At 37.3% G+C, this 144,179-nt stretch overlaps 1 long non-coding RNA gene across 1 annotated transcript; it reads left to right on the top strand.

The window, feature by feature from the left end:
- The first annotated feature begins 66,351 nt into the window (after window positions 1-66,351).
- Window positions 66,352-139,116, top strand: LOC311095428. The gene is made up of 3 exons (XR_014608834.1): window positions 66,352-66,401; window positions 138,224-138,276; window positions 139,032-139,116. It is a non-coding gene; the product is annotated as an uncharacterized lncRNA (long non-coding RNA).
- Window positions 139,117-144,179: the final 5,063 nt, after the last annotated feature.

The raw sequence follows: 144,179 nt of genomic DNA, 5'->3' as shown, positions 1-144,179 counted from the left end.
GTTTTTGCTACCCCAAATCAGGAAAATAAATTGCATTTCATTTTGAGAATTTGATTTATTATTTTAGTGTCTGAGCATTTTATTGATCATTTTAGCATCCGTTTTAAGAATTTGCTTTATCATTTTATCATTTTAACATTGTTTTAGAAAAATAAAACTTTCATCGATACCAGTTAAGCTACAAGAATGAACTTTAGAAAAAAGCTTTGCCTACACTGTATTGAATGCTGTATTGACCCAACAGCAAATGGAATTACCAGTTTTATGATTTTATTGCAGCGTTCGAAGAGAACAAGGTAAGTCTGATCATGTTACTGCGTTTTAACATGTTTCATACTTTACATGTTTTGGTTATGCACTGAATGTAGCTCTTCATTAGTATGGCACAGGGTCCTGTCATCAGACTGCATGTGTACTAGCTCAAATGAATTGCATAGCAAAGCTTGATTGCCTAATTTGAGACCGTAATAGCCTTGAGATACCCCTCACCTGATCCTCTACCAGATAATCGGTGCTTCAGCGATAACACACACACGCACAGGCTCTGCTTGAATGGACGAACACTCCCTATCCCCGCAGGGACAGGTAAATCAACCTCAAAGCCGAGATATGAGAAGCCTTGGATATTTGAACCAGCAAATGTAAATGACAGCTATTTTTAGACTCCAAGTCCTCACACAAAGTAATTCAGGCCCAGCATGTGTATGTGTGTGTGTGTGAGAGAGAGAGAGAGAGAGAGAGAGAGAGAGAGAGAGAGAGAGAGAGAGAGAGAGAGAGAGAGAGAGAGAGAGAGAGAGAGAGAGAGAGAGAGAGAGAGAGAGAGAGAAAGAGAGAGAGAGAGAGAGAGAGAGAGAGAGAGACACAGTGTTGAGTGCCAGTTTGGCTATCAGTGATGTGCAACCCTTTTAAAAACTACTGAAGTAAAACACTTCAGCAATTGCTTGCTATTCGCTGCCTTTTTTCCCCACTGAGCTCTCGATGTCTGACAACTCTTTACTCGTTCACCGCACATGAGTGCTAGTTCCTTTTCTCCCTCCCCTGTTTGTCTTTTCTTATTTCTATGAAGTATGTTTGTATCACACTCAATGCACCTGCATAACATTGATCCCGAATGTGAAGATGGATGGCTACAATGAAGTTAACCATCTATGGTATTGATGCCGGTGCAGGGGCTGAAACTGTGGTGACTTTCCGAGGCTGTTCACAATCTCCACAACACAACCCAACAGGGAAATTCCACCATTTTCTTTTTAATCAGGGTGATTTTATTTGCTTCGACTTCTGGTGACAAACTCTGTTGTTGGAGGGTTGTTGTTTTAGGACAGGGATTTTTCATACTGGCATCATGAGAAGCTTGCTTAAACTGTTTTGAAATCATCTAACCTTTTATTGTTCCTTCATTCTGAGAACATGTCCCACAACTTGGGGGTTGGGGGTTGGGGGGCAGTGAACGCTTTAAATAGCACTTTGTTTGGATGTTTACTGCACAGTGGTGCCTAGAGGACAAAAGTTATTGCTCTTACATTTTATTGCTCTTTCATCTCCCCATTTTGAGTTATATTGTTCGAAATTTGTGGTTTCTCTGCTTCTGTGCCAGATAGGCACCCTGGGACTCCACAAACAGTTCCAGCAGGGTCAAGGTTCATTTGTTGGTCTATCCAAGATCAGTCATCTTCTTTGGCTAAGGAGACATAATTAAGTTCTTACAGACAAAAATGCACTGGTCATTTCATGCACTGGTTATCTTGACATTTTGGGCTATCATAATGTGCCGTTTCAGATCAATGGAAAGAAAACATCCATAATACACTTTCAAGTGTGTAATTATTGCATACCGCCTCAGGTTACGACTGTAACCATAGTTCCCTGAGAAGGGAACGAAACGCAGCATCAGTGATGCTTTGGGAATGCCCCCACGTGATTGTGCTTTAAGCACGTGTCAGCTAGTCCAATGGTGAGAGTAAATGTCACGGGCAGGTGACGTCACGACCAGGAAAGCATAAAAGCACATCTGGAATGACCAGTGTTAGCTTCAATTAGCCAAAGCAAGTCGATCACAAGGATGAAGGAAGTATGGCAAGGTGACGCAGCATCTCGTTCCCTTCTCGTTACAGTCATAACATGAGACGTTCCCTTTCGAGGGAAATCACACCCAGAGATATAGACGCTTTGGGAACATTAATGTCCAAGCGCCATACTTATAAGTGCCTGCCTTGTGAATACTGAGAGCACACTTATGACATAAGCACCTGTGAGCCTGAAGCACCCAGGTTCAAGTCAGAAAACCTTATGAAAGTGAGTGGAGAGGACCAACCCGCCGCATCACAAATGTCTTGAAGCGAGACCCCCGAAATTGAGGCCTTGGAGGCCGCCATACTCCTAGTAGAATGAGCTCTGACGGCCAAAGGTGATGGCTGGCTAGAAGCTTCATAAGCAAGAGAGATAGCCTCAACTATCCACTTGCTGATAGTCTGTTTAGATGCAGGGAGCCCTTTCTCAGGTGATCCAAAACAGACAAACAGCTGATCAGATTTCCTCCACAGGGCAGCTCTGTGGACATAAATATCCAGCGCCCTAACTGGACAAACAAGGTTCAGTTTTTCCTGGTCCTGATTTCTGAAAGGAGGAGGACAGAATGCCTGCAGAACGATAGGCTTTGGTACATTGGTTGGAACTTTTGGAACGTAGCCCGGCTTAGGGTAAAGGAAAGACTTGACCATCCCTGTTGTGAATTCAAAGCACGAGGGGGATACCGACAGAGCCTGAAGATCTCCAACTCTCTTAAGTGAAGATATGGCTAGAAGAAACACAGTTTTTAAGGTCAGGAACTTTTTCTGGAACAGTGTCAAGAGGCTCGATGGGAGCCGCAGATAAACCTTCTAAGACCAAAGTCAGGTCCCAAGTTGGAACTCTGGTACGGACTGCAGGCCTCAGCCTCAAAGTACCAATAAGGAAACATGTTATCAGAGAGTTTCTCCCCACAGATAATCCACCCAAAGGGACGTGGTAGGCCGCTATGGCCTCTACCACAAACTCTAGAATTAAACCAACTGGGCAGTCGACTGGATCCCAATGTCACATTCTACACCAAGAAGAACTCTCCACTTCAGGGCATAAAGTTTCCTTGTGGACGGAGCTCTGGAGTGGAGTATAGTCTCCACAACCTCGGTTGAGAGACCAGAGTCGATGAGTGGGACCCCCACAGGATCACTCCTCCCGCCTGAGACAGAAGGTCCCTCCTGACCGCAATCTCCAAGGGAGAGCCATCGAGGAGGGAGACTAGGTCCAAGAACAATATTCGGCTCGGCCAGTACGTCGCTACTAGCAGTAGACTTATTCCGTCCCTGTGGACCTTCTCCAGAACTCCTGGGAGCAGAGCAATCGGGGGAAGTGATTTGAAGAAAGAGTGACAGGCGACAGGTGAGAGCAGAGCTAGCGAAGCAGGACCCTTTCACAATGCTCACAGTTAGCCCCCTCGAAGGCTGACAGAGAATGCTCCACTCCCAAACACATAACACACAGCCTGTGTGTATCCCCATCCGTAATGAAATGAGGGCAGGGAGAAGCACAAAATGTGAATGTTTGTTTATTCACCATTCTTTTTATATATATTGAGCTGTACTATATCGGGACAGACAATAATAAATAAGACAGACAGTATGAACACAGAGCGCTTGCTGAGGCACAGAAACTAATGCTGGTCATTCCGGATGTGCTTTTATACTTTCCTGGTTGTAATGTTCACTCTCGCCAGTGGACTAGTTGACAAATGTGCTTCAGACACAATCATGTGGGGGCATTCTCAAACCGTCATTGACGCAGCGTGAGTTCCCTTGAAAGGGAACTAACATTTATTTTTCTGGCAGGAATAACACTTATATGCTTATGAATATTAAGTCCCCAACACCTGGTCCAAAGTTGGTGTGTCTAGCTGTCTAGTTTTGTTTATATATATATATATATATATATATATATATATATATATATATATATATATATATATATAACCTCATGACCCAAACAACAGGCTCAAATTTGCTTTTACCTAGTAACACAGAATTATACATGTGAAGAACCAATCTAATTGTTGAAAAATTATTTAATAAATCATGTCAACTGTTCCATGCTCCTATTAAAAACTGTTGTACTCTTTATGTCGGGTATTCTGTCTGAAATTGGTCTGAGATCCTGCCGGCCGTGATTAAAGCATATCCAGAGGCATTGTCTGGAGTCTGTCTGGTTACTGCTGAGCAGCAGGTTAGTGGAACTCTAGAGACCTTATTCCCAAGTGACAGTGTTCATAAGGGGCGAGATGTCATCCGACTCAACAAGACATCGATTAGGAGACGCGGGCAAATTTATAAGCTGTGCTTGGTTGACGATTAGGAGACACCTGAGACAATTGAAGTCAGGGGAATTGCTACCTCACCTCACATGCATAATACAGCGTTTTTAGTTGTTTTTGTGGATTCGTTTGAGCGGGAATCGTTTTGACTACGCTGAACACGAAATAGAGCAAAGGAAATATTTTTAGTACATCGTTGTTGTGTAAACAAAGCCTAAATCCTGACAACCACATAACATATAGTTGTAATGTTTTGAGTTTGTTTTTGTCATGTTTATTATTTGTATTACTGTTTGATGTCAGTATGTTCGTGGTTGTGTTTCCTCCGTGTTATTCTCCGGTTTAATGTTTAGATTCTTGGATTAAAGACCTATTTCAGTATCTTTGTCGTTGTGCACTTTCATTATAGCCACCAACCGTGATAATAGTACATTTGCCCCCGGTTTGACAGACAAGGCTTAAACCTAGTCCCAGACTAAAATGCATTATTAAGCTGTTTTAACTGAAAGCAACTTGCACTGACATATCTTAAAATATGTCATTGCCATTGTTTTGTCTCAAGATGCACACCATTAATGTTTTTTTCTTTTTTTTTTCTTTTCTTAGGCACGTTTATAAAAGTTACTTAAATGCCCTTATTGAACTAAGGTCTAATCATGGCTTAATCTAAGCCCTGTCTGTGAAACCAGGCCTTTGTTAATTAATTTTATTTAGAATTTATTTGTGTAATTACACTGTAACAACATCACCTTAAATTGAAGTGTAACCCAAGTGATTGTGGAAGGCATAGCTCAGATCATTTGGTCTCAGATGCATTGGATGAGTTCATGAAATCACTGACATATGCTGAAAATCTGCAATCACTAGTTTTGACACTCTTGTGATATGTTTATAAAACTGTAGAGGAGAAACAAGTCAGATAGTGTTTTTTTTTTACTCAAGAAAAAAAAAAAAAAATCTGAGAAGCAGGAAACTTCCAGTCTTGGAATGAACAGAAGAATGTCAGGTCCAAAAAGGTGTCATTGCTTCATCCACAACTTTATTTCATAGTCGTGGAGTCGTCATAGTTGATGCTAATGTGGGATGTCCCTCTAACCTTGGCACTTTTCAAGCACAGACACAAACAGCTCATTTCTAGAACAGTATATTCCATGAAGGTGTATTTTTATAAGCTTCTTTATTACCGTATTGCAAGTCCTATTTTGAAACTGCAGAGTAATGTAGCCCCAGTCACATAACATATTTCCCAAGGCTCAGACGTGTTTTGAAAACCAGAAACCTCACAGTCTGTCTCCGTCTTTTCTTTCTGTCAGTCTGAGCTGACTCTCATTTACTTTGGTCAGAGTCACAGCATTAGCACATCCCTTTGTCATGTCATTTTCCTTCAGAGAGCAGGAAGTGAGAGATGCTATAGCTTGAAAATTCAGAGGTCAGATTTGGTTCACAGTCAGTGAATTTTGATTTTATCAGAGATTTATCAGAGATTTGATTTTATTTGATTTGATGATCAATTATAAAAAAAGTAGCAATATATATATATATTTTTTTTTTTTCACATAATTTCCTTTCACTCCTTTTCATTGTCGCACTGATGTATGATTAATGCAGCTGTTCCTACTTTGTCAAGCAACTTTTTATAAAAATTTGCTGGAATAATGGATCTGTAATTAAGTGGTAAAATGACCCTTTGTGAAGGCAGAGCATTATGATTACATGTCAGAGGAGGTCCATTGTTACCCAGACAAATTAGAAGTTCTGATTAGCACTCAGTGAACAGCCTTTCTTTCTTTCTTTCTTTCTTTCTTTCTTTCTTTCTTTCTTTCTTTCTTTCTTTCTTTCTTTCTTTCTCACATGGTAGTTTGAACACACAATTTTGGAGACGTTTTATCCCTGTATTTTAGAATAACTTGCAAAATTTTATCTTCAGTTTAATATAGATTTATTTTACCAGTCTGGCCATTACAGTGATTTTAGACTCATTACCTGTATCAATTAAAGCTATAACATAATTGAGGCAGATACAATTAAATGAACCGTTCACATTAATACACATCTGTATAATTACAATAGAGGTATGTGATAATTACAGTAAATTAACTCTATAATATATATGCAAATTAGAAATGGCTCAACCTGGCTTTGTGGTTGATGTTTTAGGCAAAATCCATAAAAGGAGGTATACGTATATAGCTGAAGTAATACAGTATGTTTATTTGTTTTTCATATAAACAGAAAATTCATCCTCAGAATACATGTAAACACACATCAACAATAAATAAAGATGATGTGGAAAGCACATAATTTAAATGCGCAGTGACATCAGCGAAATACAGCAGATTGTCATTGGATTGGCATTCTTCACCAGCCAGTTCCAGCAGAATATGCACAAAACCGTGTTTCTGCTGACCTACAGGAAGCAATATTGTTTGTGGAGAGTGGAGATATTGCATATTTTTCATGAAATTGCAAAAAAAAAAAAAAAAAAAAAAAAAAGATTAAGGACAGATAATTGTTTCAATCAATCAATCAATCAATCAATCAATCAATCAATCAATCAATCAATCAATCAATAAATAAATAAATAAATAAATAAATAAATACCTTTGTAAGATCTGTGTTAGATCAGAAACTTTCTGATATTTTAAAGGTTTAGGACTGCATTATTATGTCGGGTCTGATATAGCTATGGTGCATTATGCATTATTTTACTGATGTTATATTTAATGTATAATTTGTTACAAAAGAAAATACAGGAACTAAACTGACTTCCCGACTACACCCAATACCTACATCATCCGTGGTGAAAATGATGTGATGTTACATTTTGTACACTATGAACAAAAAACAACAAACAAGCAAACAAACAACAAAATAAGCAGAATATTGTTTTCACTTTTTTAATGAGCAGAACTGATATTTATCTGTTGGAGATGTTCATGGAGGAACAGCTGTTTTATATTAGATTGTAGACCCACATCTGTTGACTGAATTTGATTCACATATATTTAATATTGTTTTAATTACACTGTCTGGACATGAACCACATGTTTTCAGATTGACAGGAAATTACCCATCTCTGAAAAACCACAGGTATTCCTTTAAGTAGCATTCGCAATTAGCTAACTTACAGTAATTTGCTTAATTGAGGTCCTCAGTAATGAGATAATAGAGAAATACAAAAGAGAGGTCTCTAAACACTGCCGACCTGAAGAGAGCTGCTAATAAAGTGTACAGTTTATAAATCAAGACTTGCAAATGGATAGCAAAACAAAGTGTAAACATTAAGTCAGTTTCACAACAAAACTATTGTGTTAGTTCATCAACATAATCCCTATTGCAAAAGTATATTTGTCTACATGTCTTTTGACTTTCTATAGATAACGTTATTGAAAAAATTGCATCCCTTATCATATTCATGTACAGCTCCTAAATGGATTAATGCAGCGAGAACAGCTTTCCTGATACACATTGAAACTGCTGCCATGTGAAAAACAGAAAATAATGGATTTTACAACATACACTGTATTGTAATTTCAATGAGATGCTAATATGACTATTCCTGATTTGAGTAAATATTAGGTATTAGAAGCTTTTAGGTTTTATTGAATTTCTATTTTAATACCTACAATGCTAACTTTCCTCTCACATATGTCTGCCGGTGTCTTCACTTTTGCAGAGATGTTTCACCTGCCCCCTCTTGCACAATAATGTGTGACCTTTTACAAGTTCCAGCAGATTTTTACACAGTGTCTCCTACATGTTGTGCATACTCTTTCCCTGGTGGAAACAGAAGCACTCCAGGCCAAGTCTGTAGGTGTAACTAAAGGCGTATTTTTTTTTTTTTTTTTTTGAGTTAATTACCCTCATTTTATTCCCAACCAATTATTTTCAATATAATGAAAGTGAGGACTAGGCCCGTCAAGCTTCAAAATTGCAAAAGCACTGTAAAAGTATTATAAATGTAGTCCATATGATTTGTGTGCTATGTAAGGTTACCTTTACACAACAATGATGTACAATGATGTAGTTTTTCCTTTGCGTTTATTCACGTAAAGATGACAATGTTGTGAAATCGATCCCTGTTCACATAGATCCTCAAAAGCAATTGATAATGCTGTGGTAACACTTTATAATAACGTTCAGTTGTAAGTAATTTATAAGTGGTTAGTTAATGATGAACTAATACATTAATTATTATTATTATTATTATTTATTTTATTTTATGTTTTGCTCACATCAGGTGCATAGTCGTTAAAGACTCCATGTGTTTCAGAGAAGACAGCTGTCTATACCCTCACCAGTCAGCACTTACACTGCAGTACACACTACAGTGTTGCAACAAACTGAATTATGAATCCAGGACTGAATGTAGGCTAATTGTTAAATAACAATTTAACAGTGATAATAATGTAGCTATCATTAGCCTAAAGTTTAGCTAAAACTTCAGCCGGTAGGGTTGGGAAATAGCCAATTGCCAAATAAATCTGAATTTTTGGGCTAAATGGCGATGTATGGTATAATCTGAGTATTTAATTATTATTTTTCTATTTAAAAAAACAAAAAAAAAACAAAAAAAACAAAACTGTAATATCCTGATCAATATTGTCCTACAAACAATGTTCATATTGAAGGTTATAAAAACAAACATAGACCTTGCTGTCTATCTGCAGTCTATCCAAAAAAGGGGTCAAATCACATTACATTCTAACATTGCAACATTACAATCTAAAAACAAAATAATGTTTTTTTAAAGAAGTAGTTAAATTTACTAAACTTAAAATAAAAAAAATAAAAACAAATCTAATATCATAAAAATACACATGTAGGTTTGAAATTCTCTAGCACATTTATGTTCACCAACAACAACAAATATTCAACAACAAATATTTTGGCTAAATATATTTATAATTTAGTGTTAATGTATATTTTAGTCAGAATAATTGCGCTCCATCTGTTCAGCGCGCATGCACGCGGCGGCGCTCGTTCGCGGAAGTTTAGCTTGCAGAAAGCTCGCCCACTCATGACAGCAAACTGAAAATATTGACTTTCTAACATTTACAGATGGAGAATATGTCCGTGAAAAGTTATGCACTGAGGAAATTATTGGATGTCACTTCAGCTTATGGCTAAATATTATTAGAGGTATATTTGTTTCCACCAATCGCTGCACAAGTGAAGTTTACGTATGATGACGAAAGCGCATTAGTATGAGCCCTCCCGGAACCCATAGAGAATGCACTCAAAAAAACAAACAAACACATAATTTATTAAACATATGAACCGCATATTCATGTTTTGTAAATGATTAGTTAATCATTAACTAATCAATTGTAAATGACTTACAACTGAATACACAAAACATACATACAATAATGAACATATCACTTATTAATAATTTATGAATGCATAGTCATGTTTCGTAAATAATTAGTTAATCATGTACTAATCACTTGTAAATGACTTGTAACAGAATTTACAAAACATACATAAAATGTTAGTATATCACTTGCTAATCATTTATCAATGTTTTGTAAATGATTAGTTCATCATTAACTAACCACTTACAACTGAACGTTATTATAAAGTGTTACCGACCATCCTGACCAGAATGAAAAAAACAACACTTATCCAACCAATGCCGTGCTTTTCTGAGTGCTGGAATACAATTCAAATGTATTGTTATTTTTTTGCAAAAAAAAGTGGCACAGAAACGACACACTTCACCTTTTGTTTAGACAACTTATAGGACCCTATTTTAACGATCTGAAATGCAAGTATCAAATGCGAAACGCAAGTAACTTTGTGGGCGGATCTCGGGCGCTGTTGCTATTATACCGACGGGATAAATTACTCTTGCGCCCGATGCAAATCTAAATGGGTTGGTCTGAAGTAGCTACATTACTCAAAGGTGTGGTTTGGGCGTAACGTGAAATAAACCAATCAGAGCGTCATCTCACATTCCATTTAAAAGCAGGCGCGCTTGTTCCATGGCGGATTGCTATTATAACGGCGGATTTGCCAGGCACACGCCAAGAGCGGTTCACAGCCGAGGAGACCGACGTTCTCGTCAGGGCCGCAAAATACAGAGAAGAGAAGTTACATTGTATGGGGATGGGAGAGACCCACCCAAATTAGCTTCGGTTAAACAGGCGTATAATAATTGGAGTAAATGTGTAAGCTAGATTTATGCCTATTTTTTCACATCTTCATGGACACCACAATGATTTCCCTTGAGTGGTAATATTTTTCCTTGTAATTATGTATGGTTTGCAAAAATGGGAACTGCTGCGTCTGTGTAGATGAGAGAAGCAAAGTGTATGCTTGTTGTGCACACGCTACATTATGGCTAAGCATGCCCCTTAAAATAGCATTTGAACGCGCCACTGAAAACGCGCCACTGAAAACGCGCCACTGACTTTAGACTAGGTTTTTCCTGGTCTGTGGCGGAATTGTTTTCTGAAACTGCAAAACAGCACCAGGGAACGTTTGCGCCGGAACACACCTCCTCTTTTCGCTGTACCGCCCCCCACGGGAGAGCAAGTTCATTCCCTAATTTACCGACGTGCGTCTGTGGAGGGTGCAAAATAGGAATGATACATGTGTCGGTGTACAAAGTCAATTGCCCTGGGTGCAAGATAGGGCCCATATTGTCAAGGGTCAATTTGACCCAAATCAATTATTGATTCTTATTAATACTTATATATATAAGTATATAAGTTATAATTGTATAATGTCATGTTTAGTTTCATTATCATGTATTGTTTAGTTTAGGAGTTTCATTGTCATGTTCTTTTTAATATCTAGGTCATGGTTTCCTTTGTCACGTCTTTACCTGAGTTCTCATTTATTTTTTTAATAAGGTTTATGATTAGTGCACACCTGTTCCCTGTCTCTTTGATCCCCTGTCTCAGTGTGTTTAAGCCTTCAGTTGTCTCTGTTCTGTGTTCTGCGTTAAGGTTGATGTTAGATGTGTGCTAGTGTGTGTGTGTACAAATGGTACCCGAATTTTGAACATAATATAAGATTTAAGACATTTACAATATTGTAGTAACTTTAAAGGAATATAAGTACCCTTGATTCAGTTGTCCTATTCTCAGTAAAGTACAGAGACTTATTTTTCTTGCATATTTTCACAGACAAGGCTTAAACCTAGCCCCAGACTAAAATGTACAGTATCTTTGCACTGTTTTAACTGAAAGCAACTTGCACTGACATATCTTAAAATATGTCAGTGCCACGGTTTTGTCTCAAGATGCACATCAATAATGTTTCTTTCTAAGGCACTTTTATAAAAGAAAATTAAATATCCTAAATGAACTAAGGTCTAATCATGGCTTAATCTAAGCCCTGTCTGTGAAACCAGGCCTAAATCTGCTAGACTTGTGACTGGAGTGGTAATGTCATATTGAGCTTGTGGATTATGTTTCATTCATTCAGGTAGCAAACTTTTTATATACCACTTTCTAGCAACATGATTTCCTATTTCTGTAATCCAAGGGAAAATAGTTACATCCACAAATGGATTCTCGGTAAGGTAGGTCATGATGTGCATCACAAACTGATGTTGTTCAGCTTCCAATATTATGAAAATGCACAGATGGATCCATCCCTCATATAGAAAGACATGCTCTACTGCTTCTCACAGATGAGGTTATTAGTCCTTAGCACAAACACACTCACACAATCACTCATACAGGCTCTTCTCATAATCAACATTGAGGATGATGGGGATAAAGCATTTATTAACACAGGGCTGAATGAGGATGATGTGCAATATTATTCATCACCATGGTACATTCTGTTGGGTATGTTGGACAGTATGGAAATCTAGTATCATGCTCAAAGATAAAGGCTCCCAGAGGACAGTTTATATTGCTCAGATGACATAATTTACTAGTATTCTCAACAATAATTACTAACTCTATGTGGCCCAGTTTTATGGGCAAAAAAACTGTTCTTCAAAATAGTGCTTTATATGGGTCATGAAATGCAGTTTCAGACTTTTATAATACTGTATGTTTCTTGGGGTTAGTTTATAAAGTTCAGAAAGGGTCCAATATTTGCAAAACTTGCACAAATAGTTTTATTTCTGATGTACTGCAAGCACTCTCACTACTTCTAACAAGAAGGACAAATGGATTTGGAAAGTTCACTTTGTCTCATCTGGTATAGACAGGGTGAAATTAAAAATAAATTAACTTACCTGCATTACCTCCAAGGAATTGTCCATAGTGAAATTCTCTGCCACACCATTAAAAATAAACTTCAGCCATTTGTAAATCTCGGATCTTTAGGAAGGCTATAAACAATTTTTGAAGTGCAGTTTCTTTAAATCCACTGACAGAACATCTTCTGAGTTTAACAGTCTTGCTCGACATCTTTATCCGACAGCAGTATCACTCTTGTGACTGATGGACAGACATAAGTTATTCAGAACACATCTCCTTGATTACGTATGACGATGACATGTTAAGGGGCGTGAATGACATGTCACGATTCTCCTGTTTTCAAATCTGGCCATTTTAGAAGTGTAGAAAAGAATTTAGAAAAAGAGTTAGAAAAGAGTTAGTTTTGAGGGTTTCACTTTATTTTGATGGCCCCTTTAACACATTCTGTTGTCTTTAAGTAACGTTGTCTACACCTACATGTCTACTAACTCTCATTAGAGTGTTAGTAGAGTATTAGTAGACTGGTAGGGTTAGGGTTAGAATAAGTAGACATTTAGTTGCAAAGTTACATATAGTCAGTTGAATGTATGTTGGAGGAGCATCACAATAAAGAGTTTGCAGGTATTTAGCAGACAGTCTACTAATACTTCAATAAGAGTTAGTTGGCATGTAGTTGCAAAGTTACTTAGTCAACAGAATGTTCAAAAGAGACCATCAAAATGAAGTGTTACCTTTTTGAGTTCTAAAACTTAAAGTATGTTTTATTGGAGAGTAACGTCTTATGGGTAAATATCAAGAACATTTGGTTTATCCATTTCATGACCCATTTGAACCACCTGGATTTGAGCAAGAAAAGGCATTTTCAGTCTGAAGCTATTTGTGTAATCGGTACCTAATGGAGGATTATAATCAGGATTATAATCGTTTATTAACATGACAGAATTTGATGTGGATTTGAAGATTTTCTAATGCAACTTTCCTGCAATGTGAACAATCTTCAGAATGCCTCTGACGTTTCATTACATTTCTCTTTTCTTCCTGTTTGCCTTGTTCTTTCCATTTCCATGTTAGTGGGATATGGTTAAAGAAAGCTTTTCTCTTGGTATAACAGTGAGTTCTGTGCATACTGTTGCCAACCTCTTTGGCAAGTCTGAGCAGAGTTATTTGGGATATTTTCTTCTGCATGGTGGCAGTGGATAAGGGGGCGGGTGTAGGCAACCTCTCCTGCACACCTTTGCACATACAGTATACCTATAACATTACCATTTATTTTAGGAGATTTATGTTTTTACAGCCACTCGATGTAACTGTTAAAGCTGAAGGATAATATTTTGGTCCTTCACACATCCCTGAACATGTGAGTTAAAGCTTTTATCACTTTTACTTCTGACACATCCCTACAGATTCTTGAAACTTGATTCTGATTCAGCTCCCATTTAGTTAAATTGTTTAGCACTTAATGGGGGCTCATGTGCAAAAAGTTAAGGATTCAAGAAAAAATAGGACTGTTTATTGATTAAACATTTTAATTAAATTAATTGCATGACATGTGGATGCATTTTTGTATTCTGTCAGCAATATATAGATGGCTTACGTATTTGGTTATTGTGTTTGGTGATGCAGCTGTAAACGTGTCAAAGTTTGAAGGTGTTCCTTTTCGCTTGAATTGCTCTGATGTTAGTACAGTTCCTTATTACGGAAACTTTCCAAAACTTTCAGACACCAAAGCATACAAAAAGACTTTGTAAAAGTACTGTATATGATGCATGGAAAGCACTGAGGTTTGTTCTCTTTCACGAGCTTCCGTGTTAATCATATTTGATGTGTTTTATGTATATCTGTTCGTCATATAAAGCAATCTCTTCAGAAGACTTGGATTAAACCACTTGTTCAATATGGTTACTTTTACAATGTCTTCATGAACTCTGTGTGAAAGTTTTGGTTATGTGGACTTTCAATGGATGGGATAAAATGAGTCAGGTTTAATAGGTTTGTAATGACAGTTCAATTAGGACATTTAAATAGCTTTTATAAATGTGCCTTAAAAAAAAAAAAAAAACAAACAAAAAAAAAAAACATTACTGGTTAACACACACAAATACAAAGTAACCTAAAATGGTAACATTTTAGTTAACTCATTTTATTTGTCAAACATATTATTTAACATCACTGAACCAACATTATATCAGTATATCCATTAATTATACCGCTTTTTAAATTAACCATTTCAGATTACTTATAACTAATTGTCCCCCAACCGCCATCTGCATCAGCACATCAAGGAATGCCATTGGTATGTTGACTCCATTCTTGTTGGCTTGTGAAAATCCATCTGGGGTGTTAAAATAAAACAAACAGTCTCTGTTTCAAAGTGGCTATTCATAGGCTTTGTACTTTGTCTCATATCAAAAGGGTCCTTACAGGTAATTCATCTGTCCTCATCTATAGAAGTGTAAACTATGTGCAAACCTGCGACAGAATGATCTAAATGAAAGGGACATAAAATCAATGAGGGCAAAATTAAGTGGATCAGTTCAGGCAGTACAGGCCCAATTTAGCAAAGCTGCGATATTCACTCTGAAAACACATTGAAACAATTAAAAGGAAGGAAGGTGCTGATTAAAGGTAAAGAATATTGACAAGGCCACTCCAAAGACCCATCTACTCAACAACCTCCAGTAAAAAGACAACTAGAAGAGTATCTAAAAGAGTAGACAATTGTATGCCTCTTTTTTTAGTGTACTGAGGACAATGGCTCCAAGATAAAGTTCTGCAAAGTTGTTTGTCTGCTTGGAAACTGTTTGAGAGACAATTTACCTCAGGAATGATGCCTCAGCCTAGGCTGTGGGTGTTAGGCTTGTGCGAGGAAGACAATAAGCTGACAATAAGCCAAACAGATTTTATAAATGTGAAATTGAGAAGAGGCTTAACTTGATGACAGGAAGTTGGGAATGAAAACACAAAACAACTGCATATTCAACTGTGTAAAGAGACATTTCTTGTATGAAATCCCTTATTTGAAGTTTAGCTTTATATATGTTTTGCTCACTGAAAAAACAAACAAAAAAACATATATATCAAATTACCTGTGCACTCTGCTTTGTGCTGATAGTATACATACATTGTATTGTGACAGGCTAATTTACTTAGTCTCATGAAATCTTTTTTTTTTTTTTTTTTTTTTTTTTTAGGGTTTTATTTTGTTTTATTATTACAGGAAGAAAATAAGGTAGGAGGACAATTCTTTTTGGTGAAGTTCCCCCACATGAGCTGCATCTGGATCAAATATTGTGGTGATAGCATACAGTAAATTGGTGCGGTCTTCTGCTTCAAGGTTCGACGTGTTGTGCATTCAGAGATGCTCTTCTGCAGATCTCAGTTGTAACTAGTGGTTATTTGAGTTACTGTTGCCTTTCTGTCAGCTCGAACCAGTCTGGCCATGATTATCCTCTGACCTTTAGCATTGACAAGGCATTTTTGCCCATCGAACTGCCGCTCACTGGATATTTTCTCTTTTTCGGCCGATTCTCTGTAAGCCCTAGAGATGGTTGTGCATGGAAATCCCAGTAGATCAGCAGTTTCTGAAATACTTAGCCCGTCAACCAACAACCATGCCACGTTCAAAGTCACTGAAATAACTGGTAACACTATTTTTATTTGACAGAAACGCCTCGGTTACGACTGTAACCTCGGTTCCCTGAAGAGGGAACGAGCGTTGCGTCGAGAATGACGCTATGGGGAACGCTTTGCGTGATGACGTCTTGAAGCACATGTAAAATCAGTCCAATGGTGTGGCGGAACGTCAGAGGCGGGTGACGTCACGTACCAGGAAACTATAAAAGCCGGCCCAGAAACAGAAAACGAAAGCTTCGTAAAAGTCTGAAGTCGAGCTGACAGGCATGAAGGAGATATGGCAAGGCGACGCAACGCTCGTTCCCTCTTCAGGGAACCGAGGTTACAGTCGTAACCGAGGCGTTCCCTTTCAAGGGAACTCCCGTTGCGTCGAGAATGACGCTATGGGGAACGTCTATACCAACGCCTCCATAGCTACGAATGTCTGTCCTGTGTGTAATCTAGAGAGCAGCACTAGGAAGACAAAACACGAGACCCTGGAGCAGAGTCTAGATCCAGAGAGTAAAACCTGACGAATAGTGTGCGGTGAGGACCAGCCTGCCGCATCACAGACGTCCTGTAAAGAAACTCCTGAAATAAGGGCCTTAGAGGCCGCCATACTCCTCGTCGAGTGCGACCGGACAGCCAAAGGAGAAGGCTGCCCAGCCGCCTCATAAGCAAGTGAGATAGCCTCGACCACCCACTTGCTCATCCTTTGCTTAGACACTGGACCTCCTTTGTTAGGGGACCCAAAGCACACAAATAATTGATCACTTTTACGCCACAGGGCAGCTCTGTGGACATACGCGTCTAACGCCCGCACAGGGCAAAGCAAATTATTAGCCTCCTGGTCAGCATTTTGAAAGGGAGGAGGACAGAAGGCCTGCAGGACAATAGGTCTGACCACATTAGTGGGGACCTTGGGGATATAACCCGGTCTGGGATGTAGAAAAGCTTTCACCATACCCGGAGCAAACTCTAAGCATGACGGAGCAACCGACAATGCTTGAAGATCCCCAATTCTCTTGAGAGAAGAGATAGCCAGAAGAAAAAGAGCTTTCAAAGTCAGAAACTTCTCAGGAACCTCCTCAATGGGCTCAAAGGGGGCCAGGGACAGGCCTTGAAGTGCAATGGACAAGTCCCAAGGTGGCACCCTAGAGCGAACTGCAGGCCTCAGCCTCCAAGTGCCACGAAGGAAACGAGATACCAAAGGGTCTTTCCCCACAGACATTCCACCCAAAGGAATGTGGTAAGCACCTATGGCCGCCACATAAACCTTTAAGGTGGACGGGGTCAGACCTGCAGTGAACCGGTCCTGCAGGAACTCCAGAACTGTACCAATTGGGCAGTTGACTGGATCCAACCGACGGTCACTACACCAAGAAGTGAAGACTCTCCACTTCAGGGCATAAAGTTTCCTCGTGGAGGGAGCTCTGGACTGTAGAATGGTCTCCACAACCTCAGTTGAGAGACCTGACTCTATGAGCTGGGCCCCCTCAGAGGCCAAGCCCACAGGTTCCACAGTTCTGGGCGGGGGTGAAATATCGAGCCCTCCGCCTGGGACAGAAGGTCCCTCCTGACGGGTAGCTCCAGAGGAGGCCCGTCGAGGAGCGACACAAGATCGGGAAACCATACTCTGCCCGGCCAGCGCGGGGCTATAAGAAGCAGGCAAACCCGGTCCCTGCGAACTCTCTCCAGAACTCCCAGGAGCAGAGCAACTGGGGGAAAAGCGTACAGACGTAGCCTCGGCCACGTCTGCACCATAGCATCCAGTCCCAGAGGAGCTGGATGCGTGAGGGAGAACCAAAGTGGACAGTGAGACGTCTCTCGAGACGCAAACAGATCCACTTGTGCTTGGCCGAACTCCCTCCATATCAGCTCCACCACCTCGGGGTGGAGCCTCCATTCCCCGGGCCTCGGCCCCTGCCTCGACAGAGTGTCTGCTCCTATATTCTGGACCCCGGGGATGTAAGCTGCCCTGAGTGACAGTAACTTCCCCTGGGACCACAAGAGGATATGGCGTGCCAAGTTGGATAACGGGCGCGAGCGCAAACCCCCTTGGTGGTTGATATAGGCGACTACCGACGTGTTGTCCGTGTGTACTAACACATGGTGTCCCCTGAGATCTGTGATAAAGCTCCTCAGAGCCCGGAAGACAGCTAACATCTCTAGGCGATTGATATGCCAGGAACGATGATGGTCTTCCCACAGACCTTGAGATGAGCGACCCTCCAGGATCGCTCCCCAACCCGTGAGGGAAGCATCCGTCGTTAGCAGTTTGCGACGACAAGGAGCTCCCAACACTGGGCCCTGGGACAGGAACCAAGGTTTCTTCCACATAACCAGGGCACGTAAGCATCGCCGCGTGACCCTGATTGTGCGAAATGGGTTGCCCCTCGGGGAAAACCCCCTGGTCCTGAGCCACCACTGCAGGGGCCTCATGTGCAGCAGTCCAAAAGGTATCACGTTGGAAGCTGCTGCCATGAGACCCAACAGTCTCTGGAACTGTTTGACAGTGAGTAGCTGGCCTAGCTTTACACTTTTCACAGCTGCAAGGATGGACTCTATACGTGGCGGTGACAGGCGCGCCTGCATCGACACTGAGTCCCAAACCACGCCTAAAAAAGTGGTCCTCTGGAGAGGAGAAAGCACACTCTTCTTGGCGTTCAGCCGTAACCCCAGCTCTTTCATGTGGGCGAGAACAACATCTCGATGTTGAACCGCCAACTGATGCGACTGAGCTAAAATCAACCAATCGTCGATGTAGTTCATGATGCGAATACCCTGGAGGCGCAGCGGCGCCAGAGCTGCATCCATGCATTTGGTGAAAGTGCGGGGTGATAAAGCTAGGCCGAATGGAAGAACACGATATTGGTATGCTTTGCCCCCGAAAGCAAACCTCAGGAACTTCCAATGACACGGACGGATGGAAATATGGAAATATGCGTCCTTGAGGTCTATCGTGACAAACCAGTCCTCGGACCTGATCTGTGGCACGATCTGTCTCAATGTTAACATTTTGAACTTGAGCTGCATGACTGACTCGTTCAGAACTCGAAGATCTAAAATGGGACGCAATCCCCCGTCCTTCTTTGGAACTATGAAGTACCGGCTGTAAAACCCGGTTTCCCTGTCGGAGGGAGGTACATATTCTATGGCCCCTTTCTCTAACAGAGTGTTCACTTCCTGTTCCATGACCAGAACCTGCTCGGGGCCCACCACTGTGGGCAGGACCCCCATAAACCGAGGTGGGCGTTTTTTGAATTGTATCTGATACCCTTTTTCCACGGTCTGCAGGACCCAACGAGAAACATTTGACAGTAGCTTCCACGCTGTCAAAGATTCTACTAGAGGTACCAGCCTCTCGAGACTGGTTTCTGGATTTTGTTGTTGTTGAGCAGTCAATTCGTCGCCCTGTAACGGCGCACCGGCAGGGAACGATCGAACAGACTGCTCTAACACCCTCCTCGGAGGGGGCGGGCATCCCGAGGCCACTACGTTTCCGGGTGGTCCTTGAGATATGTGCTCGCCGGAGACCGCTGCGCCCTGTAACACCGGAGGCGGCAGGGTTAGCAGAACGGTCCCCTGAGGGTACCGAAGAGAGACGGGCACCGTAAAAAGAGGTGTTAACCGCTCTGCTTCGGGGGGGACTACCCTCATTTGTCCTGAGCCCTCGGACGTCAGGATTTCTTCCCAGCAGCCTTCTTGGCAGTAATAACGGTCCGCAGATCCGCTCTACCCCTCGAAGACTGCTGGGTTTGAGCGCGCCCTCCGTGTCCCCGAGATTTTTGTGGGGGAGCACGGGAGGACACACTCTGCTTTTGAGTGGCACGATGATCAGCGCTCTTTTTAGAGGAGTGAGGCTGCTCCCGCTCAGCAGCCTCAATGAATGAGCGGCGGGGGAGAAGTTTCTGGAGTGCAGCAGCCTGTTTTGAAGCTTCTTGCGATTTAGCTACTGCACTGTTCACTGCATCTCCAAATAGCCCAACAGTAGAAACCGGAGCATCTAAAAGAACATGTTTTTCTCTATCTTTGATGTCACTCAGATTGAGCCACAGATGCCTCTCAGTGGCCACCAGGGCTGCCATAGACCGCCCGATTGATTTAACGGTCTCCTTGGTGGCCCTGAGAGACAAATCTGTGGCTCTACGCAGTTCGGCTACTGTGTCGGGACCAATACCCCCGCCCTCCTCTAAATCACCCAGTAATTCTGCCTGATATGCTTGCATAAGGGACATCGTATGCAGACACGCTGCAGCTTGACCAGCGGCTGCATACGATTTATGAATCAGGGAGGAAGTGAATTTAACTGGTTTGGTGGGAAGTGTAGGAGCCTTCAGGGAAGATGCCGTTGCTGGAGAGAGATAGCTCGCAAGCGTCTCTTCCACCTTCGGCATCTCCCCATAACCATACTCTTTATATTTGTAGATGGAAGAGTAATGTGATGTTTGAGGTGTATATACTCTGTATGACATAGGTTTTCCCCACGATCTCGACACCTCGGTGTGGAGATCGGGGAAAAACGGAAGACTCCTACGCTGAGGCTGTGTACGAGATGGCAGGAAGCGTTCGTCGAGCTTGCTTTTCGAACGAACGTCCTGCCTATCCTCTGGCCACTCAAGAGAAAGTCTGTCAACTGCTCTTGTAACTACATCGAGCAGTTCTTCGAATGCATGAGACTGAGGTGGCGAATCCTCAGACTCAGCTTCAATACTCACAACATCCAACTCCTCAGAGCTGGATAGTTGCAGTATTGGTGCCTCTATCGGGGGGGAAGAAACCGCAGCGCGTGCTTCCACACCCTGATGAGAGGCACTGGATCTGTCAGTAAGAGGCTGAGATAAGGCAGAGCCCGTCTCAACATCCACTGACAGATCCATTTGCGAACCCCAGGTCTGAGATCGCCGCCGAGCCTCAGCCGCGGCGGGACCCGAGCCCTGGGGAACGTGGTCGGGATTGAACCGAGCCAACCGGGATCGGAGCGTCCGCAATGGAAGCGCACAGCAATGCACACAGTCACCACCCTCGAGTGCTGACTGGGCATGCTCCTCTCCCAAACAAACAACACAAAGAGTGTGTGTGTCACCTCCCGTTAAATAACGCGGGCAGGGATGGACACACACTCGATACTGCTGTTTGCTCGCCATATCTGAATAAATATATATATATATAGACAGACAACACCAAATAACAAGGACAGATTTCAACACAGAGCGCGACTGAAGACTCAGAAAGCTTTCGTTTTCTGTTTCGGGCCGGCTTTTATAGTTTCCTGGTACGTGACGTCACCCGCCTCTGACGTTTGCCATTAAAGACACAATTAATAACTAATTGGAACAGCAAACACATGTCTCTGTAACTATTTTATATTTTATAATTTATAAATCAGTGTATAATTGATTATGAGCATGCCCATTGAAAAAGCAAATGCATGACTATTATAAAATAATTATAAAAATAATGTAAATGTAACTATAACTGTTCTTATAATGCAGTATAGGTCTTTTGAGTCTTTTTAAATATATTTATAGAATAGTAATACTTATAATGAATTACAGCCCCATTTATACTTTTATTTGCTTTTATTTTATTTATAAGCATGGACTTCATAGAAAGTGTTACCACTTTTCTACCCCATTCTGATTCTCAGTTTGAACTTCAGCAGATCTTGACCATGTCTCCATGCCTAAATGCATTTAATTGCTGCCATGTGATTGGCTGATTAGATATTTGCATTAACGAACAGGTGTGCCAAATATAACTTTGCCAAAAAGTATTATATTGTAGTTATTTTCTCATATATTGCAATTGTTATTTGAAATGCGATGACATTTCATTTCACAGCGCTTGCATAGATGGAGTTCATGAGCAGCATTTGAAAACACAGTGTTATTAGCTCATGAAGCTCTGTTTTGGGATCTCTGATATATATTCCATGGGCGCTGATTCCTTAATACTACTTTTGTTGGGGAAAGTTATTTATGCAGATTCAGATATTTTTAAGCATTTAACTGCATGGCACTTTACTAATTAACATACAAGCTGGGAATGCATCCATACACGTTTGTATTGATCACACACAAAACAGACCTTAAACATGGCTCTAAATTTTAATAGATATATTTATCATCCCAAACAGTCGTTGTTTGCTTCATCTCCCGTGAGACATGAGGGTCAGTGAAAATATGCAGAGGTTAGAAAAATGCAACCTCCATCCTCTTTCACAGAGCAAACACAGACGGAACAACTCCATACCACCAGCAAAATTATACTGACCTTTAGTCCTCCTGCTGTTATCCCTCTTCTCTCCATATCTGCTGCCATTTCCAGGGAAGGCTGAACGTCGTACAATTACTGTCACTCACAGCATAATACATCAAGAGTTGCTGGCTTACTCCGCTCTGGATGTGGCATGATAATGGAAGCTCTCTGGGACGCAGTGTGCATATCTTAATAACTATTGGGATTTTCATACCCAGAACGGGTTGACAATTAGTAGACTATCAAGCAAGCAAGACAGTTTCCCAAAAATGAAGTGTCAGAGTGGTTTGTAACAAGCTATCTGGTGTTATTATCTTGGTGAAACTTGCAGACTTGTGGTTTGTAAGTGTCCTTAAAAAACTAAAAGTGCTGTGACAGTACCGTGGGACAGTGATGTTATCAGATAGTAATACCAGGCGCTTTGTTATTGTCAGGATTCAGATAGGGGAGACCCAGACACAGAATAGGCCGGGGAGTGATATTTATTAACAGAAGACAAGTACAAGTTAAGGTAAAGCAGGAACAGTCCAAACAGAAGGGTCGACGGGAAACAATGACAGGACAGCTGTGGGTGACTGCTGGAACCAACTCTAGAGGACAACAGGCCGAAGAACTGCTGGTGAAGACAGGGAGGGAACAATGAAGCAGAGATCTGATACTTGGTGCACACATACTCTGAACCAGTCTAACTGCCAGGCAGAAAGAACCAGCTGACAGGGGAATCTCAGGGAGCAGGCAGAGACCAACACAGAAGACAAGACAACAAGAGATAACAAAAAACAAGAGCAAAATAAAAACTGGCCAAACTAGAACACCAGAAAAAACTAAATAAGAAACTAAATATAACTGGAGCTATAGCAAAGGAAAAATAAAATAAAGTAAATTATATAAATTAATAACTGGAACTGGCAAACAAAGAAATAAAACGGCAACCTTGAATGGAAGCTAAAGAGAAAATAAATAAAAGATTAGTTAACAAAAGCAAAAACAAGAGATACACCAAACATAAAGCTTGGGAGAACTAGAGCAAAATAAAGACTAGGACTAGACTAAAAATCAGGAACAAAGAAAAAACTGAAAAAAAGAAAGAAATGAAAATATATACAAAGCTAGAACTGACAGAGACACTAAATCTAGCACTGACTGACCAGATGAGCGAACACTCACACACTCACACACTTTGGCCATGTGGTTAAACTAACGGCCCTATTTTAAGGATCTAAGCGCATGGTCTAAAGCGCAGGGCGCAAGTGCACTTTAGGCCGTGTCCGAATCCACTTTTGCTAGTTTAACGGCAGGAAAAATGGTCGCCGCACGGTCTAAAAGGGTCGTCCATATACTCTCTTAATGAGTAATGGGTGTGTTTGGGCGTAACGTGCAATAAACCAATCAGAGTCTCATCTCCCATTCCCTTTAAAAGCCAGTTGCGCTCGCGCCATGACGCTATTTACATGGCGGAATTTGCAAGCGTAAAAACGGAACGCTTCTCTAGCGAGGAAACGGATCTGCTCGTGCGCGAGGTTTAAGCGCAAGCAGACCATCTACGGGACATCTACGGGGCAGAACCCTGACAGTTATAGTACTGAATGATCATATTCATATACCATAGTATTTATCTGGCACTCTAAGGTACTTAAAAGGTACTTGGTACTCAAAGTATTGAAAAAATATGACTATAGCATGTCCAAAAAATCATGGCAAAGGGTCATGAATAATTTTGAATGAATGAATGACCGAACAAACAAATAAATACATAAATAAATCAAATAAATAAAACATGCACACACACACACACACACGCACGCACGCACGCATGCACGCACGCACGCACACACACGCACACACACACATTAATTATATTAAGTTGCCTTATTTTTCTAGGACTGTCATTCACAATTCATTCAAACCATGAGTCATGCATTTCACTTCATAATTTCCTTTTAATGGATTCGTCTGAAATTCTCCAGTCTTACTTTTCTGGGGGAGTTTTACCTCACAGCTGTAGATCCATGGCATATGATTTATGAATTGTGGACATAAGTAATGTGGTTATCACGAGGCATACGTATGCGGAGGAAATTATAGCACATCTTGCAAGCTTTCTGAGTCTGTAAAGAAATCAAAATATTTAAAGCACATTTAAAAAACAAAAAAAAACAAAAGCATGTGATTAACAATGATTAATTCTACTCTGTAAGGCAGGGCACAATTAGTAAAATTAGTATGTTTAAGCAATATCAACTTACATAATGGTCAAATTTATGGGACATAAGGGGGGAAATGGAGGAAAGGGAGGAAAATGAATATAATATTTATATATGATGTGTTATAATATATAATATGACGATAATATGTTGACGTGCTATCTAGCCAAACCCTGACTTGCTGAGATGTATGATGGGAAATACTGTAGCTGACAGAGATTACATTTAATTCTGCTTTTATACACATTTGTGAACTTCCCTAAGCACTTCCCCTCGGGTGAAACCTCATCGCCATTTTGAAGTGTGTTCAACTTTGTCAAGTGGGCGAGGGAAGTTTATTTGAACAGACCATTGACCCCACTATTTTGACAGAGGGAGCGAGTCTACTCAGTATGTACACTTCAAGCAGATCCATAGACCACACTGCAACATGATTGTAACATCACAGCAGATTCAGCTTAAATTACCCTCACCCCACCGTAGTGTATGATATTGGAGTTATTTTGACATTTAACCACATAATACTTGTAGCTACCTAAGCTGACTGTTATAGTTTATTATATTGTTATCATTTTGTTGTGTATTTATTTTATTTTTTTCTCCGACAGTCCAAGCATACATACAAGTCTATAGAATGGCGTGTAAAAAAAAAAAAAAAAAAAAAAAAAAAATCCCTGTAAATAATAAATATCCATTGCGGATTCCGGCTTGGACCGTTCCATTTAAACATGTTGCAAGGGTTCCGCCAGTAGTGGGCGCTTGTGCAATGTAAGCAATGTTGAGTGAACGAGACCAAAAGAAGGGCATAACAAATTGGACTTAAAGGGATAGTTCACCCAAAAATGAAAATTAGCCCATGATTTACTCACCCTCAAGTCATCCTAGGTGTACATGACATTCTTCTTTCAGACGAATACAATCAGAGTTATATTAAATAATGTCCTGGCTCTTCCAAGCTTTATAATGGCAGTCAATGGATGTATATTTTTTGAAGTCCATCAAAGCGCATCCATCCATGATAAAAGTGCTCCACACGGCTCCGAGGGGTTAATAAAGGCCTTCTGAAGTGAAGGATGCGTTCGTGAAAGAAAACTATCCATATTTAAAACTGTTAGTTTGAACTGCGAGAGGCGTCAAAGCTTACGCTACTTCTCTTTTGGCGTAAGTCGACTTGTGTAGGCCGTCTGTCGGAAGTTAAATATGGATATTTTTCTTACACAAACTCATCGCTTCACTCCAGAAGGCCTTTATTAACCCGCCAGAGTCAGGGAGCACTTTTTAGATGCACTTTAATGGACTTCAAAAAATATACATTGAGGGTGAGTAAATCATGGGCTAATTTTCATTTTTGGGTGAACTATCCCTTTAAACACAGCCAGCGTGTTACCAAAATGGCTTCCGCTTTGCCCTTTTGACCATCTTGCTTCAGAAGAAAGTCTTCTTGAAGGCTTGTTTCACTAATATATTTTAATCTGACACGATGCTGATGTTTTTCACATTCTTGGTTTCTCCCAAGAGAGCTGAGAACTGGGTAAACCAATGCAGCATCAATGTCAAACTTTTAACTCCTGGTGCACCATCTATTTTGCTCTAATCTAAGAATGCTGGAAGGAAGCCACTTTATTCTCTCTTTCTCTATCTATGTCTTTTCACTCGCTCCCTTCCGTTCACCCTAATGTTGATGGACAACACAAACACCTCTTTCCCCCTGCAGCAGCGAGGTGGCTATTAGCATTCCTTCCTGTGATGGTCATTAATTTTGCTTGCTTTGGCACAGACAAACTCCTCTCCTTCATCATGTGGAGGACAGTTCACTGATATATCAGCCCAAATTGAGTGATAAAGGAAGAAACTTTGCTATCAGCACACACTGTTGTCATTCATCGTTATAAAATGAACATATGAGGTCAGACGTTCAATTCGAATTCAGCAAAAGTTAAAAAGAAAGTGACAGCAGACTACAATCAGTTTACTGCAAGCCATTTCACAGTTCATTTCTCATTCTGGAGTACTTTAACTTCTGGTTCTCAGATGATGGGTCTGTTCTGATAGCTGACAGCAGGGACAAAACAACGCTAAATGCAACTAATGAAATGTGATTAAATACAGTATATAATCATACAGTAGTTTGAATCACAAAATATATAGGCTCAATGTATTTAATCAATGGTATTTATCAAACATATACAGTGCAGTGACATTTATTTAATGCATTTACCTAATTCAACATTTCCAATTTCTGGTGCCATATTCAACTTATTTTGAAGGATTACACCACGTTTACCAAACCTAAACTCTAAAATGTTAAAATGAATGAAAATTCTGCCATCATTTATTCATGAATTATTATTATTATTATTATTTTTTTTTTTTTTGCTATGAGTAGCTAAATGATTTGATAAACACTATATAAAATAATCATAACCATAATCCATTCCATTTTGTGTGGTATTGGAAAATATCTATATGATTCTATATTTCAAATGTATTCACTGTAATTATTGATATCTATCTGCCTGCTACATTTTTTTTTTGTTTGTTTTTTGTGTGTGTTAGTTTTAGGGTTTTAAAATGCACACATATTTATAATATAATATAAACAAATCATAAAGATGTTTATGTTTCTAAATCTCTGCATATGCACATATCTTTGTTTTTCAATGCTCTCAAAATGTCTCAAAATTTCAGTATGTGTCCAAACGTACAAAAGTGTACGAGTAAATGTTATGAAAAAATACCTACAAATACTAATGAGATCAGGCAGAAAAAAAAAAAGAAAAAGAAATTGTCATTTGTTGTTGATTTCAAAGGTTGGGTTTCAATAAACTAGTTATTTTGATGTAAATTCAAATTTGTGGAAGAGTCTAGAATTGAAGAAGATGGGCATAAGTAACAGATTTAAAAACCATAAACAAACCTTTGCAAGGTAATGCCAATGTCTACATTAAATAAAAGTTCACTTGCAACAAAGATAAATATGGTTTAACCCAAATACAATGTATTCTTTGCTGTTGATTATTGGGTGCAGAGTGGATTTAAACCACTGAAATTCAAAATACATTTAGAAACCAACAATTAAACTATGGTGATTTTTTTTCTATTCATCTTACTGTATACCACATTAATAATTTAGTTTAATCTTTGGCCTATGCATGTCATTAAACATAAAAAAAAAAAGGATTGATTCTTGTTTACTTTTGTGCATAAACAATTTTGGTTGTGTCACTACTTAAGGCAAACATGCATTTCGAAGCAAAACTAGTGGAGAAGCACCTGTTTAACCGATCTATTCTGATCAAATAATGCATTCATATTTAGATGTTCAATATAAGATCAACTGCATGTGGAGGTGGGTTGCATGTAGTAAAAGTAAACTGTGTGACTGCAAGAGGCTTCAGATGGACTCACAGAGCCCATGTTCCCCTTTCAGCAATAAAACTGATCCAGCGTGAATAAACGGTGGGGGAAATCATGACTGGAGAGTTGGATACGTGGCTGCAGTTGTCAAAGAGCTGCAGTGAAAACACATTATGATGTCCCATGGGACCAAACCCTCCACTGCCTCCACTTTCATAATAGCGAGAAGCTTGTTATTGCCTCTCTGGAGCCAGCCAAGTATTTTCATTTATTTATTTTTTAACATCGCCATCTCCACCAGCGTGGCTCTGCCGCGAGCATTATATAGGCTTCAGCTCTATTAGATCTCTTTGGTATTGCTTTGTGATGTTGTTTAGGAGTGGCATGTCTTTTGGGGGTGTAGTGTGGTCGGCATTGCCACATCTTAAGAAGATAAAAATGAACTGAGCTGCAGTTTAAATGACAAAACACATTCACTTACACACAACTGACAATCTGAATATTTTAAATAGTTTGTGAACATGTTTGTGAATATTTTGAAGAAAAAGGAAAAAGGAAAAAAAAGCGATACTTGTGTCATACAGCACTATTGTTGCTGCGCTATGTCACGTGACAAGCATGACGCTTCACCGTGAAAATAGTAAGGTGATACCTTCTAAAATATTGGTCGCCTTAAAAAAACTCACACTGGGGGCTCAGCTCGAATATTTTAAACATGCGCATGAAATGGTTAAAGACACATACCCCTCTGGACGGGATGTTCTTTTACATCCTATTGTGTATGTATGTATCTAATATATTTTTACATTTCTTTCCATTCATTTCTTTACACAAGAGAATGCCTGTACACTTTCTGAACTGGGTCATACTGAAAGCCGCTGAACCTTTTCTGCCAATGTCCACACGCTGATCATTTCTCTCTCATCCTCTTGTACAATCTGTTTAGGATTATGTTCCTAAACATGGTGAGTCTTGTGGTCCAACTAGCATGAGATCCTCAGCTCCATTTGTCAATGATCTCCGCAACGAGCACAGCATGGATGCTAAGATAACAGATTGGAGGGGCTCGCATGCACCAGAGCGGAGATGATAGAGTTTAACTCACTTATGTTGATGAGATTTACAGTTCAATCAAAACAGTCCTTGTGTTTGTTTGCCACAATTCTGCAAAGACCTCTATCAAGGACGCCACATGCAAGGTTTGATACAGAAAGTTTGCATAGTAATTTGTATTAAAATGGATACTGGATGCTTTAATTCGGTTGAATGTTGCTATATGAATGACCATTTTTATTTTTGCACACAAACCTCATCTGTCTGAAATCCTTATCTTAATCCTTACCTTAAATCCTTTATTTTATTTTAATGAATTTTAATGCATTTTATTGCATTTATATTAGACTACTTTTACCCTTTTTTTTTTTAGGTTTAATGCTATTGGATTATTTTGATATCGAATTAGACTTTTTATTATTTTATGTATAATTGTTGATGCAAGAGAAAAGTGAGTGGCATTTATTTATTCATTTATTTTTATTCAACTTACTTTTAAAACTGGGTTATTGGCTGTAGGACTGTTATATAATAAACAAACATAAAATATATAGCTGGCAAGGACCTCTATTTTATGACAGGGAACCTTATTACAATGTTACTTATTGAAATTTTGCATTAGGGCCATGTTAGGTAAAACATGCCGCTCTGATTTTTCAACATTTGCGAATCTATTTTGAATGAAATCTGTTTCCTGTCCTGCAGGGCAACACACTGAACTGGTTTTATATTAAACCAGCGTCTGCAGATTTGGTAAAAGGAAATAACATCTGCAATCTTGCTCAAGGCTTTCTGCAGTACTCATTTGTTTTCATCATTCTTCATCACACTAATATTGCCACCAAACAATCCAAAGGGCTCGGAAAAGAACTGTTCACACAGTAGGAAATTAAAAAGTTTTTTATGCATAAATATTGAGCTTCACACTGTTCTAAAATAGAGCTGAATGAGACAAATGTAGGACGATGAAAACGTGTTTTTAAGCTTGGACGAACAAATGGGTTTTCAATATCTCAGCAAAAATCAAGAGCAAAATGTGACATAATCAAACGATTGGTTTATATCTGAGTTAGGCCTGTGTCACATTACGTGCATAAGAGACAATGCAGCTTTCACACTGGCAGCTTTTCTGTTGTTTAAAGTGATTTCTGGGTTAGTACATGAAGTATTGATCTAGACTATAGGGTCCAATTCTCACTATTAACTACAACCTTTGGCTCGATAAACTCCTAATTACTGATTATTAATAGTTAGTAAAATAGTTGAGTTTAGGTATTGGGTAGGATTAAGGGTTGTAGAATATGGTTGTCCAGAATAAGGCATTAAAATGTGCTTTACAAGTACTAATATACAGCCAAACTCCTAGTAATATGCATGCTAATAAGCAACCAGTTAATTAGATAGAATTAGACCCTAAACTAAAGTGTTGCCAGAGTATTTATATATAAATTGTCATAAATTGTTAAAATTATTATTGGGAGTCGACCATTCACTAATCTGATGGTCTAATCTAATCTAATCTAATCTAATCTAATCTAATCTAATGATTTATCTAATCTAAATCATTGCCCCCCCCCCCCCCCCCCCTCTAAAAAGAAGCTATAAACTACTAAAATTGTCCAGGATCAGTGAGATTTACTGAATAGAAAATGTTTTTATGTGTCACTGATGAAATTGAAATAAGCCTGACAGGCCATTTTGTAAACAATGCATGAGTATAACTACCTATTTTTATTTTTATTTTTATTGCTTCATACTATTCTGTATTGCATAGATTTACAGAGAATTTTCTTGATTTTCTGCCATGTTCAGCATTATAAATATGCAATGAAAAAAAGATCAATGCTGAAAGGTCTCACAACACCCATGCTACAGAGGACAGTGTAAATGCTGTAACCTGTTAATATGGAAGCTGAAATAAATGTGTGCCGCTGTGAAACAGGCCTTAGGCTGATACCTTTTGCTCAAAGAGAAGTTATGGAAGCCGACTGTAACGGACTAGATCTTCACAGCAAAAGGGCCCTGCAAAGTCGACCATGTCCAATTGCAGCTTTGATCGACTTTGTGGCGGGAGAATTTCAATTGTGTAATTTCCTCAGAAGCAGTTTTTTGTGCAACTTTCTGATTTTCCAGGGAGTGGGAACAAGCTGGTATGAAATGGGATTAGTATTAGAGACAATTTCTCTGACAAAGCCATTCACTTTCTTGTCCTGTTAGAGTTGGCGCTAGCTCAGGGATGAGGTTCATACAGACCGATGTGATAAAGAGCTCTCCATCTTGTCTCCTTTTGTCCTGAATTCCACAGGCAAACGCAAGGAGCTTTCTAAAGGTCATTTTATTGACTGAACACAACTCCATTTTGAGTAGTGGGAAGAAACTACACAGCCTTCCGCTCCTTGGTTTTGTAGGAAAAAAATAAAATAAATATCATGGTTTCACAGTGAAAGTTGTTGTCTTAATTTAATAATTGAAAGGGTTAATCATACTTACATTTGACACCTTCCAAAGGCTTGACTTATAGCCATATGAATGTATATGCATAAAAGACTAATTCATTAAGTAGCAGTCCAATATCACACTAAGTGAGATGAATGAAAAGGTTAAGCAGTGTTTTACACATTCACACATTAGATATGTGTTTAACACATTCTCATATGTATAATATCAAATACACTCATACATATAGTTATGTCATTTAAATAAATAAAACCAGAAAATAAAAATAAATATTTCATGTGCTGACATAGCTATGGTAAGGTGAACCATATTTATTTCATTCAACTCTTGCTTGATTCAGGAAATTTTACAAATGGGTACATTTAGGCAAGGCAAGTGTATTTATATAGCACATTTCATGCACAATGGTAAAGTGCTTTACAAAGAAAATGAATTAAAATAATCATAAAATAATCACAACATATGCATAAGTGAGTGTGAACCCTTATTGCTCTTCCATCTCTCAACCTCATCTACCCAGTCAGCCCTAACAAAATAAAACATTCCTACCAAAAATAAAAACAAGAACAGTTATAAAAATGGTTAAAAGAATAAAAAGATGACACGTAGAAAAGATAAAGTCAGTCAGACGTACAGTGACACAGTGCTCATTCAGTAAATGCTAAACAGAAGTGTTCTGAGTCTGGATTTGAATGTGACTACTGTAGGAGCACATCTGATCTCCTCTGGAAGCTGGTTCCAGCTGCGGCTGGCATAATAGCTAAAAGCAGACTCTCTTTGCTTTGAGTGATCACGTGGTATTTCTAAGTGGCTTGATCCTGATGATCTTAGTGATCTGTTAGGTTTATATTCAATGAGCATATCTGCAATGTATTGATGTCCTAGGCCATTAAGTGATTTATAAACAAGTAACAGTACTTTATACTCAATTCTAAATGCGTCTGGAAGCCAGTAAAAAGACCTGAGGACTGGTGTGATATGTTCATATCCTGGCAGCGGCATTCTATTTTTGAGATGATAGTATGCTGATTTAGTCATTGCTTTGACATGACTACTGAAATTAAGGTCTGACTCCAGAATCACACCAAGATTCCTGACTTGATTTTGTTTTTTGACCCCTAGCCTCAAGGCATGCGTTCACCTTGAGAATTTCATCTTTGTTTCCAAATGCATTGACTTCAGTTTTGTTTAACTGAAGAACGTTTTGGCACATCAAATTGCTAATTTCATCAATGCATTTGGACAGGGAGTAAATGGGGCTGTAGTCATTAGTCATTAGGCAATAGTAGATCTGTGTGTCATCTGCATAGCTGTGGTATGCTATTTGGTTCTTTCTCATTATTTGGCTCAGTAGGAGCATATGAAGATTGAATAGGAGTGGTGCAATAACTGAGCCTTGAGGGACTCCGCATGTCCATTCAGACTTATGGTCACTATACTCACATGATAACCTCTCCTTCTTAAGTATGACCTGAACCATCTGAGGACTATCCCAGAAAGCCCAAACCAGTTTTCCAGCCTGTCAAGAAGTATGTTGCGATCGACAGCGTCAAATACAGCACTGAGATCAAGTAGAACCAGCACTGGTAATTTGCCTGAATCTGTGTTGAGGCGAATATCATTTGTAATCTTTATGAATGGGTCGGAAACCAGATTGAAAATTGTCCAAATTAAGAATTTGTTCAGCGGATTGATAACAACTTTTCGATTATTCGATGAGATCGGCCTATTTGCGTAATAGGGTCTTATCCAGAACTGCAGGTTTAAACAACTGCAGGTTTAAGGGACTTTGGAAAAGTTCCAGAAAGAAGTGAATTTTTTCCCCCCCACTTCTAGGAGATCAGCTTCTAAACCGTTAAACACTGTTTTAAAAAAAAAAAAAAAAATGTGGAGTGTGTCAAGGTTGCAGGTTAATGTTTAAGATGCTGTACAGTTTCTTCCAAGATTTTACCACCAATTTCCTCGAAATCCGAATTTTGCCCAGATTTACTAAACAGGGCTAATTATCGTGAGAGCGCAATTCCAAAAAAGCGCAGATGGGAGTCTAAAGTTCTGCACGTGATCGATTGACGACGCACAAATTAAAGAACACTGACGCAGCCGGATCATTTCCATAATGACCAACGCAATCTACCAGTTAGCGTCTGGTTTAAGACGTGCTTTTTTGGGGCGGTAAATAATGGCGCAAACACCAGTAAATTGACGAGTGCAAACCTTAGTAAATCACCTTGCATGATTCGTTTAAATATTCTCCTCCCATAAATTGTGCATCAGAAAGGGAAACTCCTACAAATGCACATTCAATAAGGTCAGCCGCAAAAATAACCCTGTCCACGCCATTTCAGCGCTAATTTTTCACTGCGTGTCTTTAGTAAATCCTGACAATAGTTTTTTTAATGCCAAAGAGGGTTTGCGCTGGCACAAGCTGTTAGTAAATCTGGCCCATAGTGACTCATTTTTGAAATTGTGGTCTGTCTGACCTCAGCACAACAGGAGGATATGCTGATCGCCTTTCTGATATTATTGATCTTCTCAGAAAGAAATGAAGCAAATTCACTGGGAAAGTGACTTGAGGTTAGTCTCTCTACAGTAGCAAAAAAAAAGTGCGAGAGGAGTTTTCTGTTTATAATGTTTGAAAAGAATGTCTGTCTAGCTGTGCCAAGTTACACATTGAAAGCATGAAGGCTGTGTCAATATATGTTATAATGGACTACAAGTGTCATCCTCCACCACATGCACTCAGCGTTATGCATTTTCTTTTCATACTTTGAACTGCTGTAGTGTTTCTCCAAGGTACTTTAGGTCTGCCAGTCTTTTTCTTAAATTTCACAGGAGCAATGTCATCAATGACATCCTTGACTTTTGAGTTAAAGGAATCAAGGAGAAAAACAGTCTGCAGATATGCTTGGTGTCAAATATATAACCTTCATAAATAGCACACTAGTGTTCTCATCTCTTTGAGACAGACACAGATCTAGCTTCAATGGCAGAAGAGATCAATATATCAAAGAAAATACAGAAATGATCAGACAGTGCTACATCCTTACTAACAGTGGATGAAATGTTTAGACCCTTACTGATAAGTAAATCTAGAGTGTGTCCACGATTGTGTGTGGGTCCATGTACATGCTGATTCAGATCAAAAGTGTTAAGAACAGTCATGAGTTCTTTTGCAGAACTAGATTCAGCGTTGTCAAGGTGAATGTTAAAATCCCCAGCAACAGTCATTTAGAAACAAAGTCCAGGTTGTTTGTGCTGATGATATCATTGACTAGAAGTGATTTATTTTTAAGTGAGCGGATGTTTAAAAGTGCTAACTTAATGTCCCCCTGTGGTGAAAATCAAGCTTTTAATGTTGTTTATATGTCTATGTGGTGTTTTTTTTTATTTTTTTTATATGCTTTAAGACGAACCATGTGTAAATTCATAAGTCAGCACCAAAACTGCAGTGAACCAAAGACAGTCTCAAAAACGTGGCTTGAAATCACTGGTGTCTGAAGTCACAAACTACCTTGTAACCAATCACGTCAACGTGTGATCGTCAATTAATGGATTAGTGAGTGGAGGCTGGGCTAATTTGCATATTCGTTGAACCGCGTATAGGCTAAATGAGGCAAGGGTGAAGAGAAACATTCAAGCTATTTATTATTTACATAGGCATGAATAATTCTTTCAAGGAAAAAACATTTAAATATGTATTTTTGTTGATCCAAGATGAGTTTTAAGGGATACAAGTGTCAGTTTTTGTCCCGACAGCAATCTTAGATTGACATTTAATAGGCAGCAATATCATAATGCAATATGATTGATCAACTGATTGCATGGATAATGACATTTACAAAACAACAGAACAACAACGTAAAGAATTGAATGACACATACAGTATTATGTAATGTTTGACAGCTTTACAAATTGTGATACCAGTCAAAAATGTTGTGGTCTTAAAGCAACATTTTAACTGTAGATCAAGTCTATTAAATTTGTTTTACAGAAATATTGCAAACATTATCTTAAATGTAAATTGTGGGATTAACAATGAGGTCAAGGGTTCATTTCCCATGTATCATGAATAGTGGTCATAAATGTCATATTGCTAAATAAAGTTCAAAATATTGAAAGCTTCAGAAATAACATGCTTAAACCTACGTAGACAGTCATATCAAAATTGCGTACAAATTATTTTAAGATTTTGTTTCCCCCTTTATTTGTTGTCACTCTTGTTTTAAGCATTAACCTCATGAAATGTATTATTTCTTGGCTTGTAATTGTTTTTTTTTTGTGTGTTTTTTTTGTGTGTGGCAGTACTCTTATCAGTCTTGTTGCTCATTTGTCAGTGTTGCTGTTAGAGGTCTATCTTCACCAGATACACAGCTGTTGGCCTTTATCTGTGCACCTGATGATAAGCCAATCGGATCGATGGTTGAAAAAAAAAGTGCATGTGAATGAAACTGAAATCCGATTTAAGGCTTCGACCTGATTGCTGATATAAATGATACGTCTAATGAGGTGCCGGAGCAGCGCTTGGTTATTTCAAAGTTGTTATGTGTCCTCCACAGTCATGCTCTAAAATAATTTGCAAGAGCATATGAAATATAAATGCATGATGGTGGCGTAGAGATTCAGTAGCCACCAATAAATACATGATGAATGTTGTGTTCAGAGCCTTCATTACGTACAGCACACACCAGTTCTAGCCAGCTGTCGTGCAGCACTACGAGGATGTTTGATGCCTTTTCAAAAGTCCTTAAAGAGAACTTCAGTTTCTTTTGAACAAGAATGAATGCAGAGATAATGCCAAAACTCTGAGGTTATACAAGTTCATATTAGTGATTGTTTTTACTGGTTTTTACTGGTTTTAGACTCCTGATGAAGGTCGTGTGACCGAAACGTTGTGTGAATAAATATTACTTCTTTGCAAGTTACGATAGTGTGCGGGAATTGCTTATCTGTTGAAACGATCCACCTGGTCTTATTATCCTACGCACCTATCACTTACAGGTGTGCGATGGAGTTTGTTCACTAACTGGTTTTTACACCAAAATGATTTGTCTGCTTTGAGAAAAGCAGAAATGAACTAGTTCTTCTGAGAAATGTTTGCCAATCCAAAACTCAAAGAAGGTTAGGATGTGAGGTGTTACCAGGGAATTGTGTGTGTTTGCTAATGTTTAGTACATTGCAAATATACTAACACAAAATTGTACTATCTTTAAATATATTAAAAGCATATTATCATAATACTTTTAACTATTTTCACAATACAACTTTTAACACACATTAAAATAATTGTACTTTAGTATATTTTCTAAAAATATATTTTAGAAAAATATACTTGAAGTTATTTTTTTTTAAACAATTATTTATTTGCACTTTACTTAAAATATATAATTCAGGTATGTATCAGCTGAAAATGATCATTGTAACAATGCATTGAAAGTATACTTTCAAAATACATTATAGTATACAATAATAGTATATTCTACAAAGTATAGCTAATATTTGTTTCTTAATGTGCATTTGTAATTGAAGACAACATGTGCAATTTGTAGTATTTGGAATAAGCCAAATGTATTACTGAGCATATACTTTTTACCTAAATATAATACACTTATTGTAAATTGCTTGTATGTTTCGAAGACACTTGAATGAATTTGTAATGTACTTGTAACACAACTAAAGTAAACTTTAATATCACTAATCAAGTATGTAATTAGTCCCTACACAGGCATATAATTAAAGTATACTAAGTATACTTGAAGTTGGTCCAATTTAGCACACAAAAGTACACGGAATACACTTAAAATTATGCTTTACTACAATTTAATTACAACTTAAAATATATTTAGTACAAAATTTGTTGTTCCAAAATAGCACACTTCAAGTTAACTAATCATTAATACACTTGAAGTATACTGAATTAGTCTGGCTGCAAGTATACTTAGCATATTTTTTTTTTTTTCACCAGGGATGTTTTGGGTGGTTACTAGGCCTTTGATAAACTGTTGCCAGGGCATCGTTTAGCAGTTGCTATGGTGTTTTGGGGGGTTGCTAGGGCTTTGCTAGACTGTTGCAAGGGTACTGAAATGTGGTTGTTACGGAATTGTTACGTGGTTGCTCTGGTGGTTGATAATAGTTATGGAAGTGAGTACTTGAGTACTTGGAGGTGACAGCAATGATCGATCATGCAATTGATAAGTCTGATTGGTTAGAGTTGGGAGAACTGTAAATATAAACAAATTATACATAAATGATGAGTTACAAGTTTTGGGTGAAAAACTATGAGCAACAATAATAGCAATGTTTTTTGTTTTTTTTCTTAAACTCATGAAATTCTACTGTTTCCTATTAGGTGAGAGAAGGTCTAGTATAATTTAGAGAAGTTAGCTTTGACCTCCTTGATCTTTTCCAAAGCATGGTAATTACAGCCCAAGCTTCACCTCACACATCCATGCACAGTTATTTTAAACTAGAAACGTATTGGTCTTCCCTGTGTCATTTCCAGGACCTGTGTGAGAGCATCCCCTGATCATGGTCATGTTGTGTGTCCATCTGTGAGCTTGTGGTTAATGTGTGCTGGTGTTCAGAACACCTCTGAGAGAACAGCCCAGAATTCCTCCATCTGTGTGTGCAATGGCATTTTGTGACATTAGGGACCACAGGCACGTTTTAGTGTCTCTTTCTGCACAGATAATATCTATGCATAAGGGTTATCGTTAAGTTTAGGATGACAGTAATGACGCTTCATCTGCATGTGTTTTGACGTTCCGTTCAGTCTGTATTTCGAACTTTCCGTTCAGTCTGTAATTTATTGCTATGAATTATATGGACTCCTTATATCATTTGGTGTCCTTTAGGAAGTCTCCTTTTTTTGTAAAAACACCTACATTTACCTTGAAAAAAGCTAGCCGAAAATACGGTTTTGAGAGAATCACCCTTGAATCTGATGGTTTACTTTGTTGGATATAGCAAATGATGACAAAAATTAATGTGTTTAACAAGACACATTATGAGTGCTTAATTTCACAAAAAAAAGGTGTGATTAATTGTGATTAAAAATGTAAATCTACACACACACACACACACACACACATATATATATATATATACAGTATATATACATGGCTGCTTGCAAAATAATTACTTGTATTATTATGTAATTAATTACAATAATTAACTACTTGTCTGTAAATAATTAGACACGAAATATTGATTTGAGTTGAAATATGAATGGCTGAATATGAAATATGAAAGTTGAATGGCTTTCCTGTAGCTCAAACAGTCGAGCGTTGGTGCTTGCAACACCAAGGTCATGGGTTTGATTCCCAGGGAAAGCAAGAACTGATAAGAATGTGAATGTGTACCTTGAAATGCAATGCTTTGGATAAAAGCGTCTGCCAAATGCATAAATGTAAATGTAAATATTTTATTAGCACTTTAAACGCAAAGCTTCCTCGGAGAGAGCAGTTGCAGCATGGCAAGTTCAAACTAGACGGACATTAAAGAGATACGGTATACAGTCATACCACTTATTACACAGCATTTCACCACATAAAAGTATTATGGAGATTTCAGATTAAACTGTTTTAAAATCGTAGCCTACCTGTTTGTATCTTATAATTAAATAACTGTACACACAATATTATTTTAATAATTTATTAGCTCACCAAATGCAAAACTTCCACGAAGAAGTTCCACAGCGCCATGTAATAAATATATATATATATACACACACTGGGCCTACACATACACAAGCACGAGCAGAACAATATATATATATATATATATATATATATATATATATATATATATATATATTTTTTTTTTTTTTTTTTTTTTTTTTGTAAATCGTCCGTAAAGCCTTTTTGACATACATTTTCGGATTGACGAAAATGTTCGTATTTTCAAAATGTCGTACCAACAAAAATGTAAAACCTTTTAAAAAAATAAATAAACCTGCCCCCTACCACCTGTAAATGGTGTGTAAAACATTTGAAAGTTCTGTGTTCTAATTTAGGCAAACTGATGACATTTTGATGATCATAATAATAGGCTATATATTATGTATATGTATAAAATAAACAATTAAATTAAAAGCGATTGAAAAAATTTACATTTATTGGCAGCCCTAATATATACAGTGGGTCTTATTCATGAAACTTTCGTAAAAATCCGTGCACGCTCATTCATAATTAGCATAATCCCCACCCATGAGATACTGTACAACTACACAAATTACGTGTCCAGGAATGCTGTGGAATCTTCTGGACTTCCTTCTCAGGTTTGGTTCCAGTATATTGCATAAATGCTAAAGAGACTAATTGGCCATATGCCTAGCAATAAATATTGAATTAGTGTGTGTCCACCATAGCACTTTTAGCCAGCTAAAAAATGCCTAGTGCTCTTCTGAAAACGGCCAGCTGGTGACGCAGCGTTTTTTTCCAGCTGAGATACTTTGGCTTCTATGATACAGAATATCCATGGCAGTGTTACTAGTATCTCATTTTGAAGAATATTACTGAAATGCAGTAACCAGCAATATTAACTTTGTCCATTGTTGTTCAGTCGTTGTACAAGTAAGATGATTGGTCGGTGTAGTATTTGTCCCGCCCCTCCTCCACTGTGATTAGATGTCTGGGTAAAAAGTGAGAGTGATGAGTGCTGCCTATTACCCAAAGTAAAAAAAAAAGAAAAAAAAAAGGACAAGGCAAATCAACTCGTGAAATATATATATATATATATATATATATATATATATATATATATATATATATATATATATATATATATATATATATATATATATTATATATTTTTCATCCCGGGGCATCAAGTGAGCCAAGATTGCCACTTTAAAAAAGTGCCGCCTTAAAAAAAGAATAAAAAATGAGGGTGCATAGCTGGTTTGTTAATTCAAGGGCATTACTAATGGGGTTGGTTGTGGGTAATGACCCAAACCATATTTGAGTTTGGGTCACCCACACACAAGCACTTCTGTGCAACGTGTTGGAACACGTGCGCTACCCACCAGGCTCCGACGCAATTTTGACTTGTTAAACAGGCAAGCGGTTACACTTCATTAGCTTTTTGAAAATGATCCTACATCTTTTGAAATGGCAAAAGTGTCAGAAAAAGGTTTCAGAGCAGCGAATGGTGCTAATAGAAAGGTAAATACTGTAAAATGAACAGCATGAACAATTCGCAAGTGTGAGAAGGTCTTTAAGTGCTCATATTTTTTTCTCTGTTTCAATGACACTTCTAACACCACAGGTCTATTAGGCCGGATTAATGGTGAAACCCAGCTGTGAGTGTGGTGGACAGATTGAGGGTGGGGCGTCTGGTGGAGGCCAGCAGTGAGCTAATTGTTATAGCGGGCCATGGAGCTCTCAGTGGTACATTACTCACAGCCACAGGGTAAGACTGCTGCACCTGGCCGGAGTGGATCAAGCCATAATGTGGGGGATAGTTGATTTGGGAATATTACAGTATTACAATCTCGGCCTCAGATAGCTCATCCACTGACATGTCACAGATTTCCATGGAGTGTCTGATGCATGTTGCACAATTTTTTTTTTTTTTTTTTTTTTTAGCTGAAAGGCTGAAATAGGCTGTTCAAATTTGATTGGCTGTCTTCACAATTTTCTGGTGTCAGAGTGCACAGGATGTTATCAGTGGGTTTGCATATTTGCAGGCTGCTAGTAAACACTTTCAAGGCTAAAATATTCACAAAATATTCACAGCATCAGATGTTCTGGGTGGTTGTTAGGGCTTTACTGGACAGTTGCTAGGTTGTTGATAGGGACTACCGGGAGGTTGCTAGGGCATTGAAAAAGTTGTTCGGAGTGTTCTGTTGTTTCTGGGTTGCTAGGGTGGGTGCTAGGCTATTGCTAAACAGTTGCTCTAGTGTTTTTTTATGGGTGGTCTCTAGTGCTTTGATCTGGTTACTAAGGTGTACTGAGCAGTTTCTAGGGTACTGCCAAACTGTTTTGGTGTTTTATTGTTCTGGGTGGTTGCTAGAGCTTTGTTACATTTTTTGCTGGTGTGTACTGTGTGGTTGCTAGGGCATGGGTTTTCAAACCGTGGGTTGCAACTAAATTTACATTACGATGAATGAAACAAAAAAAGAATAGTCTCTTAAGAGTCTCTTTTACTCATTAATTGGACTTTTTTCAAGGAATCATTTTAAAAAACACATAAGAATCAGAAGGTTCAAAATAAACCATTCATTGAATGACTCGTCTGATTCATTAATCTGAGTTGAACTGTCGCGTGTCTGTATCAGTAACGTGCAATAGCATTTAAAGTAAGTTAGTTAAAATAGAAGAAAAGTTTTTACAACTAAAAGTTTCCCAGAACTGTGAGAAGTCTTCAGATCAATTTGAAATAACAAAATATAAAAGGGAGCCTGGTATAAAATATGACCAGTCCTACCTTGACCTTGGTTTTATTGCCTGCGGAGGTCCAGGATGTTCCTCAGTGTCTTTCCATGAAACCCTTTAAACTTAAACGGCACATCACAACAAAACATTCTGCATACGCCAACAAAGGGCGATAGTATTTTCTTTCAAACAATTTAAGACAAGTGTCTTCATCAGCAACAACTGATCAAATGTACAGCCAGCATCCCAGAAAAAGCACTGCAAGCCTCATTTTTATATTGAATTGCAAAATCCAAAAGGCCACACTCCGTAGGTGAGGAGCTTCTATCCACAAGTATTTTCCTGATATTGTAGGTAAGATATGATTTTTTCTATTAGTTTACTTTAATGCTTTATTGTAATAGTAATCTATTTCTATTTCAAACATCTGTAGGTATGACGGAATGGAACTGGATCCCTTTAGTAGTGAGGCAAGAGAGCACTGTGTATTATCAGGAAGAGCAGAGGAGTAGCTGATAGATGTGGCTTTAGATAGGAACCTTCAACTGCTTTTCAGAGAGTCAACGAGTCTTGGACAGCTCTGGGTGTTTGATGCCAAGGAATACCCCACCTTAGGAGCTGCTGCATTCAAAGTTGTAAAACCCTTTTCTACCCTATGTAAGAGTTTATTCTCTGCTCTGACTGCAATGAAAATAAAATACAGATCTAGCCCACAGCCATCACAAGACATGCTTGTTAGTCTGTCCAAAATAATTCCTAGATGTGTTTTGTTCAAAGAAGCAGGCACACACTTCTCACTGATAAATTTCCCTTGCTAACCCTTAAGCTTGAAGTAGATTTTATTTTTAGTTCTTGACATTTGTATTGCATGTCTTTGTAAATCAGTAGTACTCAGTTCACAGCTATTGCTTTCATTACATTGGCTTAACAGAACAATTATGCTGCTGTTTGAAACAGCATTTGAAAGATTATCATCAATTTCTATATTTCTTATTTCTTAAGAATTTTGGTTTTGCAATCAAATGTATATTTCATTCATATGAAAAGGAAAACTAAAACGGCTGTTATAACTTTTGTTATTTTGTATTTAATATTTCCTAAATAGAAGCACATGCTGCTAAGTGTAAACAATGAGAAAAAAAAAAAAAAAAAAAAAACTTTATTACTTTATTATGTTTTGTGTTTATTTTTATTGAATGATATGGATCCCACCCTGGTATACTTCAAGTACAGTCGTTGTTTTTCCTTTTTTTTCTGAAGTAAACGAAATGGAAATATGACATTCGTGGAAGCATCAAAATTTTCTAGAACTTTCACTAATTGTCTCTCTAATAAAACAGGATGTGTTTTTCCCCCCATTTTATCCTTTAAAAAAATATTTTGGTGGGTCTTGAGATTGGTTATACTTGTCTAAGTGTGTTCTGGAATGAAAAAGTTTGGGAAACCTGTACTAGGGTGTATTGCTAAACTGCTGCTTTGGTGTAATGTTGTTTTGGGTGGTTGCTCTTATTACTAGGGATTACTGGGTGATTGCTATGGATTTTCTCTGGTTACTTGGGTGTACTGGGTGGTTGCTAGGGTATTGTGAAATGGTTGTTCTAGTGTTTTGTTGTTCTGGGTGCTAGGGCTTTTTTCTCTGGTTGCTGAGTGGTTGTCAGGTTATTGCTAAACAGTTGCTCTGATGTTTTGTTGTGCTGAGTGGTTGCAAGGAATTTATTTGATGGTCGCTAGGGTGCACTGGGTGGTTTCTAGGGCTTTTCTCTGGTTACGAGTGTACTTGGTGGTTGCTAGGGCTTTACCCTGGTTACTAAGGTGTACTGAGTGGTTGTTAGGTTATTGCTAAATGGTTGCTCTGGAGTTTAGTTGTTCTGGGTGGTTGCTAGGGATTTGTTTGCTGGTCACCAGGATGTACTAGGTTGTTTCTAGGGTTTTTCTTTGGTTACTAGGGTGTACTAAGTGTTTGCTAGGGCTTTTACCTGGTTACTAGGGTGTACTGAGTGGTTGCTAGGGCTTTTCCCTGGTTACTATGATGTACTGGCTGGTTGCCAGGGCTTTACTCTAGTTACTAGGGTGTATTAAGTGGTTGCTAGGTTGTTGCTAAACTGTTGCTCTGGTGTTTTGTTGTTTTGCAAGGGCTTTGCTCGCTGGTCGCTAGAGTGTACTGGGTGGTTGCTAGGGCTTTGCTCTGGTTACTAAGGCATATTTGGGTGGTTGCTAAGGTGCTACACTAAATGGTTGCTCTGGTGTTCTGTTGTTAAGGGTGGTTGCTAGGGCTTTGCTTGATGATTGCTAAGGTGTACTGGCTGGTTGCTAGGGCACTTTTTTACTTTGGAATTCTGGAAACCACAGCTGCCATTTTTTTCATGTGAATTTAACAGGATTTTTATTTTATTTTTATTTTTTAATGAAATTTAGAAAATGATCAGCGGTGGTACTTGGAAAGAATGAACTTAAAAGGTCAGCCAGGCTTTCTATAGTACTATAGTATATACTATATATATATATATATATATATATATATATATATATATATATATATATATATAAAGTATGTCTATGTGGGTCCAGTGATATGATGGGAAAATGACAAAAAAAAAAAAAAAAACGTAACGTGACCTTGTATTGTGTCTTTTTACCAAGTCATAGTGTACTTGGCACAAACAGTGCTGCAGCTCTCTTGATGTTTACTCAAGACACTGAATGTGTGTGTGTGTGTGTGTGTGTGTGTGTGTGTGTGTGTGTGTGTGTGTGTGTGTGTGTGTGTGTGTGTGTGTGTGTGTGTGTGTGCGTGTGTGTGTGTGTGTGTGTGTGCGTGTGTGTGAAATGAAGCAGGAACGCCGGGTATGGCTGAGATTATGATGTGTCTGCCGGGACGGGGAATAGAGGCAGCAGGATATAACGGGACAGGCTTGGGCTGCAAAATGGCATGTGTGACAGAGATGGATGAGCTCAGGCCCAACATCAGAGGCCCGTTTAAAGGGCTCGTCCTGCAGAGCGGCGGGAAGCAGTATTTAACTGTCTCCCACCTGCAGGACACGGGCAACCACCAGACTAAAAAAACACTTTACCCTTTAACTGAAACACTCATCCATTCTGTCATATGCTTCAGTATCAATCTGCAGATCTGTGAGTGCTCAAAACATGACTCTGGAAACATGCTGATAAAATAGACAAAGCAAGAACAGTTACTGTATCTGTATATATTGCAAAATATTAAATGTTGAATTCATATTAACGGTACACATACTCGTACCGAACAAATATGGTGTTGTTTTAACTACTGCACGTGAGGTACTTCTCTGTGTACGGATCTAAAATTTCAAACTCAGAGTTTCCCCTCTAGGATGAAACATTATAGTTTATATCATACATTTTGAGGTTGTGAACACATCTGAAAATAACGAAGGACACAGAGTGAGCTTCTGCCGGATAAGTGCAGTCTTAACTCTTTCCCCGCCAGCGCTTTTAAAAAAAGTTGCCAGCCACCATCAGCATTTTTGACAATTTTCACAAAAATGTCAAGGCCCCCAGAATATTTTCTTTTATGCATATCTGAACATGCATCATATTAAAAGAAAGAACAGAGCCTCTGCTTTTAAACAAAAAAGACCCCATTTTATTCTATCTTCATGTATTCTTTTTTCCAACATTTGAGGTAAGTTTAGTAAAGAAAGCAACATTTTGAAAAAAAAGCTGAAAAAAGCGTTTTTTTTCTTCTTTTTTTCAAAGACTACAACGTGCGTAATCAATGCTTTTTCGCTTGTTTCTGCTCCTTTTTTGCTTATGTTTTGACCTGAGGATTCTCTACTCTTTCAGAAGATGCATAATAGCGTCCCCTACCGTAAAACGCTGAAAACGCGGAAAGCCTGACATTTCCGTCATTGGCGGGGAAAGAGTTAAACATGAGAAATGCACGTGCTTCAAACGAAATCAACCAGCCCTACTAGATGCGTGTGTTGTTTAATGCATTTGAGATTCACAGCTTACAGCTGTATACTTATCTGTAAATATTACAAATGCACGCAAGAATTTCCATTTCGCATTAAGATTATTCTCGCAGCAAGTGAATCGACATTCACAGACTTCAATGAACGAGTGTTGCATGACACTGAAGACCGGATTAATGATGCTGAAAATTCAGCTTGACCATCTCCGGAATATACAGACCCTTTCCAAAAAAATAGAATATCATGGAAAAGTTTATTTATTTCCATAATTCCATTCAAAACGTTAAACTTCCATAGATTATAGATTCAGGGCCCACAACTTAAACGATTTCAAGTATTTAATTGTTTATTTGTACATAATTTGGGCTTCCAGCTCGTAAAACCCACGAAAACAGGATTTCAAAAAATTTGAATATTACATGAAATCACACAGTAATTACACAGTGATACCATGGTCATTGAACCAGGTTTTGGTTCTTTTGGCAGTGTGGGCAGGTGCAAATCCTGAGTAGAATAAAGTAGAATAACTGTCAGTAGCATTATTTTTCAAACAAACAATCATGTGAACTTTCCTAAATATTACATACATGTATAGGACCTTTAATACCAGGTCTAAACAGGGCCTAAAAACACCAGTTGATTAAAAGTCTCTCCAACAATAAATCTCTCAAAATAAAAGCTAACTATTCTCAAAACTTCACTTTGCTTTTCTATTTTACTCTGCAATGAAATTCATACATTTTTAAGTGTAACTTCTGTGTTCAAATACATCTCACTATCTTTACTGCAGATATTCAGAAATATAAGATTAGTTTTTTACTTTCTTGGTGTGAAAAAGTTTCCTATCTGAAATATTTTGAATGCCAGCATATTTAATAGCATACAAAAAGCTCCACTGTGACTCTTAACCTTGTTGGATCTTTTTCATATCGTGAGTCACACACACAGGTCTTACGTCCCTCTAAATTCACATCTGATGTTCATATGAATATAATAGCACATTATCTGGAGACAGAGTGTTTCAAAACGTCCTACCAGCAGCTACAAGAAAGAACCGTGCCTAATGGCGAAGCTAGCAATGGGTATTCTGTGTGAATGCATATCAGTAAATCTAAGTTCAGTGTGGCGAGAGCAGCTGTGAGGACGTCTCGACAGAGCCACAATGTCTGCCTGGCTGTTTATTTCTGTTTACTCAGGTTTGCTTTCTCAGATTAATCTCCAATAACAGCTGTGTCATATTGTCTGCTGAGCTATTAATGGCGCTTGTGTAATTACTTTACGCCCAATCATATGACTTCACCAAGAACGCAAATGAACCTCCCTTTGGGTGCTCATTAAGGCTGCTTTCAATGGGTACACATATCAAAACAACTTAACCACACTTGTCTGATTTCCTCACAAAGTCAAGCTGTTGATATTCAGCTGTTCTATAATGTTAGAGAATGTGAGATTTCAGTACTTTAGACAGAGAGTGGGCATCTGGAGGAAGATGATGGTATTAATAAAGCTAATTATAATTATATTATTTTTTAATATCAACATTCAGAGTCTATATTACATACATTCCTGCTGCAGTTTTTAAGCGAGACTAGCCTCTGTGTTGATGATGAATTGCATCAGCCGATATCAGACCTGGACTATATTCATGCTAGTGTAGATACTGCAGAGTATGCACTGCATACTGCCAGCTATTAACCAAAATAGTAGGCCTACTGTTTCAAACAGTATGTCTATATAATATCTGGATAGCATTAGCATGCTCCATTAAAATGGCATCATGGACACTGATTGACTCATGGAACTATAAGAACCCAAACCTTGAATAGGAATTCACAATTAATAACATAATAAAACAGAATCATAATCTGTTATGAGTTTGGGTCACTAATAATATTGTTATTATTATTGTATAGTCATATTGATATATAATCACACCATTTTAGCCAAATTGTTCAGAACTACTTGGTGGCATGAAAGAGAGGTTGTGATAGTCTTTTTATTCCCTATTGTGAGGTATATCCGAGAGAAACGGATTCTCAAACAAGAAACAATATAGAGTGGGGATTGATTTTCTCTATGTGGAATTGTTTGGATGGTTGTGGTTTGCTATTGGTGGATCTCATGTGAGTGACAGGTTGTCCCGCCCTCAAGCCAGTAAACGTGTCATCAGAGAAGAGATGAGATGTTGCTGCAAGAGGGAGGGGTTATGGGGCGAATTAATAAAACAACAACAAAACAATGTGTATGGATAAATAATAATAATGGCAATATGCCATAAAGAAATTAAAATGTTAAATTTTGATTTCATGGTTACTTAACTTTTTGAATCACAATCTTGATTTTAATAAGAAAAGTCACAAACCATTTATTTTTTTCCAAGTCAAGCAGCCCCTACTTTTGAATAAGCATCAATGGATGAAGATATGTTTTGGTAGTACAATATAGTATAGTTCACCAGCAGGACCAACCAATGCGTGAATAAAACTTTACTAAACATAATTTATAGTGTGCCCCCCATTCAATAATTGTTTATTTGTTACTTTTGATAAGGAAAAAACTTAATTCTGTCACTTTTATCAATTTTATTTAGCAAGACAGCACAGCTCAGTTCAAGCACCACGTGCACTGCGCAAAATAAACACGACTATAATATGTACGTCTCGAATAAAATTTTGCCATTTTTGGATCAGAGGCCCGGAGGTGGAGACGAGGGATTCTCTCACTTAGGCACAGCTGGACAGTGCACAACCTGAGGCTTTACAGGAGAAGGGCTGCAGGCATTCAGCTGAGGCGGGGCTTTGTGGTAAAGGTGAGAGGAAATCTGGATGAGATCAATGGCGGTAATGTTAAACCCATATAGTTCAACACAGTTTTCAGGCTGGATAGAACCAGCAGCGAAGGAGACTCAAACGATGATGAAATTGATGATTCAGGGTGGGAAGCAGTACCTATGAACCTATGGTTCCCTCATGTAAGTTGGTCAGACTTATATTGAGGTGTCAGCTCTGCTGTCGTCACAGGCTCCCTCCTCGTGGGGGGCGGAAGCTCTCCGTATGCGGGGGACTCGGGAGAATTCTCAGCGGTCAAGGGTAGAGGTGGGCTGGGCTCCGGGTCTGGATCGGGGGTAGACACTCTCCAGACATTGAAAAATAACCTCCCTCCAGCAAAGTCTTTGCATGTCTGGGAGGTCTACTTGATCCTAATAATTTGCCCCTATCCAATACAGAGATTTTACCGTCTCGTCATCGAAGGCTGTCCGCTGGGCTAGCTGGCAGAAACTTAGTGTGTAATCAAAAAAAGGAAGCCCATCCTGGGCTAGAGCGATAAACATTGATGCATAATCCATTTGTGGTCGGTTTTTCTGTCACACTTCAGCTAAGCATGGTGTATTAAATAGCACGAGGAAGAAGATTAACGTAAACTAACTTTATTAACAGAGAAAATGTCTCACCAAACTCAACATAGGCATTAACAAGAACTGACAAGAGAAGACTGAAACACAGGTAGATATATGCTGGGAGAAAACAACAGAGGCCAAACTATTACATATAATTGCACTCAAACAGAAAATGAGTTTTATAATAACAAACAAACTGTAACAGTTTCATTGTGCTTGGACTTTGTTTTATAATAATAATAATTCGTTACATTTATATAGCGCTTTTCTAGGTACTCAAAGCGCTTTACATGGAAGGGGGGAATCTCCTCAACCACCACCAATGTGCAGCATCCACCTGGATGATGCGACGGCAGCCATATTGCGCCAGAACGCCCACCACACATCAGCTTATTGGTGGAGAGGAGACAGTGATGAAGCCAATCAGTATACAATCAGTTTTGTCTTTGTTCACAGTCTCCCTGCCTGAGTTTGTCAATTTTTCACCATGGTTACTGATTTGATTAGTCATTGTTTTCATCTGCTGCCTAATTAGCTCTCTTTATTAATTTAACCTTCAATATCATAGTAATGTACCAAAAAATGGGTTTCCCTATTAAGTTTACAGCATAAGTTGAGAGGGATTTGTTTTCCTTGAGAACATGACATGTACATTAATATGCACAATATGGCACACTACAAAAATAGTATGAGGATAGTTTGCCATTCTGAATCTATTCCTGTTTTACTTGTAGTTTTATAAAACGTGCAATCTATCATTTTATTGTGTTGCTTTTTAACATTTTGTTAAAGAAAAGGTTGTAGTCAAATATATTGCGCTTTTTTTTTTTTTTTTTTTTTTTTTTGTATTTGGCTGTCGGCCATCATAACACATGAACATATGAATTTTTGATCATTCAAGCTTTGACTTGATTAATGGGTAACATGAGTTTTGTGTATTGATGTGAATTGATCGCACCAGATGCCTAATCTTGACAAAGTGGAACAGCACTAACATCTCTACACATAACAGATTCATAGAGCACATATATCGTCCTAATGTGTTTTCAGTGAATGCAGAACTCACTAACTTAATTACTTGAAAGGCTGTGCACCTGCATGTGACACATGCACACACATGCTAATATGTGTAAATGATTATGCAAATGCAGAGGCATTCACAAAAATGAAATCTGACTTTTAATCATCCCATTTGAAGCACAAATGCAATCACTACTGCATTCCGGTGCAGTTGTAACATAAAACCTCAAAATACTTTGCTTGTCTGCTTTTGACAGTGATGGGCTGTCTAAGCTGTTGAGCATTGTGCTTTAATGTGTCCTCACAACATTAAACCAGCTCTTTGTGACCATTTGCTCTATGGCACTTCTCAAGATATGAAATGCTACTACAAAACCAACCACATTATTTCCTTTGATTACTGTGATTTAACTACTTTGCCTGGACGTCAAATATCAAGTATATTTGTACTGTCAGTCCCGTTTTAGTGTGAGTGATCATATTCATATTCATTAAAGTTACTCTACTTAGCATTTGCCTTTCAAGTGCATAAACAAATTTGGCAGGAAATGTTAAATGCCACTGAATTGGGCCACTGAACAGTGCCGACAGCCCACCGCGGAGTAGAGGGAGGGAGGAGCCACGGTGGTGCAGAGTACAACTGGGGGATGACCGACGGAGACGGAGGAAACGAGCAACATTGTTGGCACTGGAGACCTAAACGAAGCCGTGGCGAAGAGCATTGGAGGCGGAGCCAGAGTAGGAACCGGTGTGACGGAAGACCGAGGCTATGCCGAAGGGAAGGAGGAACCTGCTGCAGCCGTAGGGGTGGAGGGACGCAGCGGTCGGCTCGTAAGAGTTACGACTGACCAAGGGGGAGCCGGCAGGATGAGGGAACCTGGTGTAGTCGCAAGGCCGAGGGCTTCCGGTGGAGCCGAAGGTGGGAGGAGCCCATGCGGACCCGACAGGTCAACAGGCCGAGATGGAGCGAAGAGATCAGAGGCTCGACGTCACAGGGACTCCCCGGAGATGGTACAATCCTGTAGACATCCTGGGCTGGAGGACTGGCTGAGTTTCGAGGTGCCATAAAACTTAACAGAACAACGGTAAGGATAACAGTCCATGCTGATCGATGAAGTGAAGAAATCATAGTTCATACAGTCATTTGTGCTGTCCAGAAACAGTGATGAAGGTGGGGTGGAATAGAGTGGGAGTTAATACTTACTCGTCCGCTCATGTAAGTATTTGCACACGCTTACACCCCTGGTCAGACTCATGATGGAATTTCCGGGGCGAGGGTCAGCTCTGTCCTCCTCCTCTCTGGCTCTGGCTGACACAGTGGGTGTCAAGTTATCAGGGTTTCTTTGCCTCAATGTCTGCCCAAACTTGAAAAAAGGCTTCAAGCAACTTCAGAGGGTGCATGGAATAACTCAAAAAATCTGATTCATCGAAGCAATTTATTTGATGGTCCCTTTTGAACATTCTGTTGACTATAAGTAGCTTTGCAATTACATGTCAACTAACTTTCATTAGAGTATTAGTAGACTGTCTGCTTAATATCGACTAACTCTTTATTGTGATGCTCCTCCAACAGACATTCTACAGACTATAAGTAACTTTGCAACTACATGTCAACTTATTCTAACCCTAACCCTACCAGTCTTCTAATACTCTACTAACACTCTAATGAGAGTTAGTAGACATGTAGGTGCAACACTACTTATAGTCAACAGAATGTGTTAAAGGGACCATCAAAATAAAATGTTACCCAAAAATCTTTCAGCAACGTCTTGATCTTCTTGTACTTGTTTTCAATGATTAATTTAGATGGGTAGCTTAATAATCTATACAGAAATAAATATATAAATATATGAGTCACTACACACAGTATTGAGATCAATGTGCATTCAGGGATATTTAAAGTACAAACAACATTGTTAAAATATTTGCAGTTTACTTAGCAACTCAACAGCAATGTAAAATCCTATGCACTTAGTGCACATGGCCAATTAGCATATTAGATGCTAAAACCGCTAACATCAACAAACAACTTCCAAACATACACAACATCTGTAGTCTGTAGTCACTAAAGAAATGAATCGTTGTCCTACCAGTAGCATCTCAAAGTTGATGAACACATTGAGGCTTTTCCCAGCAGACTTTGAACAAACTCAGCATGTGGTTTACTCCAAACTCAATCGTCACAACCGTGCAGGTTAACAATCTTTCTCCTTTGGTTTTATAACCATCAAAAACACCAACTTGGGTAGGAAAAGCTCATCCACTTTGCTAACAAAGATCTATATATATATACATTTTTTCTTAAGTTTAGCTTAACAGCGGGTATTAGCTCTCTGTCTGTGGGTGACTCACACAAATCTTCCTCGTCAAAGGTGGTAATTCGGGCTCTGGGTCTGGCTGTATCGGGGAAAGACGCTCTCCAGACATCGAATGATCCTTTATATTTTGTCAAGGTGGACGAGCCAAAATAAAATAAAATACTTATCTATATTAGGTTGCAGAGAGCACATATATCATATAACACATATATCATCTTGAGGTTAAATAGTACTATGCCTGTGTGTGTGCATAATTGTGTGTGTGTGTGTGTGTATGTTGCTGCCTAATGGTGAATAACTAATAAAAAAATAAATAAAAAAAACAATCCAGAGAGAGAGAGAGAGAGAAAGAGAGAGAGAGAGAGAGAGAGAGAGAGAGAGAGTAGAACTAGAAGAGTAGCTTTTCCTTAACTATATTTTCCATATGAATAGGCACACCAGTGACCTGACTCACTCTGAAATCTGCTGAATGCACATCATGCAGGAAATAAGCTTACAGAACCTGCACAATTTTATGGGCCAAACATGTCACACATTCATATCAGGCTTGTGCTTCCAATTCAGTTCTCACTCTCAGTGGACTAAAATGTAGATCAAAGTCCTACACGGATACAACTTTCTGGCAACAGAAGGAATATTTTTCTGAGGAAAAAATGCATTCTTTCTTTGTTCTGCTGAAACAAACAAAAACACAGTACTCGGGATTCTGGATGCGATTTATTATTGTGAGTGGTCGTACCAACAAAGGTCTCTCAGCTTTGAATTCACAAGCTTCTACAATTTGCAAATAGTTTAAACTTTTTTCATTACATTTTCTTTTCTTGTCTTTTTCTGAAAGCTACCTGAACTTCTGTGACACCCAGGGAAGCTTGATTAACTGTCAAAATATTCAGCATGCAAACAAATGTTTAAATGTTTAATTAAGGTTTGTGTGCTTTGAGCTAAACCTGCAGGACTTTCGGGAAATAGTGCAGATTTTGGAACTTAAAATTTAGGTTAGGTAACACTTAGTATTGCATAACCAGACTTTTGCCTTGCAGAATTAGTCCAGTTTGCTGTTTATTCTGCACACTTAAGTTAAGAACTGCACACTTACACAGGAAGAACAATCTAACAGACAAGTAAAGCAACCAACACAGTTCATTTTGTTTGTATGTGCCATATAAGGGCGGGCTTCTCTAAAATAGTTGTGCTGTCAAATATAAAATGAATTCAAATAATATTACTTCTGTCTCTGCAAATGGTCCTACAGAGGCACAGAGAAGATGTATTATATGTAGAATTGTTTATGGCATTTTTCATTTGGTCAGACTGCGAAACCAGCTAGCTGCCCAGCTAAATACTAGTTTGGCCAAGCTAAAAGACCATGTTAAACCAGTTAAGGCTAGAGTTAACTAGGTTGTCTTAGATTGGCACAGACACAATGATGACGACATGTATCGACAACAGGTAAGTTTATTGTGGGAATGACAGAAACAGACACAATAGCAGGTGAGTCGAGACTTTGGCAGATGATTTCAGAATAATGTAATGGATAGTGATAGTCTTATCTCCTGCAGGTCGGACAAAGATGACAACAACACACTGGGAAGCACACGAGACGAGGATATAACTGACTTGTCAGGACGATGACTGCCTGGGAAGACTTTGGTCAGGTAGTGAAAGGAATCCTTTGGTGAGTTAACTATGGTAAGGTAGTTGTTGTAGTGGTTATGTTTAGGTATGGGGTAGGGTTAAGGGATCTAGAATATGGTTATGCAGAATAAGGCATTATTATGCACTTTATACAGTAAGTACTAATAAACAGCCAATATGCTAGTAATATGCATGCTAATAAGCAACTAGTTAATAATGAATATGTGTACCTAATCTTAAATGTTACCAAAAGACAGCTGTTCATTATTGTTAGTTCATCTCAGCTCAGGTACCTTAAATACGATTAACAGATTCAACTTTGAATTTTAGTAATGTAATAGTACATTTTGAAATTAACATTAACTAAGATAAATACATGCTTTAGAAGTATTTTATTATTAAGCTAACAAATTGAATCTTCTTGTAAAGTTGTGCCTATTTAACTATACATTTTAGTTAATACATAATATACAATGCAAAGTTTTGGTAACACTTTATTTTGATTATCCCACATTCTGTTGAATATAAGTAACATTTTACATACATGTCAACTAACTCTCATTAGAGTATTAGTAGACTGTCTGCTTAATATCTGCCAACTGTTTATTACGATGCTCCCCCAACAGACATTCTACTGATTATAAGCAACTTTGCAAGTGCATGTCAAATTATTCTACTAACCCTAACCCTACCCCTAACTGTCTACTAATACTCATTAATACTCTAATGAGAGTTAATTGACATGTATGTGCAACATTACCTATAGGTAATTTGAATGTCTAAATGTCGTAAGGGGACCATCAAAATAAAGTGTAACCAAATTTGGTTCTTGGCTTTTGTCAAACACAACAATCTGACAATATTTGAATACTCAGAGTACACAGACCTTGAGAAATCACAAGCTTCTGTTCCAATGTAATCAAGAGCGGAGTTCAGTGTTATTGTATGCAAATTAACCCATCTTAAAGGAACTGTAAAAAGCATAAATATATTAGAGACTGCAGGCCTCTGCTTGATTAGAATAAGAGTGTGTTCTTTGCATGATCAAATACATCTTAAATTGAAACTCTTGTTAATAGAATTGCATATATCAAGAGGCCTCAGTCTGAGGTAACACTGCTGATTGTTCACTTTAAGAGAAAATTGGCTCTGCCATTCTGGTGAAGCTGTAACATACACATGTGATGTAGAATATGTGGATAATAAAATATCATGAAGTTTCTCAATCATGAATGTTACATCAGTTCAGAATCCATCATACCAGTTTCCTTTGAGCTATGATGGGGGATGGATGCTTGTTTGTTTTCTTGGGGGCACAGTCACAGCCTAATAGTCAATGTGGGTGATAAGTGGGCCACTTGACCACAGGTGAGCCTGGATAGATGTTGGTTTCCAGAAAGCACAGATATGTATTCATTGAAAATGTCATCAGCCGGAGAATGTATGGCCCTCCAGAACCCCACCAGGAATATCTGCTCTCAAAACCACACTCAGCAAAAGTGTGTAATTACTGTTTCCTGAAGGAAAGGAGTGACAGATTATTTGTGCTATTGCTGGTTGGTCAGACGGTGACTGTTTCACAATTTTGCTAGGTTTATTTATAGAGGACCAATTTAACTTGTTTACATTTTCAAATTTCTTTAGTGTGTAATGTTGCTGTTTGAGCATGAAAAAGAACGGTGAAGTTACAATGTACAAACTCACTCCAGCGGGAGTTATTTTCTATATCTGTGCGCACTGTTTCTGAACTCCCTGAAACGACTCGGTTGTAGTCTTGAGTTTTCTTCTGGGAACGTACACGGCATTATATTCTTAATTTATAATAATCCAAAGGCATACACAGAAAAAAAGGGGCGAGGCCTGGCTGAGTTAGTTAGTAATGTGTTGAAAGTTTGACATTTCCTAAACATGCTCGAAACGGTTTACCAATCATAACACACTGGTCCAGCTGACCAATTTGACGTCTATGAGGGAATGCCTGCGTCTGAAGCAAGTGTGCAACAATTCCAATCCTGATTGGTGCAACATCCCCCCAGTGACGCGTGACGGCACACCACAGAAGCTATAAAGGATAACCGGAAAAATTCTGGGTTTCACTTTATTTTGATGGTCCCTTTAACACATTCTGTTGACTATAAGTAACGCTGCACCTACATGTCTACTAACTCTCATTAGAGTGTTAGTAGAGTATTAGTAGACTGGTAGGGTTAGGGTTAGAATAAGTAGACATGTAGTTGCAAAGTTACTTATAGTCAGTAGAAAGTCTGTTGGAGGAGCATCACAATAAAGAGTTAGTAGATATTAAGCAGACAGTCTACTAATACTCTAATGAGAGTTAGTTGACATGTAGTTGCAAAGCTACTTATAGTCAACAGAATGTTCAAAAGGGACCATCAAAATAAAGTGTTACCAAATTCTGTGTCTTTAGCAAGCTCTGTGTTTCTGTCTGTCATATTTTTTGTTTGTTTGTCCCGTAGGTCAAATAAGTCAAGTCAGTCAAGTCACCTTCACTTATATAGCGCTTTTAACAACATGGACTGTTTCAAAGCAGCTTTACAGTGATAATAGGAAATTAAAGTAACAGAGCTTGTTTTGGCTTTACAGTAGCTCTAGAATAAAGCTAAAGTTTTTTAGTTTTGATCGATTCACTTCCGTTGCAAAGATCATTAGTTATTAACTTAGGAGCCGCTTGCACAACACCATTCTAACAGAAAACCCTTAACGTGCTCCGGCCCGCTCATTCGCATAATTATTTATCGCTTCTGAGTAGCCATGTGAACCGGAACTATTTTGACAACGTTTTATCTGTACAGAAGTAAAGGGAAGGAGAAGGGGGCCTTCACAGGGGAGAGACAAGTTGACACTTCAGGACTGCGTTGTCGTCGTGTCCAGGCGCAGGTCCATCATCAGATCGGGATACGGCCTTGATGAGGCCGACTGCGGAAAACCTCGGGATAAACAGAGAGACTAAAATTAGCGTAGACACCATTCTTCATATGATGTAACAAGTACATCAGGATTTATGGGGAGTGTTCCCGGTTCCGGGAATATATCACAAATAACAATAGTCATATGGCAAATAGGCAGTTTAGAATGTGTGTGCCTCCTTGCCCAGTTGCATTATGGGGACACACACAATCTTTTGTATAAGCTGCATGGTAGTGGATCTCTCAAGGGGGCTGACTGCACTCACTGTGAGCACCTGACACTCAGGATGCTCTGCTACCGCCTGGTCCTCTTTGATGAGAGCAGCCAGGTTTGGGTCATGGGGGTCGCAAATGGAGCTTGTGGAGGAGTTTGAGACGGGCCCTTTCTCAGCTCTTACTGCGGGCTCCAGTGCTGTCACGCAGGATCCGGAAGCCTGCTCTACAGCTTCTTCTACCCTGAGTGAGAACCCTATGTTAGCATTATCCAGCTTTGAGGAGGTAGATATCGTGAGCATAGAGGCAGGGGAGTTAGAGGATTCACCACCTGTATCCCCTGCTTATGAGGAGCTGGTGGATATTGTTACCCATGCTGTGGCCAAGTTAAACATCTATTGGCCGGCCGAGAAGCCCAGTAAAAATGTGTCTGGGCCAACCTTTCTTTCCAGACCTCACACGGAGGGGTCAAGGTCCTGAAATAAGACTTTCTCCTCCCGAATTTTCCAGCCCCACGATCTCCAAATACACTTCGATCGTGGGGATGAAGGAGCACGGATATGTGACGATGCCCGGGGTTGAAGATACACTGGCATGCTATCTCTCCTCTGAGTCTGCATCGTCCCTCAAGGCCCCGACCCTGCCCTGTAGAACTATACTTATTCTTTGGTGGACAAGGCTTACATTGCAGTGGGTCAGGCTGGTGCATGCCTGCACACAATGGCTATTCTGCAGACATACCAGGCTGACCTGCTTAAGGACCTGGACAAAGGCGAGGGGGTCAGGTCAGACATGATTAAAGAGCTGCTCTCTGGGCCACTATGGTGGCTACAGAGATACACCTCTAGTTAAATATTTCTGGAATAAAGGAGAAAGATAAATCATTCCACCTTTTCGGCGACACAGTCAGTTCGGTCTTCGAGAGGTTTCATGAGGCTAAACGACAGTCAGTGGTATTCCAGAAATGTATCCCTCGCCGGCCCCAGGCCCCAGCCATCAGCCTCCAGCTCCTCACGTAGATAGCAGCAGAAGGAGAGTGTTGCTTCTCAAACCACCCCCCTACCCCCTCAACGAGCTTGGGGGTCAAGGCAGCACTCTCGCCCGAATCCCCCTCAGGAGAAGGCGGATCTGAGGACTGTCATTCTTTTGAGGAAGGCTTTGGGAAAGAGGTCCTGACACCAGGCTTAGGCCTCTTGGTGTTAGCATGTTGCTAAATTAACGGTGTGATTTTCTAATAAGCATAATAATACACAGCCTACATAAATATTGGGTAAAATAGTAACATTTTATTTACAGTGAGCTATGCTTTATAACTATTTTTCAGTATTGAATGAAATCTAATAAACACTGCTGCTATAAAACTTGGCTAAAATGAAGTATCTTTGGAGGCAGCAGCATAATGAAGTTGACTTCCTTATGCTGTCTACGTTTTGGAACAGAGCCATAGTTTGTGTGCTGACTCAGTGTAGTGGATACGATTTGTCAATTTGGTCTTTAAGAAGACAAAACTGAACATAAAATATTGATCAGAATATTAATACTGCATGTGTTTTGAAACATGAACACAGTACACAATTAACAAATTATGACATGATACAAGTTAAAACGTCCTGACAGTTATTGTACAATTACTTTATTTAAAACATTCACCTAATTGTTTTCATTCTTTACTTAAAATGTTCTATGAAGCACCTGAAAGATCCCTTTAAGGATCTACTGTATATAGAACTCTTTTCTTTTTTTCTTTTTTTTTTCTACGAGTGTAGCTGATCAGGTGGCTGTTTCTGTCAAAACCTAGCATTTGCAATGTAGTTTTGTCTCAGTATGTTGTTGTGTTGTATTTGATCAGCTTTAGGATATCATACATTTTAAGTCCCAAGTCTTTCATAAGCATTTTTCTTGAAATGTACTGCATTGGCAGCAGCTGCTGTGTAGCCCACTTCTCCACTTTACTGCTGCACTTATCAGACCTGCCCTGCAACTGACTCATGAAAACTGGAGCACCTCACACATATTTTCATCTAATCTGTCCCTCTCGATTCTTACTTTTTTTTTTTTTTCCTCTTATAAATACATGTAGAAAAAGAATGATGGAGTAAGGTGGAAAAGTATGCTGAAACCATACGAAAAAGATTTTATTTTCATGATTTGAATCAGTGCAAAGCCAACATCAAATTTGTAATACATAGGTATACCTGTAGATAAGCAATTACTTTTGCCACTTAATTACGCCCATGGCTCACTTTGTTCTGCAAGACATACATTTTTTTTTTTTTAAAGTTAGTTTTGCATAAGTTTATGCATAGTGATTAAATTTTCATTTAGCGTGCAATGCAACTTTTTGTTTTAACCAAGCAAACCTGAGCTGACATTCAGTGACTTTCAGACATTTATGCATTTTTAGTATATGGAAAAGAGCAGATCTGACATTTTATATATCTGACATCATATATATATGTGTGTGTGTGTGTGTGTGCAGTGAATATATTGAAAGTTGCATTAATATCCATTCAATTAATTCCTCCCCATTTATGATCATTCAGGTTCAGAAAACATTAATGGCCCCCAGAATATTTTTTTTGTTGTTGTTTGTTTTATTAATATGTAAATAGTCAATATATCAAAAGAAAGAACAGAGGATCTGCTTAAAAAAAATAGCTTCACTAATTTTTAATTGGAGTGTATATTTAAAGAGGCTTTTCGCACTAACTCTGCCCACCAATTGTCCGATTGTCCCACACAAATTTGCAAAAGAAATCCTACTGATAACAGGATCCGTGGCATGGTTCTTACGGTGGCTGATGATACCCTTTGATGCAACCGACCTGAGTTTGAATCCACCTTTTTCCTAACCCATTCTTCAACATTTTTTCCATCGCTTATCAGCTTGGAGAGGAGTTTATTTTAAAATAAAATCAAGAAATTAATAATGTTTTTAAAGGTTAGGGTTTGGAGGAGGTGTAGGGGTAAGTTTAGAGACAAGTAATGTCCCAAAAAAGCAGCATCCATTTCTGATTTTAATGAACATAATAATATACACTGAATATGATGTTATTATTGCACTGTTCATAATACACTGCAATACACTGAGGTGAAAATTGTATCTGCCCCTATGAGAAAGTACTGCTATTTTCACTTAGTGTGAAGAAAATACTTTTTGTTGCTATTTACACTGTGTAAATAGCATCTATTGCGATTTTCTTTTTCAACATGCTCGCACACACACACACACACACACACACACACACACACACACACACACACACGCACACATACGCACACACACACAAAGCTGAGAAAATCACGTCCATCAACACCCCCAAAGCTTGTGCTGTCATATAGACATGTGGTTAGACATGTTTTTCTTTGTAATATTAGCCAGTTTTGATTGATATGTTGTTGAATGTTTGGCGATCACATTAGCTTACTTATGCTAAACAATCTGCTGGATCCGAAATTGCATACTTCCCTACTATATAGCTGAAAAATATACATACTATACATACTGAAAAACAGTATGTGACAAAAGAAGTTTGACCGAATTCACACTTATAAAAGAGAAAAAAAGTACCCAGATGACCAGCTACTGCCGGCGAGATTCTGAAAAGTGCAAACGATGGAAATTTTACTATCCCATGAGGCCACGGGAGAGGATTTGTGAATGGCAGTGAAGCGACGTAACTGATGCTGGTAGGTCACATGATAATGACAACATGGCGAATGTAGTACGTCCAGATTACATTCATAGTACACACATTCATACTATATAGTATATTTAAATATAGATTTAAAATAAGTACCTACTTAAAAGAGTAAGGAGGTCTATCTGCTCCTGGTTTACGCAGATCTTCTTTTTCGCTAGTTTTTGGATCTGGAGATGCTGTAGTATTTCAGAAGATCCATAACAACACCTCCTACCGTGTATCAGTGAAAACATGGATTGCTGGAAGAACTCGTCAATGGTGGGGAAGCTTTGTGTCATAAATGATGAAAAATCTTGTCAGTGGCAAAGTATTTTTCATACTTAAAATGGCACGTGCCACCTCAGCTTGAAGGCACATGACTTCTGCCTATGACAATAACTTTAAAGTATTTCATCTGCACATCATACATTCGTTGAAACGGATCCGTGCACAGGTGCACACAGACCCACACCATGACGGCGGCAGGTTTATTTATTTTCGTCATATGACTCCCTGCAGCTTCTATTATGTGCTAAACTGTAACACTTGACTGCTTGTGGCTCAGCATAAGGAAAATCTCTCTTTCTCTCTCACAGTCTCTCTCTTCTTCTCAGCCGGGACAGAAAGCTCTCCTGCAGAGGCTCAGGATTACACCCACATGTGCTTCTTCCCTGTCATGGTTGTAAACATATTGGACCACACACTAGTGAAAATCCATGTCTCCTACTGCTTTTAGCTGACTGACAGCGGCCCAATTAGAGAAGCCCGCTGTCTCCACATAAAGCGCATAGACATGCCTGAGTCAGAGTCTTCCCCACCTCTGCAGGATAGCGCATGCAGATATCTCTCCGTACTATCTAAATATAGTCCAAACCGGAGAATAAGAGCACCGTATCTGACATGAGAGTGCTGAGGTGGAAATTGGTGTGCTGAAAGCATTAGTTAGTTTTAATGGTTGAGAGATCTTGGCTAGTTGCAAAAAACACGTAGGCAAATGCTTAAGAGTCAATGACTGGATCATTATTGAGTGATTATTATGTTTCCGGCATGTTATATGTTTGTCAACAGTTCTTCTAACCTTAACTGATGGAGAGTGTAGCTTTTCATTTCTTAAACAACCATGTAGGAAGACATGTCATGGCCATATTCCAGGATGACAATGTCAAGATTCATCAGGCTCAGTTTGTGAAAGAATGGTTGGAAGGGAACATGGACAATCATACAGAGCAGATTACCGGTAATTTACTGCTAATGTTACAACATATCATACTGGTAAATTGCAGGAACCAATTTACAGGTATATTTGAAAAGGTCCTGTTCACACATGATCTCTTACCGGTAATTTACGAGTAAAGACTGTATGTGTGAAAGGGGTTATCTCTGGCTCAGTCTGCTACAGTAGCCACACCCCAAACTCACACTATTGGTTGAGCCGGACTGCTCTCTGTTTTGATGATCCTTGGGAGGCTCAATGTTTACACTTTTGGGGGATATTGACCCATGAATGGCATACTAATAGTAGTCAATGAAAGATTTAGCATAAGTTCTGCCAGGAAGACTTAATTGTTACGTCACTTATTACCTTCACATCTAACCAATCGTGTTCTAATACTTGTATTATAAAAGATCGGTACTTACACATGTCTGAGTTCGCAGATGCTGACACCAACATTCCCCTCCATCCTCCCCACCACCACCAGGATGGTCCTTGTCCATACCTACCAAGGGGTCGGCTGCGCCCCTGCCTTCGTCTTCAGGCAGGGAATGCAGATTGCGTTACCCTCTGATTGTGAGCTACGGACTGGGCCTATGCCAAAGAACATTATAACACAATACTTGCTTGCTGGGCTGTTAAAAAATTAATGCTTTGTTACGTCATTTTTCTGGTAGAAATAAACTGGGTTAAGAGAATGTATTTTAACATTAAAAATATCTTACTGTACATCCCCTGCTTCTCCTTTAACTTCTATTGAGCCTGGAATATTCCTTTAAGCGTGGTAAGTTTACTGTAACACACAACCTCGTGTGGCGTATTTCTTTAACTTCCACCTGCTGTGCTTTGTGAGCTTGCCACTTTTTACATTCAATACAACATGAAAACACATAAAAAACAATTTTCCTTTAAAAAGGATGATAAGTTGTCACAGACAGCAGTTGACAAATATTTGTGACTTGCGAACGCTTAGCCATGCCTACTTGAACAATTATTTGCCAGCTGTACCATCCCTCGCATCAAGGAATACGGCCTCTCAATCAATCACACTTTGGATAGGTGCTATATGGTCTGTTTTACTGGCATCCACTTGCTGGTGGGGTTTGTACATTATTTTGGAGTCAGGTATCCCTATGACAGTTTCATGTCTATAGCAGGGGAGATTTAGAGCCTGTGCGGTCACGTTGAATTAGAATCGATGACAGATGACACAAAGACAGATGTTAGTGCATCATACATACATCTAGGCACTGACTTGCAGTTGAGTAGTCCATAAATCTACCTTAGGCTGCTGATGACCACACATGCAACTCTGTAATGGTCATGTGTTAATCCTGTATTCACAAGCATAAAGACCTCTAAACAAAAACTACAAGGGATATTCTTTATGTAGATGTGTAGATACAATGTGTAGATGTAGATGTGGTAATATCAGCAAATAACATGACAATAATTCTTAAAGTCAGCATAAAACAGAAGTTGTGATGGTCTTTTCTTCCCTATTGTGACGTATATCCGAGTGAAACAAGAAAACATGTAGGATCGGACTTGATTTTGTCCATCTGGAATTAATTGTATGGTTGGAAGGTTGTGGTTTGCTATTGGTGGATCTCATGTGAGTGACAGGTTGTCCCGCCCTCATGCCAGTAAACAAGTCATCAGAAAAGAGGAGAGATGTTGCTACAAGCTGAAGGGGAAGTTATTTTTATTAAAGATTGCATGGATAAATCATTTTGAAATACAGATTGCAATATTCAATTAAAAAACAAAATAATAATAATTATATATATATATATATATAATTAAATATATATATTTAATTCTATAAACTTTGAAACAATATGTATTTTGAAAAGTGCTATTCAAATAGAATTGAATTTAATTAATTTGTAAACCCTCAATACATCAGAAACATTATTGAATTTGAAATCGTTTTTCAGAGTGTGCAACTGTGGTTGGCTAGTTAGAGTAATATTGTTATTTAGATTCACATTCACACATATTAGTATATAACTCACTAAAACCATTGTGTGCGTGTGTGTGATAACAAAGAATGTGATGTCTGTCAGAGATGTGTGTGGTCCAGCAGAGAGCAGGCCATTGGGTGTGAGTAGTCCAGCTGTGGCTATGATTGAGAGTGGTCATCGGGGACTGTCACCTTGTTGATCAAATCATAGAGAATGAAGAAAGCCTGACGGACCTGTCGGGTCTCAGCTCTAACTGGGAACTGAGGGATTATGGTAGGGGTAATGTTACTTTGATGTATTTTTCAATCTCCTTATAGTGCTGCTGCTGTACTTTCTTGAGTGTGCAGGACTCAGCAAACCAAAGGAAATGCTTTGAACCATGTGACATTGTCTAAGTATTATTAATCTTCACAGGGGAGGTGAACATATTTGTATTTTTAATCTATTCGGGTGGAATTATACCACTTAATAGTGTAAAACTCAAGAAATGCCGTAATGTTTTTAATATTTATCATACGTGTACCCCATTATTGATATAATTAATTAGATCAGTGTTTCCCAACCCTGTTCCTGGAGGCACACCAACAGTCCATATTTTGGGTGTCTCCCTTATCCGACCCATATATTTCTGATTAAGCTGATCAGTTGAATCAAGTGTGTTTGATTAGGAAGAGTTGGAAAATGTGTAATGATAGTGTGCCTCCAGGAACAGGGTTGGCAAACACTGCATTAGATATAAAGAATACGAGTAAATACTGTATTATTATAAAGATTCAATGGCATACCATAGATATTTAGGGACCCATATGAATCCCCCACCCCCTAGTCAAGTCAAGTCACCCTTATTTATATAGTGCTTTGGCTTTTTACAATACAGTTATTTTCAAAGCAGCTTTACAGAGAAAACAGGAAAATAATGCATCAAAGTTTATTTCTAGAAGAAAATAGTGTCACAGTCCAGCTTAAGTAAGTTCAGTGATGGTTCATTTTTTTATGTAAAAAAGTTCTTAAAGGTGCTATAAGCGATCTCACGCGTTTTTTAGGCCAAAACATTTTTTTTTCACATACCGCAAACATCTCCTCACTATCCGCTAGCTGCCTGTCCCCTGAACACACTGTAAAAAAGCACGGTCTCTGCAGACAGCCCACGCTCCACAAACTGCAGCAAAAACAAACTGAGCAACAAACAGAGCGACCCGCAGCACAAAACATAACAAACTGTTCCAGCCAATAACCGACAAGAATGATGTGGGGGTGGGGTTCGGGGGGTTAGTGCGTGGATGAGGAGGAGGGAGGGTCTAGCTAGCCTCTGTTTTGTTTGATAATAATTCAAACATCAACAAGAGGTTACGCCAACCGAGATCGCTTATAGCACCTTTAATGTAGTTCATATATTTATATATATATATATAGCCGCTCTGGAGAAAACCGTGATGTCATCGTCCAGCTTAGTTCAGTTCTCATATAATGGTGTCAATGCATACAGATCAATATTATTGTTGAATATTAAATTAAATTAAATTAAATGTCCCCAACTAAGCAAGCCAAAGGCGAAAAAGGCGACAGTGGCAAGGAACCCAAACTCCATCACCATTCTCGTCTGGCCAACAAACAAACAGTGTATGATTATGATTCAGGCAGCATTACAGGTCAGAAGACATATTGAATTGGAACATTCAGAATATTATATAGTTCCATCTGGTTGAAACCCAACACCCACCCAAATTCAGTTTTCTGTTATAACATTAACAAAAAACAACATTAACAGTAAAGTGGTGGACTGCATAGAAATACATATACGGCTGTGGTAAAGCACTGCTTGTTTTCATCTCTGAAGTGACTACGGGACCCTGCTAAGCTTGGTAGTGTGAGGCAATGAACTGTAAGTGTAACAGATGAAAGGACCAGCACTCATGTGCACATTAACCTTTGGACCGCTGTTCTACTCACTGTACACTGTCTTCATAAACTGGGGTTCTACTTTTGAGAACAAAGGTTTGAAAGATTGTATCCTGGAAGAACTCATGTACACTTTCAGTAAGAGCTGATTTTTTTTTTTCTTTTGAAATAAAAGACCATTTATGTGCAGAATCTCATGTGTTTTATGTTTCAGGACTTTTATTTTGATATTCTTTTGTCTTGCTTCACCTGTGTTCCCTTCCTGTGGTTTGTTCCTGTTTGTTCCTGTTGTCTACATAGGCAGCATCCGAAAACTGAAAAAAAAATCTGCCTTCGGAGGACGCATTTCAAGGTAGGAAGTCATCAAGGCACGTCCGAATCCAAAGTTAGCTTCACTTCCTGTCTCCTGAGATACCTTCATCTGATCGATTTTTGAAGGCAGCATATAGATGTCTCCTTCGCTCCCATTGATATCCCATAATCCTATGCGTTCCATTCGGTGACAGTTGAGCTAGAAAAAGAAAGATTGAAAGTTGAAAGTCTGAAAGTTGTGGTTGGTGGTCAGTTTGTGTGTAAATGTAAGTTTTTGACCAACATGTTCCTATGATGATGTCATTTCGCTGGAAATTACTATAGTAATTAAATATTTGTTAAGATCTCACCAAAGCTTGGTCTATTTTGCTTTAGATCATTAAACTGTTTTGCTGCCTCAGAAGTCTGTCCGAAATCAGTTTTGTGAGGTACATTTGTGTGCAAAAGCTGCCTGCAGAGCCTGAAAAGTACAGTTCATTAAGTCCTTTTTTTGCATTCAGATATTTTCCATGAATAAATAAAATATTACAATGGCGTACATTCTGTTTTATCACATTTTTTTCTGTTATTGTATAATTTCAAACCACAGTTATGATTCAGAAAGACATACGTAGCTTCATATTATTTGTTATTTATTATATATTCATTTATGTCTTTAGAACTCAGACGAGAATACAAATAAATTGCCTTTAAGGCTTTTATGTTTCAACAGACTTTTTCCACCATTAAGTTTCATACCAAGATCATTACCCTTTGCTGAGAAGTTATTTGTACCTTCATTTAACTTATCAGACAGTGTATATCGCTTCTATACACAACATCAGCAGGAAGACACACTTCACTTATTTCACTCCATACTCTTGAATCAGCGCTTGAACTTCCTGTGAACTAACTAATAATATATAATTTCAGATTTGAACACACGTGGTGAATGAAACAATGATCGTGAGTCTATTTTCCACATACTTCAGTAAGCTTTTAATAACACTGTAATATCTGATGTCTTTGAATAAATATTTCCCAGAGCATCTTTGTTTTGCTTAGATGTTGTATGTTTTATGTATTAAACTGCATCACATCACATTTGTGTAAGTACATCAGTGTGTGCACTGATTACTTAATTTCCTCTCGCAACTGAATCAATCATGCGACATCCACCACATAAACTTTGTTTGTATATGAACAAACTGGAATAGTCTTAGTAGTATGCGGTCATAAAGGATAAGCTGCAAAGCCATTATCGTTTTTCCCCCTCAATATCCTTGCAAATTTCCATAAGCCTCTAATAATGAAAGAAAAACTTGGAGGCTCTCTCCTCCGTGGCTCTTTGATCAAAGGGAATGTATATTAGATGAGACACTCCAGTTAGCATTAATGCAATTCATTTCATGTGTTTATTCATAATAACTTCCCTTTGTCTCTGCTGTAGTGTTGTAGAATTTGATTTTTTGAATATAGAATACAAGAAAACTGACTTTTTTTTTTTTACATTTTCAACTTTCTTTAGTGTGTAATCCTGCATGAAAAAGTTCTGAATAGGTAAAAGCATAAACTCACTCCAAAAGGAGTTATTCTCGAAATCAATGTGCACTGTTTCTGAACTCCCTGAAACGCCCCCATTGTAGTTTTGATTTTTTTTTTTTTTGGGAACATAAACACTTCACAATATCCATCATTTTGATTAATTCCATCTAAAGGCATATGCAAAATAAAGAGGCAAGGCCTGGTTGAGTTGCATTAGTACTGTGTTGAAACTGGCATTTCCCAAAACATGCTCAAAGCTCTTGACCAATCACAACACACTGGTCCAGCCGACCAATCAGAGCACATTGCACTTTTCAGAAGGAGGGGCTTCATAGAGACAGGAACTAAACAGGGCTGCGTTTCCAGATAATGATGGATCTTAGCACTTACGAGGATTTTCTGCGAGCGACTTTACGAACGTTCGTGTTCATTTCACGTGCGTTTCACAAAAATGCACTTAGCACGATCGTTCGCAGCTGTGCTTTAAGTGCTACTTAAGAGTCGCTGTCCGTTTGTCAAGTGCTGAAATCTCACCTTGTAGAATGGCTTGTAATTGCAGCACACGCTTGCAATTTTAAATGTTTAACCTAACTGTTTTCACCTGATGTGCATTTTCCACGAGGCCAATAATCTATAAAAGGACAAACCTACGAGTGGAGACACCAGCAAAATGGCTGAACCAAAAAAAAAGAAAAAAGAGAAAAAAAAGAAGAAAATACCATTTTTTTAAAGAGGAGATTAAGGTAATTTTAGTGGAGGTGGAGCTATACAAACATATTATGTTCAGCAGGTTTAAGGGAAGTCATACAAATAAACAAAAACAAAAAATCTGGGAGGATTTTGCTAGAAAACTGACTGCAACTAGGGGCATTAAAAGATCAGGGAAGGAGGTCAGGAAGAAGTGGCAAGACTTTGCCAGCCTTGCTAAAAGGAAAAGGGTTCTGCAGAGGACAACATTTAATAAAACAGGTGGTGGGACCAATGATGGCCAACCAAGAAATGCCCAATACATGGCTGGTTTTCGTGCATGTCAGCAAGTCATTGACAGATTTTTTTTTTCTTCATCCCTATTTTTCCCAGTCTTTGAAGCATTACATCTTTTATTTTTATTTTTTATTTATTCATTTAATTTTGATGAAAATTATTAGATTAAATTATTTCTATTTGTTCTGATCTTTTTCATTATTTATTTTATACATTAATTTAACAAAAAGTGAAAAAATGTGATTATAATCACATTGCATTTGAATAAAGTTAAAGGTGTAATCTGCCGGTTGTCCTGGAGGTGACCTCATAACTCTGTCTTCTTACGATGCACTTGGGGATTTACGATTACTCCAGAGCACTCGTAGATCTACGATGATTTTTAAGTGCTACTTAAGTTACGATGCTTTTGGGAAACAGACCGTAATATTAAGATCAGTCGTACGATCGTTTTTACGATCTACTTAGGCTTACGATGCTTTTGGGAAATGCAGCCCAGACCGTTACTGATAGACTGGGAAGAGAGGTGCTGCAACAGTGGAGAAATATGTAAAAAAAAAAAAAAAAAAAAAAAAGTTTTCGTTTTTTTTTGGAACATTCATGTATGAAATCATATTGACACATTACTTATTCTGCACACATGCACAGTGTGAGGCTTGATGTAATTACTTTCCTCTCATGGTGTTTTGAAGCTAAAAGGGCCTGTAATAGCAATGAAGCATCTTCACTTTTGCACGTCCAATAGCAGTTATGAGGATTTGGAGAGCAAACAGTGTGTGAATCTTGATTGGAGTTTGAAATAGGTTTGGATCACTGGAATCAGCCTGCAGATGCTCTTCATCAGTGGTGCATATTATAGCCAGCTGAGACCAGGAGCTCCACTGAAAACACTGTTAACATTTTGACTTTACCATGGCCACAAATGCTCAAAAACACTAAAGAAGATGTACTGAAAGATTAAGTCAAGTCAAGTCAAGTCACCTTCATTTATATAGCTCGTTTTACAATACAGATTGTTTCAAAGCAGCTTGTACTGCAGTGATAATACGAAATAAATGCAACAAATATTTTTTTTTTTGGCTGTAGAGCAGTCGGAAGTCATTGTCCAGCTTAAGTTTTTGATCAATTTCTGTAGTAAAAGTCATTGGTTATAAACTTAGCGGCTGCTTGCAAGACATTGTTTTCAACTAAAAACAGAAAACTTTTAATGTGTTCTGGCCATTCAGGGAGCTTAGTCTTTAAAAAAAAAAAAAAAAGATAATTACTTGTCTGGCATGCATAATACAGCATTTTTAGCTGTTTCCGTGGATATTTTAGAAATGTTTTTATATTTTGGAAAATTGGTATACAGAATTTAGATTGCTTCTTACTGTGTAAACCATCATAAAAATTCAAACATTTTGTTTTCCACTTGAGGCCTACTCCTACATTGCAGCGTTTTCAAATCTTTATATATTGGATGAAACATGAAGCTCTCAGTTATTAAAGATGGAAACCATATTAGTTTTATTAGTCCCACTTTATATTAAGTGTTTAACTAACATGTACTAATATTTAAATTAATCATTACAATGCCCTTAATATACATGCATGTTTTTACATTGTACTATTTAAAAAATACCCGAATGTTATTACATCTGTAATTAATTGTATCACAATACCACAATTAAATGAAAACACTGGAGACTTTTAAATCATTTCACTACTTTGGTTTGAGAGGATGTTGTCTTTTTTATTCACATCCTGGGTGCTGAACTAAATTCTAAAATGAAAAACTGACATTTATATATTTATATTTTGTTTCATAAATAATGCAGCAGTGCAGCAATGTAGCAGTTTTACACAAATACATATTCCAGGTTTTTTTTTTTTTTTTTTTTTTTTTATTTAATTTAATTTCATTTAATTGGTGTTTAATATTTTCAGAATAACTGTATTTGATTCTATTTTTTTATTTTACTTGCATATTAATTTGTATAAAATTTCATGATTATAATAAGTTCAATTCTTTTTTTTTTATTCTTTTTTTTCATAATTAAGATTGCATTTACATTATGACATATTCCTGGTTTTCAGTTATTTTCCTTAAAGATACAAATGACATTGATCACATTCAAATGTATAGGAGAGCTTCTTTAAACTTTAACATTGTGCACAAATGATCACGTTGATATAATTGATTTTCCAAGTGCAGAAGTGGAAGCTGCACTGAATTACAAGGTCCTGTTTTGTTGTTTGTTCAGCCTCACTGTCATTAATTCATTGACTGAAAAGGGCTTTAAATATTTTTCCCAGAAAGGAAAACGACCTTCTGCTGGCCAGAGCCGGCATCTATCTTTCAATCTAATTAAAACCCTACTCCAAAAAATCTAGAGTATCACCTCCTTCCCAATTTGCTGCAGTCTATCCACACTTTTATCCCTTAAATATCCTCCAGACAAAAGCTTGCAAGCCCCACGGATCAAACTGAAATCGACCTCCTTTTGAAGCGGTAATAAAAGCCGGAGATATCGTAGCATGTCATCCTAGCTCGCCCTGAGTGTCACGTGGGCTGCGATCGCTTCAGCGTGCCAGACACGCTCACTTGGAACCCAAGATGATACTGCATTGACAATGGGGCCAACACCCTAAGAATGGAAAACATGCAAACATGACATGGAGTTATTCAGTGTCAGGTCTCTCAACCTCAGATGCAATGCCCTGGAGATATGTGATTACAGTGTCTGCCATTCGCCTCCAATTAGTATATTGGGTGAACAAGGGACGAGAATAAATGCCTAAATAATTGAATCACCGGATGTCTGCTTCAACTTTGTGTTCTAAGGACGTCACACCAGACTGCTTTTGTTCAGATGGTAATTGGGGAGTGACGGAGGGAGGTGATGTTTAGAGTCTGTAGCTCTTAATTGTTTAGGCCAGGACTTTGCAGGGTTGGGTGTTGTGTAATTTAATATGTATGACATATGTATCCTATTTTTGATAGTAGGAACATGTTGATATGTTTTACATGAACAAAAGTGCTGTTGAACTGAATGTGAGCAAGGCTGTAAAGGCCCTGAAATACTCCTGGCGAAGTTCTTTTTCGTTCTTCGCTTAGGGGTGAAACGAAATTCGAAATACGTGACCAGCGATATACTGTAAGCGAACATCCGACACCGCCCACACTGCTGAGAGCGCTGTTTAGATGAAAACGTAAAAATGTGATGCACACTTTGTGTTGTCCTTTAAGGAATTTAACTTTAGAGTTTTTTTGTGTCATGTGGTGATGTCACTTCCTATTAAGTCACTTCCTGTTTGTCCTTCCTGGTACTGCATGGAAACAATCAGACAGACATGGTGTGCTCTCGGTGTTAAAACCACTTGCATCCACCTTAAAGCATCATAGAGGCAATGCCGTAAGTTTATTTATGTGATATTAGACATGTTAAAGATCATATATTAGTAGAGATTTTGTTGAAAAGATGTTTGATAATATTGCTAAAAATGATGTTTACTATTGTGTACAAGCTCGCAGCAATGCTAATAGCCTGTATAACTGCTGCTACCGTGAGAATAGCATTGTATATTCATGTTATAATCATTCACAATGTAATATTACTCAAGAAATGGACACTGAATATTGCTGTTTTGTTTTATTACAGTTTTCATCACTACATGTAAATGAGGAAGCGTGACAGTAAATCATCAAACTTACTACGACTCTGTCTTCATTTGCACGGTTTAACTTGGTGTTTAGTCAGTTTCAACACACTGCACGAGAACACTACACACTTTCCTCTCAATAACAAAATAAACAAACAACAAAACTGAGAAAACAGCAATATATGTATATATATATATTTTTTTTGTTTTGATAAAGCATAAGAAAAGCATCAGATCATAGTGTTCCTTACAACTTACTAAAAATCCAGTGATCCATGTAATCAATGTTTCCTGACATTTATATGTGCCTGATTTCGACACAGAGAAAATACATAAAGCAGATTTGCCTGTGATCTCTATATATAAATAAAAAAATAGGTAGGTCTAAATCCGGGTGATCACTTATATCAGTGTTGTATATATCATCATGTTGCCCAGCCCGAAAACTTTTTGTCAGTGTGTATTTAAAAACATTTAATAATGCAGAATATAAGATGGTAAATATTTATTTGGTGAGTTGTTAATACAATATATAGGGTATGATTTTACCCCAAAATTCAACATATTGACACAAATTGATAACTGCAAATCCACGTTTCGCTGCCTGGAGTTCAGTTGTTTCTGTGAATTGCAGCGATCCGTTTGCTTCTCTTTTCTGTAGCTTTCGGCAGTCCCTAAAAATATACCTCAGATTTCTTGTCAAATCTAGTTGTACAGTCAATCTCAAAGCTCTTTCCCATATTAGATGTGTCTTTTGTGTTTTTCGTGGCATTCACACTTAAAACCAATGCTGCCGCTCACTCTTTTTGCCCCTCAGTCACTCCGGCCGACGGTGACATACCCTCTATAGCACTTTATACAATAGATTGCTTAAAATCAAGCAGCTTTACCGTATTAAACATGGAAAACAGTGGCAGTGTCTCATTTCATCAAAAGTACAACTTCATTTTCTAATTTAAAGCAGCTCTCCAGTGTGTTTAATGTTTCACAGAAGGTGGAGCCTCTGCACACACCTACATATTACATAATCGCCACGGACCAATGGTAGTACAAAGGTGTTTACCCGCTGTAGCTAACTTTTCCGGAAAGTTCGCTTTGGCAAGCTGTTTTGAACTTCGGAAACGAACTCCAAACGAACTTTGTTTTGGTCTGATTTTGTTCGAAATGACGTCACAGCAGTTCGTTTCTTCGAATCCGCTTAAAGTATATTGGGGCCTTAAGAGCTGTGGCAAATACTGTTTCTGTGATCAACCCTGATCTGAGTTATCCTGGAGTGAAAGAAAACACAGATGGCACAACTTTCAAAAACCCATTCGTTGGTCAAGGTTTTTGGGACACCTCAATCACAAATAAGCACATGTGCTCTTCCCAAAAGCATCATTCGCCAGCTATGATTGTGAGTTATGTTGGTGCGAGCATAGTTTAACATTTCAGTGTTTCCCAAAACCATAAATCCAACGAGTATTCACAAAGCCCTCGACTTGTGTGATGTTATGAATTAACACAGATCATGCTCTTGAGCAAAATATGCTAGCTAAAATGCAGTAAAATCGATATCTGAGCAAAGCAAAATGCATCATACTGTGTGGTAGTTAAGCATTGAGTTATGTCTTCGTATGGGAAACACACTCTAGAGTGGCACAAAAAGTAAAGGGTCTTGGAGCTCTCATCAGTACTTTTGAAAACACATCTCAGCCAATTGACTTGGACTGTAATGAGCCAAGGCAACTGATTTCCTACATGGTTGGGACAGTTTCATGTCTCTCATACTATACCGTGTCCAAATTAGGTGTCTGCTTCACACCATACATTCACAGCCAATCAGGGGTGCTTTTCCCATACAATGATGTAACTCACTGTTTAATGGTACAGTGCATTAGAGAAATGAACTAGCTAACCATGACTGTTTTCCAAAATGGTAGTAACTTTGTAGCACATCCGTTGTTCTAACTAGGTTGGTTCAACAATATAGAAGAGTTATAGTTCCCCCGAGGTACTAGTTCACACATGCACAATCTTTAAAAACTGCACTTCTTGACAAACTAAAAGACGATCTTGTACATATTGTTCAAGAGCATAATATACTGTATTAAATTCATGTCATAATAACAAGAAACTATGATTCTCGACCACAGGTCGAGATCCGTAGTTCCAACCATACAACTTTGCAAACCTGTTTGCAAATGTTCGTTGGCACTGTAATTTTGGGAAACACAGAATCATTGAACTGCACTGAGAAAGGTCTGTAAAAACAGGCCACAATGTACCGTGTTAATTCTGTATGAAAGACTTTTCTGTAATTATTTTTCACAGGTGCTTCACCCATATTTTACGCATTGCACTGCGTTGTGTTTTAGGGTTAAAGGAAGTGACCTTAAACATAATGGATAATGCCCTGGCAGAAAATTACCAGTACCTTTTCTGTGTTTCAGATTTTTTTCTAAAACGGAACTTGCAAATTAAGTTGGTTATCGATGCTTTTTGGGATGTTTAATGTACATCTGTAAATGAAATTTCACAATACAAGACTACCAGACCAACTTTGTAGAAATAGAAACCAAGTGATCGGCAAAACGTCCTGTTGTTTGTCATGGATCCCCGATGTGAAGCTGGGATGATATACAGATCCAAGCAAATCATCCCATTCATTGATTTACTGGTCCAGACATTCCCAGTGGTTGGAGTAATCTGTGAACCAAAAATGTATATTAGTTCTAGTTTTCTTATTTTCAATTAACAAATTAAAGTAAAGTGTATGCGGAATTGAGAGTTACGTCTCTGTTCATTTTAATGAAAATTGGGTGTAAAAAGGCAGTGACGGCACAATCCAATGTAAAACCTCCTACACGGAATGCCTGGGAAATTGTTTCTTCTACTGGATGAGGTTGTTTGTTTTTTAAACCACAATTTAAAGCACCCTAACCTTGGGTGTTATCAGCATCAAACAAGACGACACATGCCTTAGTTTCCCATTTGTTCAGACCATATTAGAGTGTAGAAAGCAATTTCTTTATGTTATTGTTGATGACTCGCAGCGCTGCATTTTGATATTGTGCTTGAGGATCGAGACATAGATGAATGCCAGCTATGGGCTGAATGTAAATCAGTGGAGTAGTCAAGCTCTCTGCTGCATTTCAATGCACTTGGGAGCTATTAGGAATTACCCACAGAGCCCTCCCCCCCAGCTCAGTTCTGTGTGTGGCTCTGAGACCGGGCCTTTGCTGCATGTCCTTTTAACTGTAATGAAGGAAGGCACGGTTTGGCATTAGCTGAGCACTTTAGTTGCAGTACACACACTGGGTCCCTGGTGGTTTTCTGAGTCACAGCAAAAAGCAGTTGGAGTCGTGTGAAGATTGATCAGTTTGAGTCATGAAGGTTCTGCGGACTGGAAGCTCGTCATGGAGGTAATGGTGCTGCCGTGTGTCAGGGGAGTTTACTAGCCCAACTGTTTTGCTCACTTTCGCCTCAGGGAAGTACAAAACCTTCTGTTCATGATACAATCACTCCCAGAAGTGCTATTACACAGATGCATTATTAGTTTCATTGCTCACTTCATGAATATCAATAAAATTATACATGGGGAAAAAAGTCTGACATGGATGCAAAGATGAATTATGGTCCTGCAAGACCCAGGGTGAAGTCAGCATGAACTTTTTGATCTTTTTGTTTATTTTATTCATGTGCCCTCATAATCTTCAATGAAAATAACTTCCCCTCCCTCTTGGAGTGACCGCTCTTATCTGATGTTTACAGGCGTGAGGGCGGGACAACCTGTCACTCACATGAGATCCACCAATAGAAAATCACAACCATCCAGTCAATACCCCGTGGACAACACATTATTCCTTGTTCGAGAAGCCGTTTCACTCGAATATACAGTATATCACAAAGACTATCGCAACTTCCCTTTCATGACGACTTTTATGTCCACATAACATGAATTTACATCAGAAATATGACAATGTCACAAAGTTAAACTTATGAAAATAAACACAAATTGTGTGCAATGTATTGTGTGCAAAAAAAAAAAAGAAAAAAGAAAAAAAAAGAAGACGACAATGTCATACAACTTTAGTGTACAACATCGAATCTGCATTAAGTTGTTCAGGGGGCCTATAACATCCATTCTTCATTTCTCCATTTATTTTACATTGTGGTAACAGTCACTGGCACACATTCAAGTGCTGTTCATCTAACTGTATCAATTTTCCATCTGCTGTGGCTCGTTTCCAAGTGTTGGGGCAGTCAGAGGTCCCGTGGCACTGGCCCCATTGGCTCAGTATCTTATCCGTCCTTGCACGGACAGCAAATACATTAATAAATTGCATGATTTATCAAAGTTTAAAAATCGGATTTAAATTTGATAACTTGATTGGCCACATTCGAAGATGTTGTAAAAGAGCAGTTAAATGTAGTGACCGCATTGTGATTATTTTAAAGTAGCCTGTACTTGAGTGAGTCCCAATACTCTGATGAAATACTTCAGTAAATATATAAGTATCTATTTTAAATTGTACTTGAGTAAAAGTGCAAAAACACTTTTTCTATATATATTATGGAGCATTTATATATTTGATCAAAAATACACTAAAACAGTAATATTGTGAAATATAATTAAATATAATAACTATTTTAATATATTTATTGGTAACACTTTACAATAAGGTTAGCATTAATGAACACTTACCTCTTCAGCATTTATTAATCTTAGATAATATGAATTTCAACATTTACTAATACATTATTAAAATCAAAGGTCATTGTTAAAGTGTAATTATATATTTAAGTACTGAGTAATAATAATTCCCAACATGTACTTATAGGGTAAGGGTAGGATTAGGTTTTGTTTGAGGGTTAATTGCATGTAATGATGCATAATTTACTGTTATTACTATGGTAAGTACATGCAACATATGTAACAAGGACACTGTAAAATAAAGTGTCACCCAAAGGTTGTATTTGTTAACAGTAGTTAATGCACTTTGAACTAATATGAACAAACAATGAACAATTTTTATTAATTAACATTAACAAAGATGAATAAATACTGTAACAAATGTATTGCTCATTGTTAGTTCATGTTAGTTAATACAATAACTAATGTTAATGAACCTTATTGTAAAGTGTTACCATGTAATTTAATCCTGTGATCAAAGCTGAATTTTCAGCATCATTACTCCAGTCTTCAGTGTCACATGATCCTTCAGAAATCATTCTAATATGCCGATTTGCTCCTCTAGAAACATTGTTGAAAACATTTGTGCTGTGCAATATTTTTTGGAAACCATGATATATATATTTAGGATTCATTAATGAATAGAAAGTCCAAAATAACATAATTTATTTGAAATACAATACAACACAAGTTTAATGCATCTTTGTTGAATAAAAGTATTAATTTATGTTTAAAAAATCGTATTATTTACTTCTTGACCAATTCAGAGAGTTGTTAAATGGAAACTTGTTCAGAGCAGATCATTGAATCAGTGAGTTGTTGACTAAAGAACAGCTGCAGTTGAATCAATCCAGTCCACAAAAGAATCGTTCACTGCAATTTGTGAATAGATGCAACAGGTTCATCGAAAATAATTGGCTCAAAATAATTATTCATTCATGAATCGGATATCAATTGTGAATGACCCAAATCACACTAACCTGACCAAAAAAACAACTAACAAATTCACCACCACCACCATCCTCCTCCTCTTCATCACCATCATCATCATCATCATCATCATCATCATCATCATCATCATCATCATCTTTATTGTAATTTAATGCAATATTGCAGTAAAAATGATTCAGCAGCACGACATATACTGTATACAATATCAACGTATTACACATTTATACACCATGCCATGCTACCACCACCACTGTTTTTGTAAGATATTTGTTTTTGGAGTTAAAATATTATGAAGTACTCTCCATAAAGTATACTACCTGAAGGCTAACTACCATAATGCAGAGGGTCATGATGAAATCTGCAGCTCCCTGCGCTCTTTTAAAAGGCATGCCACAGAGATTATTGGATTTGTGCTGAATTTTGAGTGACTGACAGTTTATTTTGGGGGCGCAAGTCTGTCATGTTGCTGTCTGTCTGGCATGGATACAGGGCTAACTGGAGTATTTGCTCAGGGCCAGTTTCTGCTGTGTAGCTTATGCTGATTGGATGATTGTGCTAAAACCAAAGGATGACTGCCAAGATACATAAATACCCTCTGAGATAACAGCCAAAAGTGATGAAATACAGCGGGGATGTTTGATAATGCTTTCATAGACTTAACTTTCAGTGATGGATTTATTAAATGCTACATCTCGAGTTCCAGTTGTGAATGCTGATCATCTATTCAGTTTCTATCGAGTTTGGGGAGGGACTCTTAGTTTGTCTGACCAATGGCAGATGGTGGGAGTGTTCAGAAAACCTCTAAAAATTATTATTAGTTTGCTATTCTGGTGCCTTATAATGACAAAACCTTCATCCTTGGGTGAACTATCCCTTTAATGTAACAGGATAGAAGAGAAACCCCCCAAAAAGTTTCCATTTCCATGCATGAAAAAAACTCAATATATTTAAACATTGCTTTTTTTTTTTTTTTTTTTTTTTACATCAGAGATAACAATTAAGCCAACTTGGGAGTGTTAAAATGGCTTTTGAACAAACAAGAGTGTTAAAGAACAAGTAATGGCTTATATTTGGATAAACTGTCTGTGTCCATCGCTCAGTTGTATGCTGATGTAAATGTTCACATTACGAGTCATATTGACCATGAGACTATCAGGGGGCAAAGATATCACACAGCAGTTGAATTTCACAAGGATCATGAGAGAGTCGATAAAATTAATGGAAAGGGAGGTGAATTGTCATTCAGCAATATACCACTGCGAAAATTACTAAGAGAGCAGAATAAAGTCTGTGGCCCGAGTCAATGAAATAGCTGAGGAGAGCAATTGTACCTTGGGGGCGTCTCCTGCCACCCCTGCTCTCTATCACAGCGGTTTAGATAATAGTATTCTTTTCTTGAACATACAGCACATCTGTTTTAGGGTAAAGCAGTGCCGCTTTCAGAAAATGTGCTAATCATTTGGTTTATTCAACAACAATCGACAGTAAAAATGTAAAAAAAAAAAAAAAAATTTGCAACTATATAAATATATATGCAGCCTTGGTGAAAATTCACCAATAAAAAAATATACATAATATATATATATTTATAATATAATTTCAATTATGAAAATAACTGTTTTCTAATTGAATATATTTTAAAATGTAATTTATTCATGTGACAGTAAAGCTGATTTTTCAGAATCATTACTCCAGTCTTCAAATCTTTGAATATTTTCAAAGAAAATTGCTTCATTTTAAGGCAAGACAATAATATTAACCCTTCGCCCCTATGGCCCTGCCAGGCTCCTCCTTCCCTTCGGTTCCGCCATGGTCCTCACTCCCGCCAGCTCCGCCCCGGACTGCCGAGTCCCTGTCTCCACTTCGGACCCGCTAACTTGCTGCTCCACCTTGGCCCTCCAGGTCTATGTTGTCACCCTGGGTCTTCATCCTGGCTCCTCCCTCTATTGGTTTTGCCATGGGCATTCATCCATTTGGCTCTGCTCTGGGTCGATCCCTGGCTCCTCCCTCCATCGTCTCCTCCTTGGTCCGTCCCTCTGCCGGCTCCCCCACAGACACTTCCGCCCGTTCCCCTATGGGCACTTCTCACTATCCAAATGGACTAATTTCTGTTTTTGTCCCATCACTACTACGGTGTAGTACTGTTTACGGCGCCAGGAGGCACCTACCGGGAGGGGAGAGTAATGTCAGGTTTATGTTAAGTTTGTACTTTCTGGTTAAGCCTATGTAACGTCACGACTGACGACGAGAGATTTTGCGAGATTTCCCGTGTTCACAGTCGGGAATCTGGTTTGTTTCTGAATGGAATCTGTTTGTGTGCTGTCACATCACGGCACTCCACACACTGTAAACAAAACTCTTCGATCTATGATTTTTTTCCATTTTTTTTCTTTCTTTATCATCTTGTTTGTGGTCTCACATTTTGAAAAAAGTTATATTTTAGTGTGGACAAGCCTTAAGTTGCCATATCTCATTTGTTTCTTATTTTCCCGCCATTATTTTGTTTCTATGGTTATAGATTATGTTCACCTGCACCTCCTAGTTATCACCTATGTATTTAGGCCCTGAGTTTGTTTCTGCTCTTCGTCTGGTATTGTCTTTTAGTGACAATACCAGACGAAAAACTGTTATGTTTGTTTTTCCCTGTATATATCGCCAGATTACCTTCTTTGTTTTATTAAAGTTTAGCTGCAAAATATCCTCCTCTTCTCATCCTTGTCTGCTTGCAATGTAACACTATTAAGTAGCTACTTTGGTTACATCTTAAGGTGTAGCCCGGACGTCCAAGGCGAAGCCAGAGCGACGATGGACCAAGGTAAGGCCAGAGGGATGAGGGAGACAGGGGATGTAGTTTGATGTCAGGATTTTCACAGGAAAATACTTTTTTATTTTTTATTTTATTTTGTCACTAAAACTAACTCAGAATATAAGGCACATGTCAATTTGATGATACTTTTGTGTCCCTTTTAAAGCTTGGAAGTGAGTCACTATAGACTGCTATTGTATGGGAAAGAGCAACTGGGATATATATCATAATTTCTCCATTTGTTTGTCTGCATAAGAAAGAAAGTCATACTGAGTTTGACCATCATGAGGGAAAGAAAATCATGACAGAATTTCCATTTCTGGGTGAGCTATTCCTTTTTAGGGACAATATGACACACAACTCAAAGGAAACAGCGCACATAACAACAGCAGTGCAAAAAAAAAAAAAAAAAAAGCCGAAAACTGTAAACAATGAAGCGGTAATTTGCATGATTTATTCATGCCAGAGTCCAGCATTCAGCACAACATAAATTAGTCCTAAATTAATAGATCCAGACACAATATGAAAGTCACGTTGACCTAGATATATTTTGCCCAATACCACATTAATGAAAGCACAATGTAGAACCCGCAATGGAACCAGGACGGTATCAGTTTCTGACAGCGAGGTGCACTAGTCTTCCTGCTTAATGGAAACTGAACGGAGACATTGTCTAGTCTGTGTTATCATGCTGTTTATAAATGTACTCATGTCTGTGCCTAGTGCCAGGCGATGGGCGGCTCGGGGTGTTCTGCACGAGCCTCCAGGTCTGTAATTACAGTACATTGTTGTCAAGTATCTGAGAGGAGTAATTTCAGAAACTCTTAGAGAAGTGGAAATTGACCTGCCTTTTCATTATCTCACGGGTAATTATGTTCTGCCTTTCTACAGTTTTACCCACCGTATTTTCTTTGGTTAATGCAATATACACCACTCCTTGTGAATGCGGTAACTTTGATTCATGCTCTGGCACATGCATACTCAGTAAATGTGATTCTTGGCAATGGCTGTGAATTTGTATTTTTGCAACTATGCACTTGGTGCTGCATTTATTGCACCTGAGTGCTGCTATCTCCATAATACACAGAGCAGAAAATATGAATGTTTATGTCTACATTTGGTTAAATTGCCGATTTTTGGGCACATTAATGTCCTATCCTGACAAACGTCTATTCACTATGCATGCAATAAAGGAATACTTCACCCATTTTTTTTTTTTTTTTTTTTTTTTTAGAATAGCTTTTGCACATCTCTTTTCCACTGCATAATGTCTGTCTCAAAGAAAAAAAAAAATCATGAGTGTACCAATTTTACCATTTGACCCATCTAAGTTCAATTCAATTCAATTCAAATTTATTTGTATAGCGCTTTTCACAATACATATTGTCTCAAAGCAGCTTTACAGAAAGTGCATTTCAGAAATATACATAGAAAAATACAGTTAGTTAATCATGTATTAATTTAGGGCATAATATATCGCCAGCGTCGAGTCGTCTCTTCACAGGCGTCGAGTCGTCTTTTCACAGGCGTCGAGTCGTCTCTTCACGGGTGTTGGGGCATCTGAAGGTTCCATGTGAGGCTGGATACAAACTGGAACTGACGAACTCTATTTACCTTGGGACTAGCGTCCCGAGATAACGACAGAAAAGCAGATGGGAAATAATTAGCATAGCTGCTATTCATAATATTAATGCATTCGATATGATTCAACTGTAGTATAAAAGGTAGTATTATGCGAACGCTTGGCTAAAGAGATGCGTCTTTAATCTAGTTTTAAACTGGGACAGCGAGTCTGAGCCTCGAACAATATCAGAAAGGCCATTCCAGAGTTTAGGAGCTAAATGTGAAAACGCCCTCCCTCCTTTAGTGGACTTAGATATCCTAGGAATGACCAGAAGCCTCGAATTTAGTGATCTTAAAGAGCGCGAAGGATTGTAGGGCGATAGAAGTTCCGTTAAATACCCAGGAGCTAAACCATTTAGGGCTTTATAGGTCAGTAGTAATACTTTGTAATTGATACGGAACTTAATAGGTAACCAGTGTAGAGATGATAGAATTGGTGTTATATGATCATATTTCCTTGACCTAGTAAGAACTCTAGCAGCTGCATTTTGGACTAACTGTAGCTTGTTTATTGAGGATGCAGGACAGCCAGCTAATAAAGCATTACAGTAATCTAGTCTCGAGGTCATGAATGCATGAACTAACTTTTCTGCATCAGAAACAGATAGCATGTTACGTAGCTTAGCAATGTTTCTAAGGTGGAAAAAGGCTGTTCTTGTAACATATGAAATATGATTTTCGAAAGAAAAGTTGCGGTCTAATATAACACCCAGGTCTTTTACTGTAGTGGATAAAGTAACAGGACATAATTCTAAATTAAAGTTGTATTGTAAGAGGTTTTGTGGGCAGTTTTTTGGGCCAATAAGTAATACCTCCGTTCTATCTGAATTTAATAGCAGAAAATGACACGTCATCCAGTATTTTATATCTTTAACCCACTCTGTCAATTTAGATAATTTAGCGTTTTCATCTGGTCGTGATGAAATATATAATTGAGTGTCATCAGCATAACAGTGGAAATTAATTCCATGTTTTCTTATAATATTACCAAGTGGCAGCATATTGAGAATAGCAGAGGGCCTAACACATAGCAGAGGGCCTAACAAATTTGAAGCCATTTTGTGTGACAGCCTGAACTTCAGTTATCCACTGAAAATCTTGCCCTCTTGTTGTAGCTTTCAAATATCTTTTTTAAAGGCACACTGTGAAGGAATTGTGTTTTTGTCAAACAGCGACCCCTAGAGTTGCTATGGAATACTTGCACTGTCGTAAATACCCCTCCACCCCCCCACCTCCCACCCTGTACAGTGTACACCGGTACCTGCATCGGGCATGGAATAGGCACAGATAGACTCCGAAGACATGATTATTGCAATTTATCATAATAGTTTGCAAATTGTACTCGTTTACACTATTTACAACCTCTACTTTAGGCTTATTTATGTCCTGATAATTATGTGAGATATTAAAAACTGTTCTCATGATAATCGCAAGAATCAACGTCAACAGCGTCGTCTGATATCCCTCAGGACTACGTGATAAATACACCTCACAACACCTGAGTTCAGCTGGCAAACTAGTTCGTGAGGCAAGCTAGGCTATAAAACATAACGCAAAAAAAACACGTAAGAGAAACGAGTGTTTTTTTAGCAAGTCTGTTAACAGCTCTGATAATCGAAAGCTAGCTAGACATATGTGGAAATTATTGGACTGGTCTAATTATCAGCAATAAATGAATGAACAGCATATAAAAAAAAAACATACTACAAGCAAGCGCAACAACATACAACATAGAATGCAAACAAGTTTACAAATAAGAGATTTATTTACTGGCCACTTCATGCGTTTTCTCAGATCGAACAGCTATCTGATTTATCAAAACAATTCCATTTATACCTGGTCACATAAATGTGTTTTTGCGAAACGGATTTAAATCCGATCTTCAATTCCCGTGCTGTATGCAGATTTAATGGAGTGCACATCACCGAAAGCAACAGATTGAACAGCATTTTATTGATCATCAGCTAAAATTTCTAAATCAAAGACCGCAATAAGAGAGAGCAGTAACAGCCCTGGTAAGATCATTTCATTTCTTTACTTTTAATGATGATGATTGTGTGTTAAGCGTCTGCGACTTACTTTCACTTTGATTTGCGATAGTTTGCACGTTCTCTTGATGACTATGCTCAGTTGCTCATCTGCGGTGATGTGTGTTCCAGTAGCGTCGTCATATCTGTCTATAACATATAGCCTATAACACGCTCTCACACGTTTTTATTTTTAGCATTTTTGAGAGGAGTACAATTTACATGTGGTTTCAACAACCAGATGCATTTACACTTGTCCAGTTTCGTCTGGAATGCTGCACAGACCTCCTCCTGAAGTGGTTTGAGCGATCGGATTCAAATCCGTCTTGAATGCGTTTCGGAGGGCATTTACACCTGGTCTTTTCACGATCAGATAGCTATCCCATCTGAGAAAACGCATTAAGTGGCCAGGTGTAAACAGCCCCATGACAAAAACATACGCACGAAAGCCGAAAACAAACGCTGGTTGGCCTCTCACGTCCAAATTTGACGAAGTGGTGGGGGAAGTGACGTATGCCGTAAAGCAGTCGAATTTTGTAGTTATTTTTGTGCTTGGGTTACTACCCGAACCCCAAAGTTACATAGTACCAGTAAAAGCGATACAGACCCCGTCAGGCTATGGCAGATGTGTCATTCAACCTATTGTACGTCGATGTACCATCACAAGGGTCTTGGAAATATATTATGAAGGTTGAAAAGTTTCACAGTGTGCCTTTAAAGGGATGGTTGAACATGATTTCACTTTTTACACTTTAGTTAGTGTGTAATGTTGCTGTTTGAGCATAAACAACATCTGCAAAGTTACAACGCTCAAAGATCAAAGCAAATGGATATTTTTCTTTTACAGAAATTGCTTTTTAAGGACTACAATGAGCTTCTTCATGGGTTAGTGACATCACTAACCCTAAAATTTACATAAACCCCGCCCCCAGGAACGCAAGTTATAGATTATCATGACGGAATATGCTAATCAATGACTAGAAGAAAGTTAACATAAATTCAGCTAATTCATCAACTAACCATTCAGAAATGTCATGTTGCATTCTACATGTTGTCACTTCTTCTTGAGTCTCTCCATCTTTAATACTATAATTGTACATAAATATCACTGCACACCTGGCACAGCGTGCAATGGAACATTGAGATGTTCCATTCTTCACAAATTTGTATTTTGTGTTACACAAAAAAAAGTAGAAGCAGAAAAATAGAGTAAATAGCTTCTTTTTTTTTTTCTTTTTTTTTTTTTTTTAGTTAACTTTTCCTAAATACTGCAAGTGAGCTTCTTAAATGAAAAGGTGATTATGGTTAAAAAACAAGTGATGCTAAATATAAAGCCACAATGCCACTGCCATTATCAGACGACTGTTAACAAGACTCCTGTACTCACTGATCCTGACATAAAGAGATCACCTTAACCAGAAAATGTATAGAGCCTGTTTCATTAAATGAGGGTATTTCAGGTCATTCAAATTACCATTGGCTGAGATTCAAATGGCATGTCCAGTTACTGTGTTATGCTAACAAAGATCTCAAAATTACAAACTCTAATCTGATTGGCTGGTACTATAGAGGCATCCAAGTGTGTGTTTTTTTTTTAGAAATGAAGTCACATTTACATTCACTAGAGTCGCCATTATTGTGTCGTCAAATGAAATAACAGCCTTATAAAAGAACATGGAATCTTCTCAAGCACAACTACTGTATGTTCCAGTTCTTTATTATTATATCACAAGATTAACAGTTGGCCATAAAAAGTGAAAAATTTGTCCCCGTCCTAACAATTGTACAAACATTTTGACCAAATTTGGATCATATATTATGCATTTAGACAAAATGAGGGGCAAATACGCAAAATTTATGCACAGTATTTTAAGGCAAAATGTAACCATTAAACCAGGAGTTATTGTAAATGAAATAAATAGCAACACACCTATTTTTCTATGTAAATCCGGCTTATTATCAATTGCATCTTATTCACAAAACTCAACTATTTTCCTGGTGCAATTAACATTGCACTATTACTTCCAACAAAATGCAGGCTGTAAACTGAATGTTGTCTGTTGTGCTGTGGCTATTCATCAAATGATGGAGAAAAGTGTAGTAATTATCACACAATTAGCACAATTTCAGTCTCAAAGAGAGCTGATTCAGGTGTCTAAGCCGCAGTGGTGGATCGTTGCTGAAGATTGGGAATTGCATTTACATTTATTCATTTAGCAGACAATTTTATGCAAAGCGACTTTCAAATGAGGAATACAACAAGCGATCCATCAAAAAGAGGCAATAAACACAACAAGTGCTCAACATTTCGGGACATAGTAAAGTGCTGATAGAAAAGTTGCGTTTTAAGATGTTTCTTGAATATTGTCAGGGACTCTGTCTTGGGAAGATTATTCCACCAGCAGGGAACAGTGAACGGAAACATTCTGGAAAGTGATTTTGAGTCTCTATAGATGAAGGTACCATGAGACATTGCTCAGGCTTCTAAAGGAGATGTAGACTCGTAAGAGAGAGCGGAGGTATTACCCATAACTTACTGTTATTGCTATAGTAAGTACATGGTTAACACTTTAGAATACTGTTCCTTCATTAATGAATAACTACAGGAACAAATGAGTAACGCACTATTGACATTCTAGTAACTACTATTAACTAACAAGAAACTCTGATTAACAAATTAGTAAGTAATAGCGCTCAGTTGAATGTGGTAGTTCACTATTAATCATAGCTATACAAATTTTTTTTCATACCTCCCTGAGAACTACACTGTAAAAAATTTAACCGTTAAAAATTTTACGGTAAAAAAACGGCAGCTGTGGTTGCCAGAACTTTACCGTCAAAAATACGGTAGCAACCCGTTATTGGTTTTACAGACTTAACTTAAAATTTACAGTAATAAACCGTATTTTATTATCTGATATAATGTGAATTTACCGTCCTATTGAAGTATTAATATCTGTTTTGTACCATAATACACTGATAACCACCAATCACAGCAGTGATGATAGTCACATGATCAATCAAAGCTCATCACAAGCAGCTCTTCCACAAGAAAGTTAATACTATAGAAGCTGCACAGTGTCATTCACACAAACATTAAACACCATCACGGTAACACACATGTAATCTTAAAAATGCAATAAACATTAATTTAACAACATTAAATGTAACATAAAACCCCAATGTACATAACTGATTAGAAAAAAACGAAGAAAACTATGAAGAAACATAGTTATTTCAACAAAAATACATCAAATGTGAAGTGTCACACAGGGAATTGTGGGAATGTCAATTTATGGTTTTTCACTGTAAATTATACAATGAGTTGTTCTTTTTTTTAAAATGTACCATTAGATCTATCACAGTTATTTACCGTATATAGTACGGAAACTTTCTGTTAACCAATTAACAGTTTTTCACTGTAGCATTTTTACCGTTAAAATTACGATCATTTTTTACAGTGTATACAGGTTCATAATTAACATGAATAATGCATAATTAATAATAAAAGGTAACAGTAACCCACTAGTAATGACTCAAGTGTTACTGCATCCTTCTAAAGGAACTACTAATTATTTGGATCAATATTCTAAAGTGAAAAAAACTTGATAACTACCTAATATTGACTGAAGTCATTGTGAGCTTTTGAGATTTTTGTAAGATTTTGAATAGTAATTCCTTCTGATTGATTTGGAAACACTTTAGTCATTACTAGTGTGTTCCCATGATCTTCACTTTAGAATACTGATCCCAATAATTAGTAGTTTTTGCCATTGTATTTTTTTATGTCTAATTAAATTTGTATTCATTTATTTCAGTTTTAGCTTTACACAAAGTAAATATTTTTTAAATTGTTTTTATGGTTTTTGTTTCATTTTACCCTGCATTGATTACAATCCATTCTAGCGAATTCCCCCTAAAGTGAGTCATGATGCACAAACACTCAAAGACGAGAGTCTAACTATATATCCAAAGAGTCCCTTAAGAGCGTTGATACCTCTCCTCCCTTTAGCGTTGAGTGTCACCACCATAATCAAGCCTTCATATTACACTCTCTCATTATACCTCCCATTTTCTTAATTAGGTCCCATATCACTCATGCTCCGAAAATACCATGTGTCTGGTTTCCAAGAACCTGATGAAGAGCTACTGTACACATCACCAAAATTTCTCCGACGGGATGATGCAAGCCTCCCAGCTCCAAACAACCCTATATGCTGCGTTTCATGGAAATGAGGCCAGTCATTTATACTTCATGAACTGTTTGTCACTGGTGAAGTAATTATTGATGTCTCTACATCTTGGTAAAGCGTATATCCATCAGCTCTGTACGTGTAAAACAGCAAATCATTTCCATGAATCCTCAGAGAGAGTTGCTGTCAAAATAATGGCCCTCGATGGCTTATTGTTGAGATCAGTGACATACAAATTGATCTAATTTTGATAATGAAAATTGCACATGGAGCATGATTTCTCAATATTATGAAAATCTTTAAGGAAGCACACTTAACCATGGCGGCTAAATAGCAGAAATGATCTGAGGGCACTGGGGGACTGCCGTTAAACTGTATTCAGAAAAGTATTCAGTCATGAGGTGCCATTGATTTGATATGAACTCCTAGGGCTGTTTTTTCAAAAAGGAGATCAGTGCCTTTTAATATTCCATTAAGCACAGCAGTGATAATTCACAAAATAACATTATTTTAGATTACATTTCACATTTTGCCTTAACCGTGAAAGTGTCATCACAACTTGTTTCAGTTATAATGTTAAATTTGTGTCAGTCAAAGATAAAAACTGCAAAATTACTTTCACTGTTTTTATTTGATATAGTTCAGCTTATATCAGCTTTAGCAACTTGATTTTTTTTTGTAATGGCTCTCATTTAAGCAAGGTGTCCCTTAAATCTAATAGTGTCATTCTGTGTCAATTCATGGACTGTGGCTTAAAAAAAAAGAAAAAACCTCAGCAATCTTTGTTGCATTACATGTCAACGGGGACAGTTCAAAAATGGGAAAAAAGCACTTCTTGTGTTTGCATGCCTGACTCTAATAGTATTAAAAATATTCTAATTTCCTTTTAGATTTGGTTCTTGACCAACTTTTCTTTTCATATCTTAATTTTTTAAGGCCCTTTACGATTAATTTCAAGAAATCAAGGGATTTCAATGCAACTGAGTATAGTTAAATTGTACATTTTCATTGGTCAAAAACCAAACGTGGGTCACTTTTCATGCAACTGACTTTTCTTTTTTTTTGTGGAAAGTGGAAAGTCTGAAGAACAAATCATGTTGAAACTAGAAATTTATCTTGTATAAAAACAATTGCATAGAACATTCCTGTCTGAGAACCATAACTATTATGTTTTCCAAAGTTTGCATGTCTTTAACTCTATTAGTATCAAAGATATCTTAATATCCTTTTAGATTTGGGTTTTTAATAAACGTCTCTTTTGGAATCTTCAATTTAAAGTTCAGTCCCAGAGAAATCAGGATCCCAATGTGACTCTGTGTTCAAATTGTTGGATTTTACCCATTTTCAATGGTTGGAAACCAAATGTACTTAAGAATCTCTGAAGAACAATATTGAAAGTATAAATAAATCTTGTTTCCCTGCAAATATTAAATGTATCGATGAGTAACATTTGAATGAATGAATGAATGAATGAATGAATGAATGAATGAATGAATGAATGAATTAATGAACAATTTGCACTGTAAATACAATTGTATTAAAATACTTTGATTTTTTTTAAATAATTATACATAGTGATAATTAAATACACACACACACACACACACACACTCACACACACACACGCACACACACACACACACACACGCACACACACACACACACACACACACACACACACACACACACACACACACACACATATATATATATATATAATTAAACATGTTTATTTAAACAAAAATAGTAATACATAGTGAATGGTATACTGGTACCACAAAAAATAATAAAAACAAACAAACAAACAAATAAATAGCAGTGTAAATGCAATTAAATTATTATTATATTTTTTTACATTGAAATAGTTATACATAATAATAGCATCACTCTGTCACAGATATTATGAAATGAACAAGCTAAGAAACAAACAAACAAACAAATAAATAAATACATTTCATTTATCATTGAAATAGTTATACATAGTGAACCTCTCTGCCATACATATTATTAAACAACTGAATGAATGAATGAATGAATGAATGAATGATATTCATAGAAAATATTTTTTTTCTATGCATATTATATATGTATTTATGTATTTATTCATTCATTTACACACACACAGCAATAATATAGATGCTTATGTATTTCAGAAGAAACTGTGGAGCTCAATGCGGAGGTTGTAGTTCCGCCAAAATGAACACTGCCATTTACAAACAGATATTATATAAACTCTTTTTCCAAAGGTTAAATAAAAAATAAAAAAATAAAAAAAAGAGCTACAGGAAAACAGTTTAAAGATTGCATGTGAGCTTGGTGTGTGCAGCATGAGCAGCAGTATCAATGGAAAGGTCAGTGGTGATCTCCTGCATTCAGTGCCCTAATACCAGCACATTCAACACACACAGCAACCCAATAAACTCACATACTGCATCTATATTTCATACGCACTGAGCCATATGGTGGGAGGCTGTGATTATTACCCTCCACGAGAGAACTGAATCAGCGTTAACAGTTCTGCCATTTCAGTGACTTACTGTATATGGTAAATTGTTTAATAGCATGCAAGATATGAGCAAATAAGCTTGAAAAGAAATTACAATGTTTTACATCATTCATTATATCACCCCCTATACATTTTAAATTAATTTAAATGTGACACACAGTGCATTATGATTCCTTCAGATAGTAATGAATCTCATTTTTGTTGCGTCCCATTAGCTGAGTGTGTCATATTAAATTTATCTCATGCTTTACTATGGGCCACTTCCTGTTATACATGCTGACCTATTATAGCACATGAACCACATACAAAACAACAAAGCCCCTGGATATTTAGCATAATCATGCATTATGTACATCAGCATGCAAGAACGATTAGCCGTCAGTGCCATAGTGATGCAAAGCAACTTTTTGATTGCAGGATAGTATGATCATATTTGAAACAGAGCCAGCAGGGGGCAGGTGCCATTCTGCCAAAAATGCCCTTTCCACTTACTTGACACCTTTTATCAGATGGGTGAAAGCAGACACAAGGCGGATTCACTTTTACTCCACTGGCCTTGTTCCTTTGACATATACCGTTTGATCTGAAATACCAACTTGTGTAAGATACTGTACTGAAATGTACATACATATAACCATCTTTGTAACTTATTCTTACTGAAGAAGTATTCAGGGCCCTTTTTTCAACCTCCACCGTTCAAAAGTTGGAGACGGTAAGATTTTTTTTTAATGTTTTTGAAAGAAGTCTTTTATGCTCACCAAGGCTGCATTTATTTGATCAAAAAATAAGTAAAAACTGGACTACTCCATCTTTGTTTTGATCATCGTTCTGAATCCGATCTGGATCTGTTCATATATTCATACAACAAAATATCCTGGGGACCATGTAAAGTTTGTGAAAATGATCAAAAAAGCTGGCAGTGGCTGGCACCTTTTTTTTATAAAAAAAATGCTGGTGGGGAACGAGTTAAAATGTAATTTATTCTTGTGATACCAGCTGGATTTTCAGCATCATTACTCCCGTCTTCAGTGTCACACGATCCTTCAGAAATCATTCTATTATGCTGATTTGATGCTCTAATTTTTATCAATGTTGAAAACAGTTCAACTTTGCTTTTACATTTTTTAATTTAGTTTGTAACATTATAAATGTATTTACTGTCACTTTTGAATGATTTAATGTGTCCTCGTTGAATAAAAGTATTATTTTATCTCAAAAACATATAGTTCAGTCATGAAACTCTAGATGGTGCAGGCTGATAGGTCCTTTACTTGCAATATGCAGGCAATCGCATCATTACCGCATGGCATAAGCTGATTGGCCTGTGTTGAACCTGCAGCCAATGAGATTGCTTGCACACGATTTAAATAGTTTGATTCAGTGTTTGCTGTAGGCTAGTCCTATAGTCCTGTATGTCTATATATGCAGCAGCAGCATACATGCTCACAGCAGCGTCTCTGTGTATCTAATAGCAGTAGCAAGTCCATACTTGCTCTGCAGCAGCAGCAATAATCAACAGCAGCAGTGTAACAGATCTAGGGCCCTATCATACACCCGACGCAATGCAGCGCCAAGCGTGATGCAAGTGTGTTTTGCTAGTTTCAGCCTGACACAGTTATCATTGTGCCCATTAGTGCACCCATGGGTGTGCTGGTCTGAAAATGAGGTGTGTTCAGGCACATTGTTGGCGTGTTGCTATTTTGAGGCAACTGAAATAGACTGAGCCATTGACCAACAAAAACCTGGTATATAAAAAGCGCAGTATATTTTGTTTTTTGTTATTTAAAGAGCACATTAGTAATATGCGCCTATAGGCAGGTCCACAACGTGTGTACACTCTGCTTATTACACACACAGGGACGCACAGCAGCACACAAACTAAAGGATTACAGTGTAAAAGATTATTATTGTGTACATAAAGATATGGTGGAATCCGGCTTGTCCCGTAGATGGTCTGCTTGAGCGCTTTAAACTCGCGCACGAATGGATTAGTTTGCTTTCTGCAGAAGCGTTCAGTCTTTCCGGTGCAAATTCCATCATGTAAACAGCGATTCCGCCATGGCGTGAGCGCAACTGGCTTTTAAAGGTAATGGGACATGAGACTCTGATTGGTTTATTGCACATTACGCCCAAAACACACCCATTGCTCATTAAGAGAATAGGGACAACCATGAGCCGGACGACCATTTTTCGCGTCTTTAAACTAGCAAAAGTGGATTCGGACACGGCCTAAGTGCACTTGCGCCCTGCGCTTTAGACCATGCGCTTAGATCCTTAAAATAGGGTCCTTAGTCCGCCAAGACCAAATACATTAACATTGCCATATTCGATACCATGCTAAAACTATTCTGAGAGTTGTCATAATTAAAACTAAATCAATTATACTTACCAAAAACTTTTTAAATGGTAGTGAATGTGTACTCCAGGTATCAGTAATAATAATAAAAAAAAAAAACAAGAGTTAACTTTTGTGGTATTTATTTATTTATTTATTTATACCATGGTCCATCTGAATACTCAATTCTGATTGGCTGAAAGGTGTGCAATAAAACTATTTAATGCACAGGTTTTTCCAAGTCAGATTTATCACCGTTCTATATGCACTGTTTTCATAATAGCTTTATGCAGTCAATGCTGGCAAATGACCAAAGTTCTTTGCCTCCACGTCCTGCATTAAAATCGTTTAATGCACAGCTAGCTGTGGATTATCCCTTTTTCAGTTATTTATTACTATAGTCATAATTAAACAAGCAGTGTTTCCCTGTAAGTCTTGGGGATTATCATCAACTTTACTGTTTCAAATTTGTATTAAACACAATAAGTTAATTTTGCTTGTTCTTAGAAATGAAAAGCTAAGTACAATGTGATTTAATACCGCACCTAAAATAGTCTGAACATCAAATAATATTGTACAAATTGAAGACGAGTTTATGAAATGGTTGAGGGAACTCAAATTGACTAAATAAGACTAAAATAAACGCATTCAGAGTTCAATCAACTGACACTATTCCGAAACAAATCAGGTTTTATAAATGGGAAAATACATGTATGCAAAGAGGAAATGTATTTCTTAAGAACTTAAGCCACAACAAACCCTCATTTTCATCTGTGGCAAATGTTCCTTATTGCAGTTCATATAATCTTAAAATGTCTCAACGATAGCTCTTTGAATTACACCTCGGGCTTCATCGAGTGACCATTCAGGTGTGAAAAAATTAAAGAAAGTGTATTGTATCGGAATAATGCTACAAATTGCTTACAACTAAAATTAATCTACAGTATTTTACACATCATAAGATAATAGCTCTTGAAATGTCCTCTGTTTTCTTGGCTTGCTTAGTTGGGGACACTAATATTGATCTGCCTGCATTGACACCATTATATGAGAACTGAACTGAGCTGGACGATGACATCACTGTTTTCTCCAGAGTGGCTATATATATATATATATATATATATATATATATATATATATATATATATATATATATATATATATATACTTTTATTGTTTTGCTGTACAGCAAAAACAAACTTTGTTGCACTATTTTCCTGTTATCACTGTAAAGCTGCATTGAAACAATCAGTATTGTAAAAAGCGCTATATAAATGTGACTTGACTTGACTTTCTCAACTTCTTCACTTTCAACTTCAACTTCAATTTCAACCTCAACTTCAATGTATCTGATGAAATAGTGTTGATTAAATCATTTTAAAATAATGATGCTTTAATGTCATGAATATTGCATGATATGCCAAACATGTCAATCATTTGACATTATAGTTATTACGCTTTAACCTGTCGACTGTTTCAGGGGTGTTCAATTGGTCATTGCGATATTTGCAATCAGAGAAATAGTTGGGAATGATCTAGAGTTATATACTGTGGGCTTGAGTATATAAGTATATATGTATTGAGTCCCTCCATCATGATGGTTTTCTAGCAGCACAGGGCTTTTGACTCGTAATCTGCAGGCTCTGTTAAGAGCATTGTTCCTCCCCGGAGGGTCTGTATATCATTTCTGGCAATCAAGCAGGTACTCCTGCAAGACGTGCTGCAGTGAACTGAGAGTTGTCTTAACCCCAGACCCAATCCATCATTACAGAGAAGGGGCTTTGTGTCAGGCTAACTGAAACCTACTGTCATCTTTTCTTTCTCAGAAGACCATGAGGAGCACCAGTACATGTCCATGTAATAAATTTGACAAAAAAAGAGGATTCTTAGCTCATTTTTTTTTTGCCTCAGAGTGGCTCGGTTCACAGTAAATGCTGAGTTTGGGTCACTTATAATGTGAATTTGAAAACACAATGCACCGGCCATTTTAGAGAATAATGGTTGTCAACAAAAAAGTCAAGTAAAGTCAAGTCACCTTTATTTATATAGCGCTTTTTACAATACAGATTGTTTCAAAGCAGCTTTACAGTGATAACAGGAAATTAATGCAGGAAATTAATTTAGTCCAGTCCGAATGTGCCATCTCAGTAATCATTACGGACAATGTCAGTAAAGATTACGGCGACGTTTACCTTATGTAAAAAGGTCCGGAAAAATTACCTCAGGTAATACTAATCCCATGCGAATAGACCCGCTGTAAATATGTACGTAAATATTCCCTCATTTCTTGTTTAAAAAGTAGTTTTCTGTGTTTTTTCTAAGTATGGAGGCGCTTGATGAAGCAGTCAGTTGCGTTCTAGACGGTGGGACAAGTCTGTGGCAAAACTCAAGTGTTTTCCATATACCATTCAGATCAAAAAGCACTTGTTTGAGCCACAAAACTTCTTTTAGCATTAGGTAAGTGCCTATTACCAACATAATCCAATCTGAAGTTAATACATCGTATAGGTTATATGTGTTTGCGCACATGATATCACATAGCAACGTGATATGCACATGACGACAGGAAGGTGACGGCAGTGCGTAAATTGAGTTACCCCTCACACTTCTACTAGTTTGACTGAGATATCTAATCCCATGCGAATTGGCCTATTTTGAATTAAATATTACTTTTTCCCTCGTTACTCTTTTAATGTCTGACAACCAACCAGGGGTAGTGGACAGGAAAGCATCTCACAACACCTAGGGAATCGCGTTGTTAACACACTATAGGTATAGAGCAGGTGCCATCATTGGATTTTCCTTGACAAATATCTCATTTTTGAAAAACAAAAATGTAATCAATGTATGCTATAAATTTGTGGAGAAATGAGGAACATGCAGATAAATATATGGTGTATATGGTATATTATATTGTATTATATAATGTGGTTTTATCTGAGTTATATGGGCGTCATATGGGCATTGGGCTGAATGTGGGCCCCAGCTTGGTTAAAGTTGAGGACCCCAGTTAGTTTGCCCATTATTGTTTATTCGAGGGTCCCATATGGGCCACATTTGGGCAATATTTCTGTCACAATCCTCAGTCACCAGACCAGTCACCTCAGCACACTACATTTCCCATCATCCTCTCTGGCTACCACCTGTTCACTCTCAACAATCACCACACCTGTCTGCAATCAGCCTCATCAGTTCCTCCATAAAGCCAGCACCAAACACTCATCTTGGTCTGGTCTTGTTGTCATTCTACATTGAACCACCTACCTGTGGAAAACTCACCTGTGCATTGAATTGTCTTCTGTAGTCCTCGTCTGCCAGTCCTCTTGCACTCCATAACCTGCAACCAATAAGACTTTCATTCCCATGCCAGTACTATCTGAAATCACTCACCTGCTAATATAAAAGCGGCAATTGATAAAAAGTTATTCTGTATGGCTGTGTTCATTGACCTTACAAAGGCATTTGACACAGTGGACCACTTCATGCTAATCAAAACCTTGTTGAATATTGGTGTTGGTCATAGAGCTGTAAATTGGTTTCACAGCTATCTCTCTGAACGGATGCAAATTGTAAGACATGGGAATGTAACATCTGACCCTGTCGTCCTAAAAAAGGGTGTCCCACAAGGATCAGTTTTAGGTCCTCTGCTTTTTATTATCTATATAAATAATGTTTGTAGTGAATTTAATTACTCACAGTATCATTTGTATGCCGATGACACAATTATGTATTCTTGTGCCTCTACACCTGAGACTGCCTGTGCGAATTTGCAGTCAGATTTCGCCTCATTACAATCCGCCTTGTTTGATTTGAAGCTACTTTTAAATGCAAAAAAAGACGAAGGCAATGATTTTTGCCCCCGTAGGTACTAAAGTCCCAGTTCTTGCTATTAAGACACTCCAAGATGAAGCTATTGAACTTGTTGATACTTACAAGTATTTGGGTATCTGGCTTGATAAAGGTTTTACCTTTAAAAAACACATTGAAGCTCTCGCTATGAAACTAAAATTCACTCTGGCATTCTTATATAGATTAAAATCTTGCTTTTTTAGGACTATAAGAAAAAGACTGGTTGCAGGACTATTCCTGTCTCAAATAGATTATGGGGATATCATCTATCAATTTGCTTGTCCATCTACTCTGTCAATACTAGACCCTCTTTATCATGCGGCTCTCAGGTTCATTACAAATGCTGGCTATCTGACACATCATTGCATCTTATACAATATGGTAAATTGGCCGTCACTTAAATCGCGCAGGATGCGACATTGGTACATTTTTATTTATAAAGCGATTTTAGGTATCTTGCCGTCTTATATTTGTTTAAAATTTGTTCGTACCCAAAGTACATATCGATTAAGATCTAGTGATGTACTACTTTTTAATGTACCAAGAATGAGGACAGAAGCAGGAAAGAGGGGTCTGTCATACTATGGTCCTTCGTCCTGGAATGAACTCCAGTCTGGACTTAAGATTGGTGCGCTAATTTCTTTAGCTGCTTTTAAAAGAAGAATATCTGATATGCGGACGGACATGTGCAATTGCTTAAATTAATGGTGGGTGGATATTGACTTCTAGCCACTATTTCGTTTGTTTATATATTTTAAACTTATTGCATCTTTACATGCAAATATTTTGTAAATTTTGTGTAAATTTGCTTTGTATTTTATATTGTAATTTATTGTCTTGTAACCTATGATTGAACGTGCTATACAAGACTCCCTTGTAAAAGAGACTGTGTCTCAATGGGACTTTTCCTGTTTAAATAAAGGTTATATATATATATATATATATATATATATATATATATATATATATATATATATATATATATATATATATATATATATATATATATATACCCGTGTGTCTTTCAATAAACTCTGTTCAGATTTTTACCTGTTTGCTATATTCTGTTCTATGAAAATTAGCCTTTTTTTTTTTTTTTTTGATTATACCATTATGGAAAACTCTCATAGTTGTATTTAAACATTTTAAACCAATTGATTGTCTTTTTTTTTTTTTTTTTTTGATTATGTAATAATTTAATAAATAATGATGATGAACCTTGACAAATTTCTTCATTTATATGTATTTACCAAAAAAGTGCTCCAAAGGAAAGCGCTTGCATCAACTTATCCATGAGCCAAAATGATGGCCATGTTTGCTGCCTTATCATTATAGCTGAACTATCGCAGCTAAACAGTAAATAATTCAAATTAATAATAATGGCAAGTGTTGTATGTCTCTCTTATCTGACACTAAATTGAGTTAATGGAGCTCTCTTCTAACAAGCTGATGATCTGAATCAGGTGTGTTACTGTAAGTAGGGAAGAAATACAAAATGTGAGGAGGTGGGGTCACCAGAACCACTGCATTAGAATAAATGTCTCTGGCAGTTTTGGGCACATTTGACCAGCTGAATATGTCAAGAAGTTTTATCTTGAAGAAAAAAAGAAAGAAAAGATTTACACATTCTGAGTTGAAGTCATTTTCTTTAGTTAAAATATTTTAGCATATAATTTTAAAACATGTAGAGAACTACATAAAATCAGATTTTAGGAATTCTTTGTTTGGTCTGGTACAGGTGGTTTTAAAGTGAATTTTGCATAGTAGCTCATTATCTGACCCACTGGAATCTTTAAAGAAATGAATAAATGGGGCCCAATTTTCACTCACTGCGGTCCCACCAAAAAACCCATTTGTGGGTCCAGGGTGATCACCCATGTGGGCTCCAAAATTATGTTGTGTTTAGCCCACCTTGGCCCCATTATTATCACCCATTTCGAAGTGAGCCCATATAATGATCATCTAAATGGGCACCCCTTAGAACCCATCATGGCGCCTATGGGCTAACATACATGTGGCCCATGTGGAACCAATGGACTCATTTATCTGGGCCCCCTTTGGGTTGCCCATGCAGGGCACAAGTGACAGCCCATCAAAAACCCACATGGAAATGTTGGCTGGGTAATAAATGCAGCACTGGAGGGAAAATAAGGAAACTTAATTCATTCATAATTTAAAAACTATTAGTACCAAGCAAACCTTGGTGTGCAAAATAATCAAGCCTTCTAGGATGCAACCGGATGTTTTTTTGTTTTTGTTTTTTTTGCTGCCTGCAAAGCTCAAAAATGCATAATATTCATGGTATCTACTGAGTTTGAAAGTGTTTTTACAGCCATGTCTCTTCTCCAGCACACTGTTTTGTGTTTTTGGGAGCTTGAAAGAATGTCCAAACAGTGCAGCAGAGACCAATTTGCGTTCCGGCCAGCAGACACTGTTATATCCCAGCATGCATTTGGTCCAGGTAATGAGAAAAGATTAGCTGCCTTACATATCATTAAAAGCCCCACTAATGGCAGGAGTCTGGTCATTATTTGTCTATGTGCATAGCAGTGCAATCAATTAGTCACAGAGATTGCCACCACGGTAAACTGTTGGGGGGAGACCATTACAAACTTTTTGTCTTTTAGTGCAGATACAAAATGGTATACTAGCCACATTTAGTGCATCATAATCAGGTGTTCCACGGAAGGGACTTTGAATGATTATTCACGATTAAAACTGATGGGTTAAATGGAAAGAACTAATTACTACAGCTGAATGCTAATTATAGTTGAGCTCTGTGAAGTTATGGTTTAAAACTGAGGTATATATAATTTCTTCAATGTTACAATACTTGCTATCCTAGTTTGATGTGCTCTTGTGAGTAAGCGTAGAATGGTTTCTTCAAAGTTTTTAAACACAGATGGAGACAAAGAGGTCATATTTTAATCCCTGGTCAAGACATGTTTACAGGATGCCTGCTTTAATTTCATTGTGATTTGAAACTAATCCTAAAGGCCGTGACAACACCAAGTTGATGGTCAGCCGTAGGGCAATGTCAGGCCATAGCTGAGCATCTGTCTACCCAGTTTTTACGGCACTAGTCGGACCCCCATTGGCAGCTTTTTGGACAGTTGAGCCCTTTGGTGAGCGAGATCACTCTGATTGGCAATTTCGTTTAAGGGCTAATTTTGGGACCAATTCTTCCCTTCAGACAATCCTAGGTAAAGTACAGATTATGATCGTTCTATAGATTATTTTATCAGATTTTCCTGTGGTGTGAGGTGTGTTAAGAGTGATTGAATCTGCTCGGAATAACGCCGGGGCCGCACTGATCTCAAATCGTAAATATTCAACATGTTGGGTATTTACGATTTGAGATCGATGTGGCCCCGAATAAGAAATCCTGTTGTGTGGTGCGAACCTTGAGGACAAATGCACACACAATCTGTAGATTGTCACATAGAACGAAACCAAGTCAAAACGTGAGCTGACCGAAGACGGAAACTTAACACAACTTCATCCAAACCTTTTTCTTCATTTTCCACCGCAAATTTTCTGTATCAGTCCAAACACTAATATCGCAATTTCTTCTTGCCCGTCGTCCGCCATATTTGCTTACTCTTAAATCACGATTGATGGCGAGAGATTTTGCGAGATTTCCCGTGTTCACAGTCGGGAATCTGGTTGTTTGTGAATGGAATCTGTTAGTGTGTGCTGTCTTAGTCACATCACGGCACTCCACACACTATAGGAACAAAACTGTAAATCTATGTTTATGTTTTCACATTTTAAAAATCTGATAAGTGTGGGCCAGCCTTTAGCATGAGAAGAAAATGAAAATCGGTGAAAGAATACAGTCTACTGCCACCTGTTGGTATGGAGAGTTATTTTCTCTCATGTAGGTGCAGAACGAACATGCTAGATGGCTGTAGTGTGTTTAATTGGTGGTACACCACAGTCGGGCTTCATCGCCGCTGCTTTGTTGTCGGTTTGGTGTGTCAGGGCCTTAAAGAATCCCAATGGGATCAAATAAGAATCCTCAAAAAAACTTACTGTATAAACCAAAATTCCTACAGGATTTTGTGTTCTTATCCAAAATAATTATATTGGTTCTTTAAGTGTCCCATAGCAAAATATCAATCCAATTCAACAAGTAGGTTTCTGAGAAAGCAAATCACACTGGCAGCTTTAAAATCCTGAAGGATTTTGTTGAAATTCTATCGAACACCCTAGAGGGTCATTTTATCCTATTTATATATCCCATTTTAATGTTTCAGCTGAAGATTTCTTTATTAAAAAAAAAAAATGTATATATGTTTTGGCTCATCCAGTATGAGATGGGAGATTACGATGCTCATGAGGAGGAATAACCCCTCAAATGTTATCCAGAGGCCTTAACTTTGTATGGGCAAAAAGCAAGACAAAATTCTTCATACTATCGAAAAAATGGCAAACAAACATCAGCACAAATGCACTTATATGCACAAGTACTCAACCATCAATTGTATGAGGTTTGTCATCTAGCATCAGAGTCTAATAGTTCCTCCCCTTTGGCTATAAGGAAAGGTGTTGAGTACATGAAGTGTCCAACATTCCACACTTATTTTTTTTTTCTTCTTCTTCTGTTAAATCAGTGCATCATCAGGGTATTTAAAGTGCACAGTTTCTTGTTTGAATTTTCAGGGTGAACACACTCACAGACATTATACTACAAAACGGCTTAGAATGGTGCCTAAGTACATGAATTGGGACACACCCCAGTTGGCACTCTATATCTCCCAATAAGTTAATGACACTTAGTTTTATAGAGAAAGCTGTGTATTTTTTTATTATTATTATTATTGTAAACATGTTTGATTTGATAAATACAAGTTTACATGTTTTTTTTTCTTTTTTTTTCCTTTTTTTTCTTAATATAAATTATATGATATGGATATAGGTAACACTTTATAATAACTGCACGCTAGTAATCATTAGTTAAGCATCAGTAAACGGTTAATTAATCATTCATAAAGCATTAATAGACATGAATAAGCAGTTTATAAATACAGCCATAAATGCTTTAATCTTGATTATAAGCATATCTATAATGTGTTTAATAATTGTATTTTCATACTTCATTTAGAAATGATACATTTATCATTAATAAAGTATTGCATTATTTACAAACCAGTTATTTAGGAGTTGTCAGTGGTTCATAAGATCACTTAGAAAGTGTAAGTAAATTATTAAACATTATTTAAATGTACATTCATACATCTATGTCTATGTTCTGTATCACTGTGTTGTTTTTGTTTCCTTTTTCTGTTTAGAAGATAACTGAGCCATTAAATCTCCTTTGTTAATGCTTTACAAGGCATACATATCATATAATGATCATTAATAAAGCATGAAAATACAATTATTAAACACATTATATATATATATATGCTTATAAATCAAGAATAAAGCATTTATAGCTGTATTTAAAAACTGCTTATTAATGTCTATTAATGCTTTAAAATGCTTTAAAAATGATTAATTAACTATTTACTAATGCTTAATTAATGATTAATAGCATGCAATTATTATAAAGTGTCACCAATGTTAACAGAAATTACTAAAAAAACATGTTCTTAGGTTTACTTTATAAACATCAGTAAAGACTTACTGTTTTACAATTATACTTAAAACACTTTTACTTGCTAAAATATGTTGACAGAAGGCATGTGGTAGATTGTGTGCAACAGGTTTTCAGCAAAGTTTAGATTAAATTTGAAGGCCTTAGAAATCCATGTATCAAATATGAGACAGTAGGCTTAAGAACATTTCGAATCCTTATGAAATTCCTGTAGGATTCCTTTAGGAGTAGAGATTTTTGAGTGTTGGATACATACTACACCTGAACTGTGATTCCCAAACGTTTTACGATTAGGTATTTAAACGAGTGCGGGGGTTATCAATGACATGCTGTCACGGAGAAAACCGACCATGCAGCTTCTACCTTCCTATTGTGCACCCATGAATACTCCTGGCATAAGGTGAACCTCATTATACGGAATATCCTTGTCATTGTCAGGATCATTCACAGGACTTCAGTGGGTAACCGCTGACTCTATTAACATATGTCTTTACTTGCTTTGGAAGCTTGCACCTCAACCCAGAGATGAATGTGTGAGAACGAAACATTACACATCAGATGAGTGGCGATTGCGTAGAAGTAACTCAAGTTAAATGATGTGCGATTTAAAAAAAAAAAAAAAAAAAACATATAAAGAATGCTGTTAGGAGATAAGATCCATCTTTATCAGAAAATTCAGCCTTGATTTGATTTGCGAGTCTTTTAAGAACCAACCTGTGAAAGACAAATAGCAGTACAATCCTGCCATTACAACCAACAAACCAGTGAACTGACTCCATCTAGCCTGACTGTTTTACAGTGTTTACAATCAAAAGCTCACTTCTGCTAACACAATGAACCTGACACCCTCACAGTAATTAGCAGGACATACAACACGAAAACACAAAGACTGGTGTTTGGTCTCTCTGTGTTTTAGTGACTGCTTATTTACTTACTGAGAACATGCGAAGGCAAGTAATGAAAAATGTCCATCCTATTTACGTCAATCATTACTCCAGTAAAGACTTTAAAGTACAGCTAGTTATTGCAGTGTTGTGGAAATGATGAGGAAGAAGTGATGGTATTGTAGACCTACAAAAGTATGAAAGGGCTTGTAAAGTAATGAGAATATGGAGCTCAATCTCAAAAATGTGCAGTGTTGGTATTCATATGGCCAAAAAGTACAATGGAATTCTGATAACCTTAATAAAATGAGCTTTTTATAACAGCAATAACAGACTATTTACATAACATGAATTCAAATATCAGTTTCTCTATCTTCCAATAATACATCTTAGTAAGATGATATTTAAATGCTTAGTTTTATGAAAGATCTGAAGTTTTTATTTTGTGGGCAGAACAAACAATGCAATGCAATACAATGATTGTGAGATGAGCACATGTTCCTCAAAAGCCTGATGTACCATATTTGATTCTCACATTTTAACATGATTTAAAGGAAAATAAATATGTACGCATATATACATATATACTTCTTTTTTTATTTGTTTTGTGCAGCTTGAGAGAAGTGGACAAGAGCTACTTTTGTCAAATTATCTTTTTGTATTCTTTGGGGAAAAAATAATAATAGCATACAGGTTTGGAACGGCATAATGGTTGGTATTATAAATAATTGACAGAACTTTAATTTGTTGGTGAACTAATCATTTAAGCAATTCCCATTCAGTGTAATGAGGATTTGGAGAAATGAATGACATTCTCCCTTTCGACCTTGCATTTCCATTTAGAAAGATCACTCAAACACATCTGTTTTGCTGTGGCTTGTTGCTTGCTCTAGGTAAACAGCAGTGCCACAAACAGCATGAAACCTTGTTTGCAAACTATCTTAGTGAATAACCTCATGCTAGGGATGAGGATTTTCCTTTTCTAGTCATCTTCTCTTTCTCCACCCCCTGCTGTTCTGCATTGCTCCTTCTCCTGTCTTTTATTTTTCATAAAAGATTGCTTTCCCTCTGTCTGTTATGTGTCTCGTATCATTTAGGTTGGTTTTGTTGTTGAACTGATGCTGGCTTGCAAACACCTGTATTGTAAGCATTTTAAGGAACACGGATAACAAATGCAATTAATGTCCAATAAAGGTTGGTTTAAAGCACTTAATTAAAAGTAATTTCCCCATTTCCCATGACCTAATCTAAAGTGAGAACTGTTAATAAGTTGTTCACAAAGCATTATCTATCTCTTTACATATGAGCTAACTGAACAATAATAATTAGTTAATTATAATGACAATTAATGAAGAACTCACTGTATGTACTGTATATGGTCTATTAATGTAGTTTTCTGCAGTTTATAAACTATTTATGAACTATAGTTTACAAATGATTTGTAAGTACTTTATTACACAATACTACGGTGGCCGAGAGAGCTCAGCGCGCTGCAACTGAAGAAAACACATGCAAATAGAAAAAACACCCGCAAATTAAGAAAACATCTTCATCAGTTTCACAACACATGTGTGCTCCAAATACTCACAACACAACCAAATACAGAAACGCGCTGCAAAAGTTCACAACAGAACCAAATACAGAAACGCGCTGCAAAAGTTTACAACACAAACAAATACAGAAACACGCTGCAAATAGGACAGAACACAACGGAAATGTTTCCGGGGAACCCAATAAGTGACGGACCCGGCTGGGACGTGCTTATTGCTCGTGAGCATTACCTATGCCCTACTCTCTTAAAAGGGCAGACGGCAGAGCCCTTGAATTGGGCACTTTGGAGGGAGCGGGGCACTTGTGTGCCATGTTGATGAAGGGAGCAACCAGAGAATGTCTAAGCAACGAAAGACAACGTAATTTCCTCATTATTTTCACCTGGGATGTTCCCATGACAACGCAACGCGTGTCCATCAGCTGAATAGCTGTTCTTACCAGAAATATAGTATTATTGCTGTTAACATAACTGTTGCAAATAAATATACATTTTATACAACAAAGTTTTTAAAATGTGCGTTATATCTGTGTGTGAGTGTCTCAACTTTGCCGTCTCATATTTGGACCCTAGCTGCATTCTAACATTTCTTATGAAACTTATTTTAACATAACATGACAAAATGTGTACAATGTAACTGATGTATAGATTAATGTCTTTCCCTCATGTTATTTTTCTCTATCTTTATTTATTTATTTATTTTAGTCTTCAGCTCATTGTTCTTTTTAGTATTCTTATGACATTGAACATATTGTAAATACATTTTGTATATTGTATACAAAGTTGTATGTCATAAACGTGTCATCTCTGTATGTTTTGCAAAAAAAATTAAAATAATAAAAGTAGACAGCTGTAAGCGCGTCCCAGCCGGGTCCGTCACTTATTGGGTTCCCCAGAAACATTTCCGTTGTGTTCTGTCCTATTTGCAGCGCGTTTCTGTATTTGTTTGTGTTGTGAACTTTTGCAGCGCGTTTCTGTATTTGGTTGTGTTGTGAGTATTTGGAGCACACATGTGTTGTGAAACTGATGAAGATGTTTTCTTAATTTGCAGGTGTTTTTCTATTTGCATGTGTTTTCTTCAGTTGCAGCGTGTTGAGCTCTCTCGGCCACCGTACAATACTCATAATAATGTTGAATATTTTTTTAATTTGACTCTACTAAAGCATAAAAATACCATGATATGTTTGTAGAGATTTAGGAAACATGCAAAGTTCAAATACTTGTTTCTCTGAAAAACAATGTTACAGTCGTTATTTTTACTTTGAAATTTGTTCTATGTTGGGATGTCTGATTTTGTTTTGGTCTATGTGATCCTGCCCACTGCCAATATACCCAATAGTATTTTGACATCCCATGTTGTCAGTTAGCGGAAAACACAGCATATTGTAGTTATTGAAGCCATCGAACTGGGTCAGAGATCACAGATTCTACCAGGCCTAAAAAGCCTCAGCATCCATCTAAAAAGTTCTATGACCAGAGATATAAAAATGTGGATACATTATAGCTGATCAATTTATATATAGTGTAAGGCTCGTCACTTTCCATTGTCAACTGCACTTTTCAATTCACAATTATTTTTACAATTATTTTTCCTCAATCTGGCAACACATGTGAGCATCAAAATTGAGGAGGAAGGGGGAGGGAATAAACCCTCTCCAATATTTTGTATTTGGACTGGAGAAGCCAGGTCATCCGCTAGCTGTCAACATTACCAAAGTGCACCTTTAAACATCAGTTGAGTGAACGATAAAATGACTCATTTCTGAACGAATCAGCGTTTTTGTATAAATTGATTGAATGAATGATCCAATAACTCACTCATAAAGACAGTAACTTGCCTACACCTACTGGTGTAACAGTGTCACCTGCAGAACGAGTCACTGAAAATCCCCACCGCTAACACTGACAGTCTAGTGGAATGTGCAAAAACCAGCAAGCGGAGTAATAAAAACAGGAACGTTTTTTGGTAGTGACCAGATTTATGACCAGAACAGATTCTGATCTGTGACCAGAACAGATTTATTAAATATGCATTCCTTTAAAGCTAATTTCATAATATGGATGTTTTCCATTTTCAAGTTCATAATTACACCATTAATCAAAGCATGTACTGTTTATCCTTGACATTACATTAAAAGCCAAATTTTTAACATGCATGAACAAAACCGCTACCCTGAATATGATGCAATGCACTTAATAGTGTTATAAGCACAACCAAATGACTGCCTCCGGTCACCTTTATGAAAGAAGATAATATCTGTAGTATAGTGTTTTGTGATAGTGCTATTATAGCACTAAAATAAAACAAAAATAGTAAGACACCACAAGCTTTGATCTTACAGGAAGACCGTGAATTGTCGTCATCAGAGTGAAAAGGTTTGGTGGACCTCCAAAGCTCAATTTTCCTGGGATGCCAGGAAGAGATACTAATACGGGAGCTCTTTTAAGTCTCTGGCACTGAAAGGCATTTCCAGGAGCGCCTCCACCTCTTTTGTAAAGGCTGACAGTACTGCTTTTAGGACAGTGTGACAGAATCAAAAGGACAGGGAGGGCTAAGGGTGTTCTCCACCTACCTAATGAACACTGGCCTAAAGAACAGTCACACAACAAGACATCAAGAAAGCAGAACCGAGTGTTTGAGACACAAGTGACATTTCATAAATGTAAACACACACAGACGCAGTAGTAACTGGCTGCAGGCAATTACAAGCATTTCACCTGTACTGTCTTAGTTCTAAGGAAGTTGTGTAGCTCTTGCTCGGTAAAAGTCTCATTGTTCTTATATATTCGTAGAGTGTCTCTTGAAGGTTTGCCTTAAGCAAGGCTTTAAGCCAGATATTTTATGTTAAGAATCAAAACAGACTAAAGATTATGCAGATATATGATTATGATTAATGAGCTTTTAGAAGTCATGACCTTACATAGCAAAACTGAATATACTGAATAATATTTTCATCATGGTCACAACAGGAAAATTGTGGCATTGAATTGTGCTGTGAAATATAAGTGTAATCAGTGGTGCTTTGTATCCAGAATGCTATTTTTGTCTGCTTATAATTAACACTTAATTAGAGATGCTGGTCTAAGAACATAATTAATGTTGTTGCATGATGCTTCAAAAATTCTATTACACAATAACAGTTATTGTGTTGTGTGGTGTTTGAAGGAAATGATCATATATTGTTCACTCTTTGGATTAGGGATTTGAACAAGGCCCTGACTAAGCCTTAAATGTTACAATTTGACATGTAACTCTTCACACAATGTTTATGCTATGGGCATGAATGAAACCCTAATCATGCAGCTTGTTGAAGAGCGATGTCAATAATCGTAGGCAAATTAATGTATGATTTACTTGGTTCCAGGGGTTTTAAAAGCCAAAGACAGTGACTAACCTAAACTAACCTAACCTAACCTAACCCAACCTAACCCTTCTAACACAACATGAACAATGCCCCCAATTAAACTTCATGTATGAACTGCACTGTATGGATTACATATACTGTACACAGATTCTTAATAAAGATATTCTGTCAAGAGCAGTGGATGATTTTCTTTTTTTTTGTTTGATTAACATTAACAACATAGACAGCAATAGGTTGGCCTATGAAGCTCCTGTCACTTTAAAACCTTATGCATGGATCCAGTATAATTATAATTTTGAACTCGTCTTTTTCAAACTCATCCTAGACTTTCAGTTTTTTTTTATAAAAAAAATCTTCAGACCATGCTGATAAAATCTTATGCAATTGAAATGTATTAGTCAAAAAAAAAAAAAGAAAAAAAAGTAATTGAGGTGACACTTGGTATTTTTCATCCTGAGCTTAACAGGCCTGCACAGTTTTGGCATTGTGCCACCAACTAAAAGTGCAATCTAGTCTGGAGCAATCTGGTGGTCAAAAGATATGACATCATAAATCAAATATAGTTATAGCTTTTGGTAACTTCAAATGATGGCCATGAATCTCACCTCTTTCTATTCATTTGCTCCTGCAGTCTCCATTTGTATACACTTTTACGGCCATTTTTTTAAGTCCTCAAACACCGGTTGTCTGATCTTCACTATATTTTGAACAGATCATCACCAACCACGCAGACAAAAACATGAAAAACGTTTTGATATCTCAAACTCATTGTCAAAGTTGATACAGTACAGGTGCCACTTAGTGTTGTATCCAATATCATCTGACTATTGCACTGAAACTTGATGTGTCAAATCATGATCAAGCTCTGATACTCCCTCCATGCTTGCTTAGCTCCTGATTTTGCATCTGTTGTGTTTTGTCACATGCCTTATCACTGAAACCAGAAAGACACTCATTCCTCTGAGGACAACCTCCAGATGATATCTCGACAGAATTTAATTTCCTTAGCTAAGTTAAAATGAAACTTAACCTCAAACTCAGTTGATCAAAAAACGCATTGTTTGATTGCCATAGTGTTTAGTATCTGATGTAATGGTAGTGCTGTAATAACAACCAGCCAATCCAGTGACAGAGCTCTGACAGTGCTATCGTCTTGCCTTGTCTTTATGTGAGCGCGCGGTTTCTAGCCGTACACTCTTCTGTCCATGTGAGTTGGCTTGTGTGCGGGGCATACTGTTTAGATCCCGGCACTTTGGTCTAGTTTCGTTTTGGATCTGTGTCAGGATTCTGACATACATGCTCCGTGTGTTTGTCATCGGTTGTGAACGCACGGGAATGAGTATTCACTCGTTCTCGTTTGCTCTGCCTTGTTGTGTGAGTGTGCGGTTTCACGTAGCCAGACCTTCTGCCGTCAGTCTATCGTAGCTTTCATTGGCCAAGGACCGCCCAAGATGATGTTTGACTGGCATATAACGCAACCAATCACAGTTTGTTTTGTTCTGCGTCATGTTTAGATGCGTGAAAATGTAAAGTCGATGTCCCCACGATAACAGACCGGCATGCATCTAATAAATTATTAATTCAAGAATGTTGTGCCAGTTTACTGCAAACATGGAGCTGCGAACTTCACATACTTTTGAAAATCCACCGTTTAGTTGATCCTGGTAAGCGCTCATTGTCACAGTTGTAAACACGACTGCATTCTTCATTAAAGAACACAACACACACGTATCACTGACATCCTGTAGAATTTAACCAACCAGATGATGACTGATCCTGACTAAATCCTGAAGTGTTTCCAGTTAAGTGTGCCATATGCATCAGACGTTCAGCCAACGGTCCGTTGGTGTGACATCTGAGGCTGAGACTATGTTCTGTGTAGCTTTCATGTAATGTCATGTCATGTCCTGTCATGCTTTCATGTCATGTTTTGTCTTGTGCTGTGTAGCATGCGGCTGGTGTTTTTAACTGGCTGGGTGCTTTCATGTTGTCATGTTTTGTGTGAACACGTAGCTTATGAGTGTTCTCATTGGCTGCCTGTTCGTGTCTAGTTTTGAATGAGCACATGGCTTGTGATTTATGTTCACTGGCCGTGTGCTTGTATTTTTGTCATGTTTGGTGTGAGCACATGGCTTGTCATGAGTGTTTCCTTGAACCATGTGCTCTCATGTCTATTGTCTTGATCCCACCCATATTGTTACCTGACTATTGGTTTATTTGCCCCACCTGTCCTCCCTCGTTACCTGCCTTGTTTGCCCCTATTTATTCTCCTTGTGTTTACACTTCTGTGTCAGATTGCCGTTGAATGTTCAAGTCAAGTCAAGTCAAGTCAAGTCAAGTCAGAGCATCTATACGCTATAGTGGATACTGTGGCTTGGTGTCACTTTTAACTTCAATGAATATTTCAAATTTTAGGTTCATTTTGGAGTCAGTTTCTGTATAGGCACTTAAAAGTCTTCACAAAGTCTTCACGCCAATTCTTCACAAAGATAAAAACATGTATATGTATTTACTTAAATAAATCCAACTAAACAAACATAAAACACCACTGCTAGAGAATGCACACATTTGTATGATGTTGCCCTTGTTACAACTTCCCCGTGTGACAACTAGCCCCGGTCTCCTTTATGTATTGCTGTCTCCGGGGCATCGTTTTGGAGGACATGGAGAAGACATCCATCACATCCAAAATGATTTAACGATCACAGCAGCCTGTGCATTTCCCTGAATGCACGTTTGGCCTAATGTCACTCAATGGTCTGCCACAAAAGGGCATGTTTGCAGCCGGGATCTCTGGAGAGAGAACCGCTCATTTCCCAGCACAATGGCCCTGTTTTCAAGCCCCTGAAATTTGGATTCTTATCTCTACATTGCCCCAATGAGAGCACAACAAGAGAATTTAATTGGGGAGTTTAATTAAATGTCTGGGTCAATTGCATCATGAGCTGAATACTGACCGAAGGCCAGGGGGGACTAATAAATGCCAATTTACCTCATATGTCCTGTCTTTAGGTGTTACTCCCTTCCTCCAGGGGCCAAGAGTTGCTTTAAATGCCCCCTAAACCAGGATTAATGAATTGTGACCCTTAGGCATTGAGCTGGAGAGGGAAATCTCTTCTTACTGGTTATTTTGTCAAGAAGTCAAAAATGGCAAGTAATCTTATTTGGGACAAAGCATTTATTAATATTAAGCTGATTCCTGCTGAGTTTGGAATCCTATGAGGATGGCAGACATAAATAGAACATTTTACATAACGTAACTGCTTTAAATTCATGTGGAGTAGTTTCAGATATGTCACTTTTCTTCAAAGTGAATCATCAAAGAGATTGCTTGAAACAGAATGAATGGGTCTTGGGCACTCGAGAGGCTAGAGTTCACCTGACTCTAGAGAGAGATGATCTTGGCCCTGAAATCTTTTTCTGAACACAGCTAACAGCACTCCGGCCAGGGCCTTTGGGATCAATCCCTGTCTCCCATAGAATTCCACCTCTCATCCATGAGATGACTCTTGCTGGGAGCTCATATTTCAGCCCTTCAAAGCTCAAGATTTATGCCATGTTCAGATGGAACACTTGGTTAATTGAATTGGAATATTGTGATTGGAGCTCCTCACTTACGTTAAGAGCTCAATTCGATGAGCATGAAAGCGCATTGACCCGGGTTCAAACTTTTCTGGCACTTTACCAAAATTGTATTTCGTTCTGTATTTTGGAAAGCAATGGTACAAAATGCTTTCTTTTCAAATATGTGCTTTCTTGCTGCAATTTTGTTAAGGCAGAATATCAGGAGCCGGACAGCGGTGCACATCTTCAAAATACAAATGTACTGTTCGTTCATGTGATTTTAAGAAGAGAAGAGAATATGACAACCGATTTGGACAAAGTGATACTGAGGTCAACCCATTTAGATTCAGAGATTGGCTAAGCCAAGAGACCACTGAGACATACTCAAGGCTAAATGAAAGCAAGTTTCACCCACAAGCCCGTGCAAATACTACTGGGCATGTTTTATATCTGCAGATGAAATTGTTGTGACTGAGGTTTTATGCATAGGCCTTATTAGTATGTCATAAAAAGAGATAAAACAAAGCAGATAATAATGCAAGCAGTACACTATCTGTTAATTTGCATGGCACTTCATTAAAAGCATCATTAAGTCAAGGCTAAATTGTCAATTATTGTTATTGGGTGGCATCACAAGTGTCATCCTGTTACATTAAACAGAAAATTGAAAATACCTGACACCTCATTTTTTAACCTCAAGGTCCAAAGCTCTGAGAAATGAGCTTCAATGTGACTTAAAGGTTTACACAGTAATTCTATCCACATATTTTCAAAGTATGTGTATTTCAAAAGCCCAATTTCATCTCCTGGCTAATAAAACACATCACACACTGGATATGTTGCTTCAACAAGCTGGATATCATTTTTAGCCTAAACAAATACATTCCGTGCTATCAGATCACATTTGTCAAAAGTAAATTATTTATGAACTATAAGTAAATTCTGAAATTATTACGATTGCTTATTTCATTTAATCAATTTCCTTTTGATGCATTTGATGTGGACAGGATGCAAGGGTGCAAATTAAAAGATCAGATAAAAAAGAACAAGAAAGAAACAAGAAGTTTTCACTGTGGAAGGTCACAAATGGGCTTTCTCACACTTGAAATGATTAAACAATGCTATTTTTTTTTCAATCTAGGTAAACACGATGGTTATCTTGTTTCGTTCTATCCTTGGGTTGGTTAGTAATTCATTTTGGGTTTGGATATTTCACTCTGTTCATCTGAAAACCTTGGTTTAATATTATTTGCATATTTATGAGGTTAACAACATTGCACATTGTACACCCTATTTCATGGCTCTGGCTGTCTTAAATCTTCTGAAATGTCCCACAAAAACAATGATGTATTTTTATCACTTCAGCTAAATTTTCTTTGAATGTATAATGTGCATGAATATTTAATGAGATAATCACTGAGACAGTTTATGATTGGCTAATTGTTTAGCCAACTCGTAACACTGGAGCCCTGCATACTTTTTGGAACCACAATTCAGAGAAAACTCAAAAAGCATTGCAAATTGCCCAGTTTACCTTTTTTTAAATGTTGCTTTACTATGGATTATAAATGGCTTTACCCTAGTTTTGAAAAGAATGTTAAGCACAGCACACAAATCCCTAAAATGCAGCATAAAATAAAGGTTCAGTTGTCATGCTCAAAACGTAATAAAATTAAAGGATAGGACAAGAAAATAAAGCAGTACTTAATGCAGACCTTGCCTGAAGCGTCCCTTTTCTCAGTTTGATTTATAACACAAGTGTCCTCGTATGCACTAAACTGAATCATGGGTAACAAGGTGAGCCTGGGGGCCTCCTCCAATTCACATTATATGTCTGTGCCATGTAGCTTTATGATATGCTGTAATTCTCTCCAGTAATGAATAAGTAGACGGCAAAGTCACCTAATGAACAAGCATTTATGAACAATGACTTGCAGTAGTTCCATTAAATGTCCAATTAAATGGAGACCCAAAACAAGCCATCAGCAAATTTGACTTAAATACCAAACCGGACGTTTTATCATAAATTACAGCCGTGTCCATTAGCTGACTGGTGTATATGCATATGGTGAAATGTATATTTTTTGTCAGAGATGTGGCACAGAGGGTATTGCGTCTGGGTTTGCGTCTGGGAGTCCCAGTTCTGCGCCCCTCTGTCACTATGGACTTTCCTGTTGCTTTTCCTCTGTCCTGCCAGAAAAAGTGAATAACTAAAATAACTGAATTTACAAATATACTCTTTGTATTTCCAGAAGGAAATAAAAGCGCTTGCCAAAGAATAAGCTGTTATATAACCAAAATGAAAGTCATTCACTGAAAATCTTTTTCATTCGGTGGGCTGTTATGACTGGATTGATTCAGTGAGTTGAACTAGATAACCAGATCATCTGATTCGTGAATGCAACACAGGCTCATTGGAAAACGTTCTTGTGGCATCATTTTTGCAAGATGCAAAATACATACCAATACGTATATATCACTGCAGTTTCTAACCGAAATGAACACTAGAGGCAGTAAAACAGCAAGCACTCATTTTCATTATGATTACAGGGGCAGATTATGGATTAATAAAGACCTGTTTTCACACGGCTCCGTACACAATTATGTTATGACCTCAAAACACTTTTTACCATAGTGTATGATTTTTTTAAATGATATATTTTGGAGTTTGCATCACTTAACCAGCTCCATATGTTCAGTTTTACTGACGTACTAAGCTTGTTCGGTAGCCCTGCTGGTACAGAATTGTACTTGTGATGTGAAGAGCTCGGGTACGAATCCCGTGAAAGACGAATCATGATAAAACACAAGAGTTCAAAAACAAGCTAAAATGCCATGGTTACGATTGAGATTTTATGTCATATTTGCTTTCGTTAACACTATCGTCTTTAAGGTGAAGTTTTAGGGTTTAGTGTAGGTGTACGTTATTTTAAAACGTGATGGATCATTACGTTTTTAGCGGCACTCACCGGGCATTTCAGTTCAGAATTGAGGTGAAACATACAAACACCAACGTGGTAAAACGTTACCATATTTACGTTAATCTGTTCCGGCAAAAACTAAACACGCTTTTAGCGCTACTCACTGGACATTTCACTTTGAAACTGTAGCGAAATGTACACGACACAACATACACAACCCCAGCTGTGTGAATGAATCATTCAGAGCATATCTGTGAACTCAAAATAATGATTTGTTCATGAGTCAGGCATCAATATCAGTGACAACCGAAATCATGTCAGGGTTTTCAGTGAATAACAGTTTACATTTCGCTCTGTTAGCTCTCTTATGACTTCAGACTGAAAGTGGGCTTTACAACGAACCCTAACCAGAATGTTTGAGGAATATCAATGCAGGGAAAAGACCAATAACACAAATGCAAGTCTTACCCAGTGTGCGGGCAACAAATGGGACAAGTGCAACAACAGAGAACATGAAAGATCAACTGGACCTGCAATCAAGGACATGGTGTACTCGTAAACTTGAAGATCAAAGATACTTCTGAGGAGCAAGCTTATCATAATGACAATACAAAGAGCTCATGCAGGGACTTTGCTCAATATGCCTCAGGAACACACATATGCATTCACGATTTTTATCTCAGGCACCATATGAAATACTTTCAGGAGGTGAGTCATTTGTTTTTGAAGACGGAAACTGTTTCGATGTATCAGCAGCGCTGAAAAATAAAGCCAATGATTCTGAAAGAGGAGATTGTAACCAAAGGAAAACATCTCCGCGAAGTAGATATGTTGCAATGATGCCAATCAATAATTCCCAATAACCTTGTACATTGCAATGCGGGGGGCGGGGGGGATGGAGGACCTCAGATGGCTGCCTTTGAAGATAGAGATTATAAATATTCTTTATTTTTTTGACATTCATTTAAAATCCTTTCAAAGCCCCAGCCAGCCCTTCATTACTTTCACAAGCAGAAGACACCCGCAAATGAATATGGAACTGAATGTTTTTCTCTTGGTTTTTAAAGCAGAACAATTGTCCCTCCAGCTATTTTTGTACTAAAATTATTGGTAAGGAAGACAGCAAACACGTTGGGGAGGGGAATAAGGAACAGCTATGCATTATGCATAAAAGCTGCTTCCAGTGACTAATGGTGCCCCCTGTGACTCACAAGACCACCAGGAGGAGAGTCACGGAAAACGTTATCAACAGTGACGTAAATTTACGGATTACAGGTTTTTAAATATAAGTAATGTATTGTATCTTAATAAAAACATAATAATAATAAATATACTATCAAATGAAACAAAATCATTAAGACTGTTTTGTGCAGTCGTGAGTTGAAAACTCTGAGGAATTTAACAAAACTTAAATCAAAAGAGTGCAGGTAATTCTATTTTTTTATGTTTTGTTATGTAGGTCATGTGCAATTTGACATTTCAAAGAATTTCTACATTTTTAATTAACTAAATGTTAAATAACTGCAACAAAAAATAAAATAAAATAAAATAAAGACAAAAAAAAAAAACAGAAGAAAACTGAATACTTTTACAGAAAGTATCTCTCACAATTGCATTTGGTCACAAAATGTCAAAACAAGTGGCATTAGCAAACCGATGTTAAAGCTTTTCTCAGTAGTAACAACATTTCTAAATCAGTTTTGCAATGACTTTTAACCAAATGCTTTCAAGTTGATTTTTGTGTATGCATGAAGTCTGTTTGGCTGTAGTAAATAGGGGGAAAAGTTCATTTTTAACTATCAGATACCATGTAATTTTCAGATTTTAAACATGCATTTTAACTTAGCAAAAGAAAAATCCTTGTTTTCAATCACAAAGTAAATTATAGATGTGTTCTGATAATGGTGCTCCAAATGGCCTGATTCATCCTTCTCAGTTCCTGTCATATTTTCTCTAAATGAAGTCTTTGAAAATAGCCAAAGCAGCTGGTTCGCACTAAATAAAAGCAGGTGGAAGGTACAGTTGCTGACAGGTGAAAGCTAGAGTGCTCCTGCCGTTTTAATGTTCTTTACGGTTTTAAAGCAGCTTAATTGCAGTGACAAAACAGAACAATTGGAATAATTATGACACTCACGTTATGTTTTCTACCAGCATCATATTCAATAGATTGCTGAACTGATGGAACATTGCCATTAAAATGTCAACACAGTGTAATAGACTACTTTATTTCTTTTAAGGCATAACACATAAAGGCAAATAGGGCACAAAACAATAGCACACCTAATCCATTGTGAACAATTATTAGGGGAACAATTATGTAACTGAATGCAATAAACTGTAAAACTGATGATGTATGGAGTATTTATGATGAATATGCTATTATATTGTAAAGATGGTCTGGTGTAATGTTGTCTGCTTTGGTTGCATCAAAGGATGAGAAAAAAAAAATCTGTGTGCAGCAGTCTTTATTAATAACAAAAGCAAAATAAAAAAAAAACCTCAAGCTTCTAGCAATCTTAAAAACATGAACAGAACAACCAGCAAAACAGTATGATAACAGTAACAATAACGGACAGAAAACAACTGAAAATGAGGGCTATGAATACACAGGCACTAGAGACAAAACTAGATAGTTAACTAGACACAGGTGAGACACATGAGGGCAAATCAAAAACCATAGCAACAGATGAACTACGACAAAGAAAACCCAGGAAATTGAACTAGGAACAGTGCAAAACCAACTGAAAAGTCCAAAGCAAACTAAGGCTGTGTCCGATATCGCCCCCTATACCCTTAAATAGAGCACTCTTGCTGATCAGTTACATCCAGCCACAGCTGATGTCGAACACACCTCAAGGTGCAGCAGTGGGGCCGAGCGGCCGAGGTGGAGCCAGGGTGTCGGAGGAATGAGGCGGGGCTGGAGGGAAGGAGGAGCCTGACGGAGCCAAAGGGGTGGAGGGCCAAACAATGTTCAAAGAATATTGATGGCTACACTCAGAAAAAAATTGTTCAAAAGCAGTCATTAGGACGGTAAAAGGGTTTTAAAATGTACCTTTGAGGTACTTATATGCACTCTTTAGGTGCAAAGGCTTTTGAAAGGGCCCCAGAGACAGCTTTTGTACTTTTTTTCTGAGAGTGTCGAGAGAATACACTAAATGTCTTTAGAGCAGACTTGAAGACTGAAATAGTCTGGGCCAATCTGAAATGCAGAGGTAGATAAAGATAAATAAACAATACAGATTGTTTCAAAGAAGCTAAACAGTGATAAAAGGAAATTAATGCATTTAAAAAAAAAGAATAAAAAAAAAAAAGTTATTAATATTTATCATTTATCTATACTGCCGCTCTGGAGAAAACAGTGATGTCATCGTTCAGCGCACTTCAGTTCTCATATAATGGTGTCAATGCAGGTAGATCAATAATATTGTTGAATATTAAGTGTCCTCAACTAAGCAAGCCAAACCCCAAAAGCCAAAGGCGACAAAGGCAACAGTGGCAAGGAACCCAAACTCAATCAGGTGACATCATGCTATAATGTTATCCGCAATTTTCAAATGCAAGGTTCAAAATAAATAAATAGCTCTTTAGCCCTTTATTTTCATCCTGTTATGTTGCATACTGTTAGACAACCTGTTAATTACTTGCCACTGTGTAAATAATAAACCCATGATTAAAGAGCTGGAGCTTGACCAGAACATACTGCATGTCTGACACTCTGCTAATAGATACACTTCCTTTAATTATAACGCAAACATATTCATTATTTTTAGACTTGATGTACTAAAATAATTTCTAAAACTAAAATAAAAATGAATTAAAACTACACAAAGATCCCAAAGCACAAAACAAATATACTAAAACCAAAATCTAAATGAAAACAGAAACATCAAAAATAAAAATAAATAGTTTTGTATTATAATATTGAGCAAAAAACTATAGAATCTCACTGATACTAAAATAAAGCTACATGAGAGCTGATGAGGATGAGCCATTTCTTCCTGCTTTGTTGTAAGCAAAAAGTGGGCAACTTATAAAGTCAAAGGAAAACCTCACAGTTGACCCTGTAGATCTTCAACTTTGTCGTAAAACAATCAGCGCTGATCCCAAGGTATGAAGGGTATTTACAGATGCAGGCCTCCATTCACTAGACCTCCCATTGTTAATTGAATTGATCGGCCTGTAAATCCGTGGAGACCTCTCACTTATTGGACTAATTAGTCTTGTATTGAACTCTGAATTAACAGGGCATCATCCCTCAAAACTGCTCCTTCTGCATGCAGCACGGCTGCGGTTTCTGAATGCGTCAGAGTCAAAATTAGGCTAAACTGTGGCATTTGCTCAGATTTGCTCTCTTGTTCATGCTGCACATCAGCGAAAATAGAAACGATTTTAGCGGAAAGGTCAATAACACCCTGTGGATGGGAGCTGCTCTAATTCTTTAGTTCTGGTGCCCACGTGGTGATGGTTGTGTTATATCATACACGACTTTGAGTTCTGAGAGGAGAGATTTTGAGTGAGTGAGTTTGAACGAGCTGGAGAGCCGTGACAGTCGGATAGGAGATCTCAGCAGACGGTCATATCGCCCATAATTGCGGGGTGCTAATGAGAGTGTAACTTAATGACCCACGTAATGGCTCAAAATATCATGTCTCTGATCATCCGCTGATTTGAACTGTTCTAATCATTTCACTGAGGAATATATACTAGTTTCCACTAGGTTGCAGCGGCATATGATTAAAGTCACAGTTCAGTACACGCTCACATTACACCAAATCTCAATGAGCCAACATAAGCGGGACAACTGCACATCTGCGCCTGTGTTTTTTTTTTTTTTTGCAAGCCAGTGAAATGAGTTGCTTGTGTGGCTTCTTCACTTTGGTAATGCACCAAATTTTTGTGCTAAATTTTCTTGTGGTGCATGGAAGATGGGTTAAGAGTGTTTCTTTGGACACAAGCCAATATTTTTCTTTCTCATTTGGTCACATTATTTATTTATTCTTATTCTTATTCTTTCGATTGCTGTCGGTCGCTCACCCCCCTCCCCCTAGTGTTGTCAGCCGGGATTCCACCATGGCTCCTCCCTTTCGTCCTGACTGTAACTTGGCTCCTCCCATCATCCCAACCATGGCTTCTTCCTCTGTCATCGGCGCCTTGGTCTCGTCTGCCGGTTCTCACCATTATTTCGCCTGCTCTTCTCACAATCCCTTCGCCATCTCCTCGTTCACCTCCGAAACCCCCACCCTCCTCCCGTCATCTTTTCTGTTACGGTGTGAGGTTGTGCCTTCCAGGAATGGGGCGTTATGTTCACTCATAAGTTAAAACACTCAATGAGTTATTTCGGTCTTAGTTTCACTTTCATGGACTTATAGTTTGTTTCTGTTCAATCTCCTTTGTTCTATGTTCTTGTGATTTGATTTTGTTATTCTGTTCAGCTGTGTGTCGTTAATTATCCTAGTTTGCACCCAGACAGCAACATAGTGTCGGCCCAGATCCAGCCCGCATCTGGTACATGTGGATTCAACGCGTACCAGATGTGGCCCGGATCTGGGCCGACACTATGTTGCTGTCTGGGCATATGTATTTATCTACCTTCCAGATAGCAAATGACATCTGGCCCAGTTGAGGTCCACATCTCCCACATTATTCTGGCCCACATACCGCATGAAATGATGGCGATAACTCGATCTGAGTGTGGCTGGCAATAGCATGTATATCCGAGCCTCATCTAGGCTAGCTATGGCACATATGGCTCAGTTCTGGCAGCAGCAAATGTCAAATGGGCCTCATCTAGGTCAAACACAGCGAAACACAACTCACACTAAAACCGGCTTGATGTGTGTGGGCCAGATACGGCCGCTGCCAGAACTGAGCCATATGTGCCATAGTTGGCCCAGATGAGGCCCGGATATGTATGCTATCTGGGCTGTGTTTTCAGTTCTTATTGTCGGTTTTCGTTAATGCTTACGTTTGGTGATGCTTTCGTCCTATTAGTAAATTATTGTTTTACATTCATCATCTTCATTGTGTTCCTGTCTGACACTATGCTCAGCTATACATTGTGACATACAGCAATATTCCATAAAAATAAGAATCACAGATTTTGATTTCATGGTGACTTTAGATAAATGCTTATGTTTATAATGAGAAGGTTATTTTAAACTATACAAATTGCAGGATGTTTTAATGGTAAAATGACCAAGGAAAAATTTGATTTCTCATGTCATGACCCTTTTAATGTTATTCCTACCACAAAACTAATCGTGATATGAGATGTGGTGGATACCTGTTTATGATGGTTTTGTTTTGTGTGTGTTTATATATATATATATATATATATATATATGGTATAGCTATGTATTTCCACTGTTAGACAAATAGTAGACAAATTAAACTATTAGGTTTTGTAATTTTTTTTAAATGTAATTCATGTATTTCAAGTGTCCACAGCAGAAGAAAGACCTTAATGTTTTATGTACATTATCTTGTTATTTATTTTCCCCAAAGATGAAAGCTCCCCCTCTCACTGTAGTGAAAGCTCTTTTCCACCCTCCCTCCTACAGTATCTCTCAGTGGATCCAGCTCCTTACGGAGATCTTTATCTGTTGTTAGGCTCTGAACAAAGAAGCAGAATCTGTATAACGGCAATTAATTTCGCTATGGTAATGTGAGCAGCACCTGTGCACATGAGGAATTAGACAACAAAATATTGTAAAAGTGCAGCCAATTAAGGCCTGCTCCCGTTCTTTCTTTGAACTTAGTAGGTGAGACAGATATCCATTTCATTAAGCAAAAAGCTGCAATTTAAGAGTGCCATAAATAAGTGTTCATTAGTTTTAACAATAGTTGAATGAATGAAAGCTCGGATCAAAGTCTGTGTGAATGCATTATTCGAAGAGCTGATGGGGAGGCAAGGTGCACCGCAGGGGTTGTTGACATCATCTTATTGCTGCTGATTTGTCATTCTAATGCAAGACACGTGTTTGAGAAGGAAATGACCCATGCTGGGGGGAGTTCCTGCTGCACATCTGCATTTCCTAAATTATTTGTAAAGATGGGACACCTGCGCCCTTGCGAACATTCACTTTGCATCCTGCTGAGGTGAGGACATTGACCTCCATTCTGCAGCTGAAACAGGTGCGGGTTAAAGATTTGTTAAGGTTGTTCTGGGTGAGCCGTGAGGTTTCGACTGTGTGCTATCAGGGAGCTTCAAAGGAAACTGCTCACGCGTTCTCCAAAGTTCAATTGAATGATGGTTGAGCTGCAGCCTCATGAATTGCAAAAGCAAAGCAAGTACAGAAAGCCTCAAAATCGTCTGAATCTCTGCCTGGAATTCACTTGGAGAAATATCCCAAAATCCCATTTCACCTTGAGAATAATCAGTTGTGTTGTGCTCTGACACTATGATTCGTTTAGCATAGTTTTAAAGGCTTTTAATGTCAATTGTTTTTAATTAATGTTGCAAGTCCGTTCAGCCCACTCCAATATTTTTCAAGCAGCAGAAATATTACCCACTAATGCTGATGAATTATCCCTTTCGTAATGAAATCAGATGATTTTCTCCTCCTCTAGGTCATAGAACTTCTATGCTTTCCCTGAAAGACGTGTTTTGCATATGCTATATTTTACAGTTTATAAATACTTATTCTCAATAACTGTCATTTATTTATTTTATTTTATTTTATTTATTTTATTTAAAGCTGCTTTTTGATCTGTATTTATATGGTAACACTTTACAATAAGGTTTATTAGTTAACATTAGTTAACTACATTAACTGGAATGAACTATGAACTGCACTTATACAGCATTTATTAATCTTCGTTAATGTTCATTTCAACATTTACTAATACTTGATTCAAATCTTGTTAATGCACTGTGAACTAACATGAACAAACATTAAACAGCTTTATTTTTTATTAACTAACGTTAACAAAGGTTAACAAATACTGTAATAAATGCATTGCTCAGGGTAACTAATGAACCTTATTGTAAAGTGTTACCATTAATATTCTTGACAAAGGTTAAATGTGCTTTGGTAAACACATGATGTGAATAAAAGGTTACACTTTATTTCGATAGTCCACTTTAGACATTCTACTACTATAACTTTTCAACTAAATGTCAAGTAACTCTCATTAGAGTATTAGTAGACTGTAGTAGACTGAAGTAGACTGTCAGTACACTATTAGGTTATGGTTAGGTGTTAGGGTTCGGGTTAGTAGAATAAGTTGACTTGTAGTTGGCAAGTTACTTACAGTCAGTAGAATATCTGTTAGGGGAACCAACAAAATAAAGTGTTAGCATATATTAAGCTACTAATCCTCTAATGACAGGTAGTTGACATGTAGTTACAAAGTTACTTATAGTTAGTAGAATGTCTAAAGTGGACTATCGAAATAACTGTTACCGAATAAAATCCTTTCCTTGTTGTTTCCCTCATATTTAAATTCCCTGTGATCAATTTCCCTTTTAATTTGTAAAAAAAAAAAGAGTCCCTTTTTATCAGCATACATAGTATATGCTCTATATTCTGATTGGATGATGTGTACACAATCTTTATTATTGTTTATAATAATAATAATCCACATGACCAAAACCAAAACTTCAGCATTAAATTGATTAAAGTTGTAAAAAACAGTTTTACATTGTGACAAAATATTTCTATTTCAAATCAATACTGTTCTTTTGAACTTTCCATACATCAAAGAATCATGAGGGAAACAAAATGATCACAGTTTCCAGAAAAAAATATGAAGCATGCAGCATAACTGTTTTCAACATTATAATATATATATATATATATATATATATATATATATATATATATATATTATAATGTTGAAAACAGTTATGCTGCATGCTTCATATTTTTTCTGGAAACTGTGATCATTTTTTTTTTTTTTTTTTTGAGCATCAAATCAGTATATTAGATTGATTTCTAAAGGATCATGTAACACTGAAGACTGGAGTAATGATGCTGAAAATTCAGGGATAAATTACATTTTAAATGATATTCAAATACAAAACAGTTTTAAATTTTAAATTGTAATAATAAATATATCACAATATTACTATATAGAAACAAATAAAATCCACCTTAGTGTCTAAGAACTCCCATTACTTGCTCCACAAATCCCAGGCATCATCTGCAGCTTTTACAGTATTTTAAAAGTGGACAGTTTTTGTCATAGTCCTGAAATCCATAACATTAGTGAGAGTTTCGGCTTCATCTAAAAAGGACGTTAATTCTCGTTCACCAAACACCGCTAGTATGCTTCTCCTCCTCCTTTTATGCCGAATAAAAGGCTTTTCATTCTGCTCAAACCCCCAAGGAAGAGTCCCCTCATACACTGTAAGAAACTCTGCACACTTAAATAGAGGGGCCAAAAATACCGCAGAGGCCCTATGTTTAATTGCTTGGTATTATTGCAATATGTCTATCCTCTCTGGGTGCTGGTCTCCCGCAACCCTCTCAGCAGGCGGCACATGGCTTAATTGAATTCCAGAAAAAGGCAAGCCCTCCCCCCTGTCCTGGGGAATCCAAAATGGAGCTCTCGCTTTGGTCTACAGCAACAGGGAGCTGTCCTTGGTTCTGAAAAGCTGGCTGCGTGTCAAAGCCGTGTAGCGCCTTTTTTTTCTCTCTCTGCCCTAATAATGGATCTCACAGTGGTGGAAAGTTCCTAATTTGGCATTTCCACAATTCGCTGGCCAGACCGTTGGCAGTTAGCACAGTTTGAATGGGTGAAATACAACTATTGTTAGTAAATGCAGGGAACACAGCTGTCTGGAGCGTTTTGTGTCAATAGCTTTTGAAATGACAATCACGGTTAGCGCCCTGATTAGTTCTTGTTTTATTTAGCTGGGTTAATTAGGAGACATCAATAATGAATCATCTGTCAGAGGATTTGTTTTCAACAGCTAAATTATAATAACCTTTAAGGACATTGCCTGAACGCTATTTGTAAATATGTGGATTTATCAGGATTACCGGCTAGGTTCAAGAGACTTTGCATGCTATTTCACCGTGTAAAAGGATATATGATGTTGCATCGCCTATAAATTAGGTGAGACTTGGCCTTTCGATTCAGAGTAAAATTTAATCAAATTAAATACAAATAAATGACTCATAAAGGCCACTTGTAATGCTTTATTGATAGAATTAGTGATGGGTTAGTTTCCAGTTTTAGGAACACAGAGGCCACTGCAAAGAATTGAGATTTATTCTTGTTTAAAAAAGGAGCACAAGGCAAATTTTAGCAATGACCCGATCTCTCTGTTTCATCTTTGGTGCTTTAACACCTGAGCAGCAGAACCGCATGCAAATGAATCCCGTAATAGTCATTTATCACCATTTCTGAAACTTAACGAACCAGTCTCCGCAGAAGTGTGCTTCTGAAAATTAATATCACGTATTAATTAAGAAAACTAATATGGATTCTGTGTCAGAAAATCGTGTTCTCTTTTCGCATTCACTAGAGGAAAGAAACTCCCCATTTCTGACCTTCTGGTGGTGAAACTATATCACAGTCACATGAATATACCACATGATAAATCATACTGGAATGCAAGACATGAAGCATCAGCTACAGTAAGCAATAAGCTATAAGCTATACTTATTAGAGAATTATGAGGTGAACTTACACTCTTAAAAATAAAGGTTGTTCATTGGTTCAATGGAGAACCTTTAACATCCATGGAAGCTTTTCCAATTGCACAAACGATTATTTGAAAAAGGTTCTTTATCAAAATGTTCTTTACACTAAGAAAAAAAGAAGCGTATTTGGTTTCACTTTATTTTGATGGTCCCTTTAACACATTCTGTTGACTATAAGTAACGTTGCACCTACGTGTCTACTAACTCTCATTAGAGTGTTAGTAGAGTATTAGTAGACTGGTAGGGTTAGGGTTAGATTAAGTTGACATGTAGTTCCAAAATTACTTATAGTCAGTAGAGTGTCTGTTGGAGGAACATCACAATAAAGTGTTTGCAGATATTAAGCAGACAGTCTACTTATACTCCAGTGAAATTTAGTTGACATATAGTTGCTAAGTTACCTATAGTCAACAGCACGTTCAAAAGGGACCATCAAAATAAAGTATTACCGGTTATTATAAGAACTGTTCAGTGAAAATTTCTTTGGGGAACCAAAAATGGTTCTTCACTGCATTGCTTTGAAAACCCCCCTTTAAAAGAATGTACTTGTCTTCATAAAAGGGTTTGAGATGCTCTAAATAACAATAATAATAATTATATTAAACTACTGCTGCTTAAATGACTCTAAATCCCTCGTTCTAGTATTAATGGTTAATTTATTTACGATTTATTTTATTTTTAAGGTATGTCTGCAATTTCATTTGATAATGTTGATTTGACGTTAGCTTTAAAGATCTGGATTCTAAAAACACAAAAGGTTTGGATGAGGTGAATCTACATGAAGAACATCTTTCACTTGTATTCTCTGCATCAGTGCGATCTGGTGGAGGAAGAAAGACCATAGAAAGACAATTGAGTGTGATTCCCGCCTCTCAGGGGAAAGTTTAGCTGTGTTTAGGGCCCTCCACTGTGCCACGGGTTCTAATTAATGATGAGATCTGAAGTGTTTTAGCATAGAAATAACCATGTGTTGACATTCAAAGAGGAATGCCAGCTTCTACGTCTGTGCTAAGCAAATATTCATTTCTTTGGAAAGCCTGTTGAAGTTCTGAGTACATTCTACTTTATACGTTTTCATCGTTGTGTGTTGGTTATTAGTGATCTCCTATTCACAAAGCATCAGCTAGTTATTTTGTAATTATTCATTTATGACAAGTACAATATCCCTCTTCTTATGAGAGAATATGGAGCTGTGTCATTTTAGATGGAATAAAATTATTTATAGATATTTAACATTAAAGTCACCATGAAATCAAAATTAATAATTCTTTTTATAATATATTTATTATTAATGATTTATGATCCTTTTTAAATTCATGTGCCCTCGTAATCTTTAATCAAAATAACTTCCCCCTCTTGCAGCGACATCTCTTCTCTTACCTGATGATGTGTTCACATGAGATCCACCAATAGCAAACCACAACCATCCAATCAATTCCCCATGATACAATTAAGTCCCGCCCTACATTTGTTCTTGTTTGAGAACCGGCTTCACTCGAATATACGTCATAATAGGGAAGAAAAGACTATCACAACTTCTGTTTCATGCTAACTTCAAAGTTGCCTAATTTTGTTTTTATTATTTTATTTTTACTAGAAACTAAGAGTTATATTTTGATGGTCTTTATTGACAAAGACAAACTGTGCTATGCTATGCATTAAGTGTAAGACAATAATCAAAATGTGAGGATTGGACTGTCATTCATTAGATTCCAAGAGGACTTTCGGATATTTTTGGAAGGTCACTGTTCCTTACAGAAATCCATTACATGAAACATAGACTCTACTATTATTACGACTATTAACTTTTCATGAATATATTTCTAAAACGTTTCTTAAGAAGACACTTAAAAAAGGGAAAACTAAATGGATTTCAGAAATCGAATTACACGGTGATCAAATCTGTAGTATTACGAACACCTTTCATCTTCATGCAAATTAAAAGTATCAAAGCTTCCTTCCAAAAACTCTGATTAAGGTGTGAATCTTGTTCTAATTGAGAAATAGGAAATTCAATTTTAATATGAAAGGGTGCACTAATAAGTGCTCTGAGATAGACAGATAGCTCCTTAATAATGCCCTCAAGCACAAAAATCAAATATGATAAGGTTATGCAAATAGATGTAAGAATGATTGAGATTTCACTCAATTAATAAGGCCCCGTGAGACATCTGCTCATGCATATGCACCCTAGGCAGAGGTTACGCCTTCTGCCATCCCAACTCTTGTGATCCGTTATCCCCGATTGAACTTTCCAATAGTGTTTATGCATTAGGCAGCGAATGAAGATCTCGGTTTCTTTCCTCATCATAAAAGAAGAAACGGCAGCTCAACACAACATCAGAACTGTCATGTAGCTCCTAGCTGTGTTTGCCTTGCTGAAACATAGGGGAATTATTTTTTTCTCAGGCAATGAATAGAAATCGCGGACAGGCAGCGAGTATTGCACTCCGCTTTACCTCTTCAGTTCAATTGTCCAGGGACGCTGGGCTTGAAATCAGTACTCTCACCTCTATTGACTGAAGCCTGTCTCGCTGCTTTTTAGACTCACTTAAGAGTCACTCCATGCGCACTAGTGCTGGAGAAACTCTGATCAAAGTAAACACAGGAAATAGCTTTCAATATGACTTTTTCGATCAAGTTTAATGGTTGTATTGTCTTTCAAATGGATTGTATAGGAAATGTTTTGTATATAAACTAAATGGGTATTATGTAGTATTTAACCTATACACTATGTCTCTGATGCAAAACCTTGCTGACAACAGGCAACATCTTAACTAAGATGGACCCTCGCGAGTGACTGATCTGGAACGCTCGAGAAAAGCAGGAACTCTCATAAATAGCGCTCTTCGTGCAAAGTCATTTTTGTTAATCACATATGAATTACATATATGACATTTCTAAAGTTTTGAACGCACTTACACGATACCTTAAACACATACCTCGGGTCTTTATCGACCCGGGACATCATTCATTGCCCTCCCCCTCAGTAGTTAGACATCAACCTTCTTAGTATGCCTCAATCTGTTCATTGTAAACAATATAACAAGACAAAAATACATAAAAGATTGTCTGTTTTCTAATTAGTTTTTGGTAAACATTGAATAGGGTATGTAATCGTCTAATTTATTTTTTGTGCAACAATAATTGAATATACAATGACTCAATAAGTGGAATTCAATATTTATTCCTCAAGGTGGCAATGTCTGAAACACAATGATGACATGATTTTTCACTCATAGATAACACAGGCATAAAACTAAAGAATACACAAGTATCATCAGCAAAACTTGAAATGGCTCAGCAATTTACTGTAGGGCAAGCACTGTACACAGTCAAATATTAGTGACACTTGATGGTGGATTTGGTGTAGAAGCTGACAGAGATCAAAATATTGATTTTGAAGACCTTGAAAATGATAGTTTTGAGAATATGGCCGAGATCGTGAATATGAACCAGATGTTGACAGGAAATGAGCTCTGACGATGACAGTGATGATCATGGTAAAAAAGCATCTGCTCAAATTGAACCCTTCCAAGTTTCCAAATGGTAATGTAATATGCTTTATTTGTATTCTTTTGTAACTGTTAAAATATCAGGAGAGTTTTATACTATTGCAACATTTTTAGAGCCATTCGTGTTATATATAGATCCGGGTCATTAAAGACCTGAATATGTAATAATTGGTGAAACATTCATGTATTTAATGGTTAAAAGTTATCTGCATAATCACAAGTGTTCATATTTCCTACTTTCCATAATTAGTTATATGTTGAAAATGTATAATGTATTTAAAAATATGAATCTGGAGAAGTAGAATGTGTGATATATTATTCTCTTCTTGTTCAAATACTGCTTGTAAAAATGAATGAGTTGCCGTCACTCTATTGCAGTAAGAAGCTGAACAAGGCCAGCCTCTCATGTGTGGTGATAAAATTAGCCATTTAACAGTAGACTACACACAGACTACAGAAATAGATAGGAATTTGCCAAATCAAGACATTGTGTGAATCATTTAGCTGCTGGAACAGGTGGTCTTCATACATACTTTAAAATATGAAATATTCACAGCTGCCAAAAAAACCCAAGCACTTATCATTTTGTTTCCACCAACTGAAGTATGTTGCTCATTAGTAATATTTCACACCATATGGTTTAATTTGGATGATTAATATCGCTGTCTGATTCCAGTTTCATTGAAGTAATGACAAGCGGGTGACTTTTTACAGTAACCAAAAGAGAAAGAGAGGATTATGGGAATTTTCCCACCATTCCTCTTTGTACCGACTTTCATAAGTTGAAGGTGTTCCTTCTTACACTGACACTGACATTTATCATGCTGAAGATTGGCTCACTTTCATACAGATAATTCAGTAAAGTTGTTCATAGTTAAGTTTTTTTTTTTTTTTTTTTTTTTTTTGGTTTCACTTTATTTTGATGGTCCCTTTAACACATTCTGTTGTCTAGAAGTAACATTGCACCTACATGTCAGTAGAAAGTCAGTTGGAGGACAATCACAATAAAGAGTTATCAGATATTAAGCAGACAGTCTACTAATACTCTAATGAGAGTTAGTTGACATGTAGTTGCAAAGTTACTTATAGTCAGTAGAAAGTCTGTTGGAGGACAATCACAATAAAGAGTTATCAGATATTAAGCAGACAGTCTACTAATACTCTAATGAGAGTTAGATGACATGTAGTTGCAAAGTTACTTATAGTCAAGAGAATGTTCAAAAGGGACCATCAAAATAAAGTGTTACCATTTTTTTTTTTTTTTTTTTTACACCCAGATATCTAATAAATATGCTTAGCTATAAAGGTTGAACATTAAGTCAAGTCAAGTCGCCATTTATTTATACAGCACTTTTTACAATACAGATTGTTTCAAAGCAGCTTTACAGAGATAACAGGAAAATAATGCAACAAAGTTTGTTTCTAGATGAAAATAGCGTCATCGTCCACCTTAAGTAAGTTCAGTGACGGCTCATTTTTGTTGTAAAAATGCAGTATTCATTACTGAACATTAAATATTAAATATTAAATTAATTGTTATGAACTATTATGAAATAACTAAATTAATTAAAATTAACAAACAATTAAATGAAACAAAAATATTCAAGCTGAATGAAATTAAATATAACAAAGCAGCCGGTCCAAAAGTTTGAGATCATATTAAATATGGAATTATTATTATTATTAAGGTAATTTATTCATGGACGAATAAAGATTAAAATGGAACCACTTAAAAAAAAAAAAAAGCAGCTAATTGTAAGAAAAAGTAAGATAAAGTGAGACAAACAAAACAAAGCCACATATAAGATCACAATGAGGTCACAATTGTGATGTATGAAGACACAATCACAAGAAATTAAGTTGCAGTTTAAAAAAAATACATATTTACTTTCAGCATCAATAGTTTTATGATTTTCAAAATAATAAGACTAAATTTAATGAATAAGAATAATTCATATCTTGCATTATTTCTAAGTCACTAATGAAATCAGCATTGTAAAACAAGTTCAGACTTTCTTCCTTTGAAATACAAGATGTTCTTTGGTTCAACTACACTGAGATCCTCAGGTTTTGTTCATGTCAGCTGGAGTGCTTCTGTCATAAAAGCAACCCACAATCCCTCCTGCTACTCCCTCATGGAAATAATACATGTGCATTATTAACTTTTTCTCAGAATTGAGTTTTACCCTTTACAACAGCCTTAATCAGAAGCAAATATATTTTAGAACACGGCAAAACAAATTCATTTCACTCCATTATGCAAACGGAGGTTATTTTATATATAGTGACAACTGCGTTCACAAAAAAAAAAAAACTTGTACCCAGTGATTCAGCAGTCTTTCAGCCTATTTCAATTGCTCAACAGAGCATAGAGATCTTTCTTTTCTTTCTGAGCCCTCCCTATGAAATGAAACATTCATATCCGCTACATATTTCTTCATGCATGTCACTTTTTGGAAGACAGGCAGCTCTCCCACAGTGCGGGTGTCTGCCACCCAATGCATCTGCATTCCCCCCTCCCCTCCCCTCCCCAGTCTTCTCCAAGCATATTAGATGATATTACCTCTCAAGGATGTCCTCGATACAGCGCTTATCACCATGGGGACTGTAATGGGGGGAGATAATGAGACCTGATTTATATTTCAAAGACTCTCCAGCGAGAAACTGATAAGAGACCTTGATAAAGGAGAATGATGCTGGGGAGGGAGGATTGAATATACAGGGGAAGGTTGAAGATCACAGAGGGGTGACGGTGGTGAAATAAAGTGAAAGATTAACTCTAACCTGTTGAGACGCCATAGATCCACTGTCTAACAGCATTATGACAAAGAGGTAATTGCGGTAACACGATGGTCTGCAGGAAAGGTTGGGCTCTATAGTGGTCAAACGATTGGCTACCATAATGATGATTCGTGTAATTATTGGTAAATGTGTTTTCACTCCTTCTAAAGAAGACTATTTGCAGGAAATGAAGAGAGGGAGTACGAGAGTCCATTTTATTGAATCCCAATGGTCGTCAACGGCTGCACTAACAGCACGCTTGAAATATTAGATGGACTTTAGGGTAGGACCTGCCTGCTTAAAGGGATGTTTTTTTTTTTGTTTTTTTATTTTATTAAAATCATTATTAAGTCATGAAATGTAAGTCATTACCTATGGACCATGTTCTCCTCCAGTGAGCTGTTAACCACCATGGATCTTTTTGGTCTGTTAGCTGATTTTGAGAACCACTGACAGAAAGGTCTAAGTACATTTGGACTATACATGTACTCAACCTTTTGATCGAGATTTAGGCCCTATCTGAAAAAAAAATATTCGTTGAATTTAATACAAATTTGTATGGTAAGTGGTTGCACACAATTGATTTTAGCTACATTTAAACAAATGCATTAAGTTGAACTTGATCAATTTTAGTTCAACTTAATGCATTTGTTTAAATGTAGCTAAAATCAATTGTGTGCAACCACCACCATAAAAAAAAAAATAAATAAAAAAAAAAAAAAAAAAAAAAAAAAATATATATATATATATATATATATATATATTAAATTCAACGATACTTGGTTTGAAGTTGTGTTTACTCTTTTGATTGAGTAGCCTATTAAATACCTTTTCACATAGTTTTAATTACTGTCTTAAACATATATTGTTTGAAAACATTGATTTATAAAGAAAACATATTCGGTCCTTATTCTGAGTATCTGATGTTTTTTGTGTGTGTGTGTGTAGGCTAGTCCACTGGCACTGTACATAGGGATTTACTTTAAATCTACTTTCATCTCACTGACTATTACACATCTTCTGAAATACAGAGTACATAAACTCAGGATCAAAACACATGTGAGGAAGAAGCAGAAACAAGTGTAGAAGATTGCTTACAACGCAATCATCAAACATCAAACATTAAACAGCATATACATCAAAAAACACAAAATTTAATTTTGAAATTTGAAATATACTTCAAAGTATACTTTCATAAACAAACAAAAAAAAAGTACCATAAGTATTAAAATATTAAACTAGTAGTAAACTTATAAGTTCACTTGTAGTACAGATGCAGTACAAATGAGAAACATAGTTGTAAACTAGTTGTGCACTGAATGTTTACTACTGTTAAACTTTATAGTACACTTAAAAGTATACTTTTATATACTAAAAAGTGGCCCAATTTTGTCCCATACAGTACTGAAATAGTACACTTAAAAGTTTACTACTAGTACATTTATATACATAAAGTATATACTTAAAAAATATGCTTGAACATTAGTTAAGTATACTTCATAAAATTAACTTGAAGTATACTTCTTTTTAGTAAGTGTACCCACATTTCCTTGTGGTAGAGAGTCAGAGTAATTATTGCCGTTCAATGTTGGTCACGCTATAGATTAGGGTCCAACTCTCACTATTAACTTCCTATTAACTACAACATTTGCATCAATAAACTCATAATTACTGCTTATTAATAGTTATTAAGGTAGTTGTTAAGATTAGGTATTGTGTAGGGATGTAATATGGTCATGAATGTGTTTAACCCTCATGTGGTGTTCGGGTCATTTTGACCCGGAGAAGATTTTCTTTTTCCCGAAAATACTAGTTAATGTTATCGCTTTGGACTGAAACTTAGTGACTTGTTTCACAAATGGTATAAATACTTCTGAAATGTTTTGTGACAATTTTCTTAATTGACAAAATTCCTACTGAAAAATTAAAGTAAACTAGTGTGATCAACAGTGCCAATTTTCTTCAGATTTGATTTAATATTTCCAAAATTATTCAAAAATAATGTTTTTTTACTCAAAAAATGAGATGCCTACTCTCAAATAAATGAGGCCTACGATTAATCAGATGCAAATATAAATATAAAACCAGTCCTAACTGAAAGAGAACAAGTTGACAAAAAGATTGAATCCAATATTGGGTGATAATATTGCATAACGAGTGATTTATAAGCTATTTTTTGTAGTCCGGTCATTTTTGACCGGGAACACCACGAGAGTGACAATGTGCCATATTGTACAAAATAAAAGTTTTTCAAAACAAAATTCCTGGTGAAAAATTAAAGTAGACTAGTGTGATCAACAGTGCCAATTTTCTTCAGATTTTATTTAATATTTCCAAAATTATTCAAAAATAATGTTTTTTTTTACTCAAAAAATGAGATGCCTACTATCAAATAAATGAGGCCTACGATTAATCAGATGCAAATAGAAATATAAAACCAGTCCTAACTGAAAGAGAACAAGTTGACAAAAAGATGGAATCCAATATCGGGTGATAATATTGCATAACGAGTGATTTATAAGCTATTTTTTGTAGTCTGGTCATTTTTGACCGGGAACACCACGAGAGTGACAATGTTCCATATTGTACAAAATAAAAGTTTTTCAAAACAAAATTCCTGGTGAAAAATTAAAGTAGACCAGTGTGATCAACAGTGCCAATTTTCTTCAGATTTTATTTAATATTCCCAAAATTATTCAAAAATAATGTTTTTTTTACTCAAAAAATTAGATGCCTACTATCAAATAAATGAGGCCTACGATTAATCAGATGCAAACAGAAATATAAAACCAGTCCTAACTGAAAGAGAACAAGTTGACAAAAAGATTGAATCCAATATTGGGTGAAAATATAGTATAATGAGAGATTTATAAGCAATTTTTTATAGTCCGGTCATTTTTGACCGGGAATACCACGGGGGAAATTGGGTTGTGAACACCACACAAGGGTTAATATGTGCTTTATAAATACTAATATACAGCCAATATCTTAGTAATATGCATGCTAATAAGCAACTAGTTAATAGTGACAGTTGGACCATAAACTAAAGTGTTACCTAAATTTTATATCTGGAAGAGAGGCGTACTCGCATTCTGTTTGATTCTCTGAATCACATGTACACACATTGGAGAAATGATCGTAAGATTAAATGTAGGATGTTTTCTGCACAACATTTTATAAATGAGGCCCCAGATTTGTGAATTAATCATTTAGACTGATTTTGTGCCTTGGATATTTATATTTTATTTTATTTTTTTATCGACTTTTCATGACTGTGCTTAAAGGAGAACAAGAGCTGATGTCAAGATTTCCAGTGAACAATGACTTAAATTTCAGTCTATTGTTCACATAAATTACTTGAAATATGGAGTTTTGTTGTTGTTGTTGTTGTTGTTTCTTTCATTTTGTTGCATGGCAGACCCGATCCTAATTTTATTTTAAATGTGGCAGGTATTCTTCAAACAGCCGTCTTTTGTGTTTCACAGAAGAAAAGAGTCATTCTGATTGGGAACAAATAGCTGGAGTAAATAATGACAGGCTTGAACTAATTTAAGATCATTGTAGGCAAATAAGCCGCAACTGAGAAATCCACTTGTGTAGTTGAAAAACTGTGACACCGACCCCAGGCGACATTGACAACCAATTATGCGGTCCTGAGCAGCCAGAATTGTGATAACATAATAACCTATTGTGTGTTTCAGAAAAATGAGAATTCCATGGATAGAACTATGAATGGCCCATACAATAGTCTAGGCCTAGCAAATCCATGCTTCGAATTCGTATTGTGCTTTGTCTAATTGTACATCACAGTTGAAGCCTCATATACCTGAGCTCTGCAGAAATATCTATTGCTAAACTCTCAAGACCATTAAAATGACAGCATGCAAGAGTAACATAAAGTGATTTCCAGAGTGTGCTGCAGTTTTCTGCTCAATATTTTATTGTCATAGTTCTCCAGCAGAGAAATTCAGCATAAAGACTCCAATGAATGAGCTTCCAAAGTGGGTATCCCTCTGACATTTCAACAGAATTGCCTCATGCTAAAACGGAGCCTGCTTTGCACATGCAAATACATGTCTTCTTGAAATTTTTCAAATGTTTTAAAATTCCAAAACTCCAAGCTAACCAATGCATGATTGGGAAATAGCTGCTTTGAAATGGTTTCACACTGTGATATTCCATTAACTCTTACAAAATATAATACTTGATCAGTTGATTTCCCCCCTAAGACGCCAATTCAAACTTCTAAGAGGAACTCATATAGCATCAAATCACCTCAAACTTTGTCTTTAACAGTATTAAGTCACTTTTATGTCTGCATTTGCGCCTAGAGATACATTAAAAAACAAATATGTTTTCAAATGGTTTCTAAACATTTAAGAACAGCTTAGCAGGTAAAGATTCTGCACTTACAAATGTAGAGGCAGTGTGATCTGTTTAGTGAGCAATCTGATCCAAAACACCTTTTCCCATCAAGCAATGCAATCTGGCCCCATTCTGTCACCTCCACCTTAAACCACTTCAACACAACACAACACCCACATCTTGCACCCAATAAGCCACATTTTAAAATGTTGCAGTAACATAACAGTCTAAACCATACACCTATGATCATATGAAAAACATGGAATGAAGAAAGGTCAAACAATCTGGTAAACACTTTCCTCACATCACACAAAACAAGGGTTGGGCTGCATTCAGAACTAAACTGAGAATGACTTTTAAAGGAATAGTTCACTTCAAAATGTAAATTCTGCCATCATTTACTCACCCTCAAGTTGTTTCAAACCCGTATGAATTTCTTTCTTCTGCTGAACACAAAAGAAGATATTTTAAAGAATGTCTATAACCAAAGAGTTGATGGACCCCATTGACTTCCATAGTAGGAAAAACAAAAATGTATGGACATTCTTCAAAATATCTTCTTTTGTGTTCAGCAGAAGAAAGAAAATCATACAGGTTTGAAACAACATGAGGGTTAGTAAATGATGACAGAATTTTAATTTTGAAGTGAACTATTCCTTTAAATTCCAATTCAGTTCCAAATTTGAATCAAGGTTGCAAACATTATGCAAAATTGCAATTCAAATTTGAATGTGAGGAGAATCAAATCAAAATTAGAATCAAAATTAAATAAAATTATTATTTTTAACTACTTTGAATGTTGGCTTGACAATTTTTTTGGGGGGGAGAAGATTAGCTTTTTTAAGTATTCAAATATTTAGTTTCAAGGTTTATAGGCCTTATGGACAAATGGACATATTCATTTTTAATAAATTAACTTTGAAATTTGTAAAAAAAAAATCATCATTATTCCTGCGTTGTGGCTAATTCAATTTAAAACCTCACATTAATGATTCAAAAATATACGGAACACTGCACATCATATGCAAAATATTTTGTTTTCCACGCCTTTCTATTTTGTGGCTATGTTGTACTAATTAATTTGCTCATTTTAATTATGTTAAATTATGTCCATGATTTAAATCAAGCTAACAAGAAAGATTCTGGCAAGGTTATCTCAAAGTTATGAACAAACGTCCTTCCAAAAAACATTAATACAATGTCTGAAGTTATTCTATCTTTAATAATGTTCTCAAAACGTTTGCACAAAATGTTATTTATATACATCATTCATGGACTGTTTTTCTGACACATTTTAGTTGGACGTCCAACTAATATTTTCCTAATGTTTCTTCATTGTTTCAGTTGGTTCTGTCACAATGTCAGTTTGTTTTGATTTCTGTTCTTCTCTGTGTTTGGTTAATCAGTCAGTTGATTCAGTTCTGTCTTCCTCCACCCCTGCCTGTTTGTTTCTAAAGTTTCTGATTGATTATTAGTTCAGTTCAGGTGTGTCGTGTTAATTTGCTCTTCAGTCTATTTAAACCCTGTGTTCTGTCTTGTTTTTTGACAGTTCTAAACGTTGCATACAGTTGGTTCCGGTTCCTGTTCCTGTGAATCCATCTGGTAAAGATTTGAGTTTGTTTTTGTTTAATAAATACTGCTGCACTCTGCTGCAACCACCCATTATAACAGGTTCAGAATCAGAGTACATTTAAACTAACATTCCTATAATGTTTGCAAAATAATAAAATCAAACATTTGCATAGTATGTTTTCTAATGTTCATATAACAAAAATAAATAAATAAAATTAAAACATTTTTAAAAAACTAGATATTTGAATGTCCTGAGAACATTTAGAAATATGATCACCATGAAATCAAAATGAACAAATCTAGGTTTTTTTTGTTGTTTGTTTGTTTTTTGAATACTGCAGTATTTATTCTAATTTATTTGTCTGTGCATGTCATTATTTGTATGCAACTGTGAAATGTGCCCTTGTAATATTTAATTAAAATAACTCCATTATGCAGCGACATCTCCTCTTTTCTCTGATGACGTGTTTACTGGCACGAGGGACATCATGTCACTCACAAGAGATCCACCAATAGCAAACCACAACCATCCAATCAATTCCCCATGGAGAAAATCAAGTTTTGCCCTACATTTGTCATTTGTTCCAGAAGCCGTTTCACTCAGATATACATCACTATAAGAAAGAAAAGGTTATCGAAACTTCAGTTGCATGCCAATTTAAATGGGGACATTAGCAAAATATGTTCTTAGAACATACATTTGTTAGCTGGGAACAACTTGGTACGATGTGGCCATGATTTAACTAAAACGAGGTAACAAATTTGTTTTGTTTTGTTTTGTGCAGGGCTCTGTAACAAGGAACAAATTCTTCAATCCAGAATTTTTCACAACCCTGCACAGAGCGCAAACCAAAAAGAGTCTCAACTCGCATCTGCACGTGGCTCGCAAAATGGACGCCATTTTTCGGGGCTGTCTTGTCCTGTCCATTTGACTGATGAGGCTGAGGTTGGTATCAATATTCTTGCAAAGAGAAGCAGAGGAGAGTAGAGGCCCAAACACTGATCAAATATGTATGGTTGAGTCTGGCTGCTTTCCCATCAAATCAACCTAATGTGGACTCAATGTGATTGATAAATTGTGATGAGATCACGCCCTTGGCAGAGTGGCACAGCGGCGCTGACAACATAGCGCCACAGACAGCGGTATTCTTCAGTGCCCGCCGCACTGACTGATGAGGCAGTCTGGCACATTTCAGAGGAACTCATTGGAGACGCTGCAGCAGGTCAGCTCATGGTTATTTCCATGTGGTGAAACACTGTAGGTGCTTGTTATGGTGGAGGAATGACATGCAAACTCATTTTGGCAAGCTGCGTCAGTGCTCATTCCTGGCCAGAATTGTTTTGCAGGCTGGAAATTGTTACACAAGCTTGTCCAGGCGTCATCCAAAGTCACCTTATAAACAAGAATACCCCTTCTTGACTTCCTCCAAAGTATAACCAGAGAGCCAGGCCCCGAGGTGAGCAAATGCCAGATGAATTATCACAGAGTCTGGTCATATCTACGTCAGGCTGCTTCACACAGTGGCCTTCAAGTAGATGATTGACGGGATCCACCCAGAAGCTTGGAATGCTGCATTGACTCTTCTAGAGGTGACAGATCTGTCCCCATCCTCCATACTGTGACGGCTTTAACACCATATGCACAGAACAATGGTGCAAAGGCTTTTGAAGGGTCATTAAAGAGGCAGAGTAACATTTTCAACAACAGATTTGACTAAATATATTTAGTCATTTTTGCTGATTTTGTTGCAATGCTGGCATATACAAATAGTGCAATTAAATGATTTTAAAGGGATAGTTCACCCAAAAATGAAAATTAGCCCATGATTTACTCACCCTGAAACCATCCTAGGTGTATATGACATTCTTCTTTCAGACGAATACAATCAGAGTTATATATATATAAAAAAATAAAAAAAGTCCTGTCTCCTCCAAGCTTTATGATGAGAGTGAATGGAGAAAATTTGAAGCCCAAAAAAGTGCATCCATCCATGATATCCATATGGCTCCAGGGGTTAATACAAGTCTTTCTGAAGTGAAGCCATGCGTTTGCGCAAGGAAAATACCCATATTTAAAACTTAATAAACTATAATCATAGCTTCCGACAGACGGCCGTATGGATTGATTTACGGTGGAAGAACCCCTGACCCGACGCGCAACGCAATGACGAACGCAGAACTCAGAGGAAAGAGCAAAACATAACTCCGGTCGCAAATTAGTTTAGATTATAAAGTTATAAATATGGCTATTCTTTTTTTTAATATAATTCCAATTGTATTTGTCTGAAAGGAGAATGTCATGTACACCTATGATGACTTGAGGGTGAGTAAATCATGGGGTAATTTTCATTTTTGGGTGAACTTTAATGTTGCTAAAGTGATTATAGAAAGCACACAAACATCTGCAAGATGTCTGTTAAACATCTGATAGACGTCTTTAAGATGTCAGTTTTACATACATTCTAAATCATAAACATCTTAAAGACATTTTCTATACGTCTATTTGACATCTGACTGGAAACATCCAATAGATGTATTGCAGATAAGCAAACACTGTAAAAAAAAAAAATGCCTTCCAGATGTAAACCAGCACATCAAATAGATGTCTCCATGATGTCATGTGCTATCAGGGGAGAGCTAAATATGTTCAACCCTTTAAAATAAACATCTTAAGGCTCATGAAACCGTAAACCAAATTGTCTGAGATTTTAACAGAGCTATGTGTATTGAACATCATAGAAGTCAATGTAACCATCCGTTAGTTTTTAACTGTAGGAGAAAACTAGTTAATTTTAAAACTTTTTGAGCCATTTTCAAAATCCTGGTTTAAATTTGTCTTTGTTTTCTCGTACTGCGATGTACGGCGATGACTCATCTATGTCTTATAATTATTCATGAGACTGCGTATCCTTATCCTATGAGAAGACGCCTCTCTGAATTATTCATGAGAATGCGTGTCCTTATCCTATGAGAAGATGTGTTTACGCACTTTAAATTATCAAACGGCAGATACTGCAGCAAAATAAGTTTAAAAAGTTATCAAAGATACAACAGCGTGTTCATAATAAGAGAACAAATATGAATGACATATTTTAAAATGTACTAAATTGCAATTTCATCATTGCAAAAATGTAATTATAAATTAATAATTAATTAAATGGTATAATCTTGTATTAGCAGAGAGAGAGAGAGAGAGAGATTTTGCAGAGTATTACTGCAATAGAAAGACCAGACCATGAACCAAGGAAACATAAGGGCTTTGGTGGCCGTTTACACAGCACCATTTTCAAGTGAAAACAGAAAACCTTTTTATGAAATTATGCAATTTATTCACACGACAACAGTTTACGTAAACTTTATTTTCTTTTTTTCCTACATATTAGACAGCTCGCTCAACCCTGACTCTAATAATACCTAAATTTATGCATTTGAGTTAGTTCAAAGTTGTTTCTACTCAACAGATGCTGGATGTGCTTTGTGACTTCCTCCCGGCCTCAGGCTAATGTGTTATGTTTAAATTTAGTGTCTCTATTAATATGATAATGGAATGTTAAGTTTGGCAAAAAGTTCAAAAGTAACTGTTTGCAGTCTGACTGTGAGAAATATCACTTAGAAAAGTGAAAGGAAAAAAGGGAAAAAAAGACATCAGTTGACTTGGACTCTACTCAGAGAGACAGGCCAACATTAAACAATTGATCACAGTCACTTAAGAAATTAAAGGTATCATTGCTTAACACTGATTGAGTATCTAGACACAGTGCATTGATTAATGAAATAACCATTTATTATTAGATAGAGGTACTGACAGCGTTCATGTTATCTAATTAGATTTTCTTTATTTCAAGTAAGAAGTACAATGTTATTTGTTATAGTGCAACTACACTTAGCTCACACTGTAAGCATCCTAACCTGCATAATAGTTTATATATTAATATATTATATACAGTGAATGTAAAAAGTCTACACATACACACAAACAATATATGCTCTTATTTTTCCATGTTTTTTTATAAGAAAAGTATGTAGAGAATTAAAAACTAATGACATATTCACATGAACACTCATAACATTTCTAATGTTTCAATTCTTAATATTTTATTATATATGGATATTTTTTCAACATCATTTTATTACATATAAAAATCATTAAACAGTGCAAAACAACACTGGGTACTGAAACCAGACCAAAACAAAAAGGTCAGAGTTAAAATCACAGCAAACGGTAAATATCAAGGTACCATCAATGAACTTTGACCCTTGATCTGTAGGTTCATATAATCTTATTGGTTCTGTAATATATTCATGTTTGCTCACATATATTGGATGTGGAAATGCATTTTGAATGATGTTTTTCGTGCTATACTGCAGCCAACATGCTTTGCTCTTTACAAGGTGAACCAGGGTTTTGTTTTCCATCAATATTTGAATCTCGTCTTTTCAACTCTGATTCTCCATATTCAAAGTAAATGTTATATTGTCAGCATGATTTACAGCTGACTAAAGACAAACTTTACCAGACAACAAGTGTCATCCCCCTGGGCTTATCATGTTTCACTGAATGTTTGATCATTGATTCTTTGCTAAACATCACCGTGACGTGCACATAATACTTGACATGACTCGCCAAAATGATTCATTTTTTCGAGAATGACAACCGACATCTGTAGCTGACAAAGTATCTTTGCTAGAAGAGTTTGAAGGCTCATATTCAATTATATTAAATATTTGTGTCACACTACAGGCGTGATATGACAGTTGCAAATGATCATGGGTGCCGCATCAGATAGTGATATGAAAAGTGTTTGATTTGCATTAAATATATACAACAACTCGTCTCATGTTCTGAGATGTCTTTATTGTTCATAATGTCACGAAACTACTCTGACACACACAGGTTGAGGATCCAAATGCAGTTTTATTAGGGCAACCGATAATCATAATCCATAAAACAAGCAATAGGTCAAAACACAGGGCAGATAATCCAACAAGGCAGAAAAACACAGGCAAACAGGGCAATCCAGGCAGAAAGCAGAACCAATGCACTTAAAACCAGAGAGTGCGCACATAAATGCAGTGTGACACTTACAAGACTTGAAATGAATGTGTGAATACACAGGGCTTAAATAGGCAAAGTTAACAAGGGTAAAGAGAAACATCTGAAAGTAATCAGGCATAATGAGTCCGGGCAATGGGTTATGGGAAATGCAGTCCATGATGAGATAAAGACTGTTAGTGGTAATATAACAAAGTGGAAGCATTTGGGAACAACAGCAACTCAGCCACGAAGTGGTAGGCCACGTAAAATCACAGAGCAGGGTCAGCGCATACCTCCAAACTTTGTGTGGCCTTCAGATTAGCTCAAGAACAGTGCGTAGAGAGCTTCATGGAATGGATTTCCGTGGCCGAGCAACTGCATCCAAGCCTTACTGTACATCACCAAGTGCAATGCCAAAGTGTTGGATACAGTGATGTAAAGCACGCTTCCACTGGACTCTAGAGCAGTGGAGACATCACAAAGACGAATCACGCTTCTCTGTCTGGCAATCCAATGGCAAATCTGGGTTTGGTGATTGCCAGGAGAATGGTACTTGCCTGACTGCATTGTGCCAAGTGCCAAGTGTTCCTGTGAAAGGAACTCTTAAAGGGACACTTCACCCATTTGCATTAAGCTTTGTATTGTTAGAAACCCAGTCATATATTATAATAAACGTGGATTTTTCATTCATTTTTCCCTGAGATGGGAGAAATAAGGATTTAAGTGTTTTACTTCCTGCTTATTATGACGTAAAAATCATCATTTTGCGTCATAATAAGCAGGAAGTCACATTTCATTGAAAAGTGTAGAGACTACAAACACTGGCTCCTCATTATTCCAGGGGGAGGGACCCGCTCACGCTACAGGCCTATTACAGATCAGTGGGTGGGACTTCACT

The sequence above is a fragment of the Abramis brama genome (genome assembly GCF_963993115.1).
Source record: "Abramis brama genome assembly, chromosome: 13".
Lineage (NCBI taxonomy): Eukaryota > Metazoa > Chordata > Actinopteri > Cypriniformes > Leuciscidae > Abramis > Abramis brama.
Note: the sequence above shows the minus strand (reverse complement) of the source record. Positions and strands in the feature narration are given on the sequence as shown.